At 38.9% G+C, this 144,179-nt stretch overlaps 2 protein-coding genes across 3 annotated transcripts; both read left to right on the top strand.

Annotated features, from left to right (window-relative positions):
* Positions 1 to 33,959: 33,959 nt before the first annotated feature.
* LOC139309496 (protein SSUH2 homolog) lies at positions 33,960 to 84,655 on the top strand. Of its 2 annotated transcripts, XM_070933582.1 has the most exons (13): positions 33,960 to 34,065; positions 35,738 to 35,799; positions 55,193 to 55,291; positions 56,752 to 56,830; positions 57,882 to 58,011; positions 62,535 to 62,595; positions 64,718 to 64,842; positions 66,097 to 66,159; positions 68,689 to 68,771; positions 76,410 to 76,502; positions 78,225 to 78,330; positions 80,870 to 80,977; positions 83,748 to 84,655. In XM_070933582.1, the coding sequence occupies exons 1-13, from the start codon at positions 34,040 to 34,042 to the stop codon at positions 83,886 to 83,888; spliced, it is 1,176 nt and encodes a 391-aa protein (XP_070789683.1). In that variant the 5' UTR covers positions 33,960 to 34,039; the 3' UTR covers positions 83,889 to 84,655. The 2 variants fall into 2 exon arrangements, with proteins under 2 accessions (XP_070789683.1, XP_070789684.1); XM_070933583.1 differs by lacking the exons at positions 33,960 to 34,065; positions 35,738 to 35,799 and adding an exon at positions 46,596 to 46,701.
* A 19,065-nt stretch (positions 84,656 to 103,720) lies between these two features.
* LOC139309495 (protein SSUH2 homolog) lies at positions 103,721 to 136,609 on the top strand. The gene is made up of 14 exons (XM_070933581.1): positions 103,721 to 103,743; positions 104,347 to 104,405; positions 106,448 to 106,453; positions 111,368 to 111,469; positions 113,423 to 113,483; positions 116,360 to 116,489; positions 118,287 to 118,347; positions 121,351 to 121,475; positions 123,762 to 123,824; positions 125,750 to 125,835; positions 128,315 to 128,407; positions 130,133 to 130,238; positions 131,459 to 131,569; positions 136,469 to 136,609. Exons 1-14 carry the CDS (start codon positions 103,721 to 103,723, stop codon positions 136,607 to 136,609), a joined length of 1,167 nt encoding a protein of 388 aa, XP_070789682.1.
* The last annotated feature ends 7,570 nt before the right edge of the window (positions 136,610 to 144,179 follow it).

Below are 144,179 nucleotides of genomic sequence, written 5' to 3'. Positions count from 1 at the left end.
TTCGAACTGATGGTACAAGCAGTCAGTTACATTTGTCAGTCCACAAATTTCCCATGACGCTGAAAATTCGTTCAACGTTTGCATTTGATACCGGAATTGATGCACAATACTGGAACAGTTTCAGTAAACTTGGAGCTGGCTCTTTCATTCTAACTTATGAAAAAAAAGACAAAACGCGATTCTCCTATCCTTATTCTCTTAGACTGTACAGCTTTAGATTACGTACTATTTCATCATAAAGCTTTTGAATAAAAAAAATGTCCACTATTTTGTGAAAAAAAATAGTGAACATAATGTGAAAAAAAGCGGACTGTCCGCTCAAATAGTGGACACCTGGCAACTCTAGTCCCGAAGTGGTGCAAACTGGCTGAATCCCACCACTGGGTACCTGATACTCGGGGATTCCCCCTCCCCCCTTCATATGCAATCCAGACCTCCAAAACAATCTCGGCAATCTCTTCTGCTTGGTATAATTAACATTCCCGATAATTGCTTTATAGATTCTGTTATTTTTCTTCTTCTTTTCTTATGGATCTTGAAGCACAAACTGGTTATGTGTGATGCTCCGTCGTTTGGCTTAATCATTGTACGTGAATACTGAAATGCGGGGACCACAAAGTAAAGAAAGAGGAGAAATCTAACAGCACCACACTCCAATATGTGATGAAGAATTAGAGAAATGAATTTACGAATTTGGTAGAAGGTTTATTAAAAATGAGGAAATGGATGGATCTACAGTATTGTAAAATATTGCCAGACTTCCATGAAAAGAATATAACCACAGTTATTTCATTTCAATATTACCTTTTCTTTATGTAACTTTACAAGAAAATAATGTCATTTTTAAATCTATCGCAATTAAACCACAAATTTTGAATGTACCAATACATACACCCTTTTTCTTTCTTTTCAAGAAAATCAATATCACAGATTGGTGCGGTTGCTGCTGTACAAATTCCTAGGGAATTAAAATTGAGAAAAGATTTTCAAGTATTCTGGATAAATAAATGGCGGGGCTCAAAGAAGCATTGATGAAGCTGCTATTTACAAGATATTAAGATATTTAAAAATATTAATGATTTGCCTGAAATCCACTACTATTGCATTTTAAGCATGACACTTTTTATATAATTGTTATTAAAGATTTTTTAAAAGAAAGATAAAAACTAATACAAATTAATATAAATTAAGAAAAAGAAAAGAAAAATAAAAAAGTAAAAAAATGAAAAATAAAAATAAAAAATAAAGAATAAAGATTCAAAGAAGTAGCTTCTTGTCTTCTTTAAAGCAGGTATAAGTACAATTATATGTTTATCACTTACTCTATGGTTACAGCATAATTCTTTCTATAATCTATCCTGTCTAATTATCAAAACCATGAACCATATGATCATTTTTTTCTGTTTTACATAAAAATTCTTTAAGGGATTTCCAGTCAGCAGTAAATGTAGATATTGTAGGAGATGACGAAGCTGAGTCCAAGGGAGAGGTCAAACACAAGTCCCTGAGCACCCGCAAGACATCTCAGTCCAGCCCACTTTGAATTCCTTCTTATCTCCCACTCATTTCCCTTGACTATTAGTAGGTCAAATTTTTGTACAGAGATTAAGCTTGCAATAAATCATTATATTTATTTGAACTGCCTGGATCTGCTGATTTCCCCAGTGCTCGTCAGATATTGTCTTTTCTCTGATTAAACAGGTCAATTTGGCCATTTTAGCAAGTGCCATCATCTTATCATTCCTCCATTGTGGGCATTGTTGAATCTTTCAATTTTTGTGCATACAATAATCTTATTGCAGTTATCATATAGAAAAAGTAAAGTTTGTCTATCAAATGTCAGGGTTCCAAGTAACACCCCCAAACCAATGAAGACTCCAAGGCCAGCAGTTCCTCAAAGTTCCATTTTATTAGAGATGTTATATTGGCACATCTGGGAAAACCCGAATCTGAAAGCCACCGGGTTTTCCCCACCTAAAGGAAAGTCCAAGTCCCTTCCCCTGCACCCACATTCCATCACATGGTCCAATCAATCCACCGTCCCAACTGGAGATGATCCCCCAGTCACACCTCTCCAGGTGCAGGCTGAATGTCCTTGACTCCCAGAGAAAAGAATGTTGTTATGGCTATATATCTCCACCAACTCCATGTAAACCCCCTCCCATTTTCCCACAGCCCTAAAAAAAATGGTCTCCAGGGCTGATGTCAATCCCAAAAGAAAAACTTTTGGTTTCAGTTGTATATTAATCTTTAAAATCCTCCAAAGATCTATATGTATTTGAATCTGGATTTTCTAGCTTTTTTACCTCGCTTATGATAAAAGATCTGTTCTTGTTGTTCACATTTCCAACACAGAAGGAGGAAAGAGTATTATGTATTTTAGTTGCCTTGAATTATTTATAAAAATAATAAAAGCAGGATAAAAAACCCTAAAAAGGTGCCTTTCTACATTGTAGGCAATTTCTCTTGTGCCATATATCAATGGTGCATCATTTTATAAAATATCTCTAAGATTATAGCATAATCTAAAGTCCCTTCACTCACATATTTCCCCATTGTTCCATCTGTAGATTATCAGCACATAATTTATTGCGCATTTCTTTCACGTATGTTTCAAATTTCAATAAAAGTTTATACATTTTAGCAATTACGGTACATGTCCATCACTTGTTGAAACAATTCTGTTTAGTTTTAAGACATTCAAAACCATACATTATGTTGCAATATTTTCAGGATCAGACTCAATAATGATAATAAGAGTTAGAGGTTTAAATATATTTCTCTTTAATTATAACAGGCATTCTATATTCACTGAATATTCACAGATAGAAGCAAGGAAAATGGTGAAGGTGGCTCCTTATATATACAAGGGGTGGAGCCAAGAATGGGAGTGGTGAATTATGAATACATTAGGAACCAAAGAATAAGTTAACCCCCGATGTCCCATATATACATTATTTACACATTAGGGAATAAGGCATTTACATCTCACAAATCCCCCTCTAAATGCCGGTTCGCTATACAACACCAATTACATTCAGATTCAGGACAATATAAGACATATAATTTTGATGTTAAATATTTGTGCTGTTTAGAAGGTAAAGGCTTCGTCAATATGTCAGCTAATTGTTCAGAGGTATCACAATGCACTGCTTTGATAAATCCATCTTGAGACAATTGTCTCACATGTTTAAATTTTATATCTATATGCCTGGACCTTTGTCCAATGGCATCGGATCTGGATATTTCAATGGCTGCTTTATTATCTTCATGCATAACAAAAGGCAAAGCAGGTTTTTTCCAAACATCTGAAATCAAATCATTAAACCATACAAGATTATTTGCAGCTTTGGACAAACAAACATATTCCGCTTCTGTGGTCGAAGTGGCTACCAGTTCTTGTTTACCAGTGTACCAGTAAACTGGACAGTCATTTAATAGAAAAATATAACCAGAAGTGCTCTTTCTGCATGATATATCTCCAGCCCAATCCGCATCTGCGTAACATGTAAGTTTTGGTTCTTTACCATTACTAGGTTCTAATACTAAGCAAAAGTCTAATGTACTTTTCAGATATCTTAGAATTCTTTTGACTGCTTCCCAATGATACATTGTTGGTTTGCTAACATATCTTGACAATAAGTTGAGTGGTAATGCAATATCTGGCCTGGTCCAATTAGATATATAAAGAAGTGAACCTATGACTGATCTATAAAATGTATTATCCTTGAATTCAGGGGAAGATTCATCAGTGTTTCTAAGGAAATCAGTTTGCATAGGAGTGTCACAGGGTTTGGCATTGTTTAAATTGCATTTGTTCAGAAGTTCAATGATTTTATCTTTCTGAGTAAGTTTGAATCCCCTTCTAGTTTTGTTAATTTGTACGCCAAGGTATTTGTTTACCTTACCTAGAGATTTCAACGAGAAATGTTCGTTTAGCTTATTTACAAAGGTTTCTCTTCTCTCCTTGTGTTTTCCTATATATAAAATATCATCTACATAAATTAATACAAATTCAATATGATCATCACTCTTTTTTACAAAGAAACAGTTATCAGCAGTGGTAGCGTTGAAATCCATGGTCTTAAGTACTTTTACCAAGCAATCGTACCATCTTTTGCCAGATTGCTTTAATCCGTATAGACTCTTGTTCAATAGCCAAATTTCATTCTTATTAGTGTATTGACTGTGTGGTGCTCTTACATATATTTCCTTATCTAGTTTTGCGTGTAAATACGCAGTCTGTATGTCATATTGAAATACATCAAGATTGAGTGCAGATGCCACTACTAGAGCTGTTTTAACACTCTCTGTTCTCACTGTGGGGGAGTATGTGTCAGTGTAGTCCTCCGGATATTTTTGTGCATAACCTTGTGCAACCAATCTAGCTTTGTATAGAGTATTGCCTCCTTCTAGATTCTTAATTTTATAAATCCACCTGGTACCTATAATCGTTTTATCTTTAGGTGCAATCGCAGGTGTAAACACATTTAATCCTTGCAAACTTTCCATCTCTTTTTTCATAGCTAGTTCCCATTTTTCCTTTTCTTCACGAGGGAGTTTTAATACTTCCTCATATGTATTAGGTGTCATTTGTTCACCATCCATATGCATTATGTAATCTCTGTATTTATTTGGTACTTGATTTCTATTGTTTCTAATAGCTCTTTCGGGTTTGCTATGGTTATCATGCAAATATCTTGCTTCCTTTTTTGTTAATGTGTCTGTCTTTATTTTGTGCTGACTATTTGTCCAAGTTTTGGTTTTGTTTTTATTTTTGTTGATATTTTGATTTTCTATTGTCCCTTCCTCACAAGATTTTGTATCTTTGCATTTATTTGGAAATATTTCATTAAGATGTAATTTAGACCAATTGGCCTGTTCATGGAACACAGCTGTTCTGGAGACTATAAATTTGTTATTATTATCAATGAATCTGTACCCTTTGGTGCCAGTTTCATATCCCATAAATCTTAATCTTCTGGATACGTTTTCTCCCTTTCTTCTCAACTGCTTAGGTATGTGTACGTCTGCAGTGACTCCAAATATGTGCATGTGTGCTAATTTGGGTTTCCTATTATACATCACCTCATATGGTGTTTTATTCACAATACTGGACCAGGTTCTATTTTGAGTGTAATTTGAATAATGTAAGGCCTCTGACCAAAATTGTTTGCCTAAACCAGCATCCTCTAATGTGCACCTAATCATGGTTTGTAGTGTGGAATTCTTTCTCTCTGCAATCCCGTTTTGGAACGCAGAAAATGGACTAGACGTGAAATGTAGCATTCCTCTATCCTTTAACCATTGGGAGAATTCTTTAGACATGAATTCACATCCCCTATCAGTCATAATTTGTTTTATTCTGATATTATGTTGTGTTTCTATGCGTTTGTAGAATTCCTTGAATTTCTGAAAGGTTTCATCCTTGTGTTTTAATGTGTAAACAAAACCATAGCGACTGTAATCGTCTACTATTGTTAGGAAGTAACATTTTCTATAAGTGATTGATGGAGTTAATGGACCAACTAGGTCCATATGTACTAAGTCAAAAATTTTGTTAGTTGATCTGTTGGATTTTTTTGGTCTGGGACTAGTTTTTAGTTTAGTGGATTTACATACTGAGCATTCCAAATAATTTTCACAATTTTTTATTTTGACACCTTCTGCGTGTTCAGTCATTTTTTGTACTACAGGAAAACTTGCATGTCCTAACTTCCTATGCAAGATGTGAGCACACTCATCATGAATTGGTTTACCTATTCTTGGTTTCTTCTCATTGTGTGTATTTGCGTGATCATGAGATATTTTACATTCATCATTGTCACTGTTACTAACATTTTCATCATCTGCCTCAATACAATCTTCCATATTTGAATCAATGTTATGTAACCATCTTTCTTTTGTTATTAGATAGGGTAGGCCTCCTTTAATCATCACAGTGCCTACATTTGTTTTGTCCTTCTCTAAAGTTGCTTTCCCCTTTGAGAAAACTATATTGATGTCAGAATCTCTGCTTAGTTTTATGGCACTTAGTATGTTATGAGGTATTTCTGGAATTAACAATACCCCCTCTATTTTTCCTAGGCCAGGCAAGGTCACATTTCCTCTGCCTAATACTTGAACCTTTTCTTGATTAGCTACCTTTATTACAAATTTATCTTCTGTAAATGAAGACAATATATTTTTGTTATTAGTGGTGTGGTTGGTTGCCCCAGAATCAATAAGCCAATTATTGTTCTCATTTTGTTGTGTTTTAGTGCTGTCTTGTTTATTTAGTCCATTCAGTGAACCAGATTTTCTCTCTTTTGAATTTTCTCTACCCCCTCTACTATCTCTGTAATTTGGTGGGCTTCTATATTTATGTCTATCTGTGGAAGACTGTCTATAATTGTATTTGCTCCTATACTCTGACCTATGTCTCTCCTTTGAGATTTTGGGACAGTCTCTTCTATTGTGTTCCCTGGACCCACAATTATGGCATTTAAAAGCTTCATTGTATTTTTCCTGGAAAGCTACCTTCCTAAAAGATTTGTGTTCTGTGTGATTGCTGGAACGATTTTTTCTTGAATTGTCTTCTGCTATCAATTTGTTAGATAGACTTTCTATGGATAAATATCCTAGATTGATGGTGTCTAAGTGTGACATAAAACTATCCCATGATGAATCAAGTGAATTGATAATAACACTTTTCATTGTTTGATCTGAAATCACTTCCCCCCTCAAATGCAGCTCAGCTCTTATTTTGTTTAGAGATATCAAATGCTCACTTATGGAAACCCCTGGTTTTACTCTGGAAGAAAAGAAATCCTTAGACATTCTTGTAGTGGTAGCTACACTATCGCTGTGAAACAGATTAAACATGCATTGAATTATTTCTGAAACAGTTAGGTTTGGTTTGATGCTATGATACATTGCAGGAGACACGCTAGATATTATTAAGAAAAATGCTCTATGATGTAAACAATCTATTTTTAAAGTCCAAGGTCTTCTTGGAGGACTAGTGATAAAGAATAGTAAATTTTCTTTCATAAAGACAACCTGAAGCTGTTGATACCATTCTTGCAAATTAATGCCATCAACTCTAAGTTTTGGGAAGTCACTGGGTAAGTTTCCCACATTATTTTGTCCATTACTTACAACCTGAGGTAGTCCGTGGTCTCGCAAGTGCAGGAAATTGCAAAACGGCATGGGGATGCTCGCAACGAGTCTGCGCGGTTCTCTGGCCAGTTCAAGTCTTTCCGGACCGTCTACGTAGTTTCGCACATGCGCGTTGCTCATTTCTTCTTTGGCGTCGTCGTGGAAGGTTCTCTCTATTGCAGCTCGCTCGCTCCGCTCCTCTTCAGACGAGTCGGTTTCTGGCTCGGTTTTAGGAGTTTTGATGGCGGCGACTGCTCTTTTCTTTCTTTTGTGTGCGTTGGTACTTGATCCGGTCTGCGGTGTAGGGCGGAATCGACATGGCTCTCTGGGCTCGGGCGTCGTCGCTCTCGAAGTCAGGATGGGAGCGTGCAGGTCTTGAGGTATCGGCTTGTTCTCTAGCTTCTTCGTTGTCGCTTTGGAAATTTTTAATTTTGGCCCAAATGCAGCAAAAAGCGTCTTCATTGCTGACTTTACTTGGGATTTCGTTAAGTCGTCTTCGCTTTCTGATTCTGGTTCTTCTGAAGAGTTTGAATCTTCCTTTTCGCTTTCGTTGTCTGATAACGTTTTTCGCGCCAGAAATTTTGAACTGAGCATTTTGATTGGCTCTGCTTCGCTCACTTTGGAGGCTTGTTGGAACCAAGATGGCTGCCATTCAAAATTTCGCGCGGGATCACATCTTTTCTTTTTCATAACGACTTTCTCTGTAGTCATATCACTCACAGTTTTTTGGTCTTTGGGTTTCTCTTTAGCAATGTTTTTCTCTCTCGCTGCTCCGCTGTTTTTCAGTATTTCTTGGAGATTCGCGATGAGGCTTTCATCATTCTTCTGGCTTTTTAATAGTTTTAATATCTCTGACCTGAGTTCGTTATTTTCTATTTCGATTTCCTCCTGGTCATTATTTTCATTTATTAGTTCTTCTTCTTCAGTGGTGTATTCTTCGGATTCTCTCGAAATCGCGTTTGTGGATTCGTTGATTATTTCTTGTTCAGTTTCTATTTCTTTGCTGTAGGCCCTGGTGTTGGGCCTATCTTTCTTAGACATCTTTAAGTATTTATTGAGTCAATTAACCATCCTCTGCTACCAGCTTGTTGCAATATTTTCAGGATCAGACTCAATAATGATAATAAGAGTTAGAGGTTTAAATATATTTCTCTTTAATTATAACAGGCATTCTATATTCACTGAATATTCACAGATAGAAGCAAGGAAAATGGTGAAGGTGGCTCCTTATATATACAAGGGGTGGAGCCAAGAATGGGAGTGGTGAATTATGAATACATTAGGAACCAAAGAATAAGTTAACCCCCGATGTCCCATATATACATTATTTACACATTAGGGAATAAGGCATTTACATCTCACACATTATTTTTACTTTAAAATCTAATAAATTTTAAGCATGAAATTTGTCACATGCTAAACATTTAAGTTTCTCAAGAAGTCCCACCTTAACTGATCCTTGGAGATGATATGTACCCGATTAAACTCCTGTGTGAAATTTTGTTGACAGTAATAAATTATTTAAATGGCTTTGCCCAAGTCAAAAAAGGAGACAATTTGAGGTCATTTAATTTAATCGTCTCTTGCATGTTTTAGTTCCAATCTATGGGTTGAGTATGGGTTGATCGAAAGGTCAGTAGTTCAGCGGTTCGAATCCCTAGTGCCACATAATGGGATGAGCTCCTGATACTTGTCCCAGCTTCTGCCAACCTAGCAGTTCAAAAGTACATAAAAAATGCAAGTAGAAAAATAGGGACCACCTTTGGTGGGAAGGTAACAGCATTCCATGCATCTTTGGCGTTAAGTCATGCCGGCCACATGACCATGGAGACGTCTTTGGACAGCACTGGCTCTTCAGATTTGAAACGGAGATGAGCACTGCCCCCTAGAATCAGGGATGACTAGCACATATGTGCAAGGGGAACCTTTACCTTTTACTTATGGGTTGAGTGATTCTGATGCGTAGCTTTAATGACTTGCTTTCCCAGAAGGAGGTTTAGCTATTTCTGAGAACTTGCTTTTAATCCCCTCACCCCCACTGGTTCCTTCACGAATACCCAAGGTGCTAAACACAAACTGACCTTTGTTTTGTTTCTTGTAATTCTGTTTCTCTTGGCCCTATTTCAATGGCATTGAGACTCCAACTGGCCAAACCAGCAGGGATATTTTTAAGGTAACCAAGGATGTGGCCAATCAGAGAGAAGGCTTTGTGAGATAAGTAATTTGTCTGTTGCTGGAGCTCATTCATATGTTATGATTTTCTGGGACTGTGTTTTGCTTTTATTTCAGGAAACCATCCAATAAGGTGTTATTGAATGTGGAAGAGTAGAAGAACCAGGCCTGCGACACTTTTTCCCTGCTGAAATCTTATTCTTGATCAGGTTCCTTGCGCCTGCAATTTAAATGAGCAAATATTATATTTGCATTTCAATTAATCTTCTCTTTTCTCGGCAATGCAAATGTCATAAGAAACCTAATCCATATTAACTGCAATTCAGAAATGGTGTCACTATTCTCTCCTGCGAATCACCAGTGGGGCAAACCTCTGCCAATCGTAGCATTGCTACAAAAATAAAGTGGGCCTGGCTGTAGGAAACTGACACTTCTAAGTTCATTTCTATGACATTACTATACTAATGACTATTACTATAGCAATTACTATATTCTATTATTATTAAAATATTTCCTTTGTACTGCAGCACATTGTATAATATATATTGTTCAAGACAAGGTTAAAATACTGGTACAAAACTCAAAAAAAAAAAAAATCCCAAAAACAAACAAAAATAAAAAATCACAAAACAATCAGAACATTAAAAGGGTACATCAAAAACAACAACACATATATGCATATTATCCCCTCCAGTTGGATACTGATTAACATATTACATAAGTTACCACCCCTTGCGAAACAGGCCCTCCCAAAAATTTTAAACTATTAAACGTATTTGCAGAGACCAGGGGTGAAATGCTCCCGGTTGGGACCGGATCACCCGATCCGGTTGCGATGGTGGTGGGTGGTTCGGAGAACTGGCAGCAGAAATCCCTGCCCCCCCCATGCCCAGCTGAGCCGCACGATCATCAGAGGCTTTTTTTTAACTTTTAAAAGCATTTTTTCTACAAATGCTTTTAAAAGTAAAAAAAAAAAGCCTCTGATGATCGCGCGGCTCAGCTGAGATCCTCAGAGCCTTTTAAAAGCATTTTGTCTACAACCTCTTCGGCCGAAGAGGTTGTAGAAAAAATGCTTCTAAAAGTTAAAAAAAAAAAAGTTGGCCACGCCCACCCATTCACATTACCCCCCAACAAGCCATGCCCACAGAACTGGTAGTAATAAATTTTACATTTCACCACTGGCAGAGACATATAATTAAATAAATTAAATAAATTAAATAAATTAAATAAATTAAATAAATTAAATAAATTAAATAAATTAAATAAATTAAATAAATTAAATAAATTAAATAGAAGCAGAGACATCACCCTGCCAACAAAAGTGTGTATAGTCAAGACTATGGTTTTCCCATTTGCAATGTATGGCTGTGAAAGTTGGACCAGAAGAAAGGCTGAACGCCAAAGAATTGAGGCCTTTGAACTATGATGCTGGAAAAGGCTCCTGCGAGTCCCTTGGACTGCAAGATGATCAAACTGAGCAGTCCTAGAGGAGATCAACCCTGCTCTAGAAGGCCAGATCCTGAAGAGGAAACTCAAATACTTTGGCCACCCAATGAGAAGGAAGGATTCACTGGAGAAGAGCCTAATGCTGGGAAAGACTGAGGGCAAAAGAAGAAGAGGATGGCAGAGAATGAGGTGGCTGGATGGAATCACTGAAAGTAGTAGGTGTGATCTTAAATGGACTCCAGGAGATGGTAGAGGACAGGAAGGCCTGGAGGAATGTTGTCTATGGGGTTGGGATGGGTCGGACAGGACTTCGCAACTAACAAGCAAACAAAAAAAAATATATTTGCAAATTGTTGACCTGTCTTCTATATGTTACATTATTGACAAAATAGTTAAGAGATGGTATTAAGAAACAAACATGAATATTTGACACAGGACAAACTATAACTTTTGGGATGACTTGGAATAGATAAGATACCATGGTAAACTCTCTATGAGTGGATTACAATAATAAGAGTTTTGTAACTTTAATTTTATTTTGTGTTACTTTCTACTGTACTACAACTATATAGCAGTGGTTCCTTCTTACAAATCCTTCTGCCTTCATTACAAATTCTTCACCTTTTTGTTTTGCTTTATTGTGCGTCTATACTTCTTTCTTTTCTGGACCATTCACTTCTTTTGAAGAAGCACCTTTCATTTGGCTGGTTTACTCTGCTGGTGGCTGCACAGTGGCTTCCAAAACATACTTCACCTTCATGTTCCTCTTGTCTCCTCCCATTTTTTTTTCAAGGTTGCAGCTTTATTGGCAACTCTGCTGTGTTGATGATGGGGAAATGGGAGGAGAGGAAGGCAGCACAGGTGCCTGCAATTTTTCTAAACAAAAATTCCTACATATCCTCCAAACCAATCTTAGGAGCATTCCAGATGATCCAGAAAGCCCTGCTGGTAAATGGAGAGACCACAAACTGGAATTAGCTTTAGAGTTATAGATCTCTTGCAAAATGCTCAGTTCCTTTCTCAAAAGTCCTGTCTTCTTCCACTGCTTGGGTTTCCAAAAAGTAGGCAGAGAACCTGTCAGAATGGTGACCATCAGCCCAAAGCTACCTGAAACATTGGTGCTTGGGATCAAATCAGAGGTGGTATTCAGCCGGTTCATACTGGTTTGGGCGAACCAGTAGTGGAAATCACAGGTGGGCCTGCCCACCCGCCCCGGCTCTAGGCCATCCTATTTAGGCATGTTTTTGAGGCCGGGCACATGCGTGACAGGTGCGTGAGTGAGCAAAGTGCATGGATGGAAGGCCGGGCGCATGCGTGGAAGGTGCATGCATGCACAAAGCAAGTGTGTGCGTGTGTGGCAAACCAGTGGTAAGAATATTGGAAACCCACTGCTGGATCAAATGGTGCTTCAGTTCTCCAGACAAGATTTGTAGGTACCTGTAGGACTCATGACTCAGTCTGAAACTTTTAAAAATTAAAAATTAAAATCGATGGCCCTACTGTACCATCTTCTAAGGAGACAAGAGATAAGGTAGATGGATGGTATCAGAGAAATTGCTGAAACGTTCTGGGACAAGATAAGAATTTGCTGGGAACAGGTTAAGATGGTACGCATTGATCCATACAGTCACCAAGGGCCAGATCTTACTCAGTGGTGCCTAACTAATAAGACTGTGTGATGAAGCACGCAAGAGTGTGAATGTCCCATTTGTTTATGAATCTTGTATTTTTCCCCCCAGGAAATTATAGAAGCTGTTTTAAACAGTTGCAGGCAGGTGTTATATTCATTCACTCAATCCAGAGCATCTTTTGGAATCAAATAAGAAACATGACCCAGACCTATTACAAGTAAGGAGAAATTTTCTGACAGTGAGGACAATCAGTGTAACGCCTTATGGGTGCTCCGTCACTGGAGGTTTTCAAAAGTAGATTGGACAACCATTTGACTAGGTTGGTATAATGTCTCCTACCTTGAGCAGGGGGTTGGACTGGAACAGGAGCATCAAACTGGCAGCCCATGGGCCGGATGCGTCACATGCAGGCCACAACCACCCCAGCTCCATGGATGGGAAAAACATTGTGAACCGTGATGGCAACGTGACGTGGCGAGTTTGACTAGAAGATCTTTAAAGCCTCTTCCAGCTCTATGATTCTATGTTCTATTAATCAACAAATCTTTCTCTGTGGGTAAAAGTGTTCACATTTACTTGAGTTTAAATTATTTTTTTTAAAACAAATTTATATTTTTGACAGGAGACAAATTGTTCTATATCATCCTGTGAAAGCAGTAACTGGGCAGAAAAAGCAATCAAATCAACAAAAACTTAAGAACGTGAGCTGCAAAAGTAGCCAGCTAACAAAGTAAAAGAGCTATAGAGGAGAGAGGAGCTTCTGATCATCCAATCAGCAGCTTTAAAAGTATTTGTAATAGGTAGTTTGGATTTCAAAGACTCTGAATATCTCAACAAAGGTTCTACTGGGGTTCTACTTACCTTTACTACCGGTTTGCAACGGGATCACACACACGTGCTTGCTTCGCTCGTGCACACGCCTTGCTTCTGCACATGTACAGAACTTCTGTGTATGCACAGATTGCCGATGACAACATTCGGGGCAGTGGGCGGGGCCTCCCGCTGGTTTTACTACCGGATCAGGCGAACTGGTCTGATCCGGGGGCAACCCATCACTGCAACAAGGCCTTTAATGGAACCTTAATAAGAATGATGACTCCATCCCAAATTCCAGGCAGCCCCATAGTCTGATTCCTACAAAATCTACTGCTAATGTTATTTCAACAATTATTCCATAGTGATAATTAAAGATGTAAAAAAAATAAAGTTTGTGATTTACTTTCTTTAAATGTATAATACAATGGAAACAAAAGGAATATAGACTACTGGATATTATCATTACTGAGCCCAGCATGTGTTTTGTTCAAGCACCTGAGGCTAATGACATGCAAATGGGAGATTTGATTGCCGCTTTGAAGCTGCTAATGATTCCTCCTTTGATGTTTTAACCGAAACTTAGGAGACTGATAGCCTGTGACTGGGAGAGGGAGGAGAGGGAGGGAAATATGGATTAGCTTCACAAGAGCCCAGAAGGATGGCAAGTATAAAATATACAAAAGTATGAAGGCTATTGCTTAACGCATTGTAAGCCGCCCTGAGTCTCCGGAGAAGGGCGGCATATAAATCTAATTAAAAAAAAAAGTAGAATGAGATCCAGGATTACAGAGACCTGAAAGGTTTTTTCAACATCATTGCATGTTAAATGCCTGCTATTTCATTGACTGCCAGAACGCATCACATGACCAGTTTTGTCCTCATTGGGACTCCTCAGATGAGAGTAACCAGACATGCTGTGAAGTTCAAATTCTTTACCAGGAAATGAATTCATGGTCATTCACACTTAGATGACTCTATGCAGTACATTAGCTTTAGGAGCAATTGAAGTCCTTGCACTCAGTGGTTATAGAATATCTAGAAAAGCTCTCAGAATACAGACCACTGGAGATACAGATGTTGTATTATGTCATATGGCATAGTATTATGTTATAGTATGGCATTATGGCATATGGCATAGCTATGACATGTGTTCCCTGGCGGTCAGTGCAACTAAAAATATCAACAGGATATACAGTATATGTAAATATAATGCGCACACACACACCCATACACAGACATCACAAAAGAGGAGTGTGCAGAAGTCATGTAAAAACCCATACATGAAGCATGGCATAATGTAACATCTGTATCTCTCTGCTCACAGAAAGTAGGGGAAGATGGACTGTATAGAGCATTCTAATAGATTAATTGTCTGCAATTAATTTTTCAGAGTAGAAAAATGGTTGCAGCCCACCAATTCTTGTTTCCACAATAACTATGAAGCTGAAATGAACAATATGCTCATGGCTAATTATGTTATTTCTTAGGTATCATCTCTTATCTTCAAGAACATTATAATATTCAAGAATATTATTTGGTAGCAATACATGCTCCAAAATTGGAGACATTCAGTTGATACAGAATATTTTCAGAGTTTTAGCAGATATGTTTGTCTGTCTGTTTGCCTGCCTGCCTGCCTGCCTGCCTATCTATAACCCTAAACTGGTAGCTTCCCAGGGTCAATTAAAGACGGTTTTCCACTAGTCTCCAGACTTGAGCCTTACACTATAATACACCTCCCAGAGGTCTAGCTTGGCCAGCATGTCCTTCATCAACAGGAGGGGGGTACAGGTTTTCTACGCACACAGCATTGATCCCCGAAAGTCAACACACAAGTGTAAGCTATCTATCCGTCTGTCCGTCTGTCCGTCTGTCCGTCTGTCCGTCTGTCCGTCTGTCCATCTGTCCGTCTGACCGTCTGACCATCTGACCGTCTGTCCATCCCACCGTCCATCCGTCCATCCATCCATCCATCCATCCATCCATCCATCCATCCATGTACATACAATCTAATCAGTAGTGGGTTTCAATTTAGTTTGCTACTGAGAGAGGAGAGAGAGAGAGAGAGAGAGAGAGAGAGAGAGAGAGAGAGAGAGAGAGAGAGAGAGAGAGAGAGAGAGAGAGAGAGAGAGAGAGAGAGAGAGAGAGAGAGAGATCAGTCATATAATTTTATTTACCATTTTAGGGAATTATAGCATTTAAAGTTTGAAAATCCCGCAGGGAGGTGAAAATTAAGTGGCTATTAAAATTGGTGTTCCTTCAAATCTGATTTTTTCCTATTATGCATTGGTATTGTCTAAGTACAAGCAAGTAAGAAAATAATATCTACTACTAGTAGTATATATGAGGATCGTAAGTAGATATATAATTACTATTAGTAAATGGAATTAATATAGTAATTACATTAAATTCTTCATAGCCAAAATTAATACATGCACATGTGCTCATTATGACATTATAGTTACATTCAAACCATTTTATGCTAATTATTTCAATGTCTTCAATGCCAAAGGGTGTAACTTCATTAAAATGTAGTAGAAAACTATGTTCTGAATTATGGGATAAAGAGATTTGAGTCTTAAACTCACATGTATTCCCTTCCCTTCCCTTCCCTTCCCTTCCCTTCCCTTCCCTTCCCTTCCCTTCCCTCCCCTCCCCTCCCCTCCCCTCCCCTCCCCTCCCCTCCCCTCCCCTCCCCTCCCCTCCCCTCCCCTCCTTCCTTCCTTCCTTCCTTCCTTCCTTCCTTCCTTCCTTCTTTCTTTCTTTCTTTCTTTCTTTCTTTCTTTCTTTCTTTCTTTCTTTCTTTCTTTCTTTCCAAGAATCAAACAAAGGAGATCCGAAAGCTTATTACTAGTCAGCAACAAACCACATTTGTTATTGTGTCTGCATTTAACAAGTTATCCATTATTCAACTAACATTGCTTACAGTTTGGTTCATTCATAAAAGAGTAACAAATGGAATCAAAGTTGGCATTTGAAAGGTTGTATAATTTACCCTTCATCAGTCTCTACTACTTGCTGAAACTAGATTCAAAGAAGATGAGCATAGTTTTAAATTTTAAGAAAAACATCCATAAGTTGGACTATGCTGATGACACTCTTATTAGGCAAAGGAACTGCAAGCTCTAGTAATAAAAAAATCAAAGAGCACAGTGAAAAAAGTAGGACTAAAGTTAAATATAAAGAAGTTCAGACTAAAGACAACCCTTCAAAGATCAGAATCATGTAAGCCATGGTATTCCCTGTGATGCTGTATGAAAGTGAAAGTTGGACTTTGAAGAAACAAGATAAGACGAATGCTGATGCTTTTGAACTTAGGTGGTGGAGAGTATTCTTTTTTTCAAGTTTTTAAAAAATTTATATTATTTAAACATATCAATGTGTGAATAATGTGATACCTGGGTATCATACATTTTGATACAAATAGACATAATATTATTATCATAGTTATTATATTTCATTTTCATTGCTTCATATTGTTTAAACATACCTAATACTACTTCCCTTCAATATCTAAACCTCCCTCTTATTATTACATACAGTGTTTCCCCGAAAATAAGACCCTGTCTTATATTTTTTTTGAACCCTGAAATAAGCGCTTAGCCTTATTGCCATGTGCTCAAAAGACCGATTGGACTTATTATCAGGGGATGTCTTATTTTGGGGGAAACTGGATATTTCTTGTTATATTAATTTACACACACACACACACACACACACACACACACACACACACACACACACTATTATTCCCCTCTTATTTCTATCTCTATTTTAACTTTTTTCCCATATCACTGTAATATTCAAAGACATTTCTTTTCTATCTTCCATCTTTCACCTGCTTTATGATTCATATTTCCATTATTTAGCTCTTTACATCTATTTATATTAAAGCTACTGTAATGCTCTCTACATGGGGCTCCCCTTGAAGAGCACTTGAGGCTCCAACTGGTCCAGAATGCAGCCGCGCGGGTGATTATGGGGGCGACACGGCGCACCCATGTAACACCTCTCCTGCGTGAACTGCACTGGCTCCCGGTGGTCTTCCGGGTGCGATTCAAGGTGTTGGTTACCACCTTTAACGCGCTCCATGGCTTAGGACCGGGGTATATACGAGATCGCCTTCTGCCACCAATAGCCTCCCACCAGTCAATACGCTCCCACAGAGAGGGGCTCCTCAGGGTGCCGTCGGCCAAACAATGTCGACTGGTGACACCCAGGGGGAGAGCCTTCTCTGTGGGGGCACCAGCCCTCTGGAATGAGCTGCCCCTAGAGGTTCATATGATCCCCGACCTGCGTACCTTTCGCTGTGCCCTGAAGACTCTTTTATTCCAACAAGCTGGGCTGGCCTAATAAGAATTTTAAATTGGGTGTCTGTTAGCTTTTAATTTTGTGGGCCAAATTTTCATATATTTGTTTTTAAATTGTTTTAAATTTTGTAAGTGTATATGTGTTTTAAGATGGCTGTACACCGCCCTGAGTCCTTTGGGAGAAGGGTGGTATTGAAGTGTAATAAAATCTAAATCTAAATCTAAGTTTCATCCTTCATTCTTTCATTGTTCAGTGTTTCAATGTACACTTCTAGTACCAATCACAATCATGGAAACATATAGAGTAAATCTATTCATCTTCTTTCCAATCATCCAATCCATGTGATTCTACTATTAATACACATTCAAGTGTTGGAGAGTATTCTTGAGAATACCATGGAATCAACCAAATGAATCAATGAACAAATAATTTCAGAGTTCTCACTCAAGACCAGGGCTCCAATCAGTGGTGAAATCTAATTTTTGGGGGGCGGTTCTGTGGGCATGGCTTGGTGGGCATGGCAGGGGAGGGATACTGCAAAATCTCCATTCCCAACCCACTCTGGGGCCAGCCAGAGGTGGTATTTACCAGGTCTCCGAACTGGTCAAAATTTCCACTACCAATTCTCCAGAACCTGCTGGATTTCACCCCTGGCTCCAATTATCCTACTTTGGACATATTAAGTGAAGACCTAGGTTTCTAGAAAAGGCCCTAATGCTAGGAAACAGGGAAAGAAAGAAAACAACGGGCAGCAAGAAGGATGGACTCTGTAACACTGGCAAAGATGGTGTACCCTGGAAAAAAATTATCTATGTGATCACTAAGAATCAACAACAACTTGATGGCACATATTAATCTATCAACATCCATGTGACATAACTAGACATATCAGCTAAGAAGTTTTAGACTGCTTTCATACCATCCACTCTGCATACTATTTTCTGTGGTTGAGAATAATCTTTATTCAGCTTAGCATACCATATTTTTTGGAGTATATAAGACAGTCCAGAGTATAAGACGCACATTAGTTTTTGGGGAGGAAAACAAGAAAAAAAAATTCTGCCTCTGCCTACCAGCATCCATTGGTATTCATTTGGCTAGCGACCTTGCAGCAAACAGCCTGGACAGTTTCAGGATGTTATAGCAGCCTGATTCAGCACGAGCAGCTGATTGGCGGTTGGATCGGCGTCCCAGAATACCTCCAATCAATTGTTCCAGGCTGCGGGGATCGCCAGAGTCCATTGCCACCTCTGCACGTCACATTTTCGGCCTCTGCGCATTGCATTTTCAGCCTCTGCATGCTGTTTTAGACACGTTCCAGGCTGCTGGGATCACCACAGCACATCACCGCTTTTGGCCTTCACGCATCACATTTTTGGCCGGTTCCAGGCTGCAGGGATTACCGCCAATGCCGATCCCCGCCGCCTGGAACTGGCCAAAAATGCAAGTGTGGAAGCCAAAAACAGAGTGTGTGGAGGCCGAAAACATGACACGCAGAGGCTAAAAATGAGACGGCAGAGGTGGTAATCAGCAGCAATCCCTGCAGCCTGGAACAGGTCTAAAATGGAGTGTACAGAGGCTGAAAACATGATGTGCAGAGGCCAAAAACGGCCAAAGGGTGGGGGCCAGTGGGTGGTCAGGGCACTTCAGCAACATTCGGTATATAAGACGCACCACAATTTTCAACCACTTTTTTTGGGGGGGGAGTGCATCTTATACTCCAAAAAGTACAGTACAGTTACTTCTACTTGATCTGCAATTTCCTTTCCTAAATGTCTGCCTGCTCTCATTGTATTTTGTCCTCTCTCATGTTGCTTTGTTGATGGTTAATGGGAATTTGGAAGGAAAATAACAAGCAATAAATGCTAGCAAATCAGGATTCAGCTGTTCTTGAACTATACAGATTGTTTGAATAGAATCCAATCTTTCTAGACTCTGGCAGTGATAAAGGGTGCTATTAAAGTAAATGTATCAATTAAAGAGCTGTAGAGAGCACTGATGATGTTACTTAGTTGGGTGATAAAACATCTGCAAGAAAATAACCAAACTGAGAGAGCAGCAAGGACCTTACACTAAATATATCTAGATAGCAATGTAAGGTAGCATTTCACTAAGTGTTGGAAGAAACTCTAGTTGTTGAAACGGAATGAAATGGATGTTCTTGCCCATAGGACTCTTCTCCTTCTGAACAGCCATTTTAAAGAAAGGAATATGACTTTAATGACATGAAGAATCCAGCAATCTGTAAGGGTGAGGAGCAAAGTCTGAAAGTTGAGGAGCAGAACTAAGTGAATTTGAAAACGGGATTCATAAAATGGGTAAAAAAGATCTAGCGAAAGACCTGCTCCATTATGTATCTGCCCATTGTCTAAAGAAGTAGGGAAAACCTCTGGAGAACATTCCATCTGCTAAGGATTTGCTATGCAATGATCTGAAAGAGGCCATTTTGATATTTCCTCCCTCTGGAAATGTTATGTATTGATACATTTCAGCGGGAGTTTCAAACCTGCCTTAGTTGCTGATTGGCTGACAGCCTCTCCAGGATTGTACATAAGGAGGGCTGCAGCCTCAGAGTTTTTGCTGAAGTCTCACTGTATATTAAAGAGCTGTTGTCACTTGCTTGCTTGTGCCTCTCGTTATTCCCGAACCACTTCAGGAAATGCAGGGGGTGGGGGGGAAACCCCAGCTCTTTGATAAAATGGTGTGCTTTTGTGTTTCTGTCTAGACAGTTATTGTTGTTCTGCCTTCGCAGGCTTTTAGAATAATAACATTTTTATTGTTTTAGCTCAGTGAAATCAGTAATTTAACTAAATTGTACTTTTAGGTTGAGATTCATTCTCTAAATGAAATTGTGGAATATGAATAGTATAAATTACAGACTGAAGCAATGCTTCAGATTTAAAGATAAAAAAAGAAATGTTTGCACCTTTCTTGACAAACATTGCACCTGTCTGCAATCCTGTCTCTTCCCCAAACTATTCTGCAGTCTGAATAATAAACAAACAGCATTTATTTTATTGATAGCTATTAAACCATGGCAAAACCAGAAAATGTGCTGAAAATGGCAACTCATGGTATTTAGCTATTATTGCATATCAGATGGTTATTTTTTTAAAAAATATACATGATGTAGCGAATGGTTTACAAGAGAACCCAAAGTTAATTTATCTTTTTTCATTCCTTCACCTTTCATCCATTATGCTATATCCTGATTTTGAAGATTCAATACTGCTCTTGGTAGCTGCTGTTTCTCTCCATATAAAATTGTCTTGTGTTTTATTCCAATGTCTAGTTATTTGTCTATGTAAATGACAAAATGTTGCCATTATCTTCTGTCAGCTGACTCCTGGTGACTCCAATGATAAAAGCTGTTTAAGTTGTCCTTTGCTGATATACAAAAATTTTGATGCATTCCTGTGGCTTTGTTCCCTCCATTTCATGCACTGTCTGCCTCTTTTCCTGGTGACTCCAATGATAAAAGCTGTTTAAGTTGTCCTTTGCTGATGTACAAAAGTTTTGGTGCATTCCTGTGGCTTCGTTCCTTCCATTTCATGCACCGTCTGCCTCTGTTCCTTCCAGCCAACGTGCCCATCATAATCATCTTTTCCTAATAGGTTCATTAGCTTTCAGGGTGTGTCTAAAATACAGTAGTTTTGGTTTTTCAACAATCCTTGTTCTCAATGAGTCACCTGGCTTGATTGTTCTAGAATTGAGTATTTGGGGCCTCTTGGCTAATTTAAGAACTACAAAGCCACTTTCTCCATAGTTCAAAAAAGGCCAAGATATTTTTATTTTGATATTGCAATGTATCCCTCTATCCACCTATCACAACAGGGAAGTTAATTAAATTGGCTATGCTAACTTTTATGATAACTGAAATATTATGGTCTTTCTAACCATCTGATATTAGCTACATGGACCGTATGCCAGGACTGACTGCATTCTGTCTGAAAACAGGAAGAAAGAGTTGGACTTTAAAAGTGGTCCATACTTGCCTTATCACAACATCATCTGTGGCATTTTATAGAACTATGTTCTGCCTCATCGATAACCACACCCTGTTGTCATTACCTTTCATGGCTTGTGACTGCTAATTCATCAGAATCTATCTTGCTTGTATAATATCTAACATCCTTATCTGCAGCCTGTCTCAACATTCATCATCTGTAAATGTACCTTGTTTCCTTGAGCTAAGGCATGAGGAAATGTCATTTACAGATACGCACTTTGCATGAATTAGACTTATCTTCCTTTTTTTTTTTTTTTTTTTGAAGTAGCCAGTTTAGCACAGAGGCTAAGGCATCAGGCTAGAAATCTGGGAACCATGAGTTCTAGTCCTGTTTTAGGAACAAAGCCAGATGGACCTTGGATCTCTCTCAGCCCTGGGAAGAAGGCCGTAAGGGCAAATGACTTCCAAAATCTTGCCAAGAAAGAAACCTGTCTGAAACCTGTCCAGCCAATCATCAGGAGCAGTGGTGGAATTCAAATTCAAATCCCGGTTCTGTGGGCATGGCTTGGTGGGTGTGGAATGGCTTGGTGGGCATGGCTTGGTGGGCATGGCAGGGGAAGGATACTGTAAATTCTCCATTCCCACCCAACTCCAGGGGAAGATTACTGCAAAATCCCCATTTCCTCCCGATCATCTGGGACTTGGGAGGCAGAGAATAGATGGGGGTGGGGCCAATCAGAGGTGGTATTTACTGGTTCTCCAAACTACTCAAAATTTCCACTACTGGTTCTCCAGAACTGGTCAGAACCTGCTGAATACCACCTCTGATCAGGAGTCAAGACATAATAGTAGAATGGAATGGAATGGAATGGAAGCTGGAAGGGATCTTGGAGGTCTTCTAGTCCAGCTCCCTGCTCAAGCAGGAGACCTTATACCATTTCAAACAAGTGGCTGTCTTTAAAATCTCTTCTTTAAAACCTCCAGTGATGAAGGTCCCACAACCTCTGACAGCAAACTGTTCCACTGTTTAATTGTCCTTACTGTTAGGAAGCTTCTCCTTAATTCCAGGTTGTTTCTCTCCTTGATTAGTTTCCATCCATCATTTCTTGTCCTGTCCTCTGGTGCTTTGGAAAATAAGTTGACCCCTTTATCTTTGTGGCAGCCCCCCAAATACTGGAATACTGCTACCATGCCCATCCTAGTTCTTCTTTTCCTCTAGACTATATTTATATTTGTATATATTGTAACATGTTAGGGCACAGAGTATCTTACCAAAGCAAGGATCATAATTAACCAAACATTCTAGAAGTGTATTGGTAATTTTTTTGTTTTTACAAAATTTTCAAAATAAATAGTAAATTTATGTAAATGTAAAAAGCATAAACATTAACACTAATCAAAAGAAGAGAAAACAAGGAAAAAGAAGAGAAATGCAGAGAGAGAGAGAACAAAAAGAAATAAAAGCTTCTGATTTCTTCTGCAGCATACTGCATAATTACAAAATTAACTCTTACTTTATAATTACAATGAAAAGAAAAATCTCACTTTTTTTCAAACCCACCAATCATACATTCATTCTTTCCATTTCATACAAAAAGTCTATAAGGGATTTCCAGTATCTATAGATGTATTGGTTTTCTCCCCCAATCAAAGAAGTTATTTTATCCAGTTTTGCAAGTTCCATCACCTTCACAATCCAATTCCTCCATTGTGGATAGTGTCAAACCTTTCCATATTCAAAGTATATAATAGTCTTGCTATAGTTGTAAAAAAAAATAATTCCCATGACTTTTTTTCTAATTTCTCTTCCAAATGAAAAACCTCTAATTTCAGATCTATTTTAAACTTTAGAATCTTCTGAATTAGTGTATATATTTGTATCCACCATTTTTGCCTTAAATGTATATGCCTACCTTATGTTCAGCTAATGGATGGGAAGAATTATGAATTGGAGAAGGCAATGATGCTAGGAATGGTTAGTGGAGAAAGAAAAAGGGGCAAACAAAGAACACGCTGGCTTGATGACATCAAATCTTATGCAAAGTTGAACATACAACTGAAAGAAGCTGTGATTGACAGGGTAGCATGGAGAGCACTTGCCTATAAAGTCATCAAGAGTCGGACACGACCAAATGATTGAAAACAAACAAAACAAGATTGAATTTCAAGTGGAATTGTGTACAAATGACAACCATAGTATTGCTATCATGTACGAACTTCTCTTGAAAATGGAAACAGAGAATTAACAACCTAAAGACTATATAATAAAAGAGGAAAACAATTTTGGATTATGTAGTATTGTTATTTTTATTATATTTTTATGCTGTCCATCTGGATCAGTTGGAGAATATGTGGAACAAGAGATTGAAATATACACTTAATTACAGCCTTAAAGAGAATTTTTGTTACAATGATATATCATTGGTACATGACCCCATACAAATTGTCAAAAATGTATAAGGGAATTTCAAATATTTGTTGGAAATGTAATCGCTAATGTGCATTTGAAGTAAGACTTGCTTTGGGAAGAAAGAGTGTTAATAATGTCTTTGGCTTCTGTTGCAAAAATTGTATTTTAAACCTAATTTACCAGTTTAGACTCTTTCTTTTATGACTATATAAATCAATGAGGTTATTTCTCTAGGAGTTCTTATGAGAGATAATTTTGGAAATGACATGGTATTCTTATTAGGTGGTCAACATGGTGAGCATTGCCCTCTTATAAAATGGCTTCTCTAATGGCCTGACAGTCACAAAGTACCAATTTACCAAAAAGTGAACTGCTGAGATTACTTCTTGCCATCTTTATTTATTTCTTTGGAAAATTTATATTGCTACCTTACTCACTCATGGTGACTCAAGGCAGCTTACAAGAAATAAAAACACAATATAAAAGAAATAAAATAATAAAAATAATAACACCCACCCTGGAAACACCACACACTCATACCAGCCATTTAATGGGCTCCTTCCAGCTCTGGGTTCTCCAGGCCCGCTAGCAGAACCACATCTTCGGGGCCTTCCAAAAGAGTGTTGGAGTGGGAGTCAGTCAACTTCTGGAGAGATGATATTCCAGAGCCACCACAGACAAGGCCTTTCTTCTTTGTCCTGACATATGTATCTACTTAGAGGATAGGATCCACAATATTCCTTGTCTTCCCGCTCTACTAGGCCAGGTGGATGTGACCATCAAGAGACGGTCCCTCAGATAACCTGGTCCCAAGCTATGAAGGCTTTAAAGCTGAAAAACAGCACCTTGAATTGCATCCGGAAGCAAATCAGCAACCAATGCAACTCCCGCAGGAGAGATGACACATGTGCACACAGAGGTCTGCACAAAACTATGTGGGTCCCTGTATTTTGCACCAACTGGAGCTTCCAGATGCTTTTCAAGGGCAGCCCCATGTAGATCGTGTTGCAATAACCAATACAGGAGGTGACTAGGGCATGAGTGACTGTGAGTAGAGATTGTTAGTCCAGGAAAGGGCGTAATTGCTGCACAACCCACAATTGCGCAAAGACTCTTTGTGCAAGAGTCATGAGTCCAGGAGAACCCCCAGATTATACACTGGGTCTGTTTGGGGCAGTGACACACCTTCCAAGATCAAAGGTGGCAATTCTCCATGGACCAAAGAACCCCAAACACAGAGCCATTTGGTCTTGCCAGGGTTCAATTTCAACCTATTGCTCCCCATCCAGCCCCTAACAGCTTCCAGGCACTGCGGCAGGAAGATCACAGTATCACTTAACTCACCACAACTGAGTATCAGCAGCAGATTGATGATATCTCAGTCCATGGTGTTGGATGATGTCACCCAAAGGCTTCATGTAAATGTTAAATAGGAATGAGAGAGTACTGAGCCCTGCAAGGCCTGGATCTCTCTCCATCTATTAACACCAACTGAGAGCGGCCACAGAAGAAGGAAGTAAAGCAGGATAGCACAACCCCCTCCCCACTCCAACCCTTCTCTGTCTCTCTCCACCCCAAGATGGAGTAGATGGGTACAACAGGCTAAGCACGGGACTGCAGCAATTCATCCTTTTATTGAATGGACAGAGAGTCTGGCTGGCACCAAGTAAGGTCTTTGTGGCCATTGGAAGGCTATAGCCTAATGTTTGAAGTCCCCATATCTGTCTGCCTGGGAAATTGTCTGCCTGGGAATAATTGTCATTGGATTCAATGTTATTATTTTCTGGTGGGTTTACAATGTTAGACTACATTTAGAGAAAATATGCCCAACTTTTGCTTTTACATAGAATCACAGATCTTTCTGAACTAAAGTTTTACCTCAGAATATAATCAATATATGCTTACAGAAACTCTTTTATGAAATTTCCATTAAACCAGCAATACATTTTAAAGGGTATAATTAGCCGCAGGCAGCATATTGATTTACAAAGGTGGCAGTTGATTAGTTGGTTATTTATTCTATAAAGGCAAATAATGGCAGAATATATTTAGCAACTCAAAATGAAAATAATAATGAAGTTCAAATATCTAGTTATGAAGTGATTTTCTAATTTATGCTGGGATGACAGCTAGTGAGTATTTATTTTAAACCATAATAATTAATGAAGAAGACAACGATGCTTCCAGAGGTTAACAATTCACAGTTCTAACCACATGGTGGTGCCTTGATCATAATAAACATAGTAAAACATGTTCACCAGCTTTTAAAGGAGTTATGACATTTTAATTACATTTCACCAATATATTGTTTGCTTTCTCTTGTATTCCAGTAGGCAGCATGGAAAAATCTGTCTAGCTGCAAGAAATTTAAGGTAGATCTCCTGACATTTAAACATTTCTCATGAACACTCTGGGACAGGATCTCCAGTATTTTGTTTTAGTATGAAGAAGATACATTTGAAGCAGTTTTATACTATCATGGAAAATTTAGAGCACATGTAAGACAGATAGAGCTAGTCCTTTGTTGTTGTTAGTTGCGAAGTCGTGTCCGACCCATTCGCGACCCCATAGACAACATTCCTCCAGGCCTTCCTGTCCTCTACCATCCTCTGGAGTCCATTTAAGCTCATGCCTACTGCTTCAGTGACTCCATCCAGCCACCTCGTTTTCTGCCGTCCCCTTCTTCTTTTGCCCTCAATCTTTCCCAGCATTAGGCATTTCTCCAGTGAGTCCTTCCTTTTTATTAGGTGCCAAAGTATTTGAGTTTCATCTTCAGGATGAGTCCTACTATTAGACAATAGGAGGAAACTGTCCCAGATGGCAGATGCTGGTGAGGGCAGCTTTGCCTACTGGTTCTTCTTTCTAAACCCTTCATTGAGCAGTGAATGCCATAATACTCGTTCCAAGCCCCTGAATTTGCTTGCAGCCTTAAGTACAGTTAATGACACCATCAAGTGAACAGGGTTGAAGATTCAACCGCTGGCACATTCAATGGCTACATGCAGAAGGGGAATAGGGAGCCATCTTATGCTGAGGCTCCTGTAACAAAATATTTCATGGCAATCTTGACTTAACCCAAGAACCCATATCCAGACACTGTTCTGATCATTGCCACTGGATGACTGAACTCCACGATAAAACTATCTGCAAATATATATTTCAGATCACAGAGTCCTAAGCTCTCTTTCTTTCAATTCTACTCCAATAGGCTTGGAGGAAGAATCAGAGATTTCCCATGGAGTTCCATGCACTGTAGAAGTTAATAATTTTATTTGCTACTTTATTTGATTTAGATAGCTACCCCTCTCACATAAGTGACTTTTACAATAAAACGGATAAAACCAATAACATTTATAACATAAAATGAAAAACATAGTAGCCCAGCTCCATAAATAAATGTAATTTATTAAATAAAGGGGAGTGAGGAAAAACAACACAAGCTTGTTCATTCAATTTGGATTCCGCTACAATTCAGAAACTCTTGGTAGCTTGATGATGATCGTGTGCCATCAATCCACTGTCCACTCTTAGAAATCACATAGATTATATCTATGATGATCTGTGCCTAACCTGGTTCTACAGCAATTCCAATAATGCAATCACATCACTTCTGTAACTGAGTGTATCTGCCTTGCTCCAATTAAAGCATCCACAATAAGATTTAAAAGCCATTTAAAATGAAGAATTACAAAAACCAAATAAATTATGTAAAACGAAAGAAAAAGATGGCCAAAATTAACATTAGCTAGAATGCTTTGTGGGAACAGCTGGCTTTTTCAGCGTCTTCCTGAATGCCATCATGGAGAGGGTTGGCCTGATCTTCCCTGGGGCTGATGGTGCTGTTGAAAAGCATCAGCAGTTCCTGGCTTCAGCTTCCTTCACTTCCCAGAACCAAAAGCAGTTTTTTTACCAAACTGACCTCTTCAGGGCGAAAACTGTACAAAAATCAATGTGTAAATTTTATACTCTATACTTATGCTCCTCAATTAACAAAGCAGACTTGGAGAGGGGGGAGCCAGATTTAAATCTCCATCACCTACACACTTCACGAGATGATTTCAGTCAGTCACTTTCTTTCAATCCATCCTTTCTTTCAACCCTTTCAATCTCATAGGATTGTTGTTGGAGAATGAAAGGATAGTCCCATTCATGATAGCTTAGACTCCAAAAGGATTGAGAGATATTAACATGGGATATATAAGAGGCACTATATTTGTGAAGGTCACAAGCAGAGGTAGGTTCTGACCAGTTCTGGAGAAATGGTAGCGGAAATTTTGAGTAGTTTGGAGAACTGGTAAAATACCACCTCTGACTGGCCCCGCCCCCATCTGATCAGGAGGAAATGGGGATTTTGCAGTAACCTTCCACTGGAGTGGGATGGGAATGGAGATTTTACAGTATCCTTCCCCTGTCACGCCCACCAAGCCATGCCCACCGAGCCATGCCCACAGAACTGGTAGTAAAAAATAATTGAATCCCACCACTGGTCACAAGACTATGTTTGATTTACTTTGGCCATTTACTTTGGCATGCAAATTCATTCAGAAGTCAATGATGCTAGGAATGGAAGAAGAAGAAAAGACAAGCAAGGAACAAGCTGCTGGATAACATCAAAACTGATACAAAGATGAACATCCAACAACTGAAGGAAGATGTGCTTGATGGGTAACATGCCCATAAAGTTGCCAAAAGTTGAACATGACTGAATGGTTAAAACAGCAACAACTTGTGAAGGTACAGTGATATTTGTTCCTCTGTCTCTTTCTGCAGAAATTGCTTGGGAGGCCTTATTGGGTGCTGCTCATCTTGAAGAACTGAATCGGATAGGTCCAGGTTTCTTCTGAAGTGTTGAAGTAAGAAACATTTACATGATCGCTCTCAAGAAACTAAGCAGAATCAAACTTATAAAATTATTTGGGAGACACCAGAACTGCCAGCTAATGTGTAAATAAAATAGAAGTATACCAGAGGAAAGTAGTGGCAAACCATTTCCAAGATATTGGCAAGAAGACTCCTTGGACATGTCCATGAAGCCATCAAGAGTTGGACTTGTTGAAGAAACGTTATGGTAGAGAAAGCAGAACATCAGCAGAGGTTGCTAAAAGGTGCCAGTCAGTTCAACAGTTTTCTGGTAACTTTTGGTCATCTGATAAAAAGGCAAACAGCTGAAGCTCCAATGATAGTTTATCACTTTTTAATTTTGCTGTAATATTACAGTTTTCATAAGTGCCCTTGAAAGCAAAAATACAAACTTAATACCTGTTAATCCATGGGAAAATTTTAGAAGTTCACTGGCCTTATTTCGCTTGCCATGCAGAAAAAGGACTTTATTCATGGCAGCTTTTCATTTTATTTTGTATCTGAATCAGATTTTTAATTTTTAATTATCTCACCCTTCTTTCACTTTCTTTTATTTAACTCGGCACACATTTAAGCATGTTTTATATATAGTCTAGTCAATCAAACAAACAGAAGGTTGCTTTGTTTTTGCTTTTTTCCTTATAGGTTTATTCATTTCCCCTCCCTGAAACATCTTATACAAGTTACTTTTTTAGACCTGGTATCCATATTTAGCCCAAATATATCTTTTGTTTATTAGGATTCTAGCAGTGCTACTGGATGTTGTTGCCATATTGGTTTAGATTGTGATCCATAATGGAGACTGGTTCACCAGCTAAGATTAATGGTTTAGATCAAGTATTCTTTATCTTTTGGGCCACTCACTGCTTTGAGAATCTGGTGAAACCCTCAGACCCACTTCTCAGTTAATGTATTCATGCGTATAAAATACAGAGCTAGAACTGTATTGCAAAGGAATACAGAGCCTCAAATACAGTTATCAAAATATGAACTAATAGAACCCTAACCCTGTTTTAGGCATTGCTTATCAATCTGGCTTCATCCATGTCCAGGATTTCCATATCCGTTGGGATCTTGGGAATTTCTATCTGGAAAATATCAGGTTGGGGAACATTGGTCTGCAGAATATGAGATGTTTGCCTATCAGTTTAACATAAGAAAGTGTTTTAGGAAAAGAGGAAAAGAAAAAAGAATCCTTTGTGTATGCAATCAAATTGTTGAATGCTTTGATGTTCTCTGAGCTTGGTTGTTTGCCTACATTTTATTACCCACCTAGGCAACAATATCAGTGCTACTGAGAGTGAGGTTTGCTCTCTGTTTATATACAATAGCTTGCCCTGTGAGTGCTGGTGGAGATGTTTTTCTCATTGATAATTCCTTGATTAGGGTATTGTTTCTGTTTGATAGTTTGTTTGGTGTTAATCCCTGCTTATCTGGCTGTTGGAAAGGATGTGTTCTGATCTTTTGGGGGGTTTTTTTGTAGCTTTTTATTGTTTCTTTTGTATGGCTGATTCATCTGACTTCAAACTTACAGTAATTCTTTAGCATTTCTGGAATTAGCTTAGTCTAGGAAAGGGGTGTCAAACTCGTGGCCCGCAGGCTGGATGTGTCCTGCGCTGGCCACGCCCATACCTGGTTTAGCAAAGTGGGGGGGAGTCACAATATGTCACATGATGCCATGATGATGCATTTGACACCCCTGGTCTAGGATATTCAGAGTTCCCAACTGAAACTATATTTGAGTCCGTCCATGTGTTGTACAATTAAATGGTTTCCATTGTCTTCTAACTGCTAGTTAGTGTTTATGGATATACTCTGCAAGTCTTCAATTTGTCTGTCCTAGGTAGTGGCTGTCAGTCTTTATGCTGTATTGTTGCAGATGAGTCCTATTTTTTTCTTGGAATTCTGAGTCTTTTGGTTTACTTAAAATGTTTCAGAAGGCTTTAGTTGGTTTGTGTGCTGCGTGGCTGTAAGAGTTTGATGGTTGTTTCTGAGATGTTTTTAATGTATGGCAATGCTATCTTTTTAATCTTCTTGTGAGGTGGGAAGTTATATAAGTTTAATTAATACATAAAATAAATAGGTCGGTTATTCTGTAGAGGGTTGAGTGGTCAGTCACATATGATAATTCTTTTTAAGCTTGGGTATTTTTCTGGAGTAATTTGTACTCAGACTATCAACTTTGCTTGGTAGAAGAGTTTATTTGTTCAAATGACTAACGGGAATTCTGCTAAATGAAGTCAAAGGTCTAGCCATACAGCAAAGTATAAACTTTGAGAAGATCACAAGTAGGGCATAAGGTCAACAATGAACACTATCCATCCTCTCACTGCAGCCACTTTGGGAATGACTCACATACTCGCTCGCTTTCTCACATATTCATTCTCTTTCTCCTTAAGCGGAAAGGTCCCATAAATTTAGCATGCCTGTGTGCTGTTCACCAGTTCATGGAAAATTACATGCTTCAATTTACCTTTCTCCACATTTATTGAACAAATCTTCAGGAGTCTGGTATAATGTCTATGGTTTCCTCTTTCACTACTGATTCTTACAACAAAACAGTGAGATAGTTTAGGCAGAGAGGTAGTAATTTGTCCAGAGTTGACTGACTAGTTTCAGGGACTGACCCAAAGATGCTTTTTTCAAGAGGTTTTTCTGAACTTTCTGGTTTTTCTTTGAAGACATTTCGCTTCTCATCCAAGAAGCTGCTTCAGCTCTGACTGGATGATGGGGAATGGAAGGATTTATACTCCTTGCAGACAGATGGTCACTTGTATTCTTTTAGCGGGTCGTTAAAGTCACCTGGAGGTTTATTTGTGTCATCAGGGTCATCTTAGTGGTGCAAATTGGTGTGGAGCCTTCTTGGAACTGTTGAAAGGACTGTGTTGTAGATAGATGATGTCGTATGCCTCCCCCTCTGTTCGATTTTGACATAAATGGCCTCTTTAACCCCTCTTTCAAACCAGCAATCCTCTCTGTCCAAAATATGGGCTCTGTTGTCTTCAAAGGAATGGCCTGTGTCTTTTAAATGCAGCTGGACTGCTGAATCTAATCCTGATGTGTCAGTGGTGAGATCCAAATTTTTTTACTACAGGTTCTGTGGGGTATGGCTTGGTGGGCATGGCAGGGGAAGGATACTGCAAAATCCCCATTCTATCCCCACTCCTAGGGACAGCCAGAGGTGTTATTTGCCGGCTCTCTGAACTACTCAAAATTTCCGCTACCGGTTCTCCAGAACCTGTCAGAACCTGCTGGATTTTCACCCCTGTGATGTGTTTGTTCTATGTTGTGCCATTCATTTATGAAGTGGTTGTTTTGTTTCCCCAATGTACAGATATGCACATGGCTCACTGCACTGTACTGCATATACCACTATCATATATCTCCAATCTACAACACAGTCCTTTCAATAATTCCAAGAAGGCTCCACACCCATTTGCACCAGATGACTCTGATGATACAGATAAACCTCCAGGTGATCTTAAGGACCTGCTAGAAGAATGCAAATGGCCAGCTGTCTGCAAGGAGTATAAATCCTTCCATTCCCCCACCATCCAGTCAGAGCTGAAGAAGCTTCTTGGATGAGAAGCGAAACGTCTTCAAAGGAAAAACAAAGGGAGTCCAGTTGCCTCTTGAAAAAAAGCATCTTTGAAACAACCATGACCTGGATGACTGAGAATCTCCATAGACTTTCAGGGACTGAGGTTTTTGAACCTGGGTCATCACCATAGTAGCCATTTTTATAATACAGATGTTTTGGAAATCTGGAAAACACTCTGCTGTATGGTAATATAAAATAAATCCATTTATCACTGCCATCATTGCAGACAGGAGTTGCCATGTTTGAACTTTACCTGGGCAAATATCTAAGAATTTGAATTCAATTCTTAGTAAACAGATCTATAGCACTGATTAACTTAGGGGATCCCAAAGCCAGTTAGGCAGGGAAAGATGTTGTTAATACTTGGACTGGAGCCCATCAAAAAATCCCAGAGTTAGAAAAAGTCCTCCACTTGGCAAATGTGCGTGGCTGATTTGCTCCAGAATCTTTGAGGGTTCTCCCCCAAACCGATTACAGCACCCCCCCCCAAATGTATGTACGTGTGTGTATATATATCAGTGGTAGGTTTCAAAATTTTTTACTACCGATTCTGTGGGTGTGGCTTGGTGGGCATGGCAGGGGAAGGATACTGTAAAATCTCCATCCCCTGTTTACTGCAAAATCCCCATTTCCTCCTGATCAGCAGGCCCTTGGGGGGCCAGTCAGAATTTTTACTACCAGTTCTCCGAACTACTCAAAATTTCCACTATCAGTTCTCCAGAACTGGTCAGAACCTGCTGAAACCCACCTCTGGTATATATGTATATATATATATACACTGCTCAAAAAAATAAAGGGAACACAAGCAGAAGACATCCGAGATCTGAATGAATGAAATAGCCTTATTACATACTTTGTTCGTTACATACAGTACTTTATACACTGCTCAAACAACTAAAGGGAACACAAAACTACTGTATGTAAGGAACAAAATATGTAATAAGGCTATTTCATTCATTCAGATCTCGGGTCTTTTCTGTTTGTGTTCCCTTTATTTTTTTGAGCAGTGTATATATATCTGCCTGCCTGCCTGCCTGCCTGCCTGCCTGCCTGCCTATCTATCTATCTATCTATCTATCTATCTATCTATCTATCTATCTATCTATCTATCATCTATCTATCTATCTATCTATCTATCTATCTATCTATCTATCTATCTATCTATCTATCTATCTATCTATCTATCTATCTATCTATCTATCTATTAGGGCTCGCGCTCTGCAGGATGAGCGGTCAAAATGGGGGTGGAGAGGGCGAGGTTCTCGCGCATGAATGATTTGGGATCGAGGCTGGAGGTGATTTTGTGCCTCCTGCAGTTTGCCAAGGCGTTGTGTAACAGATCCACTTACCCGAGCGGGCGCGACATACCTTGGCAAACTCCCAAGAGGCACAAAAGCATCTCCAACCTCGATCCCAAAACATTCATGAGCGAGAACCCCGCCCTCTCTCCCCCTCCCATTTTGGCCGCTCGTCTTGAAGGGCGCAAGCCCGAAAAAAAGCACCCCAAAACCTTCCCTCTTTCGCGTTTTCCTTCCAGAATCCAATCCGGAGATTTTTTTTTTTTTCCACAAACCGGAAAGTTCGTTCCTCGGGCGGAAAGGCTGGGCCCGAGTTATTGGTTTAAAGAGAAATGAAAGTGAAAGTAAGGGGAAAGTCGGGAGCTTGTGGTTCGCTTCTAGCTTCCAGAGCAGTTCTTCGCAGCCATGGCCCAAGGAAGCCAAGCGATCCGGTGAGAGCCTTTTTACCCCCCCCGCTTCCCCGGCAGGACCCCCCAAAACCCTCTTAAATGATTTCAATAACTCTCTGCAACTAGGGGAAAAAGGGGAAGTCGAGCGGAGCTCAGATGACTGCAGAATGTCAACCACGCGCCGTCGCTTGTCTCTTTCTGGAGACCGAGAGAGCGATCTAACGAAGCCAGTCACACCGAATCCCCGGCTTAAAGATCGGGACTTTGCTCTCACAAACCACGGTTTACGGATCGAATCTGATTGTCTAGGTTCTCACGGCACGTGAAGATCACAAGAGACCCCGGTTCGCCCAATCGGGTCGGTTGTTTTATGGGTTGGTTCAAAACTGAAGTGCCGTTTTCTTCTGAAAAGTAGTTGAACTAGTAAACGCATATTTGCAGCAGCTCTGGAAAACATAGAACAAAACCTGTTGAGGCACTCCGGATTCTTAATTAAAAACATAGGGCTTGATTCACACTGAATCACGAGGCTGCTCATTTAACCTCCCACGCATAGTGGCCTCAGGCTTTGCTCACAGTTGGCTTAATCATGGATCACTGAATAAACTACCATTATCTGAATTCACACAACATGCTAGTAACCTCTGGTTTACAAACTGCATCAGTATGCAGTAACAAGCCACATTATGACTGCATTCTTACAATCCACTAGTTATATAAATTATTGTATAAGATGTTGTGTACTCATTGTGATTTATAAGCAATCTTTATGGAGTTGTGATGGTCAGCTTGTGGCTTCAGAGTTGCAAGAGGTCTTGGATCCCTTTTTGTGACTCTTGGAGATTTCTCTGACCATGAATGCTGAAAATCATAGCATATTCTTTTACAGATTTGAGTTGGGGTATGCATAAAATCTGTAATTTATTGAAACCAAGTTCTAATCTAGACCAAACCGGTTTGTGGGCCCTCAGCCTTCAAAAAACGTCAGTGTGCTCTGTGGCCATCAAAAGATTGTCCACCCCTGCAATAAACTATAGTTAGGCCATGTTGATTTAGGATTGTGTGTGCATACAGTTATAACTCCTGAGTGAAGTTGGCTTTCCTATTAGCACAATTTATTTACTTTTTGTCTGTGTCCCCCTTCATTTCAAATTAACCACACATTTTGGAAAAATTAGAAGATTGCTCATTGCCTTGGGACAAGAAAAACAAATGGTCACAGGAATTTAACCTTATTTAGTGCAAATCATATCTGGACAACAAAAATACAGACAAGTATTAGATAACCACAAAGAGTTTTCAGAATCTCTCTTCTGTCATATGGTTCCTGATTTATTAGGCCTAGCCTGGTTATATTTGAATTATTAATGGGCCATGTTTTCCTCAGTGTTAAATATTGGATACATGAAAACTTATTGAGACATTGGAAAAGGGCAGAAGCTTATCCTCGATTTTTATCTATGAAAGTTCATCTTTGTAGTAACTACAATGGTAAAGAAATTAGATTTGGATCACGGAAACCTGGCTTGATGTCCCCACTTGAACCTGGAGTTGGCTGAGAGGTTTTGGACAAGTTGTTTTTTTTCAGTCTGGCCTCCTGATGAGATTGTTGTGAGGTTCAAGTGAAAGGAATTTTCAAGAGGGGAAAAAAAGGGGGAATAATCAACTAAAGCTGTGTGGTGTTTTACATCATCTTCTCTTTTTCTCCCCATAGCAACGCATCAAATCATAAATATTATGGAACTATTGATCAGATGCCTGCTCCGGAGACTTTTGGTATGAGAATTAAGCCATCACTAACAGCAAGTATTCTAAAGATTGCAAGTGAACCCTGCAACATAATAAATGTAGATGTTATTGTCATAAACCCTGCTTAAGATACAGTAGTGGCCAAAATTGTGGGAACCTTTTGGGAAAAGTGTATTTTTGAGGTTTGATGGCTAATAACACCACTCTTTTTTTGGAGTTTCAAGATAATCATATTCCACTGCTGGAATGGCCTGGGAATAGCACAGACCGTAACCCAATTGAAAATTTATGGAACCGACTAAAGAAACTTGTTAGTCAGAAGCGACCCAGCAATAAAACCCAGTTAATAGAAGCAACCATTCAATCTTGGTTTCACATTATAACAGCTGCAGAACTAAAAGACTTGGTCCCACTCCATGGGAAGACGTTGTAAGGCCGTAATTCATGCTAAAGGTTACCCAGCTAAGTATTAACTGAGATAATTTTTGTACATCTCATTTTTTCTACGTGTTTCACTTTTCTTCTTTATACTGTAACTGCTGTTCTAATAGCAAGTTATTGCATTACATTCTTGATTAAATTATCTTTCCATTGATATATAATTTTATGGTACTACTCCAAAAAAAAAAAAAAACAAGTGATGTTATTAGCTAGTTTTAGAAAATACACTTTTCCCAAAAGGTTTCCACAATTTTGGCCACTACTGTAGGTTGAGTGCAATCAGATAAAAAATGACTGCATCAGTTGATCTTCTGAAACTTACTCCTTTAACATACAACCCCAGTGTGTTTGGCGGGATTTCCTGTATGCTATCCAGAGCCCATGAGAATTCCAGATCAGATTGGCTGAGCTAACTGCACCTGCCTCACTTCTAGAGATGTGCTAGGAGCACTTTGGATCTGAAGCCAAAAAGCAACTTCAGGATATGCTGAACTGGTCAACAACTTAAAGAAGCTGGATCTTTTTCTAGCCTTGGGTGGTAGCTGCACAATCCTCAGGCAAACATGTATCTTTAACTGTCTTTATTTTATTTTATTTATTTATTTGTCAAGTATGTATTAGATAATATATATATAAGTATAAGCATGAATTGAATACATAAAATTAATAGAAATAAAGGGAATATTAGGACAGGGACAGTAGGCATACTGGTGCTCTTCTGCACACCCCTTACAGACCTCTTAGGAATGGAGTGAGATCAACAGTAGACAGTCTTAGGTTGAAATTTGAGGGGTTTGGGGATGAAACCACAGAGTCAGGTAGTGCATTCCAGGCATTGACCACTCTTGCTGAAGTCATATTTTCTGCAATTGAGTTTGGAGCGGTTCACTTTAAGTTTGTATCTACTGTGTGCTAGTGTATTGTTGTGGTTGAAGCTGAAGTAGGACATTGTAGCAGATAATTTTATGAGCTATGCTTAGGTCATACCAAAGGCGGCATAGTTCTAAGTTTTCTAAGCCCAGAATTTCAAGTCTGGTGGCATAAAGTATTTTGTTGCGAGCAAAGGACAGGAGGACTCTTCTTGTGAAATTTAATTCAAACACTTCTTCTTTCTGAGAGCTTCTACATGGCTTCTATAGGGAGATGCTCACAGCTATGACACCCCACTTCTCAGATTCAGATTCAAAGCCCTGCAAATCTCTGCTTGTCAATTATTAGCAACAGGAAGCTTTAATACCTTCCAGGAAACAGCTGGAGTTGGCAAGCTGCGGTTCTCACCATAGCCAATAACTTTAACACCATAGAGACTGAAACAAATCCTAGCCTTTCCCCCCCTTAAGGACCAATAACCTTTCTTTCACTGCAGTAGAATACTCCAATTTAGGCACTGCGGGAGTTTTTTTTTTCTTCTCCAAATTATTTGGGACACAGACACTTCTATTACCCCTAAATAGGAAAATTATGTCTTATAAAATACATGCATTATCTCTAGAATTATTTTTTACATTCCAGGACTTACCTCCACTCCCACTCTTCCAATTTCTGACCGGATTTATCATTTCACTGCAAAATATAAATTGCGACATCCTGTGGAGTGTTTTTTTTTTTTTTTTTTTTGCTGAAAGAGATTTCAAAGCTTATTTAAACAGTTTCCCACCCTTAAAACTGAAGAACTGCAGGCATACAATTTTTGCTCATTCTCCTTCAAGTCTACTTCTTAACGTTACCCTGTAAATCTTAAATTGGCATATTCTGTCCACAAGTAGCAGTGTGTTCTTTGGCACCAGCAGAGTTGTTTTTCCTTCAGCAGTTGCCTCCCCAATCTCCTTGATCCTTCTCCATCCAAGCAGACATGGACAAAGCTGAGGGAATAGAAGGAGAACTCACCAAATTTGCAGATGATATTAAACTGGCAGGAATAACTTATAACTTAACCCTAGAAGATAGGCTCAAGATCCAGATGGAACTTGACAGACGTTAACACTGGGCCCTGTCTAACAAAATGAAATTTAATGTAGAGAAAAGTAAAGTCCTACACTTAGGTAAGAAAAATCAAAAGCACACATATAAACTGGGGGAAACCAGGCTTAATAGCAATGACTGTGAGAGGGATCTTGGAGTCTTAGTGGACAACCAGCTAAATATGAACCAGCAGTGTGCAGCGGCAGCCAAAAAAGCCAATGCAATCCTAAATTGCATTAACAGGGATACAATCAAGATCAAGTGAAGTACTAATACCACTCTATAAAGCCCTAGTAAGACCACACCAAGAGTACTGCATCCGGTTTTGGTCATCACACTATAAAAAAAGATGTTGAGACTCTAGAAAAAGTGCAGAGGAGAGCAACCAGGATGATTAGGGGACTAGAGACTAAAACATGAAGAATGGTTGCAGAAACTGGGCATGGCTAGTCTAGTGAAGGGAAGGACCAGGGGAGACATGATAGCAGTATTCCAATATTTGAGGGGCTGTCACAGAGAGGAGGGGGTCAAGCTATTTTCCAAAGCACCTGAAGGCCAGATAAGGAATAATGGATGGAAACTGACCAAGGAGAGATTCAACCTAGAAATGAGGAGGAACTTTCTGACAATGAGAACAATCAACCAATTTACAATACATAGAGATTTAGAAGTACTATTATTAGAATATCATATTACTATTAATTAATTAATTATTATATATTAACCAGTAGATATTATTAGAATATTTTCTGTTTGTGGATTTTATTGAATAATTAATTATTAGATATTAAGATACTAAGAATTGATCAATTGTATAGTTTTTAACTAGATAAGATATTTATTTATATATATATTTATATTTGTAGCTATATTTATATTCATATTTATATTTAGATTTAGATTTATATTCTCATCACATTCTCAATTGATTTATATATAATTTCATATAGAGAGAATTAATTATTTAAAAGACTTTATTCATTTAAAGAAGGGTTAGTGGATTGATCTTTTACAAGGAGGGGGGAAAAAGAGAAAAGAAAAGAAAAGAATTATAGAAATTATAGAATTTGGATGGTGATTTGGGAGAAAGTTGATAAAATACTGGGAGAACAATACAAGATTTTGAAAGAAATGACTAGCACCACCACAACCACGTTGAAAACAGCTAAGAAGCCAACACCATTTTTAACAGGAACAGGGGCCTCCCCAGTGACACAGAAAACCTTGGAGGGAATGTTTGCATCAGACAAGCAACCCAGTACACCTAATATGCCAACAATGCAGGCCACGCTTATAACAATTCAGGAAACTATGGTCAAAATGCAAGAGTGTATGACAAGAAACCATGAACAATCTAGAAAAGACATGGACGAGGTAAAGAGAGAAGTTAAGAATGACATTCAAAAGATTGATGGAAAAATGGACTTAATACAAGAAATCATCCAAAAAAATGACCAAAGGATAAAAGAAATAGAACAAAAAACTGAATTGACGGAAGAAAAATTAGAAGCATTAGATACAAAAATGACAGGATTAAATAAGGAACTTGAGAACACTGTGGCCCAATTAGAAATGGAGAAGGCAGCATTCTATTTGCGTTTCCAGAACGTAGCGGAAGACCGGGAGGAAGATTTGACGATGGTAATGGCTGAGATGATAGCAGAGGCACTCCAGAGAGAAAAAGACGAGATAATTAATGAACTAGATGAAGTCTACCGAGTCCACACTAACTACGCCCGACAAAACAAACTCCCGCGGGAGGTACACATAAGATTTGTAAGAAGGAAGGTGAGGGATATTGTATATAAGATAACAAAGGACGAACCGATGTATTATAGAAATAAAGAAATAATCACCCTAAAGCAAGTACCTAAAAGAATACGAGATTTGCGAAGAGATTATTGGTTCCTGGCCACGTTACTAAACAGAAGATATATACCATTCAAATGGATAACCCCGGAAGGAATGTTAGTATCGTGGCAGGGAAAGAAAATCAAGGTGGATTCGCACAGCAAAGCAAAAGAATTATATGACCAAATGATGGGGGCTGAAGTAACAAATGGTAATAAAGAAGAGGAAGGACGATATATCAAAGGAAAACAGAAGAGAGATCGGGAAAGAACACCACAACAAGGAGGGAAAGCAGATGAAGGAGAGACCCAGGAAGAGGAAGGAGTACAGACAAGAGGCAAAAAAAAGGAACAGGAAGAAATAAAGAAGAAACAACAGGAAAGTTAATAAAAAAAAAAAAATGGAACGGACTTTAAAAATACTATCTGTAAATGTTAATGGACTCAATTCACCATCCAAACGACACCAAATTTACAAAAAAATTTTGAAACAAAAATCAGACATTGTGTGCCTCCAGGAGGTACATATAAGAAAACAGGATATCAAATATATACAATATAAAAAATTAGGTAAAGAATACGTTTCATTGGCAGAAGAAAAAAAAAGAGGAGTGGTGGTATATATCAAAGAAGGAATAGACAGTAATATGAGGTATGTAGATACAGAAGGTAGGATAGTCATGGTAGAACTAAATCTTGAGCTCAAAAAGATATTATTGGTAGTAATATACGCCCCAAATAGTCAACAATTAGAATTCTACAAAAAAGTGCATGAGAAAATTATAGAACAAAAAATGGAGAATGTCTGTCTGATTGGGGATTTTAATGCTATATTAGATGTAAGAAAAGATTATGAATGTGGTCAACAAAACAAAAATAAAAAAAATGTATTACCTAAAACCTTTATGGATATGGTGGAAGAGTTAGATATGGTAGATAGCTGGAGATATCTTAATCCCGAAGCAAGAAATTATACATATTATTCGAATCCGCATAAATCATGGTCAAGGTTGGATATGATTTGGGTAACTAAGATGTTAATAATGGAGATAGAAGAAGTAGAGATTTTACCAAATAATTGGGCTGACCACAACCCGATAATGATGAAGTGGAGAGGTCAGCAGAGAAAGAAGAATAGATGGACTATGAACACACAGGTTCTGCAAGAAAAAGAATATAAGAATTATATAGAAAAGGAGTTAGAATGGTTTTATAAGGATAACACAAAGCAACACACTTCCCTACAAAACCTATGGGATACAACCAAAGCATATATAAGAGGCCTCACGATATCATATAATGTAAAACGGAGAAAAGAGAGAGAGAAAGAATATAACAAATTATTAGAAGAAATTCAAAATTGGGAATGTAAATTGCAAAGAAACCCAGGGGATGAAAAAATAAGGTTAAATTGGTTAACAGCAAAACATAATCTAAACATATTAGAGCAGGGGAAATATGTAACAGCATTGAAATATACAAGACAAAATTACTTTGAAAACGCAAACAAACCAGGGAGATGGCTGGCGTATAGGCTGAGGAAGGAAAGAGAAAAAAGAACAATTCAGAAATTACGAGATGATGAGGGAAGGATTCAATGGGCTCTAGAGGAAAAAAAGGACATAATAGTCCAATATTATCAAAAACTGTATGAAAAGGATATAGTAACAGAGGAGGAAATTGAATACTATTTAAAAGGGGAGGGATTGCAAATACTAACAGAGGAAGAAAGAGAATTATTAGATAAGGAGATTACGATGGGGGAGCTAAAAGAGGCACTGAAGAGGCAAAAAAATAATAAAACCCCGGGGACAGACGGTTTACCAATAGAATTCTATAAGACATTTGGAGACTCATTAAATGGAATACTGTTAGAAATATACAATGAGGCCCTAATGGAGGCAAAGCTACCCAACACATGGAAAGAAGCATACATTTCCTTAATATCTAAAGAGGGGACAGATACCACACTAATAAAAAATTATAGGCCGATTTCTTTGTTGAACACTGATTATAAAGCTTTCATGAGTATAATTGCCAATAGGATGAAAATAATATTACAAAATAAAATACACCAGGATCAAAATGGTTTTCTGCCTACAAGGCAGATAAAAAACAATTTAAGAATAGTATTGGATGTTCTAGAATATTATGAGGTGCATCCAGAGAGACAGGTAGCACTGATCTTTCTGGATGCACAAAAAGCCTTTGACCAAGTTAACTGGCAATTTATGAAGCAACAAATTAAAAGTATGAATTTTGGAGAAAAATTTACTAAAATGATAACATCGATATATCAGAATCAGAAAGCATGTGTTTTGGTGAATGGTGACCCAACAAAATTCTTTGGAATAGATAAAGGAGTAAGGCAGGGATGTCCACTTTCCCCTTTACTATTCATTTTAACATTGGAAAATTTATTAATCAGAATTAGAGCAAATAAAGAAATTCAAGGATTAAAGATCAAGAGAGAGGATTATAAGGTCCAAGCATTTGCAGACGACCTTGTTTTTTTCGTAGAAAACCCATTAGAAACAACCCCAAAATTAATAAAAGAGATTGAAAAATTTGGAAAGGTAGCAGGTTTAAAAATTAATAAAGAAAAGACAAAAATGATAACAAAAAACATGACAATAAAACAAGTAGAGAAATTAGTAAAAGAATCCGGTCTGCAGACAGTAAAAAAAATTAAATACTTAGGGATAAATTTGACGGCCAAAACGACAACAATAAAAGAAGACAATTATGATACTTTAGTCCAGAAAATAAAGGAAGATTTAGAAAAATGGGGGAAACTAAAACTGTCTTTATTGGGGAAAATAGCAGCAATAAAATCAAACATACTGCCAAGACTCCTTTATCTATTCCAAACAATTCCAATAAAATTAGATAAGAAATTCTTTGATAATTTGGATAAAATAACTAAAAAATTTGTGTGGGAAGGGAAGAAATCAAGAATAAAATTGAATATACTACAAGATGATAAAAGTAGAGGTGGATTTGGACTCCCGGCATGGGATAAATATTACAAGGCTGCCAGTTTATTATGGATTAAAGATTGGATAACCTTAGATAATCAAAGATTGCTAAATTTAGAAGGGCATGATTTAATGAAAGGATGGCACGCCTTTATATGGAGTTCAGGAAATAAAATATATAAACATTTTAACAACCATACAATCAGGAGATCCTTAATTAACACATGGCTACAAATTAAACAAAAACACTACATGAAAATTCCTGGCTGGCTATCGTCTATAGAAGCAATAACTCACCCCAACATATTATCAAAACAAAAGATTCTAAAATATAGGGAAATAGTAGATGTTCAGGGGAATTTGAAAACTAGGGAAGAGCTTAAAGAACAAGGAATGGAAATAGACTGGTGGCCCTACTCGCAAATAAAAGTAAGATACAGAAAAGACCAAGAGAAAGAAGGAATAGATTTAAAACAAAATCAATTAGACAAACTATTAGAATCAAAAGAAGGGAAGCTAATCTCAAAAATTTACAAATATTTACTCGAATTCGATCTGGCAGAAGAGTTGGTCAAAGGGCAGATGGTAGCCTGGGCGAGGAACATAGGGCATAATATACAATTAGAAGATTGGGAAAGAGCTTGGGAAGATAATTATAGAATGACAAAATCGGTACCATACAAAGAAAATCATTATAAAATGTGGTACCGATGGTATCTGCCACCCGCAAGGTTAGCAAAAATGTATCCAAATGTGAACCCGGTTTGCTGGAAATGTAAAAAAGCACAGGGAACTTTTTACCATGCTTGGTGGCTTTGCCCAAAAATCAAAAAATATTGGAACAAAATAAAAACATGGATAATAGAAATAACAAATCACGAAATTGAATTAACACCTGAAGTCTTTTTACTCGGCATGATCAATAAAAATATTAGGAAGGACATAAAATACCTAATACTCCATATTATAACAGCGGCAAGATTAGCATTGGCACAACTCTGGAAAATTGACCGTTTGCCAACTGATCAGGAAGTAATACAGAAAATCTATGTATGCGCAGAGATGGATAAATTAACCCTAAAATTACAGGATAAGGAAGATTCAAATTATTTTAAAATATGGAATAGCTGGTACCAGTGGATAAGTCAGAGAGAGGGAATGCTTAGAGATGAAAGTTAGGAGAAATCAATGTAAATAAACAACTGCACTGTCAGAGAGATATAGAAGGAAATATAGTCACTGTGTGTATATATATATATGTATATATAACATTAGAAAGTAGTTGATAGAGGAAATTGAGCACTATATATGTATAGTATATGTACTTGTAATTTGTGTGTTTGATTAAGAAAAACTTGTTCAGTTTTTCTTATAATTGTTTTAAATGTCTTTTTTTTAAATATGAATAAAGTTTGTTTAAAATTTAAAAAAAAAAAAAAAAAAAAAGAGAACAATCAACCAATGGAACAGAAGTTGCCTTCAGAGGTTGTGGGAGCTTCATCACTTGAGACTTTCAAGAAAAGATTGGACTGCCATTTGTCAAAAATGGTGTAGGGTCCTCTGCTTGAATGGATGGGGGGTTGGACTAGATAACCTACAGTCAGATCCAGAAATATTGGGACATCGACACAATTCTAACATCTTTGGCGCTATACACCACCACAATGGAGTTAGAATGAAACAAACACAATGTGCTTTAACTGCAGACTGTCAGCTTTAATTTGAGGGTATGTACATCCAACTCAGGTGAACGGTGTAGGACTTACAGCAGTTTGCATATGTGCCTCCCACTTGTTAAGGGACCAAAGGTAATGGGACAATTGGCTTCTTAGCTGTTCCATGGCCAGGTGTGTGATATTCCCTCATTACCCCAATTACAATGTGCAGATAAAAGGCCCAGAGTTCATTTCAAGTGTGCTATTTGCATTTGGAATCTGTTGCTGTCAACTCTCAAGATGAGATCCAAAGAGCTGTCACTATCAGTGAAGCAAGCCATCATTAGGCTGAAGAAACAAAACAAACCCATCAGAGAGATAGCAAGAACATTAGGCATGACCAAAACAACTGTTTTGAACATTCTCAAAAAGAAGGAACGCCCCGGTGAGCTCAGCAACACCAAAAGACCCGGGAGACCACAGAAAACAACTGTGGTGGATGACCGAAGAATTCTTTCCCTGGTGAAGAAAACACCCTTCACAACAGTTGGCCAGATCAAGAACACTCTCCAGGAGGTAGATATATGTGTGTCAAAGTCAACAATCAAGAGAATACGTCACCAGAGTGAATACAGAGGGTTCACCACAAGATGTAAATCATTGGTGAGCCTCAAAAACAGGAAGGCCAGATTAGAGTTTGCCAAAAAACATCTAACAAAGCCTTCACAGTTCTGGAACAAGATCCTATGGACAGATGAGACCAAGATCAACTTGTACCAGAGTGATGGGAAGAGAAGAGTATGGAGTAGGAAAGGAACTGCTCATGATCCTAAGCATACCACCTCATCAGTGAAGCATGGTGGCGGTAGTGTCATGGCGTGGGCATTTATGGCTGCCAATGGAACTGGTTCTCTTGTATTTATTGATGATGTGACTGCTGACAAAAGCAGCAGGATGAATTCTGAAGTGTTTCGGGCAATATTATTTGCTCACATTCAGCCAAATGCTGCAGAACTCATTGGACAGTGCTTCACAGTGCAGATGGACAATGACCCAAAGCATACTGCAAAAGCAACCAAAGAGTTTTTGAAGGGACAGAAGTGGAATGTTATGCAATGGCCAAGTCTATCACCTGACCTGAATCCCATTGAGCATGCATTTCACTTGCTGAAGACGAAACTGAAGGGAAAATGTCCCAAGAACAAGCAGGAACTGAAGACTGTTGCAGTAGAGGCCTGGCAGAGCATCATCAGGGATGAAACCCAGCGTCTGGTGATGTCTATGCGTTCCAGACTTCAGGCTGTGATTGACTGCAAAGGATTTGCAACCAAGTATTAAGAAGGGAAAGTTTGATTTATGATTATTATTCTGTCCCATTACCTTTGGTCCCTTAACAAGTGGGAGGCACATATGCAAACTGTTGTAAGTCCTACACCTTTCACCTGAGTTGGATGTACATACCCTCAAATTAAAGCTGACAGTCTGCAGTTAAAGCACATTTGTTTCAGTCCAACTCCATTGTGGTGGTGTATAGAGCCAAAGATGTTAGAATTGTGTCGATGTCCCAATATTTCTGGACCTGACTGTATAAAGTCCTTTCCAACTCTGTTAATCTGTTAAAAAATCTTTAGCAGGTAGCCAATTTTACCTGTCCCAAATGCAGACTTTAAGGATAGAAAGACGGCAGTTATCTGCTATAGGGCTACCTAATCTGGACTGAAAAGATCTAGGAGATGGCAGGAAAAGAGATACAGAAAACGATAACTCTTTTGTGCTTTGTGGTTGTTATGAGTTTTGCAGCTGGTAGCCTGCTGCTGCAGATAAGAGCTAGAGAATTTTGATTCAAAAGTGAAATCTTCTTGGGGGAAGTAACAACAGATGGCTTCTGCTCCACCCCTAGCTCGGCCCCCCTATTGGTAAACTCATTGGGAGGGGGAAGAAACTTAACAGGATGTAAACTCATCGGCATGCAACAAAGCATTTGGCGGGGGGAGAAGGAATAGCTTTGAAAAGCCTGGAGGAATTCAGATAACTGACAGAAAGGTAAGCTGAATTTAAGGGAGAGAAAGTCTACAAAAAGACCCCAAAGCATGGTCTTTTAGTGGAGAGGAAGCCTGTGGGAGAGGCCCTTGTACTGTGAGGAGGGACTTCCAATTTTTAGAATTCTCCAGCCAGCAATCCTGGCTGAGAAATTCTGGGAGTGGAAGTCCACCCAGCTTAAAGTTGCTAAGGTTGGGAAACACTGCTTTACACTGATTGTCTGCTTAGAGGATGTTGAGCTGTAACATAACAGTGTTTTTAGATGAATCCATCCTTGGCTGTGTGGTTGGTGTTGCGCCATTCTCCAGACAATGCTTGCAAGATTCTCCCACACCCAGCCATGTTTCCCCAATAGAGCACAAGCTGGATTCTTGTCCGTTGCTTGGCAAGAAGCAGAACTGGGCTTCTTCCCTCTTTCACAGCAGCAGATAAAAGGACACGCTTCCACGGCATTCAGTAGGTGTGAGAAAGTGGCAGCCTTGTCCAAATTCATCCCTGGAGGGGAAAAAAATGACTTGTTGCAATGCATTTTTCCTCCATGTATGACTGCCGTCTAATATACTGCAAACTGAAAACTAGAGTGATTGGGAACAGTGGGGATTTGCGAAGCGGGTGTGGTCTGAATCTGCAGGAAGAAGGAGGGAAGGGTTTTGCTCTGGGTGAGAGACAAAGAGCCAAGACGGAGACCTACAAGCAGCTACAAGAAACGGCTACAAGCAGCTACAAGAAACATAGTTTTCTATTTCCTCCACTTTCTCTGTTACTAGTCACATCTCTTCTACAGCTTGCCTTGATGACTCCTCCTACTCTTCGACCATATCTGGGACTCAGTAAGAGGAAAGGGGCTGGGCTGTTCCCTAGGCCCTTGCATTTGGTGTTATTTCCTGGGTTGAAAAAGGAAATGAGATTTAGAGAATTGAGAAACATTTCTTTCTTAGTTGCTCCTTTATGGTGATGAGATCAGCAGGAAGGAAGATCATCCTGGTGTTCCACAAATCACAGAGCCTTGGTGGATCTATTGCTTGCAGTTACAGGCTGGTACCTGTTTGTTTGCTTCCCCTGTCATGCTTTTCTTTCCCGTTCTTTCCTTTCCCCCCTCTTGCTACTGCTCCTCCTTTTTTCTTTCTCTCTCTCTTCGCTTTTTTTCTTTGCAAACTCAGCTTTTGGTTTTCTTGTCTATGGAGAGTCTCAGTCATCCAGGTCATGGTTGTCCCAAAGGTACTTTTTATCGAGGCAACTGGACTTTCTGGTTTTTCTTTGAAGACATTTCACTTCTCATCCAAGGATGAGCACCTTTGGGTCTTGGTTTTCTGGTTTGCTTTTTTTTAAAAAAAAAAAAAGACATTGGCACAGGAATATAAAAATCAGGTGGCTGCCTTCTGACTAAAGCATTTTCAGAAAAGCTTTTGGGAGCTGCATAGATCTCATGAAAGTAGCTGCAGCTCATGAAAGTTTATGCCTTTTGATGAAATTGTTAGTTGGAAAAGTTACTATCAGACTCCTGATTTGGGATTACAATAGACTGATGGGTCTCCCTTCCGACAGTGGTTGCATGAATAGAAGGAAATTCCTTCATCTTTGTCTCATGCTATAAAAATGACATGGCTTTTTTTTTTAAATAAAGATTTTTAATTGGCCTTTAGTTTCTCACCTAATGACTTTTTGGCTTGAAATAATGAGGAACTGGTATTTAGGGGAATATTCATTTTATAACAGAGTGGCGCAGTGGTCTTGAGGTGAAGAAGCTCACACTTGAAAGGTTGAGAGTTCATTCCTAGGCAGCTGTTTCTCTATCAGGGTGCAAAGAGAAAGTATCTGCTGTGAACCCTGCATAGGCATCAGGAAGGGCATCCGACCGATAAACGCTGAGCTCCATTCAGTCGCCCCAAATGAATGGATTAAAAGGTCATTAAAAAAAATCAATTTTATGAACAGCCCCCCATGGCTGCTATTTCTTTGTTTGTCTGAATTCAAAACATGCTCACCAGTCAAAAAGATTTCCAGTACCTATCAGACAGGCTAGCTCGGAAGTAAATCCCACTAAATTAAGTGAGCTTTTCCCCTGAACAAATATGGAAACCAGCTCTGCAAGAGTAGCTCAGCAAAAAGCTTTCTTAAAAGGAGGAAATTTTCTTCATACAGGCATGCATACTCACTCATGAAAAGTTCTGGCTATATAAAAAATAGTAGTAAATGTATCAGAATAATGAACCATATTATTTCAAAGGTTTGGCTAAATTCTTCTTTTCAGAATGCAGTTCTACGCAAAAATAATAATAATAATAATAAAATAGCCTCCCTATTAATAATAAAACCACTTTCGGGTTGTTTTTTTTTTTTTAAAAAGTAGATTACTGCATGACTTGCAAAACCAAAAGAAGTATAAAGTGACTGGTTTTCATAACCTTCCTTTTTTTGGCTTTTAATCACAGATGACTTTCATTTTTGGCTTCTCTTTGGATTTCCTAAGCTGGAGCCCAGCAATAGTCTTGGGTTGTACAACAAAGGACTTGACTTGCACAATATCTTGGAAGTTTAGAACATAAAAAGTCAAACAGGATATTCTTCAGAAGTGGATTACAATTAGAGCTCTGTAAAAAAAATAAAAAATCAGCATTTTGCCATTTTGACTCTCCCTTTCTGGGAAGTGCCTATTCTGAGTAACATGCAGTAACATGCACACTGCATTTTGTGCAGAGAAACAGGTTTCCTTGTCATTGAGATTAGAACTGTTCGTCTTTCATATGCCTGCCTTAGCTTGGATGCGGCTCCAGAGCTGCATGTGGCTCTTTGGGCCCTCTGCTGTGGCTCCCTGTCAGGAGATCCGACCACTGGCTGGCCCTCCCCTCCCAGTCACTTTTCGCTTGGCCTGAGAAGATAAGGGTGATGGCGGGGGAAGGAGAAGTGGCCAGGGCAGAGACAGAGAGATACAGAGAGAGGGGGAGAGAGAGAGAGACATAGAGAGATACAGAGAGAGAGGGGGACAGAGGTGGGGAGGGTGGGAGGGAGAGAGAGAGTTGTCAAAAGGGTTTTGTGATTCCCGGTGTTTTTTAACAACCGGTTCTCTGTCCTAATGACCAGCTAGGTAGGTGTGGCTAGGGTGGTCATGTGACTGGTGGAAGTGAGTGACATCGAGTTGGCCATGCCCATCCAGGTTTTGTGGCTCCCGGTCTTTTCTGTGGGAAACGGGTCCAAATGGCTCTTTGAGTATTTAAGGTGGCAGACCCCTGCCCTACCCAAAGCAGATCCCAACAGACATACTAAAATGCAAAGGAATCACAAAACGCTGTGAGCATCGAGGCATTTTACCCCCATTACAGATAGTCCTCAATTTATAACAGTTCATTGAGTGATGGTTCAAAGTTACAACGGCACTGAAAAAAAGTGACTGGTTCATGTTTATGACAGTTGCAGTGTCCCAGAGTCATGTGCTCCCCTTTTGCAACCTTCTGACAGTGGGAAAATCAGATTCACTTTAACAACCATGTTACTAACATAACAACTACAGGCGGTAAAATGGGACAAAATTCACTTAAATGTTTCGCTTAGCAACAGAAATTTGAGGCTCAATTGTGGTTGTAAATCGAGAACTACCTGTACTCAACGGTGTTCACTTTGACCCTTGGTGGACACTGATTAACTATAAATGTTACTTCGATTACACTGAGGTTTTTAAAAAAATTATTATACAGGCAGTCCTCCACGTAGGGCCATAATTGATCCCAAAATGTATGCTGCTAAGTGAGAAATTTGTTAAGTGAGTTTTGCCCCATTTTACGACTTTTCTTGCCACAGTTCTTAAGTGAATCACTGTAGTTGTTAAATTAGTAACATGGTTGTTAAGTGAATCTGGCTTCCCCATGGACTTTGCTTGTCAGAAGGTCCCAAAAGAGGATCACATGACCCTGGGACACTGCAACCATCGTATCTATGAACCAGTTACCAAGCATCTGAATGTAAATCGCGTGACCATTTGGGGATGCGGCAATCTCATAAATGTGAAAAATGGTCATAAGTCACTTTTTTCAGTGCCATTGTAACTTCGGTCACTAAGCGAACTGATGTAAGTTGAGGAGTACCTATATTTATTGAGGATTTTACATAGGGTATAAGGCAGGGGTGAAATGTAAAATTCGTTACTACCTGTTCTGTGGGCGTGGCTTGGTGGGGGGGTAATGTGACTGGGTGGGCGTGGCCAACTTTTTTTTTTTTTTAACTTTTCAAAGCATTTTTTCTAATGCTTTGAAAAGCCTCTCTGCCGATCAGGCAACTCAGCTGGGATCGTCAGAGAGGCTTTTTTAAAAATGCTTTGAAAAGCCTCTCTGAGGATCAGGCAACTCAGCTGAGATCGTCAGAGACTTTTCAAAGCGTTTTTTTTACCACCTCTTTGGCCAAGAGGTTGCAGAAAAAAATGCTTTGAAAAGCCTCTGACGATCCCAGCTGAGCCACGCGATCATCAGAGGCTTTTTTTTTACTTTTAAAAGCATTTTTTCGTCGGAAGAGGTTGTAGAAAAAATGCTTTTAAAAGTAAAAAAAAAAAAAAAAGGCCTCTGATGATCGTGTGGCTCAGCTGGGCATGGTGGGGGGGGGGGGGGCACAGGGATTTTTGCTACCGGTTCTCCATCGCTACCGGATCGGGCGATCCGGTCCAAACCGGGAGCATTTCACCCCTGGTATAAGGCAAATCTAAAGAAGAAGATAAAAGATAAAAAAGAAGAAAGAAGAGCAAGGCAAGAAAAGAAAACTAAAATTATGAAATATGACTTCCAATGTTCTCTTTGACAGATATTAACAAACCTACTGTCTATCCTCCCTCTTAACTCTTCCAGAAATCCCTTCAACCCCTTATTCAATTCTCATCTGTTTCAATAATTACATTCATAAATAATCATCTCACTTTCTTCTTCTTTTAGTGAGAAGTCTATAAAAGGTTTCCAGACTTTTAAAAAAAACAATAACACTTGTTTTCTGCCTGACCAGAGAGGTCAGTTTTGCCATTTCCACTAGTTCTGACATGTTTATGATCCATTCCTCCACTGTAAGAATTTCAGTACTCTTCCATCTCTCAGCCTTTATAAACTTGCTTTGGTTACATATACAAGCTACTTTTAATCACGTTGAAATCATTTGCGGAATGCTTTAAAGTAGCTAAAGTTGGTGTAACAGAGTCACTTTGACGTAGTGGTTTAAGGAACCAAGCTAAAAACCAGGAGACCGTTAAATTCTATTCCTTCCTTAGATATGGAAGGCAGCTGGATGACTTTGGCCCATCACAATCTCTCAGCCCCAGGAAGAAGCAAGCAATGGCAAATCACTTCCAAAAATGTTGTCAAGAAAACAGCAGGGACTAGTTTAGGCAGTCCTCAGGAGTCAAGAGTGACTTGAAAGCACCAAAAATTAAAAGAAAAAAACCAACTCCCCCTCCCTAAATTAAATATAGAAAGCCACGCCTGTGTTACTGGCAACAGAGCAATGGTTACCCTTTCCTTTCTAATCAGCATCAGTGAAAATGTCTTGATTATTCCTCGGTCTGTTTCAGGCCACAGAACCTGCTTTATTTTATTTTTTTAAATCCCAGAACTCAATCCACAAAATGGCAACTGTGGTACATTTTTTTTTACAGTAGGAACCCTTCTCCCCCCCCCACACTCCTTCCAGATGCTTCTGGCTTGGTCAAATGAACTTCTTTGGGGGGTTTTTTGCCTTTTGTCATAGAACCCCATCAAGTTCTTGGGGAACCCTAAGGTTCCATGGAGCACATCTTAGAAAACCCTTCGCTAGAGAGAAAAGGAATACGGAGTGCAAAAAATGAAAATGGAGAATCGGGGAAAGAGCTATGGTGGCACAGTGGATAAAATGAAGTATTGCAGGCTAATTCTGCACAGGTTCGATTTTCACCAGCACAAAGTTGATTCAGCCTTTCATCCTTCTGAGGTTGATTAAAATGAAGACCAATGAGATTGTTGGGGGCAATATGCTGACTCTGTAAACCGCTTAGAGAGAGTTGTAAAGCATTGCAAAGTGGTATATAAGTCTAAGTGCTATTGTTATTGCTACTGTTTGCCAGCTGGGGAAGATCCTGTTGCTATCTGAGGAGACTTAAGCTAATGGATAGGCAAAGGCTGGTGTACTCTGTAGCTTGGCTGTATCTGGTTGACGTCCAGGAAAAGGATGATGAGGGATGGTGTGTGGAAAGTCATCTGCATCCCCTGATCCGAATCTATAATTTTTTTAAAGCAGGAGTTATGTTTGTCTATATAAACAATGTAAACATTGATGATTTATTCATTTATGCATGCAAACATTCCTTGAACTCAGTGTTGATTCCTGACAACTGCCTAAATAAGTTCCTGCTGTTTTCTTGGCAAGGATTTTCAGAAGTGTTTGCCATTGCCTTCTTCCTAGGGCTGAGAGAGAATGAGTGGAATTTAAGAGGTGGAACACTAAGGTGGAACTAGAATTCATGGTGATGCCTTCACCACTACACCTAATTGGCTTACAAAATTTACATGAAATTGTAAGAAATGTTGGCTGATTAATACTTTGTAGTCATCCAGATAAGGATGTAGAGTATGTTATCTTTGAAAGAGGGGGCATCTGCTTGTTTGGGGAAGAGGGGTCACTTCACATAGGCATTAACTTACCAGAGGCATACCCTGCGAATAGCCTCTTCTGATTGTTGTATGTTGGACTCTTCTGGTGTTCTAAATGCAGGAAAGGCTGCATGGATTTATTGTCTTTATCTTTATCCTTGAGTAAATCAGCATCACCAGAGGACATCTGACGTGCATTTAGACTATATAGTAAGGAATGTGGGTCTTGCTGATGTCATGATGATTTCCTACTTGCATGGCAGTTTGATGTTGTTTATGTATGAGGTGAGAAGAATTGCAGAGACTGCAATTCCATACAAGGTTGCCAGTTATCATAACCTTCCAGGTTCTATGCTATTCAGAAAGCTTGTAGCTTCTCATTACTAGAGTAAGTAGCCCTGGTCCCACAGTTAGGTCATTAAAATGACTTAAGAGAAACATTTTATTTTAATGTTAAGGTTCTGGAGTTAAGTTGCCCTCTTGCCATGCTTCTGGTCTTAGATAATAAATTGTATTACTATATAAAATCCTACTGTTGACTTCTAGGGTAAATAGATTCCTTATCATCTCCTATTCTTTTACACTCCCAGTATACACTGACAATCTATCTTTATTATCCTATAAAGAATGGGAGAAAATAGACTTAACATTCTAGCTGTAAGCAGGGTGACCTGCTAAAATATCCATATCAGTTTGTTTATATTTTATTCACTTTTTCCTTTAAAAAGCTCTTTGTATCATTCACTTCCCATTGAATTCTGACATTATCCCTTGGTAAGTTAGATTGAAAGATGATTATCAGTCAAAGTTCATCCCATTGGATTTTGCAGCACAGAGAAACATGAAGTTGTATTTCTCTGTCTTATTACATTTCATTGACAGATGATATAAATTGAGTAATAATATAACCTTTTAGTATTATATGAATAGTTATCAAGAAGATTCTTTGAGCTGAATCACGGGATGAGCGTGCTATATTTTTAATAAGAAAAACTGGCTTTTTGTGCAGTTAGCTTGTACATGGTTATGAAATATAAATATCATTTAGAACACAGGCTGTGTTCTGGTTAAGCACTGTAAATTTAGAATAGAATTAGAATTAGAATTAGAATTAGAATTAGAATTAGAATTAGAATTAGAATTAGAATAGAATAGAATAGAATAGAATAGAATAGAATAGAATAGAATAGAAATATAGAATAGAAATATAGAATAGAATCAGAATCAGAATCAGAATCTTGATTGTCACTTTAAATCAGGGGTGAAATGCTCCCGGTTCGGACCGCCTCGGGCGAGTAGGTAGCGATGATGGCCAGTGGTTCGGAGAACCGGTAGCAATGGCAGCTGGAGGCTCCGCCCACCCGCCCCATTCCCTTGAGTTGAGGAATGCACCATTCCCCAACTCCTGCCTTGCTGCGGAGCTGCTGCCTGCTCGCCCTTCACCATGCGGAATATCCTACTGTTCAGTTCTTCTTCAGTTTTCCTCTTAAAAGTCCCGAGGGGGCGGGGGGGGAAGTAATTCAGTGTTCTGGGGTTCTCAGGATTGGTGAGAGGTGCCTTAAGCCTCCATAAAAATATTGTTCCAATTGAAATGATAGATCTGAAATGTTGGGCTGTGGGAACTTGAGAGCTGCAAGCAGGGTGCTGGGGGGAACTACCTGTGACCCATTAGTCATAGATTGTCCACCTCTGTCTTAAAGTTTTCTGAAGACAAGGTGCATAAATTAATGGTTGTATCAAATGACCATCATTTTGGGGAGAAATGCACTTTAGACTTTTCTTCCAATGTATATATCATGTGACTTTTGAAACAAAGAGAATATATTAGATGCTGTGTTTCATATGGCTTGTTAAATGCGTGTATGCTGGTAGTATTAATGTTTCTCCGTTGTATGTTGTAGGGATCACATCTCCTGTTATGACAGCTGAAGTACCTTCTGCTCCGTCTGCCTTTGATGTAAACAACGTGTCTGGCTACGAAGGCACTACAGTTGGAGATGGTAAGTTTGGTGTAGAACTGATGAAAACGATGACATCCACGTGATAATATATTGAATACTAAAGCATCACAAGGCTCTTGTGTTGATTTTGTGGCAATTAAATTTGCTGCTTTGGGGGAATTTTTTTTTTTTTTTTAATTTGATTTATATGCCGCCCTTCTCCGGAGACTCAGGGCGGCTTACAATGCGTTAAGCAATAGCCTTCATACTTTTGTATATTTATACAAAGTCAGCTTATTGCCCCCACAAACTGGGTCCTCATTTAACCTACCTTAGAAAGGATGGAAGGCTGAGTCAACCTTGAGCCTTGGAGAGATTCGAACCAGCAGTAAATTGCAGGCAGCTGAATTAACCATATTTATCTGAAAGGAAGATTCCCTGCCCTCCAATAATTACATTGCAATGGCAATAGCACTTAGACGTGTACACCGTTTCACTGTGCTTAGCAGCCCACTCTAAGCGGTTTACAGAGCCATCCTATTGCCCTCAACAATCTGGCTTCTCATTTTACCAATTTCAGAAGGATGGAAGGCTAAGTCAACCTTGAGCCGGTGAGGGTCGAACTGCTGGCAGTCGGCAGAGTTAGTCAGCAATACTGCATTCTAACTACTGTGCCACCATGGCTCTTGTTGTTTGATCTGCAAACAACAGATCAACTTATATTTGTGGAGTGTGGCAATAGCAGCAGATGGAGGTATAGAAAAAGAGTGAATGAGGAGGGTGTGGAAACAAATAATGACAGTAACTGACTGGAGCAGAGAGAGGACAGCTTGATCCCATTGCTTTGAGGGAAACACGGACAAATTTGCTCATCCTGTCCTGATCTTACCACCTGCAGTCGCTCTGAGTTGCAAGATTGGTGGTGCCAATACCTTTTTAAATAATATAAACATGCAAGTGGAGAGAGTGAAAGTCCACCATATAAAGCTCCCAGTTTATGAACATACTCCAGAGAGCGAGCACCGTCAAATCAATCATACACAGCACTTCCATGGACTTAGAGGCAGATTTTGCAGATTTTCCTCCCCAACATGGAGGACATTGAGAGATTGGTTCTGTTTGTACAGGATTTAAAATCTTAAGTATACTGACCTACGTAGTGGGGCGAGCCACTGAACACAGTGGGACTTGACAACAGAGGAGAAATGCATAGGTTTCCTCTTAAACATAAAGGACAAAAAATAGAGATCTGTTTTCTCTACCCAAGTGATCCATTGGCCACCTGCTCGACCATCACCTGTTGCTTGTATTTGGTAACACTCTATAAGGAAACAGATTACAGATTACACTGTAAACAGATGCAACCTGAGCATAGCAGGATACTTACTGGATAATAAGAACCTTGAATTTAGGATGACTTTTAATAGGATAAGCCACTCTCACTGCTCTTTCCACCACAGACCACTGGCCACTGTTTAACCTGCAACCTCTTTTCTCACGTTTACTCCCTTGTTTTGCAGCAGGGAAGTATTTCCCTCCTCCACCTGATTCGCTTCCTTATCGGGAAAGTGAGCCAATGCCAGCTCAGACAAACTGGAAGTAAGATGGATACTGTTCTTTTGATTCTAAGAATCTATTTTTACTTTGTTTTATTTTATTTTATTTTGTTTTATTTATATTTTATTTTGCCTTAAACTAAATGGTTATCCGCTGATTATCTGGAGGGAGAGAAACATGAAAGTGCAATAGATACCCAGGTAGTCCTTGCCTTACAACCACAATGGAGCCCAATATTTCTGTTACTAAATGAGATGGTTGTTCAGTGAGTTTGGCTCCATTTTATGACCTTTCTTGCCACCGTTATTAAGTGAATCACTCCAGTTTTTAACCAAGTACCATGGTTGTTAAGTGAATCTGGCTTCCACATTCACTTTGCTTGTCAGAAGCTCACAGAAGTTGATCACATGATCTCAGGATGCTGCAACTATCATAAATATGAGCCAGTTACCAAACGGCCACATTTTGATCATGTGACCATGGCGATGCCCCAATGGCCATAAGTGTTAAAAACGGTCATAAATAACTTTTTTTTACAGTGCTGTTGTAACTTCGAACAGTCACTAAACGAAAGGTTGTAAATCAAGGACTACCTGTAAAGTGAAGTAGCTCAAGCAGGAGATAAGAGCTGCTTCTATTCAGGGAAGGTTATGTTCCTTATAAAGCATGGTTTCCTCAGCATCCAGTAGGCCTATAGTTCACGTGGCTTTTATTTACTTGTTTCCAGCATCACTGTTTTTTCCCCCCAAAGGTTTCTTTGAATGTAAAATGATGGGTAGCTACAATCGGTTGCTTTTGGGGGGGAAACACAGAAGAAGGGGGGAAAAATACTAAAACCCAAAGTCATTGAGAGAGGCGATGAGAATCCTAAATCAATAGCAGCCTCTCCATTTTGTCACCTGATAAATGACGGTCGGCTACCGAGTGTGCCCACCGGGGTTTTTCATTTTGTGGGAGAAACCAGAGAGGCTCTAAAAATTCTGACCGTGCCCAGCAACTCAAAAGGTAGCATGTCCCCCTGTCCTGGAGGAGTATTTGAAGCTAGCCCTGTGATTTATGCTCACTGTCTCCGTTGCTTTTGCTTGTGCCACAGTATTCCTGCTATTTCGGAAGATGAAGCCAAAGAAGCTTTTATCGAGTACGCTGCAAGCAAGTGTTGCTACAGCAAAGCTCCAGCCAGAGATTTGATGTTTCAGGATCTCCTAGCACTGAATACCTACAGAGTAAGCAGAATATACATTAGCATGTGTATGCGTGCATGCAACAAACTGTATATAAAGTCATTCACAGGTAGTCCTTGACTTACCACCATTTGTTCAGTGACTGTTTAAAGTTACATCAGCACTGAAAATTGTGACATATGGCCATTTTTCTCATTTACAACCGTTGCAGCCTTTGTTGTTGTTAGTTGCAAAGTTGTGTCCAACCCATCACGACCCCATAGACAATGCTCCTCCAGGCCTTCCTGTCCTGTACCATCCTCTGGAGTCCATTTAAGCTCACGCCTATTGCTTCAGTGACTCCATCCAGCCACCTCATTCTCTGTCATCCCATTCTTCTTTTGCCCTCAATCTTTCCCAGCATTAAGCTTTTCTCCAGTGAGTCCTTCCTTCTCATTAGGTGGTCAAAGCATTTGAGTTTCATCTTCAGGATCTGGCCTTCTAAAGAGCAATCAGGGTTGATCTCCTCTAGGACTGACCGGTTCGTTCGCCTTGCAGTCTAAGGGGGCATTGCAGCATTATGTGATCAGAATTTGGCAACTGGCATGCGTTCATGGCGGTTACAGTGTCCCGGGGTTATATGATCCCCTTTTGCGACCTTCTGATAAGTAAAGTCAATGGCGAAGCCAGATTCACTTAACAACTGTGTTTATTAACGTAACAACTGCAGTGATTCACTTAACACCTTGTGGCAAGAAAGACTGTAAAATGGGGCAAAGCTCACTTAAGAACAAGAAACTCACTTGCTTAGCAACAGAAATTTGAAAATCACATATGTTAAATTTGGACCATATGCTGCGTAAAGACCTTGGTTAAAAATGTAGGTCACAAAATTAATTAACAAACAATTAGTACAAGAAGAGTGCTTTACATCTGTAGGTAAACTCATGACTTCAGCCCCAACTTTTTCCAATAAGATTGGGATATTTCTTAATATATGCAGGGAAAGCTTTGAAGAACCATTGCCCGTCGCTTGTTCCACAATAAGGCAAATTGATCTGTTTATGAAACTGTGAACCAAGACGCCTCCCCACCCCCGATGTTCTTGATTTTATTACACACAGTTTTCTCACCAATATTTATATTGTGTCTATTGATCTGAATATGCTCAGAAAGATTTGCAGTTTTTTGGCTTTTATAAAGAGTGTAAGGCAATTCACATTGAATATTTAAAAGTACAATAACAGCAGTTCGTACAAAACAATATACAATTTCAGGATAAAATGGCTTAAGAAAGGACATGTAGAAAATATGGAACCAGGGGTGAAATGCTCCCGGTTCGGACCGGATCGTCCGATCTGGTAGCGATGGCGGTGGGTGGTTCGGAGAACTGGTAGCAAAAATCCCTGCATCCCGCCCCCATGCCCAGCTGAGCCGCGCGATCATCAGAGGCTGTTTTTTTAACTTTTAAAACCATTTTTTCTACAACCTCTTCAGCTGAAAAAATGCTTTTAAAAGTAAAAAAAAAAGCCTGATGATAGCGCGGCTCAGGTGGGATCATCAGAGACTTTTAAAAGCATTTTATTCTGCAACCTCTTCAGCCGAAGAGGTTGTAGAAAAAAAAATGCCTTTAAAAGCCTCTGGCGATCCCAGCTGAGTTGCCTGATCGTCAGAGGCTCCTAAAAGCATTTTTTTCTGCAACCTCTTCGGCCAAAGAGGCTGTAGAAAAAATGCTTTTAAAAGTAAAAAAAAAAAAAGTTGGCCACGCCCACCCAGTCACATTATCCTCCTCCCACCAAGCCACACCCACAGAACCGGTAATAACACATTTTAGATTTCACCCCTGTATGGAACGTATAGAAGTTTCTCTATTTCAAGGTGCCAGGGGTTTTCAATAGTGTACCTGAAGTGAATCCAACAGGAGAATAATTAAATCAGGAGCTATAATGGAATAGATTCTTTCTCCAGTTACTATTCACCTTATTGAGAACAGCATGGCAGATTGATATCCAGGAAGGAGTACAATATTTACAATATACAACTTGTGTATATTCAACTGAGGGGTAATAATTGATGAGAAGTTTCATTTTCCACATTTTTTTTTTTTTAATTTGATTTATATGCCGCCCTTCTCCGGAGCCTCAGGGCGGCTTACAATGTGCTAAGCAATAGCCTTCATCCTTTTGTATATTTATACAAAGTCAGCTTATTGCCCCCACAACTGGGTCCTCAATTTACCTACCTTAGAAAGGATGGAAGGCTGAGTCAACCTTGAGCCTGGCGAGATTCGAACCTGCAGTAATTGCAGGCAGTTGGTCTTAATAACAGGGTGTTTAGACCACTGTACTACCAAGGTTCCTGAAATTTATTCAGTGGTCTTAGACGAGACCATTATTAAACTTCCATCTTCTGATCTGAATCCAAGGTGTGACAAAACATAGGCAAGTGACAAAACATAGTGCAAACACTGTGTCACATTGCACATTTTTGTCATTTTGGCATCATGGAGAGAAATGGACACCTATCTGTAATCCTGGGAGAATAATATTTAGTGTAGTGATGACTGTAAAAAAACAATTGGAGGAATGGGGAGAATGTTAAGTAGACTGCACTTCTGTTGAGATATGGTTTGTGTTTCTTCTGTCGCCTGCTGCTTTTTCCCTTTTTTCCTTCTTGCTCCTTTCCTTACTCATTTACTTTTTTTCAATAAAATATCAGTGGTGAAGATAGAATCTTCCAACCAGGAAATAAGTGATTGGAAAGAGAATAGAAACTGGCAGCTTGATAATTCAACGTGGGAACACAAGCACATAACATGTGATGCCCAGTTGGACTGAGAAAGTCATCTGTTGCTCAATGTCTTATGTACAGAGTTGTATATGTTTAAGAGACAGGAAGGGAAGAGGAACAAAAACTTCATAAAATCAGTTGACTTGCTGACACTTTGTAACTTTAGCTCAGTTTTGGATAAATTATACTTAAGACTTTATACTATAGCTGGGGTCAGCAACCTTAAACACTCAAAGAGCCACAAAGGTCCTAACTGGAAGCCCCCTGTTCAATTCTGGAGCCAACCGGAAGTCCATTTTCTCTGCCATAGAGTCTCCTCCTAGTGTGGCATCATTTTTCCTCTACCTGTCCTAACCGAAAGCCCTATCAATTGTAGAGCCGACGGGGAGCCGCAGCAGGGGATGAAAGAGCCACATGTGGCTGCAGAGCCGCAGGTTGCTGACCCCTGTACTATAGAATATAACTTTCATTTTGTGGATTCTGATTAGTGGGTTGAATCAGTGGCTGTGGGCCACATTCACCCTAAATCATAACAGTACAACAATAACAATAACAAGCCATCATTCTAGACAATCTTGGTTATCAGCAGCTGTGGGGCCATAATTAATAGTCTCTTGTGCTAAAATGCTTGGAAATTCCTGGAAATTTGGCATCTACACAAATCAACCACCAATAGACACACCGAGATACATTCCCTTTACATACTGTGTTAAAGATACAATCAAAAGTCAGGGAAGGAAACAAACAATCTAGAATAGCTCACCAGCAGCCAAGTACAGATAAAGAGGAAACTGCACTAGGAAAACACAGAAGAAACAATATTTAGCTCTCAGGGCAAGCTCCTACCCGTGTTTCCCAAAAATAAGACCGGGTCTTTTGGGCCCCAAAATAAGCACTAGGGCTTATTTTTGGGGTGGGTGGGTCTCTTATTGTTTTTCCATGTACAGGAGGCCCACTTCTTCTGGCTTGTGGAGTTGGGGGCAGGAGGCCATGTGGTGTGAGAATGCTGCTGCCGCGAAGCAGGGGAGAGTGGAGCTGCCCACATGCCCTGCACTGATTTACCTCAGGTCCCCTGCAGGCAGGCCACCCACGCCCCGACCCCTGCCTTACCGTGCCACTCAGCCTTCTGCTCCATTGCAGCTGCGAGCAAGCAGAAGTGAGCCGGTGGCCACATGGGCTCCTGCTGCACATGGCTACTGGTGCTGCCGCTGGGAGGCAGGTTGGGGCGTGGGTGGCCTGGCTGCGGAGGCCTGAGGGAAGTTGCTGCAGGGTGCATGGAGTAGCTACACCTCCCCTTATCTCAGCTCATGGCCGCAGCATCGCGAGCAACCAGATGGAATGGCTGGCCAGCTGTGCAGCCTCTTAGGGTTTAGGTGTAGGGCTTATTTGGGGTGTGTGTGTAGGGCTTAGATGCATGCATAAAACATGCCAGTGCTAATTTTCAGGGAAACGGTTATATATATAAAAAACGGCAAAACCTGCCCTCCCTTACACTGATGATATTACCTAGCCTTGTAATGAAACATCTGCGAGCTAACAAGGCCCAAGAAACCAGCATCAGTAGCTTCCAATATCCTAGTTATGTGGACTAAGCAGAATAAAACTTTAGTTAAAGCAATCTTAACTCAGAATTTTAAACTAGCAGTTTTGATCATTGTGATAAGTTGTTTCTTTATTATATGTAAAGATATTGGTCTTCTCTGCAATCCATGGCTGTCTTTGATAATATTTCTTAGAGATTTCTGTTAATCTGAGACTAAGCTATAGTTTTTTTTATTGATTGATTTTTTTTTTAGTATTACTTGGAGACTTTCACTGAATCAAGGTCTTCATTATGGAAAACCATACCATATAGAGGTAAGTGTTGCTATGCTATAGTAGAACTTTGATTTTGCTGCTCCAATATATTGTAGATTTGTCTTCAAATGTATTCCTCCTGGTAGTTATTGGGGAAGTCATAGGGATGGCACTGGATTGTATTCAGTTCGCTCCCACAGAATTGGCCTCTTCAGGGTACCTTCGGCTAGACAATGTCGACTGGTGACCCCTAGGGGGAGAGCCTTCTCTGTGGGAGCCCCTACCCTCTGGAATACGTTACCCCTGGAGCTCCAGATAATTCCTGACCTCCGAACCTTCCGCTGGGCCTTGAAGACCTGTCTCTTCTAATGGGCGGGCCTGGGTTGATTACTGATTTTGTAGCTTTTTATATTCCTAAATCTTAAATTTGAATTGATATTCCCACGTTTAACTTTATTTATTGGATACTCTGTTTTAATTTGTCTTTTAACTTTTGTATTTTCTGTTTCTTATTGTTGTGAGCCGCCCTGAACCCTTCAGGAGAAGGGCGGCATATAAATTCAATAAATAAAAAATAATAAAAATAAATAAAATATTAAGCTTCATATGGGATTCAGATTCCATACTGGAGACATCTTGCTTCGCCCATCATCAATTTTCATTGTGTCATGTCGCATTCAATTTTGTTCTAATTTGCCAGACCCATTTATACATTCTTTTGTTTTAGTAGCAGCAATGTGGGGAGTAGAGACATGCTTCATCCTATAAGTTATGTGTGTGAGGATAGTTTCTGTATCCATGGAGTGTTCTGTATTCCAGGGCCTTATGCTTCATTCAGTACACTGGGAAACCATGGCTATAAGAGTCCCTTACCTCAGTTTGAGGAGGATATGAGGATAACAGAACCATAGGATGAAGCTAATATACTTGTCCTCACTTTCAAACTTTAGTTGTTAACTTCTGCCAAGAGAAAGGATGATGGATATGGCTTTACAGCACCAGTTCAAGATTAATGTGAGTTTAGGAAATTAATGAACTATTTACACCACTACAAGAATTTATTAATTTGGACACGGTAATGCATTTTGTGATTTATACAGCAAAAGTGCTGCTTAAGAATTCCACTAGTATAATGAACTGTATAATTTGTTGAGTTCCTTGGAAGGGAGATTTTTTTTTTTAATACTTAAATATTAATCCACTTATATAGGTAGGATGAAATATAAGAACTGCATGACATTCAGGCTTTATCTGCTTTCTGAGAAAAATGGACTTCTTTTTGCTATTATTACTTATTATTTCCTGCTTTTCAAAATAGGGAACTATTTTGCGAAAATAAACACAGTCAAAAAGGTGAGAATTTCAACTCTCAGAATTCTCTAACCAACATGATAAGTTTGGGAGTCGAAGTCCACAAATGGAGACCGTCCAGGTTAAAGATGCAGTTATCTGGTTACCTAGTTGGGTAATGAAATGTTTGAAAGCGGACAACCAAGCCCAGGAAACACTAAGGTTTCTGCAGTTCATCCCTGAGTTACATATATTCCCTTCTATTGAAATGAAATACTGTTGTGGCCCGTCAGCGGCCTGCGCGGATCATGGCTGATCCCGACGAGGAGGCTGGTGTGGTGTTGCGCCAGCAGCCTGCGCAGCCGACGCTCGCGTCGGACAGCGAGGAGGCTGAAGAGGATGTGGTGCCAGAGGCAGAGACTCAGCCAGGGCCTTCAGAACCTCCAGAGGCTCCTTCAAGTGGAGAGAGCGAAGTGGAGGAGCCTCTTCTCAATGCTCGAGCACGCAGGGCTGCCAAAGGCAGGAGTGGCTACTCAGGAGGAGGAGGTCTCCTCGAGAGTAAGGCTTGAGGATAATTGGCCACTCCCTTAGCCTATTTAAGTCACACACAGTTAGTAAGTTTCTTGCTGGAAACAACTTGTAATTATCATCAGAGCATTTTTGGAAAAGTCTTATCGTATTTTGTTTTCTGGGCTAGTTGCCAACCTTTGCTAGACTTTGGTTTATTCTTGCTACTTAATAAATTTGATAAGGATCGTTGGTGTGTGTCAATATCCTCGGAAATCCGGAGCTGGAGCAGAACAAATACGTATGTCCCAAGCTATGCTGCTGAGATGTTTGTGCGCAAGATAGAATATTATGACCATGTCCAATCATCCTTGCTTTTGATCAGGAGAACCTGTTGATTCTGCTATGTATGGCGCAGCTCCTTCTCCCTGGGACATGAGAATAGAAGTTCCTGAAATATTCAAAGACAACATCATAAGAATTAAAGTGCCTCATACTTCAACAGTAAAGGTACAGAAAGCAAAAATAGGATAAAGTTCTAGTTGTCAGGACTTCCCTCCCTCCCTTCCCTCCCTCTTTCTCTCTGTCTCTTCAGTAAAATTCTGTTCTTTGCTTTACATTATTTATTCATTGGGACAATATAAACTGCATCACATTATGTAGAGCTTGGTTTGGGAGGTGTTTAAGTGCACAGAATTGCAGCCTTAATTCTCAAGCTCCTGCTGCTTCTGTGGGAGAAGGTCAATAGTGATCACCGACTTTGCACTCTAGTTCACACTAGATTAAAATGGAACATTAATGGAGATTTCTTTGGGGTTGACTGAAGAAAGTAACTGGAGCATCTCTAAGCAAGTCTGTCCACCTTTCCTTTCAGGAGCTGGGGATTTGTTTTGGGAGTGCTGAGGGTGCTTTAATAGCCATTTAATAGCTAAATGGCCAGCCCATTTTCTTTCTATCTTAGAAAAGATGCAGGTGGTTAAAGTTCTGCATTCAGACATGCTTCATATTAAACAAACCCCGAGGGGAGAAATGTAGTAAACAGAGGTGGACGTGTTTGAGGCTTAAACACAAGCTTAGGTAACCACAACATTCAAACTGCCTTGTTTTCTCCTCACTGTTAGATTGTGATAAATAGTTAGATTGTTAGATTGATCCTCATCCGGATAGGATATGTGGCAGAAAGATGGACCACTGGTGACTTAAGCAATTAAACCAACTGGGATTGGTTTTTGAAGAAAATATTTTCTGGGAAAGCAAGCCTATTTTCTTGCATATATAACCGGGTAATATTTTATTTATAGAATTCTTAATATTTGGATTTTTTTGCTATTCGAAGAAAAACAAAAGGCACAGTAGAAAAATCCTAAAAAAAACCTTTGGAAACTGAGGATGATAGTTATGAGATCCATTCAAGTAAACGATCGTGTATACATTTAGAACATGAAAAACTAAATTTAGTACAACATTTATTTTATTTGCTGGTGCAGACCTTTGCCCCAAAATAGGGGACTATTGCTGTAGAATAATAAGAATCATAATTTCAGGGTGCTTTCTTTAATTATAAAGCAATTATTACCAGCTCTGATTTTTATTTTTATTTTATTTTGTTGTGGAAAGGATTTTCAAGAGGAAACTATGGAGCATGGACAGAGCATTGAAAAAGAAAATAACTTTCTGGCGCTGATTAATAATTTTACATTTCTTGTCAAAGCTGAGCCAGTCATAGTTAAAGACTGCCTTTAACACTTTTTTTTTTATTTGAAGGGATGTCCGATATGTGGCTGTTCCGGCAGGCGACCCTGCACCCAGTGCCATTGCCTCACAAGGGTATGTACTTCTAAGTCAGAGACATGTCTTGCTTTCTGTGGAAGAGTTTGTCCCCTGAGGAAAAGTTTTTTTTTTTTTAAAGATTAAAAAGTTGACATCCTCGCATCAGTTTGCAAATAGGGTTGATATTCATATTGATACAAATTAAGAGCTGAGGTAGCATAGTGGTTAGAGTGCAATACTGTAGGCTTCTTCAGCTGACTGCTAGCTGCAGTTCAGCAGTTCAAATCTCACCGGTTCAAGGTTGACTGAGCCTTCCATCCTTCCAAGGTTGATAAAATGAGGACCCAGATTGTTGGGGGCAATATGCTGAGTCTGTAAACCACTTAGAGAGGGCTGTAAAAAGCACTATGAAGTGGTATATAAATCTAAGTTCTATTGCTAGTGGTATTGCTATATAAATGTTAAAAAGCTAGCAGTAGTGCTATTGAAAATATGATGGTTGAACTTTCTTTCTGCTAGCAGGTTGAAAAGCCTGCTAGCAGAAAAAAGTCTTATTGGGTCTCTGATGGGACATTCATCCAGCCCTACCTACCATTATTTGAAGATATGTCCTCCCTACAAAGCCTCCATCTCACTGATAATCTCCTGGGGAAGCAGACTGAAGCCTGTTCAAGGCATTCCAGTATAGAGAGAGGAGTGTTTTTTCACAGGAAATGGAAAAAGCTCTCCCATTGGGGGAGTCCATGGTGCGTGGAGGAAGTTCAAGGTGAGCTGGTTAGAGTACACCTCTGCTTTATTACAACTGGCCCAGGAATTCTATCCCCTTGATACAGTGCTGTTTTGATTGTGAGGGAGATCGCAAACCCAGCTTCCATAGCCACCACGTTATGGAAGCGTGTGACCTGGAGAGTGTGAGCCTCTGAAATTGACTGAAATTGTAATTGAAAAGCCGGGGGGGGGTCTTATATTTCTATAGCACATAGGGCTGGGAATTCCAAGTGACCTCTCATGCCCCTCTTTTTAGAAAAAAACATTCTACCATAGAGTAAAACCTGGCACAGAAATGGTTTCAATGTGGAACCACATTTTGCCTCCCCTTCCCTTTGAGATGATGGGAACTAATGATTTGCTGTAATTTGACACACGGATCAGGAAAGTGTTTCTCAGACTCCTCTGTTGACTATTTGGTGCTCAGTAATAGGTTAATTGGTCAGCCAGCCATTTTGAGAAACGAGGTGAATAAAAGAAAATAAAAGAAAAACACGTCCACAGTTGGATGTGTTTCTCACACACTCACCAAACCCCTTTCTTGAACTCCATCTGCAAGAAGACTTAGCAGTTTTATCTCAGCTGCACAAATCCAGATGACCATTCTTTTGCAGTTAAGACTCTTAACTTTTTGCCATCTAGTGGTAATTATGTTAATAGATTCTTTTGGGAAAATCCCAAAAGTGCTCTTTCAAGAGGCAACTGTACTTTCTGGTTTTTCTTTGAAGACTTTCACTTCTCATCCAAGAAGCTTCTTCAGCTCTGACTGGATGGTGTGGAATGGAAGGATTTATACTCCTTGCAGACAGCTGGTCATTTGCATTCTTTTAGTGAGCTGTTAAGGCCACCTGGATGTTTATCTGTGTCATCAGGGTCACCTGAGTGGTGCAAACGGATATGGAGCTGCCTTGGAACTGTTGAAAGGACTATGTTGTAGACTAGAGAAAGATGATGTTGTATCCCTCCCCTTCAGTTGAGAGAGGACTGTTCAATTTTGACATAGATGGCCTCTTTGACACTTCTTTTTATAAGAATGCAAATGACCAGCTGTCTGGAAGGAGTATAAATCCTTCCATTTCCCACCATCCACTCAGAGCTGAAGAAGTTTCTTGGACGAGAAGCGAAACATCTTGAAAGAAAAACCAGAAAGTCCAGTTGCCTCTTGAAAAAGCACATTTGGGACAACCGTGAAATTAAAAGCTACCCTAGGAATTGATAGCTTTTCCTGTAGTTGGCGATAGTCATATTTTTGTTAGAAGAAATGACCAATCACTGGTTTTTTAATGTCATGCCAAGGAGCTGCCATGCAATCTTACGCAGCGGCGCTTCTGGTTCCATTGTAAGCCATGATGATGCATGTTGTGTGCCTCCTGAAGACACAATATTGTTATTAAACAGTGGTTGCCACTGTTGTCAATAGCCACGTGGCTGCACACTATGCTCACACACAGCTTTCAGTGTGAATTTATTTACAGAAAGAATGATGACTATGATGGTTGGGCATCTCTCTCCTCATTACCGGCAGCTCAGGCTATCTTATTTATTATTCTATCAACCATTGAGAGTGGAACTTTAAAAAGTGATGACAGTTTCCATGGAAACAAGGATTTTTAAAGGAAAGGAATTTCATAATGAGGCATCTTTCTAGTCACTTTCACAATCCTACCCAATCTTAAAGCCACGCGATATAGAGTGCAATGTTGTTGTTGTTGTTTTTTTAAAGAGGAACGTAGAGGTCAGCTTTTGACTAATGAAAAATTTTGTTGGTGGAAATCCTGTTAATTTGATGCTCTTCTATTTGATGTTATATGTCAACAGAAGCAATGTTGGGTCTGTAATGGAACAGGATCCCAGTTCACTAATCAGAGGTGTTCTTCTTGTTCTGGATCAGGTACAACCATGTACGTGAGTTACTGTACTTCTTTTTCATTTGCACTCTGGGCTTGAATGTGAGAAAATGATTGTTGCTCACTTCTGTTCTGTAAATCGCAACTGGGTGATATACTATCAATAATATGATAATGGATTGTCCTACGTGATGCCAAACCTTTAAGCTAGACTGAGACTAGGAAACCAGGGTTATGATGCTAATTTTACTTTTATTATAAGGTTACAGCAACAAAATCATCTAAGTCTGAATATACCTCCCCCTTCCCGACCTTAATTTCTGTGAGAACTGCAAGGGTCCTGTCTAAGAGGCTTCCTTGAGTGATGTTTCTGCCCTAGACTCAGATTTCTTTTATCTGATCTTGGTTGTGGCTTTTCCTTGTCTTCCTCAAGTTACTTCTTCAGCCCATTACATATATAAAGGTAAAGGTTCCCCTTGCACATATGTGCTAGTCATTCCCGACTCTAGGGGCGGTGCTCATCTCCGTTTCAAAGCCCTTGGTGCTCATCTCCGTTTCAAAGCCCTCATCCCCGTTTCAGAGCCAGCGCTGTCTGAAGACGTCTCCGTGGTCATGTGGCTGGCATGACTAAACGCCAAAGGCGCACGGAACACTGTTACCTTCCCACCAAAGGTGGTCCCTATTTTTCTACTTTCATTTTTTACATGTTTTCAAACTGCTAGGTTGGCAGAAGCTGGACCAAGTAACGAGAGCTCACCCTGTTACGCGGCACTAGGGATTCGAACCGCTGAACTGCCAACCTTTCAATCGACAAGCTCAGCGTCTTAGCCACTGAGCCACCGCATCCCTTGATCATTACATTACATATTACATATGTATGTGTTCAAATATTGGAATAACATTTACATGGAGCTGTGGTGGTGCAGTGGTTAGAATGCAATATTGCAGGCTGACTCTGCCCACAGCTAGGAGTTCGATCCTGACTGGCTCAAGATTGACTCATCCTTTCATCCTTTGAGGTCCATAAAATGAGGATCCAGATTGTTGGGGACAATGTGCTGAATTCTAGTCATTGTTTATCCAATTCTGGATGAAGGCCACTTCCACATTTCCAACCAATACAGTCTTGCGCTTTCTTTTGCGAACTGGACCCACAATACTTGGTGGTTTTGATCCATCTTGTTTTAGGTCTCTTTTGTGAATGTAAATCAAGGTGGATTTCCTACTGCAACATACTGACTACTTTTGCTATCTGAGGCAACATACCACTTCATTTCAGCTGCCTCATCCCCGATCATTGAAGCAGTCTGCTTTGGAGTGATGCCTCATTGAAAAATAAGACACTTGATCTTGGTGGCTCCAGTTGAAAGCCTAGAAATGGGCCACTTCACCTGGTTGCTTTGCTTCAGCAAAGCACTTGGGAATATATTATCTAGAACGGGTATCAAACTCAAGGCCTGGGGACTGGATCTGGCCCCCGGGGCCGCCCTGGAAACAGAAAAGGACCAGCCCACAGTGCCTCTCCCAGTGAAAACAGCTTGGGAGGGCTGCGTGCGGCCTCCCCCAAGCTCTGTTTTCACTGGCAGAGAGTTGCAGGAGGCCGTCACAGCCAAAAACAGAGCTCAGGAGCCTGTTTTCACTGGCAGAGTGCTCAAGCCACCACAGGTGCCCCCAACATGAGTGACGTCGAGCTGGCCAGGCCCACCCTGACCCCCCAAAATCAAACACAACCCTGATGTGACCCTCAATGAAATTGAGTTTGACACCCCTGATCTAGAAGGCGGTTGCTCTATGCAACTGTAATGGAGAGGTCTCATCCAAAACAATAAGTCCCTATGAGTCTTTGCATGGACTCCTGAGTAAGTATGCATGCAAAACAAGTTATTTGTCACATCATTATGTGGACTTGAAGCAATAGACAAGGAGCTTCCTGGTGTCAGATCTCACTCTTAATTTTAACTTACTAAGACTGCCTAATAGACTTTAGGTGCGAAATGAGAGGAAGCATAATTTTGAATGTCCTTAGAGAAATGAGAACATGCTTTAAGGAAACAGCATATGAAGGTGCAATAGAAATGCTAATGTTACTTTTGTTGAAAGAGCCAGAATCCTGAGTTAATTGAAATGTAGCTTGAAAAGCAGCCCTCATTTGGACATGCAGCTGTCTGAGAAACCAGAAAGAGAAAAATAAGTCTGTTTTGTTCTGCTCTGCATTTCAAAGAAATATTTAGTGACTTTCAGAAGCTACATTGGCATGGAAATTGAATACATCTCAGGTGAATCAAGAAGAGATCCTTGCTTGGATTGTGCGTCTTTTCTAGTTCTGTTTGGGCTTTATAAACAAGTATGGAAGTCACCTTGTGAGCTGTGATGAGCAGCCCCACTTGTTCTTTAAGATTGCACTGGAGTTGTCAATGTAGACTGGTCTTCATGAATATAATGCAGTTTTCTACAGCCAGGAGTCCTTGTGCGTACTGTAGATTTGCCCAGTATGAAGGCTTATGGGTTTGTTGGGAATCCTTAAAGTGTTTTTGATCTCTCCTCCCTCTCGATGGCTTAGGGAGAGAGAAGTACAGCATCTGGACCAGAATATATAAAGACAACAAATAAATGACATTATGGAATCTTATGTCCTCAGCATACTTATAGTATTTGCTATATACCATTCTGATGCGGAACACAACTGGTGGAAAATATATTTGTGCAACATACAGGGAGATTTATTTGTTAAAATTTATATGACACCCATCTTGTTAGCCATAATGACTCTGGGAAGCTTACAATGCAATAAAAATAGAAATATAAAAAAAATTATAAATATAGGTAAAGGTAAAGGTTCCCCTTGCACATATGTGCTAGTTGTTCCTGACTTTAGGGGGCGGTGCTCATCTCCGTTTCAAAGCCAAAGAGCCAGTGCTGTCCGAAGACGTCTCCGCTGGCATGACTAAATGCCAAAGGCGCACGGAACGCTGTTACCTTCCCACCAAAGGTGGTCCCTATTTTTCTACTTGCATTTTTTATGTGCTTTCGAACTGCTAGGCTGGCAGAAGCTGGGACAAGTAACGGGAGCTCACCCCATTACGCGGCACTAGGGATTTGAACCGCTGAACTGCTGACCTTTCGATCAACAAGCTCAGCATCTTAGACACTGAGCCACCACATCCTATAAATATAGGAACAATTAAAATTACAAGAACTTGCCTGGAGCGGGGATGGTGCTTTCTCTGTCACTTCCAGCCTAAAACTTCCCAAATGGGTCCCCATGCCAACTGGCAGAGCCAAGTCTTAAGGCCCCTTTGGAAACCAAATGCATGGGATTGGCCTACACCTCCAATAGCTAGATGTTCCAAAGGGCAGGGACCATGGCAGAACAGACTCTTCCTCTAGATCCCCCAACTGAAATTCCTTGGCTGACAGGGTTCACAGTAGGCCTCTTCAGTTGGAATATGTTGGGTGGGCCAGTCCCAGTGTGCAAGATAACCTGGCCCCATCCCATAACGGGCTTTAAAGGAGATAACCAACATTTTGAATGGGATCTAGAAGCAGATCTGCAAGCAGCACAGCTTGAGTAAGAATGGTATTACATGTGCACCTCCAGAACTGTCTGCACCACGGTATGCTGAACCAATTGTAGCTTCTGAATACTCTTGAAGGGTTGCCCCATATCTAGAGCACATTGTAGTAGTCCAGATAAGAGATGATCAGGGTTTGAGTGTCTAAGTCCAGGGCTTCACGATCCAGGAAATGGTGCAACTAGCGCACAACATGAAGTTGCACAAAGGTTCTCCTAGCCATGACTGCCACCTGCACTTCGAACAGGAGTCGTTGAGTCTAGAAGAAAACCCAGATTGTGCAACCGATCTGTCTGGGGTAACGCAGCCTCATCCAGAACTAAAGATGGTAAACCTCTGAATCCCAATACATAAAAGAAAGCTAGCTAAAAGAAATATATGAAACACCAGCCTTTAATTCAGAGACCTCTTAAATTTTGGTGGTATGCCACAATGTGTGTGAGAAGAAAAAGGCTTTTTATGTAGCGCATTGGATTATTAACACAAACCAATGTGTGTTGTAGTGTTTGTGGTGCTCTTAGTGTCCACTGACCTCCAGTTTTTTTTTTTAAATTAGTAAAATTACATGAAATAATTTCTTAGTTCTCTTATGAAACTCATGAGATATCGGCCAAAGTTAAATTGTTTTCAATTTGATTTAATTTTTCCCGTTATTATTGTTTGATACCTGTGATGGTATACAGTATCACCCGCCCCCAAAATCTGCTAATTCCTGAGCTTCCCAGTTGGTAACAGTGATGGCAGTCAGAAATACCTGTCTGGAATAGAGTCAATATTTAGTTGCTTAACTAAAACTTTTATTCTAACATCTACCAGATCCAGCAGATGGCGCCATTACCCAGCAGAAAAGCTGAACAAAAAGGGAGCTGTATTTATTTAGTTATTCTTGAACTTCTATGGAATGGAATGGAATGGAATGGAATGGAATGGAATAGAATAGAATAGAATAGAATAGAATAGAATAGAATAGAATAGAATAGAATAGAATAGAATAGAATAGAATAGAATAGAATAGAATAGAATAGAATAACAGAGTTGGAAGGGACCTTGGAGGTCTTCTAGTCCAACCCCCTGCCTAGGCAGGAAACCCTACACCACTTCTGATAATTTCTTCCCATAAAGGAAGAAATTGCTATTATTTCTAATATCTAAGCCATTGGAAAAAAGAAGTAAGAAGGAACTTAGATACTTGTGAAATTATACCTTACACGTTTAAAAATCTTTTGCAAATTTATTTTTTTTTGCAAAATTTTATTTTGCAAAATTATTTTTCCTATATTTTGGAGACAGTCCATAGACTGTCTTACTTTTGTCTTATCTTATTACAGGTAACTTTTTCATTTGTTTATCATTCATTTGGGAAACCCAAAGAACTTCTAGGCTTCTTGATCCATAAATAAAATTTCATATCAACCCATTTTATTCCATGTAGCTGCTGGAATTCATTGTAATAAGTTTGTTGCTAGAGTAGATGAAGAAATATATTACTTTTATTATTATTATTGCACTTTTGATCCACCCAGATTACCAGAGTTCTCAGGATACATTACAAAGTTATATGAAATATTAAATACAATAAATAATATGAAACACTAAATAGTACAGGAAATGTATAATACAAATCACCATCCCATATTAATGTTGGTAGGTGCTTAACATCGCAAACTCAGAAAAAGTATTTCGAAGAGAAGAAAATAATCAGGAAACTTCAAGTTCAAAGACTGGAAGGTTTCTCTTCCAAGGGTTCAGGGTATTGACCAGGAAATAGATGTAAAGTCAGTAATGTGGTATAACTTTGGACTACAGGTAATCCTTGACTTACAACAGTTCATTTAGTGACTGTTCTAAGTTACAACGGCATTGAAAAAAATGACTTACGACCATTTTTCACACTTACCACCATAGCAGCACCTCCAGGGTCACATAATCAAAATTCAGATGCTTGGCAACTGACTTATATTTATGACGTTGCAATGTTCCGGGTTCATGCGATCACCTTTTGAGACCTTCTGACAAGCAAACTCAATAGGGAAGCCCAATTCCCATAACAACCATCTTACTAATTTAGCAACTGCAGTGGTTCACTTAAAAACTGTGGCAAGAAAAGTCATAAAATGGGGCAAAATCAACAACCGTCTTGCTTAATAACAGAAATTTTGGGCTCAATTGTTGTAAGTTGAGGACCACCTGTACTCTCTCGGCTTGTTGTGAGGGTAAAATGAGGTGATACATATGTGAACGACCCTTGAATTCCCAGAGGAAAGTACATAAAAAGAAACAGCCTTTTAGCAAAATTGACTCTGGTTGTCTTTCTTAGCAAGACTACCGAAGGCCCCAGAGGAAAGGTAAGAAATAAATGCATTGATTGATGCAATCAATAATGTCCTTTTGTCCCATCCACCCATGCCTGCACATTCCACATGTACATCTCAGCAACCCAGTCTGTCCAGGGATCATCTTCCTTATTAGGAAAATGACATCAGAAATTTCGGTGAAAGTCTTGAGACAGAAAAGATTCACCAGCCATCTTACACCATTAGGCTTTTCGCAGGTTGAACAGCCCAAGCTCAAAGCATCCTGGCTTTTGACAAAGCTGCTAAGAAAATTTATTCAGCTTTTGGGATGGCGTCGTTTATTGACTCGTTTTGACCTAGTTCCATGTAGAATATTGTAGGGCCCGTGATGGCGAACCTATGGCATGCGTGCCACAGGTGGCACACGTAGCCATATCAGTGGGCATGCCAGCTCAGCTCTGGCGTGCATGCACGCGCCAGCCAGCTGATTTTCGGGCCTTCTGGGCCCACCAGAAGTAGAAAAACAGGCTGTTTCCTACCTCCGGAGGGCCTGGGGGGGTGGGTGGGGAAGGCCCGTTTTTCTTTCTTACCTGGCTGCAGATCCTCTCTCTGCATCTGTGGAGGGCAAAAACAGCCTTTCCCACTCCCTCAGAGGCCCTCCGGAGGCATGAGAGGGCCCATTTCCCAATTCGTGGTGGGACAGGAAGTGACTTTTTTAATGTCCCCAGCCTCCAGAGACTCCTAGAGGGACTCTGGAGGCTGGGAACAGCAAAAACCGTCACTTCCTGTCCCATCAGGAGTTGGGAAATGGGCCGTTTAAGGCCTCTGGAGGGCCTCCGAGGGAGTGGGAAAGGCTGTTTTCGCCCTTCCCAGATGCATAGAGAGGATCTGGAGCCAAGTAAGGAAGAAAAAGGGGCCTACCCGGGCCATCGCATGCCAGAAGCGGGGGGGGGAGGGGTTGCATGTGCATGCGCAGGACAAGGTGCATAGAATTATGGGTGTGGGCAAACCTCCCCCCCTCTCCTGGCATGCAATGGCAAAAAGGTTAGCCATCACTGTTGTAGGCCATCTGAGAGAAGAATATCCTGAGGAAAACATCCTGAAATTGAACAGGTGTATCCTTTTCCTACTATTTGTGGTGCTTTTTTTTTAAAAAAAAAATTTAAATGCAAAACAATTTGTGTTCCTCACAAGAATTCTGTACAGGGTTCTTTCTGCCTCTTTTTGGTTCAGTGGGATGAACCAAAATGGTTCACTTGCTTTATCATGGTGGTCAGTACGTGCCAGTTCGGATAAACAGGTTTCAAATCAGTGGTGAAATCAAATTTTCTTTTACTACCGGTTCTGTGGGCGTGTCTTGGTCGGCGTGGTGTGTCTTGGTGGGCGTGGCTTGGTGGGCATGGCAGGGGAAGGATACTGCAAAATCTCCATTCCCATCCCACTCCAGGGGAAGGATACTGCAAAATCCACATTCCCTCCCCACTCCTGAGAGAAGGATATTGCAAAATTTCCATTCCCACACCACTCGGGCCAGCCAGAGGTGGTATTTGCCGGTTCTCCGAACTACTCAAAATTTCCGCTACCGGTTCTTCAGAACCTGCTGGATTTCACCCCTGTTTCAAATCATCATTTGTGCTTGGCATCCTTACACTCTGTCAGGAACCTGACACTGAAGTTTCTTTAAGAAAGTGCTAGTGGGTTTTAAGCCAAGCTGTTAAGAACTTCAAGGGTTCATTCTTGTTATATTTCTCCATCCTAACTGCTGCATGGATCATGCTGTTATTTCCACTCTCTGAAAATGTCTTCTTGTCTCATTTTCTTTACAGGTGCAATGTCTGTTCTGGCCTGGGGACAACTGCTTGTACAGACTGTGGAGGAACAGGAAAGTTGCTGATGTACATTGAGCTGCAAGTTGAATGGCAAGTTCTGCCAGCCTATAGATTGAAGAACAGCCTTTCTCATTCCAGCCTTTATTTCTCAACAGATTTCTCTGGGTGTTTCCAAGTAGGAAACACCCAGGAGACAGAGATGTAACAGTCTCCTGCTGTTCTCCCTGTCCCTTTTCCTCATGTAACGGGTGTTTGGATCCACACTGTTCCCAGCTCTGAAGTAACATGGAGGCATCAAGTCTGGTAGTCTTTGATAGACCTGTCCTGAAAGAATTAATTAATTAATTAAAATATACATCCATATTGTATGTGGACAGTGTTGATTCTGGGCATTGTTCATATTAATCCAAATTACAATAACAATATTAGTCATTTTTATCACATTTATCAAACTTAGGTGATCCTCATAATATTATTTAAACAGCAGGAAAAAAAATGCCTAACATCTATAAACCTCTAATCTTACTATTATTTTTGTTTATTCTATTAAAATATACGTTCAAATATTTCCCCTATCTAATTTTATTTCTGCCTCTATCAATTTACAACAAGCTCCCTTAATGTTTAAAAGGCAATTTTTTAATCCACTTTCAGAGACATCCACTTTCAGAGACAGTTTACAATCCATATTTATGCAGTGGGTTCGTTGCTGGGTTATTTATTGTGTTGGTTTCTGGGTTATTTATTTATATTTTATGAAGAGAAGGAAAAAGAGAAATACATAGGAATTCCAAATTATAGGCACAATTTAGAAAAGTTTCTGTAGCAAAATGAAGTAAAATTAAAATAAATGAAAAAACCATTCCATTGGAAGAAACATCTCACTTTTATTCTTATATGACAACTAGGATTAAAAAAATAGATTGTTTCATAACAGTTGTAGGTTTTACCACTTTCAAAACTGTTATATTACATTGAACAGTTACTAAAATCAAACAATAGGTTAATTAATTAATTAATTTATTTATTATTTAAATTTGTATACCGCCCTTCTCCCGAAGGACTCAGGGCGGTGCACAGCCAAGATTAAAATACATACAATACAAAATTTAAAATAATTTAAAAGCAGAATTAAAATCGAATTGGCTTCCCAAAACATTAAAACCCATTGCCCTTAAAAAAACCCATTAAAATTTTAAGCCAGCCAATTGTGAGATTAACCTTAGATTTCAAAGTAATCATAGTTAGAGGGTTACTTTACTCTAAGAGGCCCCAAGTCTTGAATGTGACAGCAAGCTGTAAAATTGTATTCCATGAACAATACTTAGGTTAAACATCAGGCTTTTTTTTCATGTATGAAATTATTTCGGTTGTTGTTGAATACTCCCATAATTTAAGATGTCATTCCTCTAAGGAAGAATTTCAGTGTGGACATTTGGAATTCTCTGGAACTTGTACAAATGGAATACCTCCAGTTCATGTCAAAAATAGTTATAATGGCTAAATCTTGAAAATTGGGCTACAATCTTTTGTCACTTAACTTTGGCAGTACTAGATTTACGGCGCTGGCCTGTATTTCAGAGCCACCATTAGCCATTTTAGAAGCAATGCTGAGGTTTCACTTCATTTTATCTCTTTTTGACATAATCCAACATAATCATGTGTCTGCCTCATTGTTGATCTATATTAGAGGCTTTTATAAGCAATTGACCTTATTCTTCCCGACACAGAGTTTTTCTGAATCTGATTTGCTGTGAAAATAGGGCATGCACCAGAGGTTCTCTTTGTAAATGGTGTTGTTTGCCTTCACAGGAAAAATAACATTTTTGAATACGTGGTGGATGAAAGAACTGGGTTTCCTACTGAACTCTTCAAAGCAGTTAAAGGGAAGAAGCTGTTTGTGGATGAGCAATACTTGGTAATGAAATATGTATGGTAGAAGAACAGGGCTTACCCCATGGCAGGATTGAAAAAAGCAATTTGAATGCATGTATTTATGTACTTATGCATGCCTGAATGTATATAGGTGCATGTTACACAAACACTCAGGGCAAATTATAACAATTAAAAATAGCACAATATAAATATAACCAGTCCTCAATTACGAATGGTTGCTTAGAAACTGTTCAACGTTATAACGGATCCCTCCCAAAAGGTACTTATGACCCAGTTCCAAAATTCTGAAGGCCCATGCCCCCACCAATCACGTGACTGCATTTCAGGCAATCAGTAATTGGCTCACATTTATGACTTGTTTGCAGTGTCCAGCAACCATAATTTACAAAAAAAAAAATTGCTGAAAATTGGATTTACTTCAGTTGACTGTCATGACTTACAACAATAACAAGCAAAATGTTAGGAAATGGTTATTGCCTAATTGGTTGGTCAGGAAATATATAAGCCAACATTGTATGTTTGTATTATGTGGATGTATTATGTAGCTTTAGGAATTGTGCTGAGTCATTCTGCATCCTGATTGGCTGAGCTCCGTAGCCAATGTATTTAAGGAGAGCTAAATTATGGTTAGTGTGGACTACTACACCATTTTACCTGCTGCTATGCTGTAACTCTTTTTGATCTCTCTATGGTCAACTGTTTGATCATGATTATTTATTTACTGCTTTCTGATATTTATTGAACTGTTTTTATATTGTTCCTGATTGTTCCTTGCATTTTTCTACAAACTGGTAAGAAGATTTTATATCCCTGGATTGATCTTATATTGCACTTTATATGGCTAAGACTTGGATTGTTAAAGGACTATGAATTTGTTTTTCCCTAAAAGTAAAATACTATAAACCCAGTTTGTCTGTTATTCACAATTACTCTAAAAGTGTTTCCGTGGGTAAAACTCTTAACGGTACTCTGCTTTATAAGACACAACTTCAGGTGCAACTCAATAATATCCTTAACATTGGTTATGGGCCCAGAGCCAACCAGAGTTACCCAGAATTACCTAGAAATATCTAGAGCACTGAGAGTTGATGTGAATGATACAATAATTTATTCAGACAGCTGTGTTTGTTATTAAATATCCAAGTGAAGATGGCACAAGATCAGTCATCCAGTATATCCATGATAACCCGGTTGGACGGAACAAACTATGTTTCCTGGTCCATGAAATGCAACCTGCTTTTGCGTAGGGAAGGACTATGAGATGTAGTTAATAATCCACCGGATGTAAAACTCTAACGGTACTCTGCTTTATAAGCCACAACTTCGGGTGCAACTCAATAATATCCTTAACACAAGATCTGTTAAGGTCGTAAGTCAAGAACTTCCTGAATTGTGCGCTTTCTGCTATAATGCCCACCTTATGAAACATCCTTTCCCTGGAGATCAGGAAGGCTTTGACCCTACTGGACTTTTGTAACGTCTTAAGACTTGATTCTGTGCCCAAGCCTGAGTCCCTGAGTATGTGCAAGGGCCGGTTTCTTGATTATATTAGTAGTTTGGACTATGATGTTTCTTGGCTGCTGTGCATTTTAATTTTTATAATGTTTGTTTGTTTATTTATTTATTTAATTTTGTTCACTTCCCAGAACCACTTGTTGAGATGGGCAGTCATATAAATCCAATGAATGAATGAATGAATGAATGAATGAATGAATGAATGAATGATAGATAGATAGATAGATAGATAGATAGATAGATAGATAGATAGCAATATATCTTCTTCCATTTATCCGTGAACCTATCCAGTAATTGCTCTATCCAGCACTGGATGGAAACTTATCAAAGAGAGAACCAACTTAGAAAATAAGGAGAAATTTCCTGACACTGAGAACAATCAATCAGTGGTATGGTTTGCCTTCAGAAGTTGTGAGCGCTCCAACTCCATTGGACCACTGCAGTAGTCTAAAGTTTTGGAATAAAATATTGTGGACTGTAAATGTCTGTTGTACTTGCCTGAGTCTAGTCCCATGATGGCGAACCTATGGCACGCATGCCAGAGGTGGCACACAGAGCCCTCTCTGTGGGCACATGCGTCATTGCCAACTACTCTTCTGGTTTCCTGGTCTTTGTGGGCGCCGGAGTGCCAGAAAATGCCCTGAAAAACGGCCAAAAACCAGGCTGTTTTTCAGGCTCTTTTCCAAGCTGTTTTGGGGCCATTTTTGGGCCGTTTTTTGCCTGAAAACAGCCAAAAAACGGCCTGAAAAACAGCCTGAAAAATGGCCAGAAACGGCTAAAAAGCAGGCATGCATGCTCCGGCCAGCTGGTCTTCAGGTTTCTGGTGCTCCAGTGCGCATGCAAGGATGCGTATTCCGGTTTGGGCACTTGGTGCCGAAAAGTTTCGCCATCACTGGTCTAGTCCATACAGAAACTGTTTCAGGGCTGTATCTAGCTCTATTTTCTGCATTCAGTTACGCTTCTGTTAGTGTAGGGCAATAACTTTACCCATCCCTTCTTTTTATTGTTCTAGAGTTTTGTATCTCCTAAAAATGTTATTTTCCTAGGTTTATCCAGTAGTAAGCTTCCCTATCAGTGCTATTAATCAAGCTTCCCGAAATGCCATTGAACAACATCAAGCCAAATTTGGAGCTACTGCACGGATATTGAGACAGGTGAGAACAACTGCGATCGGAAAAACGTTTTGTAATGGTGATGATCCACCACAGTTACTATGGATTAACTGATTTATACACCCTTCTGATAGGGAGTATAAAGGAAAGGGAAATACTTGATAGTGGCAAATATCTGTAGCTCAGCTGTAGGATGAGGGTGGAGGTTTGTTTTCTGAGCTTGTGGAGGAAACCATGTTTGGAAAACAACCCGCAAGGTCAGAGAATGAATTTCCATCCTCAAAGGGAAATATCTCTGGGCATGGAGCTATTCCTTCTCCCAGGAGGCCATAATAAAATTATTCCATGTGCGTTATTAATTTGTTCCTCTTGTATCTCTGAGCAAATTGTGCATGATGTAAGGGTATACCTATACCCCAAATATGTGGTTCTCAGGGCTCCTGTAAAAGCTGCATGCAAATTAAGATTTAAGGAAATAGAATTAAAAATGTATTAACTGTATTGAATTAATGTATTTAATTTTTATAATTTAAATGTAGCTGGCTGCCTTTTAAAATGCAGCTTCTGGCCTAATATCCAATGAGCTGATATAGTCTCAACTCTCCAAAACTTAAGACCAGGGGTGGGCCTCAAAAATTTTAGCAAGGGGTTCTCTGCCTGGTTGCTGGGTGGGCATGACTATGGTGGGCGTGGCCTAGTTGGCCTCCTGCACCATGGTGGGGGTGGGGGTTTTGTTTTTGCCCTCCCCGGGCTCCAGAGACTTTCCTCGAGCCTCTGGGAGGGCGAAAATGGCCTCCCCAGGCTCTGGAGACTCTACAGAGGCCGGAAACGGGCCCGAACTTCCTGAAGGTAGGCCCGTTTTTCACCCTTCCCGAGCCTCCGCGCATGCCCTGCATTTACCTGCATCCAAAACAGGCTACATGGAGACCCCTGGGAGGGGCGAGGTTGGTAGGTGGGGCCAGCCAGGAGTGGGATTTGGGTGTTCTCCAAATGGCACAGAATCTTAGCTAGAGGTTCTCCCAAACTCCTGCAAAGCCCCAGCAGCCCACCCCTATTAGGGACTCTTCTGGTTCCTACAACCTATTCTTGTTTTCCAATTTCTTTTTGTGTTTCATGTCAAATTCATATCAATTAGAGATGGATAAAACATCTATGATTGTGGACGGAGGAGCTGGATTGGGTGAGGGGCTTAAGTGTTTGTCACCTTGTCATTTCTACCATTTCAAAACAGAGTTGAAATGTAGAGTCAAGGGGTACCAGAGGTAGAGAGGTTTTGACCCACATTGCAATCTTAATATATTGTCCAACATGCTTATTTACTGGAATTATAAATCTAGGATCACTATTTCTACTGCAAGTGAAAATTGCACAATTGCACAAATTGCAATGTTATTCTCCCTGTGAAGGCAAAAGACCTAGATTACGATGAACACCTCTAGCAATTTCTTGTTCTTTGCTTTTATTAATGTCTCTGTCAAAAGGAAGATTCAGTGCCTTTTTAATATACCTTGGTACTGTTTCCCATGTAGTCACATCTCAAAACAATTTACACTTTAATAACATGATTAAAAACTAATCCATATATCTTAAAAATATACAACGTGTTCATTATGTTTGAGTGGGAAAGAAAGCAAAACCAAACACACAGAAAAGGCAAGAAATTGGCCTTATAGACACCCTAATGGATATACTAGGAAGTACAGAGAGTCCAGAGAACTAGTCTTCTACATAAAATAAATGTTTAAATTTAATTAATTAATAGGATAAATGAATGAGATATTTTAAAAGAATATTGCAGAATTATTTCCAGTAGCGGCAACTTCCTGAGTGATAGACAGGATAAATATTGGTTGGGGGGGGGGGACAACATATATACTGCCTTAATAGGAATAGCACTTAGACTTATATACTGCTTCACAGTGCTTTACAGCCCTCTCTATGCAGTTTACAGAATCAGCCCCCAACAATCTGGGTCCTCATTTTACCGACCTCGGAGGAATGAAAGGCTGAGTCAGTCTTGAGCCAGTGAGAATCAAACTACTGAACTGCGGGCACCTAGCAGTCAGCAGAAGTAGCCTGCAGTACTGCATTCTAACCATTGCATCACCATGGCTCTTAAGGTCTCACACACACACACACACACACACACACACACACACACACACGTCAAATAAATCAGTGGATGGATGGATGGATGGATGGATGGATGGATGGATGGATGGAGGGGAATATGTATTCCAGCCAGGGGACCAGATGCATCACACTCTGGCCACGCCCACACCCAATTTAGCGAAGGAGGAAAAAGTTGCAATATGTCATGTGATGACCCCGTGATGACACGAGTTTAACACCCCTGGTCTAATACATTGAAATTATAAACAAGTGTTCAAAAGAAGCCAGAAAGATTAAGAAAACAAGTACATTATAGCAGCAAGGTGTTGTTGGTTTGATTGCTTTATACCCGGGTGTCATTATCTATGCATGCATTTTTATTCTACCTCTTCTCTAAAGTGGCAGGCTCATGGTAGTGGTGGGGAATCTTCTCTCAGTTTGTGCCCACAACTGCCTTAGAGCACAGGATGAATGACTTTCCCAAGTTAAGGCAGGACACTCAACAATTATAAGGGAATTTGAGCCTCTCTTAAGCCTCTCTTACCTATGGACCCCCTTCAGCTTGCTTTCAAAAATTATCTGAGCCGCTGAGGATCAATGTAGTGTAAGTTTGTGGAAATTGATTGTCCCTAAATAATAGTGATAGCAAAACTATACCAATCTGTTTCTCAAAGAGTTGGCTGTTTTTGTCTTTTTGCAGAGACAAACCATTGAGCTGGTATTTCTTACCAAAGTGGAATATGAATGGCACAGGAAATCCTATTCCTATTATGTCTATGGGAATGAGCACAAGGTGTACGTGGAGAATTATCCTAAAAAGTGTGGCTGTACTATTATATGATACATGACCTTCCAACCACTGACAGAGAAATCCTGATCATTCCTGCATTACGTCTGCTCATCTGCTCCCCCCCCCAGTTCTTTCTTGTTTCAATTCCTATATCTCAGATGAATTATAAACAATTGTGTTAGCCTTTAAAAGAAGACCTGGGGGATTATCTCTACAGCTGAAACACTTTGCATATTTTTTGTACAATTGAATGTTCATTGTTCTTGATTGTTAAAAATACTTGTGTTGGTATATTAGTTATAACAAACATTAAAACACGCCAAACACGCCAGAGATTCCATTCCTTTCCTATCTCTGGTTTTCCTTAGTTTCTTCTCTCATCCTGAATTAATTCATTGTTCTGAGCCTTTAATGGAATATTTTGTTTCATTGGCTTGGTGCACAAGGTACGCACTGTTGCCCAATTCCAGATATAATTTTGGATTTTTTTAAATCAATAATTTTTTTTTAAACATACTATTTCAATATAAATCAGGAAATGGATTATCCAAAGAGGCAGAAACTAAGACTTTGTAGAGGCTAAAACTTTTACATTCTTTTGTTCATAGTTAATTCTTCAGTTGATTACTATTATAACATGTAATTGATAGGACTGTTTATAAGTAATACTAATTCACTTTACTCACATTTGAATGATTACAAACTGAAAAGATCATATCCTAATAACTATGTATTATAATCTTTTTAGCCTGAAATTGGAACTAATAAAGTGCAGTGATTCTAAACATATTGCAATAAAAAAAAATTGAACACTCTGATATGCTGTTATGAGGTTTTAAATTTTCTTGCATAATATCATAAAGATTTTATAAATCTATATCCTTTTTTCAAGTGCTGGATGGAATGGCTCAATCCTAAAAAGCATTGTAACACAATAGATTATAGAAAAGAACAAAAAAAATGGTTTCAGTGGAATAAAATAGAAACTGATAGTGACAGAAATGTCATCTAATATGCTTTTAAATTGTCAGTGCCCCTGGCTCCTTCCTATATTGTGAAGATTCCTTTGGAGGAAGCTAATTGGGGTTCACTCCAGTCCCAATGAACTTTCTGTTATTTAAAGCACAAGAAGGGAAGATCTTACTGTGAGAAGAAAGCAGATTGGGTCAGTAATGAGGAATCTTGTCCCATGCTTCTGTTGGAAGAAAAGTCCATCTGGTTCAAGCCAGGAGAAAGGCACTGGAGTTAAAATGGAGGCTGATTGGAAAGAAAGGTTCTCTTTATTGATGAAGCAGAACCACGTGTGATTCTGGGCAGCTGACAAAATGGAGTTGAGAGTGGGTGGGTTTTTATGCCTTCTTTGGGCTTTGTATTTGAGCTTCCTGTTCCTGTGCAAGAACATGTCCTTTAATATTCTAATGGCTGTTGTCAGATTCCTATGGGGTCATGTAGGGGTTATGTAGGGGTCATAGCTGGCTCTATAGGCAAAAGGAGAAAGGCAAATCCTAGGTATTTGTCTGAGCCAATCTATAGTTTCTGTCTGGCTCAGTCTTTCTGAATGGATTACCAAATCTGCATTTCTATAAACTGGCCTCAGTTTCTGCTTGGGGCAGGGAAACGGGCTGGTTTCTGCCTCCCTTAAGGTTTTTTTCTCTTTCTCCTTTAGGGGAAATATTCTATCCTACCTTTTTGATATTCTCCAAAATATTACATTATTTGGGGGGCGGGGGGGCGGGATGACTCCCCACACCTCCAAGCTGCATTTTAGGGGATGAATTCTAGTGGTGAATGAATCTGAATCTAGCATGCATCTGCTCACCTGCAGGTTTGCTTCCAGTGCATCTATTAGATTTAAGCACTGCTTCTGTTTTGAAGTTGATTTAGATGCTGTGGTTAGGCTTAAAAAAAAAAAATTTCACACCAGTTGAGCTCTTTTGAGAGCATTTCTTGGGGGTCCCCTGAAAAGCCTAAAATATGCTACTCTTTCAGTTCTCCCAGTGGAGTTTTCCATTGTGGATCCTTGGTGATCTCTGAGCTTGATTGTTTTCTTGCAGATGTTTCATTATCCAACTAGATAATACTAGCACCAATGAGCTCAGAGAGCACCAAAGATCCCACAATTCAACTCTGAGCTACATACAGTACATTCAGAACGTATTCAGACCCCCCCCTTCACCTTTGTCAATTTTGTTATGCTGCAGCCTGATTCTATGGTTATTGAAATTCATTTTTTTCTCATTAATCTAAGTACCCTCTAATGACAAGGTGAAAACAGAATGGTAGAAATTTCTGTAAATTTATTAAAAAGAAAAAAAAACCTGAAATATCACATTGGCATAAGTATTCAGATCTTTCATTCAGTACTTTGTTAAAGCACCTTTGGCAGCAATTACAGCTTTGAGTCTTTGGGTATGAAACAACAAGCTTTGGACATCTTGATTGGGGGATTTTCTGCCATTCTTCCTTGCAAATCCTCTCAAGGATTTGCAGGTTGGATGGCAACTGTCGATGGACAGCCATTTTCAGATCCCTCCAGAGATGTTCAATAGGCTTCAAGGAGGCTCTCACTGGGCCAAACTAGGACATCCACAGAGTTATCCCTAAATCACTCCTGTGTTGTCTTGGTTGTGTGCTTAGTATGTTGGAAAGTAAACTTTCGGCCCAGTCGGAGGTCCTGAGCACTGTGGAGCAGGTTTTCATTGAGGATATCCCTGTACTTTGCTCCATTCAGCTTTCCCTCAACCGTGACCAGTCTCCCAGTCTCTGCTGCTGAAAAATGTCTCTATAGCATGAGGCTGCCACCATGCTTCACTGTTGGGATGATATTGAGCAGGTGATGAATAGTGCTTGGTTTTCTCCAGACATAATATTTAGAATCGAGGCCAAACAGTTCAATCTTGGTTTCATCAGACCAGAGAACCTTGTTTCTTACAGTCTGAGAGTCCTTCAGGTGGTTTTTTTGCAAATTCTAAGCGGGCTTTCTGTGTTTTCCACTGAGGAGAGGCTTCGGTCTAACCACTCTGATCACTGGAGGACTGCAGTGATGGTTGTCCTTCTAGAACTCTGTCTCATCTCCACATGGGATCTTTAGAGTTCAGTCAGAGTAACCATTGGGTTCTGGTCATCTTTCTTACTAAGGCCTTTCTCCCTTGATTGCTCAGTTTGACCAGGTGACCAGCTCTTGGAAGAGTTCTGTTTGTGCCAATCTTCTTCCATTTGAGAATTATGGAGGCCACTGTGCTCTTAGGAACCTTCAGTGCAGCAGAAATTTTATTGTAGCCAAAACTACCTTGCAATAATCCTGTCTCTGAGCTCTGCATTTACCACAGGTTGACTCCAATCAAAGTCATGTCAGCAATAATGAAGAGAAATGGGAGGCACCAGAACTAAAATTCAAGTGTGGTTGCAAAGAGTCTGAATACTTATGCCAATGTGATATTTCAGTTTCTTCTTTTTAATAAATTTATAGATATTTCTAAAATTCTGCTTTCACTTTGTCATGGAATATTGAGTGTAGATTAATGAGAAAAAAAATGAATTCCAATAACTGTAGAATCAGGCTGCAGCATAACAAAATTGACAAAAGTGAAGGGGGTCTCAATGCTTTCTGAGTGCACTATATATTCTCTTCTATTAATTGATTATACTTGGAGAGTGTGTATGGAGATTCTCAGTCACCCAGGTTGTGGTTGTCCCAAAGGTGGTTTTTCAAGAGGAATTGGGCTTTCTGGTTTTTCTTTGACGACGTTTCGCTTCTCATCCAAGAAGCTTCTTCAGCTCTGAAGACAAGTCGGAGCAGTGCTTTCTGCAGAATATTTTGTGCCCTGTGTCCCTTCACTGTTGAGCACAGGTGCAAGCTGTTGGGGATGGGTCTGTGCTATCTGCATTTCGTCGGGCCCTAAAAACTCATCTCTTTCAGTTAGCCGGTCTCTCTTGATTTTATGATTTTATGGTTGGTTTTAAATTTTGATGTGGATTTTAAATCGATAAATTTTAAACTATGGGCCAAATTTAATTATTTTAAATCTATTTTTAATCGTACTTTATGTATAAATGTTTTATTTTGGCTGTTCACCGCCTTGAGTCCGAAAGGAGAAGGGCGGTATAGAAATTCGAATAATAAATAAATAAATAAATAAATCTCAAACTGAAGCATAAATGGTTCCTGTAGTCTGTAATTTTTCTGGAAATTCGTTCATACTCCCTCACCATTTGAAGGGTATGTCAGGGTTCCAAGTAACCCTCCCAGTTTCCCACAGCACTAAATGTGACAGGCCTGAAGATCCAATACAAAGATGGCTTCAGGCCTGACAAGGTATTCATCCCAACGTGCATAGCTAAATGTCTATGGAGATTCTCAGTCATCCAGGTCATGGTTCTCCCAAAGGTGCTTTTTCAAGAGGCAAGTGGACTTTCTGGCTTTTCTTTGAAGATGTTTCACTTCTCATCCAAGAATCTTCCTCAGCTAAAGAAGCTTCTTGGATGAGAAGTGAAACGTCTTCAAAGAAAAGCCAGAAAGCCCACTTTCTTCTTGAAAAAGCACCTTTGGGATATACTTGGAGAGAAACGTCTTTGAAAAGACTAATACAGTTAGGATGAAATGGCAAGAGACACTTTAGCTATTTGTTGGTGGAGAGCGATCATGATTTTTCTTGAAGCAGAAAGTTAAAAATTAGTAGAGTCAAAGATATCTGGCTTAAAATGGCAATAGACATGCCCAAAGCTTCCTAAATTATTTCTCAAAAGCTAGAGTTATTGCATCAAAACCAGCATTTGTCATTTCCCTTCATAGAAGCTCCTGCATTAATAAAACTTCAACAGCCAGTTGTCTTTCCATGACCTTGCTTTATTATTGTTGGTGGCATTGCAAACTTTGTGTCCTATTTTATAAATAGGCATTTTTTAATTTATTTTAAGATTACTTACTTTAATTGTGTTGCCACCAGAGCTTTATTCTCACTCTGAAATCCTATAGGACCACACAGTTTCTTCCAGAATCAAGGAAACAATCTGTTCTTGGCAAAAAAAAAAAAAAAAAAAAATTGTCAAGGTGCCGTATCTTTAATGTAACAGTTGGATAAGGCCATTCTTACAAGATTATTTAGAGGAGATCAGGTCCTTCAATTTTGTCTACTTTAGAGGTTAATTATTAGGCTTTTTAAGTGTGCTAGTTATAAATAGATCAGATCTTTCAGATGGTTTCTTTTTGATATATTTGCCTTGGTTCTGACTTGGTCACTTTGATTTTTTGGGGGGGATGTGACATTCAAACATATTATTCCAGCAGTTTTCTCACAACTAATACCAGTGCTTAAATTCTAACTAAAGGCAGTTTAATCACTTGATCCTGTTCAGATACTTTGAAAGACACATTATGGTGTGAAGTTAACAACCCAGTTGTTACGTGGTCGACCTTCAAAGGATGTCTCACCATATTTCAAGTAATGGTGTACATACTATGGTTCAACTTGATCTGTGGTCATTTTAGAGACACCAATAATTAAAAGTCAACAAAGGCAAATTAGCACATATGTATTAAAAATGTTTAGGTCCAGGTAGACTAGATTGAGCCATAGCAGAGCACTTCAGGAATATGTTGACTTCAATATTTTCAAAAGTTAGGTGACAGTTTCCTAACCATGCCATCTGCCATAACATAAATAGTTATTCTAAGTTCCATGTGTAAATGCAGCCCATTAGAAAAGGCTGCAGAGGTTTCTTCAACATGGGAAAAACCTGTGGAATCCCTTTAGGATTTACAAAGAAAATTAATGGACAATCTCTTCTTCCATATCTATGCTTTAAAATTAGGCTAATGAAATGGTACCCATGTCTTCCTTTTTCTTCTGTTCAACCTTGTCCAATCCTCAGAGACCAGACAAGTCCCTGAAATTTTCTGTTCATCAATAAATGGACTCTCTTTCCAAGCAGCCCCCAGCCTCCATTTTGTCTCCAGTGCCTTTCTCCCAGTTTGGAACCGAACCAGATGGATATTTCTTCCCACATGATAAAACAATTTGCATTAGACAGTTTTAAACACAAATTGCTATGAACATGTGCAATCCTGTGTCTTTGGGCTAATTATGTAGCTGAAATGAGGAATTCCCTGATCTGTGATCTCAGTCAGATTATGTTCAGCATATCCCTGCTGGGGCCGAAGGAGCAATTTTTGAGTAAACGTGTTTGGACGGGGCTGCAGGCCCAAATTTCAACCTACAATTTGGGAAAACAGTAATGAGTTCAGTTCAGTTCAGTTTCTTATTAGAGTCACTGATCAGCAGGACAATTACTGTACAATATAACAAATAACAAACAGAACACTTCACACAACTAGAGAGAGAACAACAATGCTAAAAATAGATACCAAGTCAATGGACATTCATAATGTATGATGCCGTGCCATAATTCAATATTAAGGCTGCCAGCTAGATAATCAAAAAGATTGTCAAATGCAAGCAAATTCTACAAGTCAGAAAAAAACCATAATGGATAACGAATTCATCTGATCATGCAAGAAAAGATTTAATAAGGGGTCTTGTCCCTAGAAAGAGGTTGTCAGTCACAATGGGTGATTTTGATAAGTTTGCTGTGTAAATAAAAATATAAATTCCTACATAAGTGGATGACAGGACCAGTCACTCACTTTCATTCCAACCTACCACACAGGGGTTTTGTTGTGGGGAAAATAGTGTTGCCTTGAAATTCAGGTACCCCAAGTTTGGTATGGAGCTGAGTAGGACCTCTAATGTGTCTTCTTAGGAACATACATAACTGCCTATGCCAGCGCATTTTATACAGCTTAAGCCTCTGGATTCTTAGCATTCTATAAACCCACAGTTAGTTTATAGTTCAGTGTGTTGTGCAAATCCTCGATTTGTTTACAGTAATTCAGTAAATCATGGGTTAGCATGCAGTAAAATTATAGCCTTGCTCCTGCTAAGTAATTTTGCTGGTAGAAAATGTTTCCTGTGTGCAGTTATCTGAGTAATTGTTTGCTAACCCACCATTCAACATGCAAACAATCAATTGTATAATATACTAAGCAAGGGCCTGTGAAAAATGTTACAAGTTTAGGTCATAGATAATATTGGAAGGGAACAAGGACAGTTAATTTGCAATTAAACCAGAATGCTTATTGATCTTTTTAAGCTATAGTATAAGCCTCTAAGACATACATAATGTAATATAGCTGCTTTGCTTAAAGGTGTCAAATGTACATAATCATCCTTTTGTAATTTCATTAAGAATGGCCAATTCAAAGCTACCATGAAGCGGGTTGAATTCAGGATGGCTTTTGTTCACAACCAGGAATTTAGCAAACTTTGAACAGCGGGGGAGGCAATTCAGTCTTTCATCTTTTTGGCATGGGAGTGGAGGGGGGGTGAGAAATGTCACAAGAAGCAATTTGGTGACATAGTTGTTAGATCGGGCGATGGAAGAGACAGGACTCAGTGCTAACAGTAACAACAGCTCTTTATTAGTAGATCAGTACAACCTAGCAGCTGGCTTGTCTGGGCATGCCCTTTTATAGGGAGCTGTCAGATGGGTTGGCCAATGAGGTTTGAATATTTTCACGCCAGATTGGCAGACCTGAGTGAAGCCTATGCTCACTCAATTTCAATATGTAACACCAGTGATAAAATCATAGTGATGTTTTCTGTTATGTATTGTATATAGTGTATAGTTGTCAGTTGAAGTTCTCATTCTGGTCCTCTGTTGGAGTGGGAAAATGCTCTCTCCTAATTGGTTGTTTGGCTGATCAATTACATATAAAAGGAGCTGTGTCAGCCAAGGAGACAGTTTTGCCTCACAGGCAGTATTGAATAAAGAACTGTTAGAAATCACTCCGGCCTCGCCTACATTCTTCGCCCAGAACTTAACATTTTCCATCCCATTCTTTATTTGGGAGTTTCCAGGTGTGAGTAGGAATCAAAATATTCTCATTTTATTATTATTCTTGTTAAAAATTTACATGAAATGCTAGATTGTGTTGCCAAATTTTAGGTTAAGGGGATTTTTAAGGGTAGACATGAGACTCTTGTGTTTCCTAGAGGACCAAATGTAAAACATCATAAACAGATTGGTTTTTGGCCTCTAGAAGAACAATAGTTCTAAGTTAGAAGTCAGACTAGGGAACTTTGGTGGTCTCTGAGCTTGGCTGCTTTCTTGCAGACATTTCATTTCCCAAACAAGGTAAGATCGTCAGCGCTAGTGCTGATGAAAACAATCAAGCTCGGAGAGCACCAAGGACCCCTCATGTCAACTCTGACGTACAAATATTCTCTCCTTTAGAAGTCAAATTCCAATTAAATATTAGGAAATCTGAACGTCGTCAAACAGCAGGTGTGACAATGAGCTATATCCTTCATTGAAAGTCTTCAAGCAAAATATGGGCAGCAAATGGTTTATTCTTAATCTTTGCACTAAAGAGGGGGTGAAACTTGATGCCTAAATAAACCATTTCACTTTTACAACTCTGGAATCCCGTGAAGTCTTAATAGGTAGACCTCGACTTACAATATTTCATTGAGTGACCTTTCAAAGTTAGAACATCACAGAAAAAAGTGACTTATGACCATTTTTCACACTTACAACCATCGCAGCATCCTCATGGTCATGGGGGTCAATATTCAGACTGTTGGCAACCAACTCATAGTTATGACAGTTGCAATGTCCCAGGATCATATGATCCCCTTCTGTGACCTTCTGACAAGCAAAGTCAATGCGGAAGCCAGACTCACTTAACAACCAAGTTACTAATTTAACAACTGCAGTTGATTCACTTTAACAGCTGTGGCAAGAAAGGTCGTAAAATGGGACAAAACTCACTTAACAAATATCTCATTTAGCAACATAAATTTTGGGCTCAATTGTGGTCATAAGTTGAGACTACCTCTATATGTTTTACAGTCCAGGTAAGCATCCTCCTTGTTGGTTGCTTAAGTGGTTTTGTTCTCCTATAGACATTTGTGAAATCAAACTAGTGTTTTCAGGGGATAAAAAACCCTTCACATACAGTTTGTGAATGAACAGGCACTGGATTCTCCCCAAACTTCAAAAGATTTATCTTCATTTGAAAGAAAACCTTGGTTTATTAGGAACAACAGAAAGCAGCACTATAAATAAATGACTGAAATTAGACTGGAATTGTTATAAACTGGAATTAATGCAGTATGAAATCACTTATTAATCTTTGATTTATCCAATATTCTTTAGATAATTAAAAGCCTGTTTAAGAATGCCTTAACTGCTAAAGTTCAGCATTATATAGAAATAAAGCAGAAAGCTTCTCTGGAATGCTGTGGCATTTGCTGTACCCAACTAAGTTTACTTGTGCCTATTTTTCTATTCTTTGCATATTTACTTAAACAAATCTCATAGGAAAAAGGCTGTTTCACTGTAAGCAAATAAACTGGCTGAGAATAATAAACCAGGAAACATATTATACTGCAAGGCTGAACACATCTATGGAGATCTGTGAGACTTTACTTAAGCACATAACTTTGCCATTGCTCAGGCCATCTAGGAATTTTAATGAATTGTAGAATCTAGGAAACATCAGATTGGAGAAGAATGGTGTTTCAGCAAATTCAACCCTAAGTATAAATACATTCCATTAAACACAAGGGTGACTGAATTCTGAATAGCTATGTTCAGTATCACACGATTGATATGTGAACCTCATCAAGTATGTCCTTCAGCAGTGAAATCCAGCTGGATCTATCCAGCTCGCATGATCCGGTAGGGCCAGCAGCGGGAGACTCCACCCATCCGCCTGGATGCCATCATGTTCCGTTTTTGACCATCTGCGCATGCGCAGAAGAGGCGCGCATGCTCTCACATTTCCGATCCGCTACCTCCGGTAGCGAAGGTAAATGCATTTTACCCCGATGTCCTTGCTTAGAAGCAGAGGTAAAATGCACTTACCTTTGCTACCTGATTGGAAATGTGAGTGCGTGCACTCGCTACGCTCGCGTGCACCTTTTCTGCGCATGCGCAGAGCCTTCTGTGCATGTGCAGAGGGTCAAAAACAGGATGTGATGACATCCAGGCAGATGGGTGGAGCCTCCTGCCGCCGGCCCTACTGGAGCGTGCAAGCTGGATAGATTTGGCTTAGAAGCACATCTAAGTTTGTGTTTTGGTTGTAGCTTGGCTCGACATACACTGAGGTGTTTTGATGACAAGAGCATAAGTAGTTATCACAACAAATCAGCATCTGGACAGGCAAACTAAATACATCTTTTTATCAATATCCAAACTTTACCATTCTGAAAGCTTTGGCTGCAAATTCTTTAGGATTCCATCAGCCCCAAATCACCCCAACGTTCCAGGTTTTAGAGACACTAGCCACATCTAGATGGTCACATCTAAATGCATGGGGTGAATCATGGATTTAACAACTATCTGCCCATAGGCTTCCTTTTTATCAGTCTCTTCATATTTATTTCTCTCTTACATAGCAACAAGAAGCAATCTTGATTCAATCTGAATGGTAAATTCCAAATTTGAAGAAAGTAATAGTAAGTTTACAGGATTGGATGGATATCTTTATTGTCTTCTTTTAAGGCAACACTAGCTGGGAGGAGAAAAAGACAGGACAAGTGTTTAAATTGTTCAATAAGGAGGCAGGTTGTGCTGAACCAATGTAGGAAGTATCCTATCTAAATGTTAAAATTAAAATTATCAAAAAAAGTTTAAGAAGAAAGATCTTGCTTTTCTGTTTGCCTTTCTGGGATGCCAGGCTTAACTTGTCACTGAATGTCAATGGACTGAAAAGTGTTCATTGAGTTATCCTTGTAGGCTAGCATGTTTTGCTGCCTCTCATCATTAGATTTTCTGGGATACCAAAAGCTTGGCATAGCTAGTTAGTAGATTGGGCCCTTCTTGAGAAGGATCTCCTCATTATTGGCTTGGGTGGATTGCCAAGCTGGACATGGAATATGGAAAATATGTCAACTCTTCTAGGCAGGAATTGGAAGGATGTTCCCTGATAGTCCTTATATCAAGCCTGAATTTGATTGGGATGTGAGATTTTTTGTATTCTTGTGTAGTCTGACATATTGGGGTGAAAAGCTCAGGAACTTCAGTGCTGGCTTTTCACCAGTTAGAGCCAAGATGGTGTATCTAAATAAATTTGTTCTTTGAGAAAACAGAATGCCTCAGAGTTCAATTTGTGATGGATGCATTACCTAGAATCTGACACCTTATGTCCAATGCATCTTTGGATTTTCTGAGGAATTAGCAGGTGATTGCAAACTTGGATTCTCCTGGAAATGATTTCTTTATCATCACTACCCGAATTGGATTTTTTTTAGCTTGCTGACAATATCTTATTATAGTTGCAGGACAGTTAGAAGCAGGGTGGGCCTGTGAGACACAATGGTAGAAAATTAGGCAACTCACAGAAAAAAAGGCTGTAACAGAGACAGAATAGCATTCACAATAGCATAACCTGAGAACCTCTCCAGTATTGATGCCTGTAGGTAATGGCCTGACAATCATTCATTCTTTGTTGAGATATGTCAACCTGCCACTCCAATCATTCAGAAAGTCAGAGTAAGGTTAACCCCAAAACTGAGATGAGTGCTGAGATGAGCTTCCAACTGGATTGGCAGGGCCAAGACAGAATATTTCCCAACTTGTAGCAAGTGGGAAAGCAGGAAAATCACATTTTTCATTGCTTCTTCTATTGATACTATAGATTTCTTTTGGGATAGAATTGTAATTTCTCATTATAACATGACTGACAACCTAAAACCTTCTGCTTTTCTCTTCCATGGTACAGAAAATGTCTCCAGAGATAAGTATAAAATATAATTACTGTTATTTTTGAGCCAAATCAATAAAATATGTGTTTAGGGCGGTATCACTGATAAAAATGAGTATCATTTTATGTTAAACACTATTTCTTATATATCAGTCTATTCTTTTATTTCTTTGGTATTATACTGCTTAACTGTCCAACAACCACAGTTAGTGTGAAAGTGTTAACAGCAATAAGGTAATAAAAAAAACAAGCAATAAGACTCTTGTCTGGAAAAAAAATGATTTATTATTATGCATCGGAAAGACCATAATTCAGGTTTCCAGGCCAGCCTCTTAGAGGAGAATATTTCTCAAATGTAGCAATTACATTGTGAAAAGGTTTGACTTGTTATTGCAAGTCATCTGATGCAGCATCTGGAAAAACAGACCTGCATGGAAACTTTAAAATCTGAGCAGGTAGATAAGAGAAAAAAAAATACAGTCCACCTTCCATTTGTTCTCAAAGCAGAGAAATACAAATGTTACATTATCTCATAAAACCACTAAGGAGCAAAAAAGAACAGGTTAATCAGCAGATGTGGGCACAAATACGAGCAACTGTAGTGACAATGTGGAAAACCATTTTGAGGAGTTTGGTGGCATATTTCTCTTTCATATTAAGAACTGTCTAAAATTTTTGAGTCCATTCTGAACTAACCTTCCCTTGTTTACTGAACATGCTTGAGCTTTAAATCCCTTTAATGCACTGCCATGTTCATTATCTCTGGATTCAAAAGAGCCAATTGCCTAGTACCTATTCCAAGCTCTGACACTCGGAAAAACAGCAACTAAGGCAAAGTGGGAGTACCTATCCTTGAAGGTCTTGAGCTATTTCTCTTTTGTTTGACTGGCATTTCTATTTGCAGGACACGTTTATGTTCTTGGGGTGACCTGCCTTCTTCCAGGGCTTCTTTTATGTTCCAAAAAAGAAAATGGTTTCACAGAATAAGTCATACTTTATTCTGATTAAATGCATTGAATCTAGCTTTTTGGCAGGACAAGAACTGGTTTCTATTGGAATCAAAGATAGGGAAGGGAAGCTTTGAAGAGAGCTGAGGACACTTAGCTTTAATGCTGTTAGTGATTCTGATATTTGTTTGATATTTACTTTGTTGGGTTAACAAAGTTGTTTTAATAGTGAAAATACTTAGTTTGCATTAGTGTTAGGTGCTATCATCAGTTGGAAGAATAAAGTAGATTAGACAATTGAATGTAAATACACTGTTCAACAGAATGGGGCTTCAAATAATTTACTTTTCTCTTGCCTCTCTTATTTGCTTAATGCCATTGCCATTTCAGTCAAATAAGCTTTTATTCAATAAGTGGCAAGCAACTGCTGGTATAGAGAGATATGATGATGATTTATGAACTAAATTCATCCAGGGCTTGTCAATAAATAGAAGAGTAAGTAGAATCATGACTGCAAATTAGATGACAAATCCATTTGTTCAATATTTCATTCAATTGTATGGAAAGCAGGCACTAGGTTTAGAAAAGACCTATCAGTAAATATTTGGGCTTTCCTGCAGATTTCTGTAAAAAGTTACTGAATATACTTTTCAAAGGCTTTCTAACTGATTGATTTGTGTGCCATTTTATGGCTCGATGAAAGTAGTGCTACTTTCTTATGAAACAGTGGGGCTGTGCAGCACTTTAGGTTTGATCTCCAAAAGATGATCCTGAGAATAAGCACAGCTCTTGCCAGAGATGTCTGCAGACTCTGACCTGTTCTTTTCCCCCGCATTAGCTTTTATTTTGAGGTCAACAGGATCTCCAAAACCAGCTTCAATGCCCATCTCTTAGATTTGCACAATAGTTTCTAGTCTATATCCTTATCAGTAAACCACAAAAAAAAAAAAAAACCCTACTTGATTAGAGTATTACATATTCTAGGGATCAGCTTTTATATTTGCGTATATATAATAGGAATGTTTATCTATTGTTTTTATTCTGTAGGAAATATATTTTTGGGTTTTTCTCCATTACAGTTCCATAGCTCTGCAATTCAAGCCACCTGGAATGCCTTTTGAAACAATCTGAAACTCAATTTCCATCTACATCACAAACTCTGAGGCAGGTGAATGCAGAGAAAAGTAGCAAAACAAAACACTCAAAATAAAATCAGTAATCTACAGTGCAACACGTTTTCAGGAATTTCTATTCCTTTCTATTTGAAAAGATTCTGCTTGAATGTGGCTATAGTGTTTTCCATTCTATGCATGCAGCTTTTCAGCAAATAGAGAATACATTTTCTGCATGTGTTCTTTTTAAATAAAAATCTTTAAATTATCTTTGCCTGAAAATTTCAGATGATAAGATGTTATACAATTAAGATTAGGTTTAAAATAAAATCTCTAGAGGACACAGGGATATATTGATCTAGTTGGGGTCATTTTGAAATTCCATTATTATAAAACAAATTTATAATACATATTCCCAGGTTAGCTACATCTTACTCTGAAGATTTCTTAGGGAGTGACCCCCAAATATGCATATTTAAGTTAAAGGTCCCATGCATAGCCCTACTGCATTGTTTTATCTATATCTCTTTTCTATTCAAACTTTGCATTCAAGGCAGCTTCCATTTTCAAGCAATTAAAAATACAAAAGATAAAGCAAACAAGTGCAAATAATACAATTTAACTCTGGAGTAAAAGAAAATTTTAATGACTTTTCTAATAGCAAAAAAGTGGTGACAAATTCCAAAGAGAAGCTGTGTGTGAGATAAAAAGCAATTTCAGAAAGATTTTCTCTCTTCAGATCTTTATGGCTAGACAGATTCATGATAGGGAAGATGCTAACAGGCTAGTTAGCTAAATGTTGCCCCTCTTTAATCTGTAAAACTTCTCAGTACAGAATTTCTGTTGCTAAGCAAGGTGGAAGCTGCACCTGATATTACAATCTTTTTTTTTGTCATGGTTGATAAGCAAATTGCTGCAGTTGTTAAGCGAATCATGAGATCGTTAAGAGAATCCAGCTTTTTCCATTGTCTGTTTGTTGCAAGCTGGCTGGAAAAGTTGCAAATGATGATCTGCTACAACTGTTATAAGGACTAGTTGTAAGTCATTTTCTTCAGTGTTGTTGTAACTTCAAATAATTGCTAAATGGATAGTTCTAAGCAAAGACTACCTGTACAGGTGGCCCTTGGGACTTACATCTCTTTATGCATAACTGTCTGTTATCCAGCTGGAAGCTAGGCAGGTGACTGGACACATGCCTGTTTCTTTGGAATACACTGTTCCTCCTCTGCGGATCAGGAGAGGACTGGAAATCACCCACATGTGTTCCAATGTGCTCAATGTGAGAAGATAGCAGGACAGCAGTTTTCTGTGGATTTGAGTGTTGGGATGTAAGAAGTTAGCACCCACCCCTCTCCTAGAAAATGAAATATTTTAGAAAATATTAAAAGGGCAGAATATTTCCCCCTAAAAGGGAGGCAGAAACTCATCCCCCCCACTTTTGTCAATGGGCCATTAAGGCCTGAGCCAGCTCATCTGCAACACAAAAGACATAATAGGACCCATCTAGCAACAGAAACTCACCACATGGCACCTGGGAAGATTATATCAGCCAGCAAGGCTCAAGTAAGCCTGGGAGACAAAGTTAGCTAAGACTCCCACTCCCTGGGAGTCTACCACCAATCAGAGTGCATTTCTTATACATGGGGAGGAACAGGCTCAGGCTCAACCCATCCAAGACTGAGTGGCTGTGGTTTCCGACGTCCCGATATAGTCAGCTGGTGCCATCGCTGACTATTGGGGGCGAATCATTGGCCCCCACGGAAAGGGCTCGCAACTTGGGCGCCCTCCTGGATTCATGGCTGTCTTTAGAAGAGCACTTGACGGCCGTGACCGGGAGGATTTTTCATCAGGTCAGCCTGATCCGCCAGTTGCGTCCTTTTCTAGATCGGAACTCCCTACACACAGTCACTCATGCCCTCGTCACCTCTCGTCTGGACTATTGTAATGCTCTATACATGGGGCTGCCCTTGAGGTGCACTTGGAGGCTCCAACTGGCGCAGAGTGCAGCCGCGTGGGTGTTTATGGGAGCAACGTGGAGCTCCCATGTAACACCTCTCCTGCGCGAGCTGCACTGGCTCCCGGTGGTCTTCCGAGTGCGCTTCAAGGTTCTGGTTATCACCTTTAAAGCGCTCCATGGCTTAGGACCTGGTTATTTACGGGACCGCCTGCTACCACCAATCGCCTCCCACCGGCCAGTACGCTCCCATAAAGAGGGGCTCCTCCAGGTGCCGTTGGCCAAACAATGTTGACTAGCGGCCCCTAGGGGGAGAGCCTTCTCTGTGGGGGCACCTACGATCTGGAACGAGCTCCCCCCGGAGATATGGAGGATCCCGGATCTGCGCACCTTCCGTTGCGCGCTTAAAACGTTTTTATTTCATCAAGCTGGCCTGGCTTAAATCTTCTCCCCTTTTAAATATAAATTTTAAATACAAATTTTAATCTGTTTAAATTATAGGGTATTTTAAATTCAGCCAAATTATTTAATTCGTTTTTAATCTATTTTAAATTTTTGTATCTCTGTGTTTTATCTTCTGGCTGTTCACCGCCCTGAGTCCTTCGGGAGAAGGGCGGTATAGAAATTTAATAAAATAAATAAAATAAATAAATACAGGAACAGGAAACTCTAAGGTGGGGCCCAACAGAGGGCATAAAACCAAGCACTCTCAGCATCTCAGCCCTTTTTTCTGCTCAGGAAGAGCTCAGGAAGCCATGTGATCCTGTTCATCACTAAACCTTTTTTCCAAGCAACTTCCATGAATCCAGTGTCTTTTTCCCCACTTGGAACTGAACCGAGAAGGATATTTCTTCCAACAGAGAAATGATGGGATTAGCCATCTTGTTCACCACCACAGCGCAGCCTTTTAAAGGACACTCCGTTTACTTTTTAATCACTTTCAGAAATTGCCCATTAATTGTTCTAAAGTTATTAGAGACCTTCAGGAGGATAGGTTTGAAAAGTCTTCCTCAGGTGAGTTTAACTTCAGCTCTGAACAAAAGAAAAATAATTAAAAACTTAAGAATTTAAAGAATTTGGAAAAAAAAGTAAATAAGATATTGATCTAAGAAAGTTATAAACAGATTAAGAGTCCAGATAAATTTGGAATAATGATTTTTTACTGTACGATTTTGGAGATAACATAAAAATGAACAACTTTTTATGGGAAACATGGTTATTTTGGTTATTCTGGAAACTGTAAGTTCATAACAAAAGATGCCAAAAGATGCATGCCAAAACAACTAGGCACAAAGATAGTTTCTTTCCCCATGCCATCACTCTGTTGAGCACCTAATTCCCACAGTACTGTCTTATGCCTAAAGACATTTACCCATGTAGTAGGGTTGTATTGTTATTATCTTTGTCGTCTTCTCATCTTTTTCACCTTCTCATCTTTCCTACTACCTTCTCCTATTGGTATCTTATGATTTATCGCTTGTTGTTTGTATCTTATGTCTATGATTGTATCTTATGATTTATGATCCATGACTTATCACTTTGTTATTTGTATGTACAGTGAGAGCTTCTGCACTGGAGACAAATTCCTTGTGCTTCCAATCACACTTGGCCAATAAGGAATTCTATTCTATTTTATTTGGAAACTGGCCATTAGAGAGGACTAAAGACTTTAAGCAGAAAAAAAAACCCAAATCTGATGTCAATTAATATTGTCATTAGTATCTGGTATCAACAGTCAGCTGGATAGATACTGTAAATTGGCACTGTTTTTGTTGTTGTTGTTGTTTTCTTATGTTTTTCTTATTACTATTAATCATTTGAAGTTGTGTTTCCCAAGATGGGTGGCGATATAATCCTTTTAAATAGAAAAATGAATAAATTCATGACTGATTATTTCTGCCTTCAGTCTGCCTAAAGGTTCCTGCCTGCCTGCCTGGCTCTGACTATCTGTGTATCTTCCCCCACCCCACCCCATACACACATACAGCTAGCAAAAATAAAGCTTGATGCTTATTTATTAAACATCAGCAAAGTACTTGAAACTTAATTGACAAAAACAGAGCAGAAGGCATGCAAAAGCCAGGAAAGACTAAGATAAAAACAACAGGCTAAAATGCATATGATCAATATCTGTGTCTCTCATCTCTCTCTTTCTCTCTCATCTCTCATCTGTCTATCTATCTATCTATCTATCTATCTATCTATCTATCTATCTATCTATCTATCATCTATCATGATCTGTCAAAAGTTCACAGAACTTTCCAGAGTCATTGGAAACAATCCTGTAAGTTATTACCAGTGGTGGGATTCAGCCAGTTCACACCACTTCGGGAGAACCGGTTGTTAACTGTCTGAGCAGTTTGGCAAACTGGTTATTGGAAGAAATCATTAGGGCAGAGAACCGGTTGTTAAATTACTTGAATCCCACCACTGGTTATTACCATAGACAATCCCACAGGAATGGACTATAGTTTTTTCAATTTCAACTCATTTACGTGCAACATTAACAAATTTGATGCAATTTGATGTAAATGTGCAATATATCTCCTGACGTCTGGATAATATCATCTTCAAATGGAAATATACATATATAAAATGATCGCTCGGTCTGAAAACATTTCTTGGGCTTCTGTGGTTTTTTCCCCCCTATTTTCTGGTTTCACATTGCCACCCAGTGGCCCAAATATAATGAGCAGAAGGTAATTTTAGTCATCCCTTCAGAAGACATTTTACCTTCCATAAGAAACCTGTTATAGAAGGTGGCACTCCTTCTGCCCCCTTCTTAACTCTGACCAGACTTCCTGAATTAATCTAGATTTTAGAAGGTCTGAAGGGCAACTGTTCATGTTTTTTTTTTTTGTAAAAACAAGCAAAGGCATATTGCAGAGGTCCCCAGTTTTTTTAAGTTGCAAATTTTGAGAGCATGTTAAGGGTATACTCTCAAAATGCTTGCCCCCGAACATGACATACATACATACATACATACATACATACATACATACATACATATTTCATTGGATCACATGCAGTATGAGAAAATTGAAAACACAAGGATTGGGTGACGTAAGAAAAATATTGCAAGATTTGAGCAGTTTAGACAAGAGCGAAAGGCTCTTCGGTAGAGCAAAATGTTCTTAATCCTTGGCAGTATTTTACAACTCTACAATGTTTCTGTTTTTGTTACTGTGAAGAACTTAATGTGAATGTGAGGTGAAGAAAAATGACTAGGAGTTCAGGATTTCTTGCAGATTGCTCCAGGCTTTCAGGAGTCATTAAGAGTCTATTAAGTTTAATAAATTATTACATTTTGCAAAGGGAGTTGATTTCATAAAAGTCTTTTGTCAGCCGAAAGAGGCCTACCTATTCTTCCAAATTTTCTCCTGCCTAATTCATCCCTGTTCTAATGATGTTGTCCCTGATCTCAAAAAATTAATCCAAGATATACCTATTTAATCTTTGGATGGAAGACCAGGAAATATTAAAACTGTATAAAGCAGGAAGTGGAAAAGACAAGCCATTCCAGAAAAAGGCAATGGCTAATCACTTCTGTATTGTTATGGAGAAGGCTACCAAAATGTGTTTGTGAAACAATGCTGTTTCAAAATTGTTGGGGGGAATGGATATCTGCATCTATTTAATAAAAAAGAGTGAGCAATGCAGCAATCACACCAACATTTCTTGAAATAATCTTCTTTACTTCCTGTCTTTTGTGATGTAAACTGTTTTGTGATGCAAACTGTTCTTTGTGTGTGTGTGAGAGAGAAAAAAATAATAGAAAACACCCCCAATTACAAACAGAAAATATATTCTTAAATGGAGGATGGGTGAACTTTGCTCCAGAATGTATAGAGTTCCTGTCACTTAAGAAAAACCTTTTGCAATACAGAATTACTGTTACACAATCATGACGTCCTGTTGAAAAATGACAGGAGGGAAGGCCATTTTCAACAGTATGTAGCAATAAAGTAGAAAGCTCTTGGATCTGGGTCCTTTTCTGTTTCCTTTGGATAAATCTACTTCCTTAGTCTTGGAGAGAGGCTTTTTAAAAGCAAGGATGTTTTTTTCTCTCTCTTCTTTGACCTAACCCACCCCAGCAAACAGCAATGGAGAAAGACCTGCTTATTGGGTAAGTTGTTTTTAAAGTAGTTTTGTTTGATTGAGTAACTCAGGTATATCAGCATGATTTCTATCAACCTCTGCCTCTATCTTTGTCTCTTAGTAAGTAGTAGCTTAAGTAAGTAGTAAGCAGTAGATATAGAATGAGATGAAACAGAGACTTGAAATAATATACATTAGGAATAATAGATTTGGAAAGTTTTAAGTGGAAACTACATAGTAAAATTTTATATTTTTTTCTCCTGATGTCAGGAATTAATGCTAGTTACCAGCTGGGTGTGCTTTTGTTCTTAATAGAACAATGCAGCTATGTTTACTGTTTCAATGTCATTTTTTCACCATATGAGCCTCAAAAGTATCTTCATGAAATAATTTTGTACTGTACATTAAACAATTGTTGGTTTCTTTTACTATGGAAAAACCCCATGTTTCCTTATTTGTGTACTTTAACCATTGTTAAAGTAAAGGGACCTCCCAAAGGCATAATCAGTCTAGTCATCTCTCAGCTTTAGAGAAGATCAAGTTGCTACTTTTGATCATGATTGTTTTTTAAAAAAACTTCTTGTTTTTCAAGAAAAATATTCCTTGGCATTTTTTCTTTTTCTTCTTCCAGAGACAAAAACTTTGTCAGCTATGGAAGTGACAGTCTCCTCTCCCCAAAATCTGCACAAGGTATGGAAACACAATAGCAGCTAGCTTCAAACCCGGGTGGGGGGGGGAGGGTTCACAATGGGATTAAAATATTAAACTCCTTGACTGTTTTCAAGTCAAGGAAGCTAGAGGGCCAGAATACTTAGATTGCTGGCTGCTTGATTGGTTCTATCCAGTTCAGGTAGAGGAGGAAGCAGGTAAGTGAGAAGACAGTGATGGTTAAGTATGAAGACAGTGATTTCAGTAAGAAAGATCCATTATTGCAGATACCTTGGAGATATGCCAAAGATGGTAAGAACATACAGGAAGAGAAATTCTTTTAGACACAATTTGGTCTCTAATTGTTAAGGGTTATATACCGTATTTTTTGGAATATAAGACGCACTCCCCACCCCAAAAGTGGGTGGAAATGTCTGTGCATCTTATACTCTGAATATTGTAGCGGGGGGAGTGGGGGGAAGGAAAGGGGTTGGTGCAGCACCGATCAGCTGTTCTAGAATGGGCGGCGGCTACAAACAGGTGGTGGCAGTGAATGGGCCGCAGTGGTGAATGGGCTGCGGTGAACAGGCCAGATGAATACTGGATGGATGCTGGGAGGCAGAGGCAGATTTTTTTCCCCTTGATTTCCTCCCCTAAAGCTAGGTGCATTTTATAATCCGAAAAATACGGTAGTTAAACTAGCATCCTGAACTGGATTCAGAATCAAAAAAGATAATAATAAGATAGTGTAATATAATATCACCCAGTTTCTGCCAGTCCTCTTGAAGTTTGTACTGATTGAAGATTCTTAATTATCTCCAAGGACAGCCCACATGTAATGTATTTCAATCCTTTATACAAGAAGTTACCAGGGCATGGATACTGCCAGGCCCTATCAATGTAGGGCTGTACCTGGTGTATCAAATTAAGCTAGTAAAAGGTACTTCATATAACAGGAGACTCTTGTGTCTCCAGTGTCAAAAATGGATCTAGAAACATCTTGATCTTATAGGGGACTACAATCCCATCCAGATCAGGTTAAACACTGCTTAGTTGACAGGTAAACTATTCATAACAACACTTCTGTATTGTCTGGACTGTCTCAGTCTTGCCTGGACTGAGCTTCAATTTGGCCCTCCACTTCCATAGCCAGATCCTGATTCAGCAATGTATTACCTGGGTATAATGAAAAGCAAATATAGTATTCCAGGGGTGTCAAACTCAAGGCCCGCGAGCCGGATCCAGCCCATGGGGTGCTTAGATCTGGCCCATGGAGCCAGCCTGGAAACAGCAAAGGACCAGCCCATGGTGCTTCTGCCAGCTTGGGAGGGCCCGAGCTCCATTTTCGCTGGCAAAAGGCTATCAAAACAAACTAAAAATAAAATAAAAGGAGAAATGTTTCCCCTTTTGCATTTGAGCATGCAAGAAGGGACAGGAAAGAGAAAGGGAAAGAGGAAAGAGGAAAGACAAAGAAAAAAAAAAGGAAAGATGGGAATAGAGCAAGGAAGGAAAAATAAGGAAATAGGGGAAGGAAGAAGAAAGGAGAATGAAGAGGGAAGAAAAAAGAAAACGAAGGAAGGAAGGAAGGAAGGAAGGAAGGAAGGAAGGAAGGAAGGAAGGAAGGAAGGAAGGAGATAATGAGAGTGAGGGAGGGTCTCAGGGAAGTCCTGCCTTAGCACCTGGCCAGCACAGGTGCGCCCAACATGAGTGACATCGTGAGGTGGGGTGGCCATGCCCACCATAGCCACACCCACCCCAATCAAGCCCACCCCCAGCTCTCCAAGGTCAAACACAACCCTGATGCGGCCCTCAATGAAATCAAGTTTGACACCCCTGTGCTAAGATTTTGTTCTAGCATTCTGAACTATCACACTCAGTAGTTTCAAGAAAACAAAGAACATAGAGTTGGAAGGGACCTTGGAGGTCTTCCAGTCCAACCTCCTGCTCGAGCAAGAGTCCTTATAGCATTTCAGACAAATGGCTGTGCAGTCTCTTTTTGAAAGCCTCCAGTGAGCACCCACAATTGTCAAAGGCAAGCTATTTTATTGGTCAATTGCTTTTACTATTAGGAAATTTCTTCTTAGTTCTAGGTTGTTTGTCTCCTTGATTAGTTTCCATCCATTGTTTCTTGCCCTACCCTCAGGTGCTTTGGAGAATAGTTTGATCCCCTCATCTTTGTAGGGGCTCCTCAAATATTGGAACACTGCTATCATGTCTCCTCTAGATCTTCTTTTCATTAGACTAGACATACCCAATTCCTGTAACCGTTCTTCTTATGTTTTAGCCTCCAGCTCCCTAATCATTCTTATTGCTCTTCTCTGCATTCTTTCCAGAGTCTCAGAGAAGCCTCTTCCCTGAGATTTTGAATAATGGTGATAATAAAAGGAAACTTTGCAAATCCATACAGAATAACATTCAAGTGAGAATATCCCAGCATCACGTTCTGAAGATGGCCACCTAGGTGTGAGAAGAATCACAAACTGGTTGTTTTGCTTGCACATAATTTGGATAACGTCTCCAGAAGATACTATTATTGATAATTTTGAAAACTGCTCAGAGATTCAGGAGAATCAATAAGTTTATAGTCCCCTACTTCTCTCCTGGCAACGTCATCCAACAGAGTGACCAAAACAATGTCAGTGCAAACACCAGTCCTAGAACCTAAATGAAATGCATGATTTTTTTTTTCTCAGAAAAGGACTCATTAGAGCACAGGTGTCACATTTGTAGCGTCATGTTGCCGTTACGTGATGTTTCATGATGTTTTCCCCCTTTGCAGAGCTGGGATGGGTGGCCTGTGCATGATGCATCCGGCCCATTGGTTGTCAGTTTGACACCCCTGTTAGAGCATCCTTTAATAAATATGGAATTATTCAGTGTGGGGCAAATATATAGTTTCCTGGATCCAACTGAACACCATTTTTGGCAATGGTGGAAATAACTGAACACCTTATTCAATGAACAGGCTTAAACCTAAGTATTAAGTTACCATCTTATTTGATATCTTTGTACCCAATCCAATACCCAATAGGCCCCATGTCACTGCAAAACTAGTCTCCAGAGCCTCCTGACCAGTGGTGGGATTCAGCCGGTTCAGGCCAGTTCGTGTGAACCAGTTGTTAAATTGCTGGCTGGCCCATCTCCTCCCTGCCCCCCTCTCCTCCCTGCCCCTTCCTGGAGTCCCCCTGCACCCAATTTTTGCTTCCAGGAGGCTGCAGGGAGGCCCTACTTGGCCCAAAACAGGGCACAGGGGAGCGGTGCCCCCCCCCCCACGGCCCATTTTGGTCCCAGGGGGGTGCAGGAAGCCAAATACTGCCTATCAAACCCTCTGGCCATGCCCACTGAGCGGTCATTAGGGCAGAGAACCGGTTGTTAAATTATTTGAATCCCACCACTGCTCCTGACATAATGCTATTTAATGTCAGTGGCCAAAAAAAGAAGCATTTTTCCCATTCCCTTTAGAAACAGAAATAAAAGAGGGAAAACTGTGAGGCTCTTTTTAAGATCAACAACCATAAAGAATAACAACAAGGAGTCATATCTTAACCCATGACTAGGGCCAGCACATACTTTCATGGCAGATTTATTGTGAGATTTATTAGCCAAAGTAATAACAAAGTCATCTTCCCTTGCACTCATTTTATAATTGTTCTCTATCCCGTACAGTGAAGGCTATGGTAAAATAATGAATGTGGGAAATAGAAGTCTTGATATTGTATTAAACAAATATGGAATAATCCAGTACAGAAATTAATGGCAAAGTTCCGTGTTCACCTGTAACTTTTAGAACTAATTACAGATATTCTTTGCAGCTCTCTAATATCTTATTAGTTTATATTTAAGTAAATATATACTAGCCTTTTTGAAAGTCAGATTAAATGTATTGCTATCAAATATGCTCTATGGTAGATTTATTTTTTTTTTAAAAAAAAATCCCATTTCTGAAAGATTTTGTCCCTGTAATGGTATTGATCTAGAAACAAGGGATCATATTTTATTGTATTGTGAATTTTATAAATCTTCGGCAGGATGTTATTGGGCCTACAGTATTTTAAAATTAAATCCAGAAGAGATGCAACAGCCAGATTTTTAACAATGGTTAGAAGAGCAAGGACTTTTGTAGCACATCAATAATTTGAGATTTTGAGTGCTTTATGTAACATTTTTTCAAATATATGATATAGAAATATGTTATTTCTAAACTGTTTTATTGAATGCTAAATTTTAGATTATATTTTTAGTTAGGTACTTGGGTCTTTTTTGATCATAAATAAATAATCTTTGAACCATACCATCTGAAGACGATACTTATATCAACAGATACATTGTGGTAACTGATTAGTTAAGTAGTCCTAAATCATAGGAATTGCATTTTGAGAAAATTGCTACTTAATTGATCCTTCCTTAATTGATTAAGGAAAAGTATCATTGGAACTAATGTGTGTGAATAATTTTGCTACTCATCTAGTCCTAATTGATAAGCCACCACAGTAATAATTTATTTCTAACTGTTTGCTCTAACCCTAAGGATAATATCATGACATTAATTTTATTGTCGGAGATCAATGGAGAGAGATATTTTATGTCCCTCTGTGTCTTTGATTTGTCTCCAAAGATGCTATTTGGGGAGATAATTTTCCACCCACAATTGTGAGTGCTTGAAATATGCTGCTATTATCCTAATATAGCAGGTCCTGCTACTATTATCCTAATATAGCAGGCTCCAGAATTCAGATTTATCTTCTTTTCAAGCAAGAGATAACCTTACTGTTTTATTTGGCTTGTTTGAAGTTGCTTAGACTTGTGTAGCAATTTAGAAGATTCCCTTTTTCCCCACCAACATGAATGATCAAACTAATTTAATTGCTAGGCATCTTTTTCTTTATATAACTATTAAAAAGTGAAATAAGCTGCAATTTCCTGAAGTGTTGATACACAACAGTTAGTTCAAAACTAAAAGTGAGAGATTTCAAACATCTCTCCTATTGTAAATTGAGTATAGTATATTCTTATAACAGAAAAAACTTGTAATATCTGTTGTCTGCTTCAACTGAACTAGATTAAATTGCATGTGTGAAACTCCCACAGAATCTAAAAACTGTCTATGGGGAAGCTGGAATATTTTTCTTACATTTTTACAATAAGAAAAGATTATAAAGAGAAGACAGTAATGCTGGTTCCTGCCAATATAAACAAATGAATATACCACATAGCAAAACACATATAAAGGAAGACTTATATCTTATGTATGGAAAAACATGTGTATAGGAAAGACAAAATGTCCATTGTTTTAGCTCTACATGAAGAGGCATCTGTTTCAGTATAAATAAGGAAGTTTCCTGTAACTCTAAGATAAGGAAACTTCTATTTTAGCAGACTATGAAAAGAAGGAAGGATTGCACAGGAGGAAGAATTTATGATGATAGAGCAGTTGCAACTTTTGATTGAATAAACATATTTCTTTGGACTCTCTGCTGATCGCATGGTGATTTTTATTAAATTCTCGGCTTGGAAATGAATAGAGAAAAAAGGTATGATCCTTCTGATAATATGATGAAATATTTTAAAGATATCTCTGTACAAGAGCCTCAGTATTATGTCAAGTCTCACAGAACAACATTCTTGCTTTGTTGCACAATACACTACAAACAGTTGCAGGTTTCTGCCTCTTGCTCAGACGTATCCTCTACTACAACTACAATGTGCAACTTCACATATATAATTGACTGCCCTTCAGAAAGTTTCTCCAATACAGTCCTCTTTTGCAAATGTTGCAACTTTCAATGTCGAGAAAAGGTGGTGGCGTTAGGTTTACATATTTGCTCTTCCCTTGGCCTTTCAAAACACTTTGATTGTAGCAACAGCAAATTTACTCATGTTATTTGAGAGTCCTTTACATGCAGAGTATATGTGGAATATTCCATAGACCATAGAGGGTGCTTAGAATACAGCAGGCATGCTAGGTATGTGAGAAGAGAGCTTAAATTCAAACTTCTTTTGCTTATGAATTGCTTAGAGCTAAATTCAGGAGTGGCTTTTAGTGGTCAGAATGTTGCTAGGTTGGTCATACGAAAAGCAAAGTCAGACAGCAGATAAAGATTGAAAGTTCCTCTGGGAATTAAAGTAAGAAAGTAGAAGAACTACTACTATTATTTACGTCATGATTCTACTTATAACAATGACCACCATAAAATCCAAAACAGGGTGTCGCGTATTTGATGTGATGGGATATCTCGTTCATGAGATGGCCTAAAATGAGGTGAAATGAAATGAGTTGTTTTCCATAGCTTAATTGGAAGATTAGTTACGTGAGTAGTATCATAGTTTACAGAATGGCATGGCTATTTTTCTTTTGCACTTCTGGAAGCTTGGAAAGATTTGTATGAAATAAGACATAGATGGTATATATCGACTTATTTTTTTCATCTGTTATTCAGAAATTTTTGATGTCTTGAATTGGTGCTGGAGCTGGTAAAACTCGGAATACTAGGTTATGCTTTAATTCAGTTAATATGGAGGAGATTCCTGTTGGAAAGAGAAAGGATTCTGAATTTGGGACTGAAGATGTTTTAGGTAAGGACCAGACTGCAGCCCTACATAGTCCAGGTTATATTGGTATATTTGCTGTGTCCATTCTTGAAAGAAATAGCCTTGACTATGGGCAACACAAAGAAATAGTTGACTATGGCAATACCTGTTATATATCTGCTGAATAATCACAATACTCTCTGTTTGGGGCTACCTTAAAAGTACTTTTGGAAATTTCAACCGTTCAGAATGTTGTAGCAGAATTTTAGTATATGCTTGGTTATGGGATCATAACCATCTGGCTGAAATATTTCACTGATTGTCACTTTATTTCCTAGAACATTCTATGTATCAGAGCTCTATATTGCTTGTGTCCAGTATATATAATTAGTTGTTTCATTCCATCCTTGCTCATCAAGAATAAGTGGGAAGGTTTTTATTTGTGTTTCTTTCTATAACAACTTTCTCTGTTGTAGAGACATCTAGTCATTCATCTCTTTTTGAAGGAGCTTCTGCACCTCCTTATGAACTGATGAACAATGGATCTATAGATAAAAAACAAGATTCAGGAAAAAATGGTAAGTAATTTTTTTAAAACGCACTTGACTCACCCGTTAAATCAACTCTACTACTGTATTATCTTTTCTTTTTATTCTTTTCTTCTTCCTTTTTCAACAACAACAACAATAATAATAATAATTGATGCATATGAAGACCAACACCAGCTAAAGAATTGGCAGTTGTGATTTCACATAATTGTGAACAAATAACAACAACAATATCTAGTATGGGAAGATGGCCCTCTTTTCCTCTTTTATGTTCAAACATTTGAGGAACATTTCTAGGACTTTGATTTAAATTAAAACCTGAAATATATAAAAGAATTGCATTTTTAGATATTTTGCTTTACAATTCTTAAACAATATTGACAATCAATATGTAATTTATTTATTTTTTATTTGATTTATATGCCGCCCTTCTCCGGAGACTCAGGGCGGCTTACAATGCGTTAAGCAATAGCCTTCATTCTTTTGTATATTTTATACAAAGTCAGCTTATTGCCCCCACAAACTGGGTCCTCATTTCACCTACCTTAGAAAGGATGGAAGGCTGAGTCAACCTTGAGCCTTGGAGAGATTCGAACCAGCAGAAATTGCAGGCAGCTGTGTTAATAACAGGGTGCACTAAACCCCTGTACTATCAAGGCTCTTTTTAATTTTCAGAATAATTTCTTTTTTTCAATGGAAAAGGTTTTTTTAAAGTTTTTGGAGTATGCAAATGTTCTTATTTAACAAAAACAGTTTCACAGTCTGTAGAAATTGTTTTTATATTTTAAAATTCTATACTAATTAGGTTCTTGTACATCCTACATGTCAAGATTTCCTTCAGTCATTGCCTTTTCATTGATCAGCTAGTCATTTTACCATAAAATAATAAGACTGGGCATATGTTACTAGAAGAATCACTAATTCCTATCATATATCTCCTAGTATGCTTGTCCTAATTCCATAATCATACCTGTTTGTAGTTCACATACATAAAATTTTTGTTGACATACTTTCCCCTGGCCCATTTGCCAGCTTTCCAAACAGATAACTGCAATCAGAACAACACACAATCTTAACATGGTTTTCAATACAGTAGATAAATCAATAGAGAAATGGATTTATGACTTCCTGTCATCCTCACTGGATAAACCAGACCAGGAAATCAACTGGAGGGAATCAAAGGAAATCAAAGAGGGCCTCCTCAGGGTGCCATCAGCCAAACAATGTAGGCTGGTGACCCCCAGGGGGAGAGCCTTCTCTGTGGGGGCACCTACCCTCTGGAATCAGCTGCCCCCAGAGATAAGGAGAATCCAAGACCTCAGTGCCTTCCCCTGTGCCCTTAAAACCCACTTTTTCCAGCAAGCCGGGCTGGCTTAGGAATAAATTTTTTTTAAATTTTTAAATGTTTAATTGGTTTGTGGTTTTTTAAATTTTGGGCCAAATTTATATAGATTTTAATTGTTTTTAATATTTGTATTTCATGTTTTTAATTCTGGCTGTGCACCGCCCTGAGTCCTCAGGGAGAAGGGCGGTATATAAATTGAAAAATAAAAATAAATAAATAAATAACTCCTAAAAGACTCATACAACTTTTATTGAAATTCTCTATAACAAAAGAACCTTGCAAATCCAATTGTACTTGTACCTTCCCCTACACATAGCTGTGAATTAGGGTGGCTTCTGCCTGAGCAACCAGTATCTTCTGGACTTAAAATATGTTTCAACCCTATTTTGTCTGATATGCAGAGATCTTCCATATCTGTCTCATGGTTAGCTTCCTGGCTGCCTACAATTCTAGAATTGTTAGTCATCATACTGCTCCAGTATATCTGGAGGACAAATACACATGAACTATATTTGCAAAATTCAATTCATGAACATTATGCAGTGCCTTAAACCACTTATATTATCTTGGAATGGATGTAAAAGAAAAGTAGAAAATTTCCTGTGTTGTTTATTATTATTTTACCTCTTGCATTGCAGGAAACAATTCTGTGTCTGATTTATTAGATCAACAGCCACCTCGACATCTAAGTGATTCAAAGTATGATATTATTTGACTACCATAACTTTATTCCGCCATTTTACTCAAATAGACAGGATGACTAACCTTAGTAGTATTGATAAAAACACTGGATAAAATCTTGCATGTATTCCTTACACATGTCTCCCCTTCACATGCATGGGCCCAAGAAACCTACTGTTCCGACAGGCGGGGCTGTCTAACTGAATGATTTTAAATTGGGTTTTAATTTTGGGTTTTAAAATTTGGCCAAAACTATTTAATGATTTTAATTAATTTTAACTATGATATTGTATATTTATATTTTAATTCTGGCTGTATACCGCCCCGAGTCCTTTGGGAGAAGGGCGGTATATAAACAAAATTATTATTATTATTTATTATTATTAAACAAGAAACAATGTTTATTCCAATTCCTCAGACCTCATTATTTCTAAGTGCATCGTATGCAATTTTTTTCCTTCATTGTTTTTTTCTTTCATTGTTTACCTGCAGTAAATTTGTAGGTATATATGTGTGTGTCTAGAACACCAAATAGTTCAATGACTCTTCAGCCTTGTTTAACTGTTATCTACCCTTGTTCGGTGATTACATACTTTTCTTTCAAGGCCTAAAATTAATTGAATCAATTATAACCCCATTTCCTTCATTTCTCTTAGTAGTGCTGGAGGAGATGCTTCATACAGAGTACCCAAACACTTCAACCCACCCCTCAGCCTATAAATAGTCTATACAGCTTGGTTTTCTACTCCATGCTGTCATGCCATCAGCATGGAGACAATGTCTTCACTTCAACTGTGCTATTAAGACTATGCACTGATTCTTTCATGATGAAATGAATAAGTGACAGAATCACCTGAACTGCCTTGAAAGAAAAATAATAATAATTAATAATAATAATTAATAATTAACCATTTTCAATATGGCCGGAAAAATTCCTCTTTGCATTTGGAGCCCAGTGTAGGTTGTCCAATGTGGGAAAGGTTTTCTGCACTGAATATAACATACGGTGCATATCAACCCTCCCATCTCCCACCTAGAAAGTCTTAGGTATGTGTCACTCTGTTCACAACATCAGAGATTCTCTTTTTTTGTAATTACTGTATATGTCAGAACAAATAAGTGCCTAGAATAGCTATAGATTTTCTATATTGATCCCTTTTCTTTATTTGCTACCTATTTGCTATGTCTAGTTTTGACACCAATTAAGCTAAAAACATAGAAACTTTATATTTGGTTTTCCCTAGCTAACAGAATCTTCATCTTAAATCCCTGTAGTTAATTCCAGTGCTCCTTTTAATTTTATTAAAAAGAACTTCAGGACTTGATTTTAATTCTCAAGTTAATATTATTAACTAGCTGGGGGTCTGTCCCGTACAATCCCTTTTTGTAAATCCCCTACAAATGAGGATACTTTTATACATATTAGGCAAAGCTTACATATAATGAATTATCCTTTGAGTAATAGAATACATGAAATCTGGACAAATGTGGTCCCAATTCTGGGCAATTCAGAAACATCTCAACATTGATCCCACCAAATATGATGCTGACATATATGGTGAAATTTAAAAAACTGAAAACCATTTTCTACAATATTTTATTAAACATCATCTACAATATTTTATTAAACATCCCTCTTTGAGGGAGATGGGCAGTTCAGAAATGTGAAATATGTGTGTGTGTGTGTGTGTGTATAACTGTGTACACACATACACATGTATACATACATACACACATACATACATACAGTATGTATATGTATATATGTATATATATTTCACATTTCTGAACTGTCCATCTCCCTCAAAGAGGGACCCTTGGATAGTATACAATAAAATATTATAAAATAAAATAAAATTGATGCATTTACCTAAGTTGGAAGTATGTCAGATATCCTAAGCATTTATGCAGGATGCATAGAGTATAAATGTTTATATTGCATTCCTTTAATTTCTGTTTTCATGAAAGCACCTGTAATTTTGTTGCTTTGAAAGAAAAGTAAGTACTGTAAGGAGAATTCAAGAGCCTCCATAATAACTGGGACACACATACCAAAGACTGGGTGAAAAGGATTTGTTAAGAGAAATATCATTCCCTTTATTATTCTGAAGAAACAATGGTATCCTTTCCTAAATAAGAGGGCAAACATCTTGTTTCTGAAACCAAGGCGTAAGAGTTAAAGAGTCTGGTCTCAATAAAGGAGAATATTTGTAGCTCAGATTGAAATGAAGAGTCCTTGCTGTTCTCTGAGTTTGGTTGTTTTCTTGCAGGTATTTCATTACCCAAATTAGGTAGCATCATCAGTGGTAGGCTGATAACATTACCTAGTTTGGGTAATGAAAACACCTGCAAGAAAGCAACCAAGTTTAGAGAGCACCAAGGACCCTTCACAATCTAATCCAGGGGTGTCCAACCTTGGCAACTTTAAGACTTGTGGACTTCAACTCCCAGAGCAAAGTTGGCTGAGGAACTCTGAAAGTTGAAGTCCACAAGTCTTAAAGTTGCCAAGATTGGAGACCCCTGATCTAATCTCTTCTGCTTAGTTTAGAAGATGGAAGCACTCTAAGCAGGCATCCTAAAATTATTTTAGTGAACAGTAGATTAGTGTGGATTACAGGAATTACTGCTTCAGATACTATGATCCCGGCTGCTGACTACACATATCACAGAGTAAACCCAACTGTTCTTTCAAAACAATTTTATCCAGTTCACAGACTGACCTATGATTCTCTAGGTGAAGGAAATACATTGAGGAAAATGGGAATGTTTGGAGAATAGAAGTTATGGCTTCATTACATACAATAATTTTGAGGGCTCAGAATATCAGATATAAAGTTTTCTAATAATTATTTCAAACCCAAGTGAAGTTGCATATTGTCTATTTTTTTTCCTAGCACCCTCCTCACCTCTGAACAAGAGATTAAAGATGCATTTCTCCAGTACACAGCAACAAAGTTTTGCTATAGGACTGCCCCTGCAAAGCATTTAAAAGTCCAGAAGCTAACTCCTCTCAACACATACAGAGTACGTACCATAGTTGTATCTAGGGAACCAGACATTTCTTGAGAACTGAACTATTGGGAAGTCTGACCTGAGCTTCAGCAAAGCAGCTCTTAGGCTGTCTCCAGTCAAGCTCTGGATAGGCTAAATATCTAGATTCCCTGACATCACTTCTTGCACTTTCAAGTTTGCCATTTAGCACTTATGAAATATTACTCAAAAATGTAAGTACACCTTCAGTTGAGAACCAACACTGAACTTTAGAGAGAAGGGTCAGCATGAAAAATCTATGTATCCTTTAGAATGTTTTCATCTTAGCAGTGAACATTTGGGGTAACTATGTGTAAGATTTCACCACATGTATGTAGACATGTTTGCCAGTGTTATTAATTTCCAATTAAGAAAATGTTTTAAGAAGGTTTATCAAAAAAGTATCACCAGGACTGAGAAGCCCAAACATCTATCCTGGAATTTCCCTATCTTAATAGTAAACACGATATAGATAATATAGGTGTAAATATAGATATTGCAATGATATACCAAAGAGAGAAAATGAAAGACATGTTCAAATACAAAACAATATATTCAAATAAAAAGGAAGAAACATAATGATAAAAAATAAAATATGATTTTATTTTTAGGCAGAGAATAGATAAAAATATGTCATCAATTTTGTTGTATTCCATGGTCAATAAATTTCAAGATTTCCATAAAACAATAAATTCCATGTTTTCAAAATTGTATTAACATCTTTAAATGCTATATAATGCCTCTTTATACTGACAACATTTTGAGGAAACTGTAGAACAGACCCAAATTATATGTCCTCATCTACTTGGAAGCATCTGGTCCAGGGGTGGGTTGTACTTACCTTTACTACCGGTTTGCAACGAGGCCGCACATTTGCACTCCCTGATGATGTCAGGGTCGGTGGGCGTAGCCTCCCGCCAGTTTTACTGCTGGTTCTTGCGAACCGGTCTGAACTGGGGGCAACCCACCACTGATCTGGTTGCATCCTGGCAGGACCAACTGAACTCAAATGCATATTTTCATGCAATTGTTTGGCTACAGTGCAATTGTTTGGCTACAGTTAAGCTTATTGCTTAACGCATTGTAAGCCGCCCTGAGTCTCCAGAGAAGGGTGGCATATAAATCAAATTTAAAAAAAAAAACAACCCAGAGAAAGATGCAGCTTCTTTAAGGGGGCTCTAAGAAGTGTGGTACCATTGGGCTTTGGATTCAATATGTACACATTCCTGTAATCAAGTCCATGAACTTGTCATGCTATCCTCTAGATTAGGGGTGTTCACTTTGGCAACTTTAAGATTTGTGGAGTTCAACTTCCAGAATTCCCCAGCCAGTCATTGAATTCTGGGAGTTGTAGTTCACAATCTTAAAAGTTGCCATGATTGAATATCCCTGCTTTACATTATTTATTTCTTGAAAGGTCTCATCCAAGGGCATCTACCAGTATTGGTATGTGTAGATGTGTGATTTAAGAATTCAAAATCAATATCTATAAATAAGTTTGAGTTCAAACTTCTAACAACTTAATTGTGTGGGAGCAGTTATTTCATGGTGAATGAAAGTAGTTTATACTTACTGGAATAATTAAAAACAAAGTAGTAATTGCTTCATTTCAAACCATTAGAGGTGAGTTTTAGAATTTCTCAAAACAAAGTCCAGAGCCAGATTCTGCTAATTGTTGGCTGAGATTTCCACATCAGAAACCAGTTTGCTTTCCAAGGATGGCCATTTCTCTTCAAAGAATTAAGACTTCAGTTTCAGGTTAATGGATTATTTGCTGTTTTCTGTTTTCAGTATCGGTTAGAGACTTTCACTGAAAGTAGAGACACACACTTGGCTAGTGAATGCTACTATGGTGAGTAACTGGGGAATGAGGGAAAATTTCCAGAATGATCCCTTTGTAAGAGATCACCACTTTGAACTTTTCAAGATACTAATCCAAGTAGTCATACTATTGGTTACACTCTAACATTAACATTTAATGGAATCAGAGCAAAGCACAGATAGTTCTCAACTTACAACCATTTGTTTACTGACCATTCAAAGTTACAATGGTATTGAAAAAAGTCACTTATGATTGTTTTTCACATAACCATTGCAGCATCTCTGTGGACACATGATCAAATTTTGGATGCTTGCCAACTGGCATGTATTTATGATGGTTGCAGTGTCCTGGGATCACTTTTTGAAAACTTCCGACAAGAAAAGTCAATGGGGAAGGCAGTATTACCAACTTAACAACAGCAGAGATTCATTTAACAACTGTGGCAAGAAAAGTTGTAAAATGGGGCAAAATTCACTTAACAATTGTCTCACTTAGCAACAGAAATTTTGGGCTCAGTTGTAGTTATAAGTCAAGGACTACCTGTAGTAGATGGGCCCAAAACATTCTCTCCCTCTCCCCCCCCTCTCCCTCCCTCCCTCCCTCCCTCCCCCCTCTCTGTGTATGTAAAAATTAGTAGACTTATTCATTGTGCATTAATATTTTCTCCCATCACACTAAAAAATAGAAAGGGCTTCTGACATCAAACCAAGCCTTTGAGACACTCCGTTTGGCACAGGCTGAGTTAAAGGGTTGGACTCGAATTAGAACAAGCCTGTTTCAGCTATCAAGGTCACTGGATGAGTTTCTTTTCATATCCAACTTAATTGAAGAATTGACTTACTTATCCTGAAAAGGTCTTGAGGGTGAAAAATTGAAAAACAAAAATGCGGTTTAGGAAAACTGTCACAATTTTGAGGCATTTTCCAATTGAGGAAGCAATATTTTACTTTCATTTCCATCAGCAGAGATGTTAATTTCTGTGTAATTAAGGTAAAGGTAAAGGTTCCCCTCGCACATATGTGCTAGTCGTTCCTTAGAGGATATTTAAAGCTAAGGATACTTTTGTCAAACCGTATCATTATTTTTAAAAAATGGTCAGAGCAATTTGAACTGGGAGGTGGAGAATGAAGTGCATCATCTTGCGATGAATAGCTTGTGCAAGCAGGTTGTGGGCAGGTTGTGCAAGCAGACTTATTTGACTTCCGGTCACTTGCTTTCCTCATCTCTTGCCCATATCTTGATTCCAGTTTGGGGAAGAAGGCCTGGGGGGGGGGACCACAAGGGGAAGGAATTCAAGACTTTATATTATCAGTTTCTGGCAAATTTTATTCATTTATTTCTTTGTAAAAGTTATACGCCAGCCATCTCACTGCCAGGTGCCTCTGGGCAGTTTACCACATCCTAAAAGCAAAAATACAAAACATTTAAACATTAAAAGAAATTAGATGAATTAAGAACCAGAATCCAACAGGGTTGAAGTGGGATCTTCTTCCTAGTCTACTACCATCTCCAGCATGGGATATCCCCACTGGAACTCCAAATAAGCTGAAAGTCACCAAAACTTGTGAAGCTCTTTGGCCTCATTTCTATTCTTAGTCATTGGTGAGGAAATCCTTTTGAACTTCTCAGTAAACATCTTTAGGATTACACTTTAAGGATCTAAATAATCTTTCTTTCTCTCCTTCCTTCCTTCCTTCCTTCCTTCCTTCCTTCCTTCCTTCCTTCCTTCCTTCCTTCCTTCCTTCCTTCCTCCCCCTCTGTCTCTTTTTCTTTCTTTCCTTATTTCTTTTTCTTTCTTTCTTTCCTTCTTTCTTTCTTTCTTTCTTTCTTTCTTTCTTTCTTTCTTTCTTTCTTTCTTTCTTTCTTTCTTCCTTCCTTCCTTCCTTCCTTCCCTCCCTCCCCCCCCTTTCTCATCTATCTATCTATCTATCTATCTATCTATCTATCTATCTATCTATCTATCTATCTACCTTTCCTTCCTTCCTTCCTTCCTTCCTTCCTTCCTTCCTTCCTTCCTTCCTTCCTTCCTTCCTTCCTTCCTTCCTTCCTTCCTTCCTTCCTTCCTTCCTTCCTTCCTTCCTGGCTGCTCATCTTGCCAAGGTAACCCTGACTAAGGGTTCTTGGTGCTCTCTGAGCTTGATTGTTTTCTTGCAGATGTTTCATTACAGATTGTTTTCTTGCAGATATTTCATTACCCAAAGCTCAGAGAGCACCAAGAACCCTCATTTCAATCCTGAAATACAAATATTCTTTATTGGTGACTCTGGGTGGCAAATAAGTTTAAACATAAAAATAAATATGTTAAAATCAAAATAACAAAATGAACATAATCAAAGAGGGAAAAAAAGAAAATAATAAAGGCCACCAGTGGTAATACCTTCAAAATAATGATAGTGGGTTCCATTAACTTCCTGGCTCCCATGCCTGGGTTAGGGTTAGGGTTAGGGTTAGGGTTAGGGTTAGGGTTAGGGTTAGGGTTAGGGTTAGGGTTAGGGTTAGGGTTAAGGTTAGGGTTAGGGACAGGGCTAATCTGGTTTCAGGTGGTTGGGTGTTCCACAGGGCAATTACCAAGACAGAAAAACTGTGCTTCCTGGATCCCATTAGAAAGCTTTCCTTAATTAACAGGAGCATGTTCTTGCTGTTGGATTTAATGGGGTGGGTAGAGAAAATTGGAAAGACATCAAACATCCTGAGGTTGTTGAAGGGATCCTGGGAAAATTTATTTTATTTATGTTTACATATCATATTTCGAGACTGCTCATCTCCCTCATACAATGACTCTGGGCAGTGTTTTTTTTAAATGTGTTTTTAAAAATTGCTACAATACTCACACATGGCATATTATTCAATATTTTTTTTAAAAAAAATCTGTACTGCCTAATGAAACACTATTAAAGCAGTATATCTCATCAGCTGAAGCTATGTGTTTGCCTACTTTGGGGCCAAAATACCTAAAGGAATGCAATTCACAATTGTGCTGTTTTGTTATTTAGTTTCTGATTGACTGAGGAGGGTTGTGTGTTTGTCTTCCAGGTGGATTTGTCGACTCAGCTGATGTTGTACCTCCGCCTACCCCCTGGGAAATCCCCGTGGATCCACCTCCCTTGTTTACAGACTGTGAAATGCATATCCCAGTGCCCCACTCATATTCCCTAGGGGTATAACAAATATTTCTTAGTCTTCTTAGAGTTTATGCTGCTTTTCTAAAGTGTGTTCAATAAGGCAACCAAGTCAGTTTTGTGAATACAGTGTTACAGCCAATTAATGGCTCTTGTTACAGGAAGTGACATCAAATTGTGTTTCCCTGATTCATCCTTATCCATTTGATTATTTGCTTTTTTGTTATGGTTACTTTTAAGTTCTGTGAAATGACTTACCATCTCTAATGTGAAATTTGCTTTTCCACTCTCTGATCATTGTAGCAAGAGTAGTTTTTACTGTTTGAAACTCTAAGTATTTTAGTAGATAAACTTTAAAGTTTATCTTTATTTATATTTGGCAAGGGAATCTTCTGGTTTACACATATTATATAATGATAATATATTTATTATTTATATTTTCAGAAGATCACCAGGGTCTTTCCACACCTATGATTCTATATAGTCTTTCTTATGCATTTTAGTTAGGGAAAGTGGGAAAATTGTCATAAGCAGGGATTTGATTACATATTGTAACAATATGCGGGAATGATCTCAGAAGAGAAGAAGAAAAGCCATAAACTAGGCAATAGCCAGATAAGAACCAGTTGAGCCCAGAGAAGGAATATGGGTGTCAATGTTCTGACTGACAAACCCAATCAAAACAAGCACAGCTGAGACGATCCAATCTCTTAATGCAAAATTTCATTGCGTACATCATTTCAGCAAAGATGAGGGCAAAACCAGATCTAACTATTTCCCGTGCAAACCCACATAGTTAAAGTTTAGGTTTCCTCTCCCCCTATTAGACCAGGTCACGTTGTCCAATGGAGTCTCCTGGTATTGTTGTGAGAGAGTCTTTTGGCTCTGGTAAACACCTGCCGAAATGTCCTTGGGTCTCACGCAGTGGTGGGATTCAAGTAATTTAACAACCGGTTCTCTGCCCTAATGATTTCTTCCAACAACCAGTTTGCCAAACTGCTCAGAAAGTTAACAACTGGTTCTCCCGAAGTGGTGCAAACTGGCTGAATCCCACAACTGGAACTGGCTGGAATCTTGATGTTTGGAAGTTATATTCTATATCTATTCTTTCCCTCTCCCCATAGTTCGTTGGCAAGCTGAGAAGCAATAATAGTTGCAACATTCTGCTTGACAGCGGGTGTGGCAAATGTCTCAGAAGGACTCCCTAGTTTCTTGGTCTGTACAGATGACAAGGAAAAATGTACTTTCAGACTTGCAAGATTCTATTAATGTCAGCTTACCATAAAGATAGAGCTAATATTCCTGGCTGTGTTTTTTGTCTGACTATCTCATGAGTCTGACACCCTCCTCCTCTCTCTCAAGGTCATTCCCACATACCACTACAAATAGAGAAAAAGTTTTTACATGGATGGGGAGCATGGTGGCTCATATGGTTAGAATGCTAGGTTGACAAGCAGCAAGCCTTTGTTTGGGACCTGAGTGCTGGTGTGGGATGGGTTGAACTCCTATCCTTCACTCCAGCTCCTGTAGGAGACATGAAAGGATCCCCACCTAGGTATCTTCCAGGTAACGGTGATGTCACCAGCTAATCTTTTCAACCCGGAAACACCTCAGAATTTCTGACATGAATGCAATGCGATATGCATGGATAATTTATTTGTGTGTGAGCTTTAAGCAAAAATAATAGAACTGATGTAAGATATTAATTTTAAAGATAAATTAAACTTTTTAAAGTTAAGTTGTTAAACATACTTTAATCTAACTAATAGTAAATCCAAATAAATTCCAAGTAAAGTAAACAGCTACAGGTTTCTAAATGTTGTCTTTTGAACTCTTGTACTAATTGTAAAATGAACCAATGACATTTCATTGCTATTAATAGCCTTGAGTGATTCAATTAGTATGTAATGTCTGGGATTTTAAGTAGAAATTAATATTTTTCTGTAGGAAAATTAATACTCAGTTCAAGGGACAATTACTTTCTGAAATCATTTTGGGAGCTTTTTCTCTTTTTATTACATTTGTAGAGATATTTAATTAATTCAATTTATATTATTTAGATATCCACAAGACTCCCATCGAACATTTGATATTTGTGTATTCATAGTTGGAAATATACAGTTTTGAGGAAGCCTAAGGCATATGGATGTCAAAGAAAAAAAATATGGGCAGGAATCTGTTGTCTTCTTGCTGAGGTCTACTGTTATTTTAAGAAAACTTAATAAAATTGATTTTTGGGCACACTAATTCTCAAGTGAAGTAGGATTATCCTGTCAACAGAGTCTTTCTAATGATTTGCTTATGTGTCTTTTGCTTTACTTTCAGAATTGTCAGAACTGCAAAGGGCGTGGTGCAATTACATGCCAATCATGTAAAGGAAAAGGCACAGTAAGTCAGCACAAGAAGCATTACAATATTCCTGTCAGGTATCAGTGCTTCCTTTTGTACAGAAATTGTGAGTAGAAGGAATACATGACCATCCCAAATCCAGGAAAATAGGTGATACAAATACAGGTGGTCCTCGACTTACGACCATAATTGTGCCCCAAATTTCCATTGTTAAGTTGTTAAGTGAGTTTTGCCCCATTTTACAACCTTTCTTGCCACAGTTTTTAAGTGAAGCACTGCAGTTGTTAAGCTAGTAACAGGATTGTTGAGTGAATCTGGCTTCCCCGTTGACTTTGCTTGCCTGAAGGTCGCAAATGTGATCACATGACTCCCCTGTGGGACACTGCAGCCATCAACAACACATGCCAGTTGCCAAGCATCCAAATTTTGTTCATGGGAATACTGCAGTGGTTGTAATTGTGAAAAATAGTTGTGTTACTTTTTTCAGTGCCGTTGTAACTTTGACTTGTCACCAAGCACATGGTTTGTAAGTCAATACCTGTAACTAGACAATTTGACTCAGTTTGGATCAGGCTTGGGTTCTACTTACCTTTACTGCCGGTTTGTAACAGGGTTGTGCACGTATGTGAGTGAAGCGAGTGTGTGCATGCGCTCTTCTGCACATGCGCAGAAGCGTTCTGATGACTTCAGGGTTGGTGGGCGGAGCCTTCTGCCGGTTTTACTACCGGTTCTATAGAACCGGTGCAAACCGGGGGCAACCCACCACTGGTTTGGGTGGTTGTATTTCAGTTTCAAAAGGCAGTTAAGAGACCTGGTCTTTCATTCATGAAGGGGAGGTGCAAACTGCAGTATGTGTTCTGTACCTGTAGGAAATAATTTTTTTTTTGCAAATTTGGCTGTTAGTTTTAGATCAAATGCAAATCATGAAGGATTTTAAAGGTGATAGCCAGCACCTTGTAATAAAACCAGAGCTACAGTGATCATACAGTATTTTCTTGAAAATAGAGGACAGCCTGAAATATGGGCAAATCTGAAATAGGTGGATAAATGATTAAAAAACTTAATTGTTTGTGGCTATAATATTGGTTTACAAGGGAAAATTTGAGAGCAAAATCAAGAAAATTTAGGAAAACACATATTCTAATTAATATATATATATATATATATATATATATATATATATATATATATATATATATATTAATTTGATTTATATGCCGCCCTTCTCCGGAGACTCAGGGCGGCTTACAATGCGTTAAGCAATAGCCTTCATTCTTTTGTATATTTTATACAAAGTCAGCTTATTGCCCCCACAAACTGGGTCCTCATTTCACCTACCTTAGAAAGGATGGAAGGCTGAGTCAACCTTGAGCCTTGGAGAGATTCAAACCAGCAGAAATTGCAGGCAGCTGTGTTAATAACAGGGTGCACTAAACCCCTGTACTATCAAGGCTTAAAATCAAAATGTACTTATTGTAAAAAGACAATGCAATTTTCATATTTTCCACATATATTTGAAAGACTATCCTAATGGCACTATTTATATGGTAAAAGTTAAGTAACCTGAAATAAAGGGCTAAAGAGAGTTTCTGAAAAATAAATCTAAAGGACAGCTTTCTGATTAAAAGACTGCCCTTTATAATAGAGGATGTACCGGTATGTTCACTGAATCGTAAGCCATCTGAAAAGAAGCTTATCTCTCAAAGCAGAGCATTGTTCCCTGTTGAACTGAGGGGTGGGCTTCTTGGCTACCTTTCTGAGAAGCCCTAAAATACTCATTTCAAAACAGCTTTTCTTTTTGGTATCTTTGATACTGGTTTGAATGTCACTGGTCTTATCTCTGGTTTGATGGTTTTTATTGTAGATCCACCAAAAATAATATGGAAATTTAGCTGCTTGTTGTTGATGACGTTATTGTTCTTAAATAAATAAATTTCAATTATACTGTGTTTTTTCAAATATAGAAAAAGTGTTCAGCTTGTAATGGTACTGGGTTCAATTCATCTGACAACAGTTCCTGCTCATGGTGTTCAGGCACAGGAAACAAGCGGTAAGCTTTGCTTCAATCCAAACTTCATTTCTATTCTTATAATAGTTTTTACTATAAGTTTTTATTGGGCTGTCATACCTCATCTAGGTCTTTCAGAAAAGATAAATGTGTGGGTGTATTGCAGTGATGAAATCCAAATTTTTTTACTACCGGTTCTGTGGGTGTGGCTTGGTGGGTGTGGTGTGGTGTGGCTTGGTGGGCATGGCAGGGGAAGAATACTGCAAAATCCCCATTCCCTCCCCACTCCTGGGGGAAGGATATTGCAAAATCTCCATTCTCACCCCACTCTGGGGCCAGCCAGAGGTGGTATTTGCCGGTTCGCTGAACTACTCACAATTTCCACTACAGGTTCTCCAAACTGCTCAAAATTTCCGCTACCAGTTCTCCAGAACCTGTCAGAACCTGCTGGATTTCACCCCTGGTATATTGATATAAATAAATATAGGGAGAAAGATATATATATAGAGAGAGGACAAATGAAAATATACAACCGTGATGGTGAACCTATGGCACGCGTGTCAGAGGTGGCACGCAGAGTCCTCTGTGGGCATACGCGCCATCACCAGCTGCTCTTCTGGTTTCTGGCGTGCACATGCGCGCTGGACACCTGGTCTTCATGTGTGCTGGAGCGCTGGAAACCTGAAGACCAGCTGGCCGTTGCGCATGCGAGCGCAGACCACTTGTCTTCGGGTTTCCAGCACTCTGGCACGCGCGAAGACCAACTGGCCAGCACGCATGCGTGCGCCGGAAACCCAAAGACCAGGGGGCCAGCGCCTGCATGCGTACCGGCCAGCTGGTCTTTGGGTTTTTGGCACTCCAAGCGCTTGCATTTGGGCACTTGGTGCCGAAAAGGTTCACCATCACTGGTATACAACATCATCAACAGTGTAAAAGAATTGAAAAGGAAATGGAAATAGGCTGGTCATATAGCAAGAACTGATGGCAGGTGGACCAAGGCAGTCATAGAATGGATCCCACTTGATAAAAAGCTTCCACAAAAGAGACCTAATAAAATAAGATGTGCTGATGACATCAGCAGCATTGCAGGCCCAATTGGCAAAAGAAAGCTCAGGATCGTATTGCTTGGAAATGTGTGGAAGAGGCCCTTATCCTGCAGTTGATAGACAATGACTAAAATGATGACAATGAGATATAGATACATAAATATATATGAGATCTACATGGTCTAACATTCAGGATTTCTCCTCATGCACTTTCTGCATATTACTTGCAGTAATATTCCTTCAGCAAAATGTGAATCTAATCAGTGGTTTTCAGCATGGTTTTTGAGAAGTGGCTTGCCATTGCCTCTTTCCTAGAAGAGGCCCTGATCTGTCACAAGCAGATGACCTATGGCAGGGGTGGGCAACAGTGGCCCTTTTACAACCTGTGGACTTCAACTCCCAGAAGTCCACACTTGGCTGTCTCAGGAATTCTGGGAGTTGAAGTCCACAGGTTGTAAAAGGGCCACACTTGCCCACCCCTGGCCTATGGCCTTTGCACCTTTGCTGCTATTGCAGATAAGGAAGGCTATCACTTTGGTTTGGGAAAATAGAATGATTGTATCATGTCCTAGTGAAAATGATTCACAGGAGGGCTAAATTTCACCCGGGAAATTTGTTGAACCAATATGGCGGCTGTGTGAGAAAGTAGACAGCAGCAATTGAAATCAAACCATCTGTAGGCCATTTTTTTTTTTAAAGAAAAGGCTCATGTAAAATCCACAGATGGAAAAAGCCTTAAATTTAGCAGGAAATGTTTCTTTCTGAGCCAGAAGTATAGATAACACAGAATTTTACAAACAGGATTGGCCATTGTATGAACCCAGCATGTGTGCCACATTTATCAAGTTCTTTGGCAGCTATCTAAAGTAGAAAGTGGTTCTTTCATAGCATAATTATTAAAGAATTCTTTTGGATAAGATAATTATCTTATTATTATCTTATCTTATTTAAAAGGAAGTGATAGGGTTACAAGAATTTAAATAACGGAATTAAATCTCATTTAGAACCCATAAATCCTGAGTAGAGATTTTGATTTTATTTCTAATAGAAAATAAGGTGAGTCTTTACATTGACAACAAAAAGATTATAATGTTTGTAGTTGTTTTAGTACTGCTCAGCTTTAGTTATTTCTTATATTTTTTGGTATTTTTAAGTTATCTTCTATATCTATCATATTTACCACACTTTATTTTTACGTTGTATCTTTTCTCTTATGTAGCCATATTATTTAATAATATTAGAAGTTTCTGATAATGATAGATAGACACCAATACCTTTAATTTTTGCACTTTTATATTCTAAACTGATGCAATTACTGATGGCAAATTTAATTTTGCATTATTCTAGACTACCTGTGAGTGAAATAAAATTATGGTGATGATGACGAAGTTGGTGATATTTATTTACTGTTTGCCAAGAGAGGAAAACTTATAATATCATAAGGTCTAATTCAAACATTGATCTCTCTTTTACAGTTGCTTCAGTTGCCGTGGCAATGGGCGGAATATGTGTTACCATTGTGACTGGAAAGGCATACTGCTATATCATACTGAACTTTCAATCACATGGTAAGATAGAAAGAATGTTGTAAGTCTCTTTGGTCATTTGGAGGAAAAAATACATGTAAGAAGGCCTTTAAGGGCCATATGTCTCTTTTTTTTGTCCCGGTAATATATTCCCCAATATGACCAACTCCATCATGGATAATTGGGTGCATAAGATTTTGGATTACACATATTTTGCCAGAGTGGAGAAGCAAAACCTAAGCATAGTACATAAAATTATCTGCCACAATGTCCTTCCTGTCAATGACTACTTCAGCTTCAACCACAACAATACACAAGCAAATAATAGATACAAACTCAAGATAAACTGCTCCAAACTCGATTGCAGAAAATATGACTTCAGTAACAGAGTGGTCAATGCCTGGAATACACTATCTGACTCTGTAGTTTCTTCCCCAAACCCCCAAAACTTTAACTTTAAACTGTCTACTGTTGACCTCATCCCATTCCTAAGAGGTCTGTAACAGGCGTGCATAAGTGCACCAGCATGCCTACCATCCCTGTCCTAATATTCCTTTTTACTTACTCTTTTCATGTATTCAAATTATGTTTATACTTTTACCTGTTATCTTATATATGCTTGACAAAATAAATAAATAAATAAATAAAATAAAATACTTTCTTCCTTCATCTAAGTTTTAGTTCTTTGAAAATTGTTAAGGGTAGGGTTAAGACCATAAGTCATAAAGCTTCTGATCTCTGGGCTACATGGGTGGGGGTCAGAGGTGGGTTTCAGCAGGTTCTGACCAGTTCTGGAGAACCGGTAGCAGAAATTTTGCGTAATTCGGAGAACCGGTAGTAAAATTTCTGACTGGCCCTGCCCCCATCTATTCTCTGCCTCCCGAGTCCCAGCTGATTGGGAAGAAATGTAGATTTTGCAATAACCTTCCCCTGGAGTGGGATGGGAATGGAGATTTTACAGTATCCTTCCCCTGCCATGCCCACCAAGCCACGCCCACCAAACCATGCCACGCACACCAAGCCACACCCACAGAACCAGTAGTAAAATTTTTTGAAACCCACCACTGTGGGGGGCATGATAAGTGTCTTCCAATAATTGAGGAGCTGTGACAGAGAAGAGGGGACTTACTTATTTTCCAAAGCAACTGAGGTCAGACAAGAAGTAATGGGTGAATGCTTGTTAAATGAGAGATCCAACCTAGAAGTAAGGAGATATTTTGTGAACAATTAATCAGAGGAATAGTTTGCCTCCAGGAATTGTGGGTGCTCCATCACTGGAAGTTTTCAAAAATAGATTGGACAACCATGTGACCAGGATGATATAAGGTCTCCTGCATTGGACTAGAAAACCTTTGAGGCCCCTTCCAGCCTATGATTCTATGTTCTAATAAACCATTTTATTATCCCAATTCATAGCATTCATTTATCTATGACTTCGAGTAAGGCCACTTTAAATCAGATCAAATTATAATGTTAGGATTTCTGTTTAGTGTTCTTTTTGTAAAAAATGGGGAACCTGTCCAATACTAAGTTAGACTTTGTGGCTTAGTTCTATATGCTCTGATATTTTAGCATCCCTCCTTGAATATGCCTCAACTGAATTTGGAATACCATTTTTTCTTTATTTATCTGACTTTTAATCATTGGAAGAAAAATATATTCATGCAGTTAACCAAATGCATTGTCAAACTTATTAACATGTACTCAGTCAATTTCAGCTTTAAATTGACATCATAACAAGCAAATATAACTTTCCCCCCCTCATAGGACGAATAATATTTTAGAATACACAGCAGACAACAAATCTGAATTTCCAGTTTACCATCTGCAGGAAGTAACTGGAAGAAAAATACATAGCGATGAGCATAACTTGGTAAGATATATACTGCCACAAATACGTATGCAAAGATTACTGGAAGAATAAATAGGTGGTCCTTATCCAGCAACCACAATTGAGACTGGCAAGTCGGTTGTTAAGGAAAGTGATTGTTATGTAAAACTGCAACAGTGCTTATGATCTTATTTCAGCTTTCTTTTGCCTTACAGACCTGCAAAGGTCATAAATGTGAGAATTGGTCATAAAATTATTTTTTTCATCACCATAATGTGAGGATTGGTTATAAAGTGATTTTGTTCATCATTGTCATAACTACAAAGAGTCACTCCAGGTGCTCACTAAACAGGGCAGTTGCTAAACGAGGACTACCTGTATTTATAAAAGAATATTGGAAGATAGAATGTAGACTGCTCTAAAATGCTAGAACAGAGTGCTAGAGTTTTCTTATTGGTCATTCAATCCCTTGTTCAACTCAAGAATCTATTAAAGCACTCCAAAAGGGATCTCTCTAGTCCATTATAGAGTTTTTCCACACATATGTATAATACCAAGAGTTTCACTTTATGAGCAAGAAGCTTTTTGTATTTTTGTACAGGTAATCCTTGATTTACAACAGTTCATTTAGTGACCATTCAAAGTTACAATGGCACTGAAAAACGTGACTTATGATTGATTTTCACACTTATGACCATTACAGCATCCCCATGGTCACGAGGGCCAGGCGAGGCTAAGCACTCCTTGACGTGAATGACATCAAGCTGGCCATGCCCACTCAGTCACATGACCACCCAGCCACTCCTACCCAGCTAGTCAGTAGGCCAGAGAACCGGTTGTTAAATTATTTAAAGCCTACCACTGATTGGAAGATACTGACGATTAAATCTGGAAGCTTTTGCATGCTTCTGGCCAACAGCATAGTTTAATTTTGCATGCAATAATTTACACCAGTGTTTCTCAACCTTGGCAGCTTTAAGATCTATGGACTTCAACTGCCAGAATTCCCCAGCCAACATATGTAAAGTTGCCAAGATTAACAAACACTGATTTAGACTACTCATGTCCTCTGTACAAAAAAATAAGACAGCTACATTTTCTTAAACTTTTAGTGATGGATGTATGCTTTTTGATATACAATTCCAACCATTTATTAAGAGAAAGTTGATGGTTCTATGCAGTCATGCTGTGCAGTAGTTCAGTCCAAAGTGCTAAATAATCTAATGCAAAAGTGTATTTTGTGGCCTTTATCTGCATACCAGGTACGTCCCATAATTGAGTTCCCAGAATCATCCATTAAAGATTATTCAAGGACAAGCATTGCTCAACACAAAATGATGTTTGCTTCAGGTGAGCATCGAATCTTGAAACAGGTGAGTGCCAAAGAGAACAATTGCATTTTAAAAATGAAACATTATTTTCATTTTTATTTATTATTTTCATGTTCACTTTATTTAAAAACCTTCTTGACTTACTAAGTAGCTCTTTTGGGTTTTTCCCCAATATGTTTTGAAAATGTTTGTATAAGGGGATATTTCAAGTTGATGAAGAATTTATCTTAGATTTATTTTAGCTTATTCTGTGTTAGATTATTCTTCCTTTTCCTTTTGCAGGATGTTTTGCAATCAGATTATTATTATTTTTTTGCATTTATGAAAGTTTTCTTATCCTTTTTTTGTTTTTAACTGCTGCAAATAATAATAAAGTAAAACCTTACTTTAAGGGACCATTAAGAAATAGGGAATTTTTAACCTCCAAATATCCATATAATCCAACTTTCTATTATCCGCATCAATTTATGTCAGTTTATGTCACTTGCATAATGTACTTACGTAATGACACACGTTACTACAAATTGCATAAACAGCAGCATTTGTTTACTTCATAATAAGACACATATAATGGAAAGTGATGGAAATAATGCAGGCTTAGTGAACTATTCAGATTACTTCATATATAATGAATTTAGTCTTTATTTCAGGGGATGTCTGGGTGCAAATTTTGTCCATTGCATCTAAAGCCTAGTAACTCTAACCGTAATCCTTTACAAAAAGGTTTCATTGTCCAGCAATATATAAATCAATAAAAAGAAAAATAAATAATGTATCACTACCAATATTTTATTATGATTTGTAACCTTTTGGTTACAAAAGGTTACAAAGGATCCACAAAACTGGTGGATCAGGCAAACCTTTTATCAGGTTCGCCTGATCCACCAATTGCGTCCCTTTCTGGTTCGGGATGCCTTACGCACGGTCACTCATGCCATCGTCATGTCCCGCTTGGACTACTATAATGCTCTCTACATGGGGCTCCCCTTGAGGAGCACCCGGAGGCTCCAACTGATCCAGAATGTGGCCGCACGGATGGTTATGGGGGCGACTCGGCACTCCCATGTAACACCTCTCCTACATGAGCTGTACTGGCTCCCAGTGGTCTTCCGGGTGCGCTTCAAGGTATTGGTTACCACCTTTAGAGTGCTCCATGGCTTAGGACCCGGGTATTTACGAGACCGCCTTCTGCCGCCGGTAGCCCCCCACTGACCAGTACGCTCCCACAGAGAGGGGCTCTTCAGGGTGCCATCAGCCAAACAATGCCAGCTGGCAGCTCCCAGGGGGAGAGCCTTCTCTGTGGGGGCACCTACCCTCTGCAACGAGCTGCCCCCGGAGATATGGTGGATCCCAGATCTGCGCACTTTCCGCCGTGCCCTAAAGACGTTTCTGTTTCATCAAGCCGGGCTGACCTGACCTAACTTTTTTAAATTGTTTTAATTTTAAACTGTTAAATTATGGGTTTTAATATAGGGGTTTTAACTGTGGGCCAAATTAATTTAATTGGATTTTAATATTGTTTTAAATTTTGTATTTTTTGTATTTTATCTGCTGGCTGTTCACCGCCCCGAGTCCTTTGGGAGAAGGGCGGTATACAAATATAATAATAATAATAATAATAATAATAATAATAATAATAATAACAACAACAACAACAACAACAACAACAACAACAACAACAACAACAACCCTGGGTTGTAGGTATTATTGAGGAAAAGGAAGGTATTCAGACAGAATGGTTTAGCTTTCCATGACAGCTATGACTCATTGATCTTCAGTGTATGTTCCCCCTTTTCTAGTCTAATGATTGGTATTTAGGGCAGCTTTTTGCAGGCAAAGAAGCTTTTTGTATTTTTGTACAGGTAATCCTTGACTTACAACAATTCATTTAGTGACCATTCAAAGTTACAATGGCACTGAAAAAATGACTTATGACTTTTTCACACTTACGACCGTTGCAGCATCCCCATGGTCATAAGAGGCCGAGTGAGGCTAAGCACCCCTCGATGTGAATAACATCAAGTTGGCCATGCCCACTCAGTCATATGACCACCCAGCCATGCCTACCCAGCCAGTCAGTAGGCCAGAGAACTGGTTGTTAAAGACAACATGATGCTCAAGAGCCAAACTAACTTTTGAGGCAAAAGGGTTCCTCTTAAAAAAAAACTAAAATGAAAAATTATTTCCATAAGACTTTGATGGGGAATTGGAATCCATATTTTTCTCATGGCACAGTCGGTCTTAGATAACACAGAAATAATGTTCAGCTATTATTTAAGCCCTTTTCTCTAAAATGCAAAGGACACACTTTTAATACTGCTAAACATCAAGAAATTATTTCTCCAATAAAGGAGAATATTTGTCGCTCAGAATTAATACGAGGGGTCCTTGGTGCTCTCTGAGCTTGGTTGATTTCTAGCAGATACTTGATTACCTAAACTAGATAACATCATTTAATGTATCATTGATTTTTATTTTAAAATGCACCTAAAAGTCACAATCCACAAATTGGCCTGAATTTTTGTGAAAGTTGTTCTCCTGAAAATATCCCAAAATGTAAATTTTCAAATGTTCTTTGAATTCTTCAGTTCACAAATTCTAGTAGTCTGATCTAAAGATCGTTAAAGGACTAAAACAGTGGCATGCTGTTCTTTTTTCTAAGTAATGTCACATTAATTTCTCAATTGTGTTTATATTATAGAGACATTTGATATAAACACATTCCCCCCCTCCAAAATAGGCACACTTGTTCCAATTGTTTTTGGCGGAGTTAAGTTACATGCTTGTGAATCATGTATGGAAACAGAAATTTGTTGTTCTTTCTTATTTTTGCCTTTATTAAACAACAAGCAGAAAGGAAAGGAGGGGACCAATGAGAATTAAAAAAACAAAAGAAATTAGAGTTTTCCACCAGCATGTTTTTCTGAGATAATATTTCAACTGATGTATGTTACAAAGATTACAAACTGACAATGATTCTAAATTTGTAATACTTGCATCCATGAATAGTGAAAGAGCTGCTTGGTCAGGGAACTGATTTCCATCACATGGAAGCAAAATTGGAGGTTGTAGAAATATTCATCAAGTTTCTCTGTCTAGGAATTAGGAATTATGTGTCTACCTCCCTTCTTTCCACAGGCTTACAAAACGCCCCCTTGTAATGTGGAAATTATTTCAGCCTATATTATTAATTGAAAACATTCATATAACTGCCCATCGTTTCAAACTCTAGGGTGGCTCCCAATCAACATTTAAAACAACATCTGTAATGAAACAAAATATGCATATATCTATTAAAAGATAGCAGTGTTCCAATATTTGAGGGGCTGCCACAGAGAGGAGAGGGTCAAGCTATTTTCCAAGGCACCCAAAGGCAGGCAAGGAATAATGAGTGGAAATTGATCAAGGAGAGATTCAACCTAGAAATAAGGAGAAATTTTCTGACAGTGAGAACAATCAACCAATGCAACAGCTTGCCTTCACAAGTTGTGGGAGGCTATCAAGAAGAGATTGGACTGCTATTTGTCAGAAATGGTGTAAGGTCTCCTGCTTGGGTGGGGGGTTGGACTAGATGACCTACAAGGTTCCTTCCAACTCTGTTAATCTGTTTAAAAAAATCTGTTAAAACCATAACAATTGAAAACTGGCACCAAGCTTCCAGATGTGAAGAATTGGAGGATCAAGATAGTAAGGGGCTTTGCTGAAATACTTTTTGAAGAACCCCTGAGGAGCATCTTGAGGCTTTTCCATTCTATTTTCCATCTTTAAAAAATAAAAATAAAAACTGGGCTACAAGTGACTTGTTTATGAGGATTGACCTCCTCTTTCCCTTCTGTCAGGTTCCCAAAACAAAGAAAGTCACATTGTGATTCTTCTAAACAGATTTATTTATTATTCCTCACCAATAAACAGATATCATCCCAAACTAAAGCAGACTACTTGTACCATAAAACATGTATCCTGGGAACTATTAGGCAGGAGCCATCCTCACCCTCTTTCTCTCACACAAACTATCTAAACTGTGTTGTCTTGTGCTCCTCTGGACTGCACTCCCTTCCTCTGGACAGCATTTCATCACACATTTCCATCCTCAATTTTGAATTAAATCTCAGTAGATCTCGGTCTTGGGATGAAGGGGTGGCATAAAAATGGTGCTGGGATTAACACAGAGCTTGCAAATCATTAATTCCCTTCCTCTTCTTCCTCCACTAGTTATAGGATGCTAAGGGAATGAAATGACCAATACCTCACCATGTACATCAGATTCCAATTGTTTTGTGTGTTTTTCCTAAGGAAAAGGAAATATGCAGAGCACAGCACTCATACACTGGGCTAATACTTTACTGCTTTTTTATTTCAATGTTTCTAAACAAGCAATGTCCTCTCAAGGTGATATTCCAAAGAAAGCAAGACGAGTTACAAACAAGTGTCATATCCGCATCAGAATAACATATTGATTGTTTTGACAAAAAATGGTCTGCAAACATAAACTCTTTTGATTTTCTGTTAAGAGGAACATTGAAGAGACTCACCTGAATGCCTGTACTGAATGGAAAAAGTATAAGCACTTGGAAAGGAATTTCATAACTTTTAGGCTCCTGTTGGGAAGGGCCTGCCTTTTGCATATCCACCTTAGACAGTCTGAATTGCCAGTCTTATGTCTAATACCTAAACTGTAGAGTTCACATTGGAAGAGGATCTAAATCAGGGGTCTGCAACCTTAAACATTCAAAGAGCCATTTGGACCTGTTTCCCACAGAAAAGAAATCACCAGGAGCCACAAAACCTGGGTGGGCGTGGTCAACTCGACGTCACTCATGGGAGGGACAGGGAGCCACAGCAGGGGGATGAAAGAGCCACATGCGACTCCAGAGCTGCAGGTTGCAGACACCCGATCTAAATGATCTCAGAAATATAACTCTTTTCTCTTTCCTTTTGCAGAGACAAACGGTTGAGCTGGTGCCACTCACAAAAGTTAAATATGAATGGAAAGGCAAACCTTACTTTTTCTATGTCTTTGGCAATGAGAATGAAGTCTATAGCAAAGACTACCCTGCAAAATGCTGCTGCTCAATCTTGTGAAAAACAACCAGTTTCGTGGCAGTCCTCTATCAAACTATAAGTTGTTCCCTGCTTTTAATCTCTACAGCATCTGTCCGGATTCTTTTTCTGCAGGGACTATACAAAAAAAAAGAATGTTACTATGTGCTCCCTCCAGAGGAATCTGTGCATTGTTTTCTCTGTCCAGAAGAATTTGTGGTTCATTCATTAATCTTATTTATGAGATGAAAACTGAAGGAAGTTACTCGTTCTAATGCACCTTGAAATAGCATATTTGTATATTTTGCAGTTTCAAATATTTAGATACTTTTCATGAGCCCCATTCAGACGTTTTTCTACTTAGAGCATTCACGGCAAGAACAGACTGGAGAAGCTGTGCGTTCCAATGATGCTACTCATCAGCATTGTGTGTAAATGCTGATTGTATAAATGTAAATTCCCATGAATTGCTGTAGAGGCAGGCTTCTACACCAGTCAGCATTGTGCAGTCTGCATCTCAGAAATCAATACACATACCATCATATGTACTGTATATCTTTTTTTAAAAAATAGGGCAATTGAATGTTATATTAGTCTTTCCTAATCCGGTGCCTCCAGATATAGAATAGAATAACAGAGTTGGAAGGGAGCTTGGAGGTCTTCTAGTCCAACCCCCTTCTTAGGCAGGAAACTCTACACTACTTCAGAAAAATGGTTATCCAACATCTTAAAAACTTCCAGTGTTGGAGCATTCGCAACTTCTGGAGGCAAGTTGTTCCACTGATTAATTGTTCTAACTGTCAGGAAATTTCTCCTTAGTTCTAAGCTGCTTCTCTTCTTGATTAGTTTCCACCCATTGCTTCTTGTCCTACCCTCAGGTGCTTTGGAGAATAGTTTGACTCCCTCTTCTTTGTGGCAACCCCTGAGATATTGGAACACTGCTATCATATCTTCCCTAGTCCTTCTCTTCGTTAAACTAGACAGATCCAGTTCCTGCAACCGTTCTTCATATGTTTTAGCCTCCAGTCCCCTAATCATTTTGTTGTTCTCTCTATATAGGATTGTACTTCTGTGCTCGCCAGGCTATATGGCCTTTCCTTTCTCCTCTTTCCAATTGTATTGTAAATTTAAAATCTGAAGTTGATAATCCGTGTATTTTATTAAATGTTCTTCTTTTCCAAGATCCCGATTTACCGTAAAAAGCTACATGCTTTGTAAGTCATGCTTATAGAATTATTTCCTTACAACTCTGTTTTCAGCGTGCAATCATGTCAAAAGATCTCTGTGAGTTTTCTCTGTTTAAGGCAAAATGGTATTTCAGTCGCAGTACTCTAAAACTAAACAAATTATAAATCACAACACCCTCTCTATGTCAACACCAGCTCAGTGAAGAGCTGTGATTTATATCAGAACATTTATTATAGTAAAGCAAACATTTGCCAGGGTTTATTTGTTAGCTCCCATTTATCCCATGAATAAAGATTTCAGCACTGTTTTGATAAAGTGTGGCATCTTGTTTCTTACTTTTTTAAAAAAAATATATATTTGTCTGGATATTTTTATTTATGCTTTATTATTTTACGGTGCAATAATAGTGTTTTTCCCCAAATGTTGCTCCTTTTCAAAAGTAGATAAATAAAAGACAATGTTATCAGAAACTAACAGGCTGTTTTGTTTTGTTCTATTTATATAGCACTGTTAGAACAAGTTTAAGGATGTGAGCATAATTGCCTAATCAGGCTTTCAAAGGAGAAAAAAAAAACACTAGGATGACGGGTATTAATGCCAGAAAAGCATTTGCAGATGGTACCAGTTGAAAAGTATTATGTGAATGAGATGGGTGGTTTCCAAATTTGATACAGAAATAATTCAATAAAATAAATATGTTCCTTAAATATCCAGCACATTGTAGTGTTTAAAGCATTCGGGGAGACCCTGGTTTAAGTCCTCACTCTACCATGAAGCTCATTAGATACATCTCTAGCTCAATGTTTAACCTGGTAAAGGAAGTTCCTCCCTGCTTGCTTCAGACAAGTAAAGTCAATGAGGGAAGCCAGATTTGCTTAACAACCATGGGATTGCTGTGATTCACTTAACAACAGTGGCAAAAAAAGCTTGTAAAATTGGATGCAACTCACTGAACATTTGTCTTGATTAGCAAAAGAAATTCTGGACCCAGTATTGGTCATAAATCAAAGACTACTTGCATTAGGCAACTATTGCTACTTCTGTTCATAGTAAGTAATATACAGTGAAATAATATTTCATGGCATCTATACTTTTTTATGGTATGTGACAGTCATGTATATTTGATATGGGAAATTCAAATGCATTATTTCTGTTAAAGCATTTATATTCCTCCTTTCATGTCAAGTTTTCAGAATTGCAATAATCTATTGCAATTTCTCATAAGTAACATGAAAGAACAATTTGTGGCACTTTTCTGACATTTGCAAGTAACGTTTTTAACAGCATTTGACACACAATAATAAAATGTGGATAATTTGACACAGAAGACATAAATAACTGGAGTGGAATTGGAGAAGTAGCCTTTTTTAGTCTTTGAAAGAGGCAAATTCACCATAGGAATTTTGTATTTTTTAAAAATACAATCATATGATAAATGGTATTACAGGTAGTCCTCAATTTACAACCACAATTGAGTCCAAAATTTATGTTGTTAAGTGAGAAAGTTGTTAAGTGAGTTTTGCCCCATTTTACGACATTTCTTGCCACATTTGGTAAGTAAATCACTGCAGTTGTTAAATTAGTAATGGTTGTTAAGTGAATCTGGTTTTCCCAATGACTTTGCTTGTCGGCAGGTTGCAAAAGGGGATCAGATGACTCTGGGACACCACAACTGTCATAAATGTGAGTCAGTTGTCAAGCATCTGAATGTAAATCATGTGACCATGGGGATACTACAACAGTCATAAGTGTGAAAAATGGTCATAAGTCACTTTTTTCAGTGCCATTATAACTTTGAATGGTCACTAAAGAAAATATTGTAATTTGAGGACTAGCTGTATTTGGAAGAGTGCAGAAATGCTGCTTGTTGTGGATTATTATTTTAATGGTTCATCCAATATATTATTTTGATGTTTCATCTAATAGATACTACTAAACTGTGTTTATAATTCTATGTACTTATTATGATGGTGCAAAGATTAAATTGGGAATTTTACTTGGAGATTCGATAAAATGTTATTCAAACGAATCTGAGAACTTCAGTATCATTTCAACAAATTACATTTGTTCATTTGAAAAACATCTCAATAAAAATGAATTGATGAATTGACTTATTTAGATGCTTGGAATAATTGATACAAATCAAACAATTTAAACATTTTCAGTTTCAGAATCAGAACATTGTTTCAGATCAGAATAATTTGATGTTGCAAATGTAATTTGATTGTGAGTGGTTAGGGTAGTGGTTAAAAGACCTGTAGCTCTTCCACAGTGTGAAATAGTTTTTTCCCCCCAAAAAAAGTGAGTTTGATAAATGTTTTAACAATGTCTAAAGGGGTGTTATAAGAATAGCACCAAATACAAATTCATTTGTAAATGTATAACTGCAAATGGGAACTGCAAAACAGTAGTAGGTATGCAGCAGCAGCAGGATTAACTTTCAAAAACCTGCATTTGCAAATAAAAAAGATAGATAATTTAAAGTACTAGGAAGATTAACAGGCCTTGCTATAAAAATTGCCTTACTTAACAGATGTCCCTTGTTCACTATCTTTTAAATTACTTCATTCCTTTCAGAAATCTTAGACAACTAAGATCATTTTCTAGACAACTGATGGCAACATGCATGTTCTTTGTGCTAGCATATTCTCAGTAAATGAGTTGTATAGTTACAGGTTATTTTTTTTAAGTAGTATTTAGTAGGAAAAAAAAATAGGTGTGCTTTTTCTTTAGTCATCTGAAACTTCTAGCTTCACATTTGGGAGATTCCCTTTTATTTTTGTTTTGGGGAAATTTTAAAACAGGAAATCGATAATTTAGCTGTCCAGAGGCTTAACACATTCCTTTGCATCTTTAAGGAAAAATGGAAAATTATGCTGTCAAAGACAGCAATTGGGATATGAAATATTAGAAGGGTTAGCAGAGCTTCATACTCTCCGTAGATGACTGACCTCTGGTAGTAGGTTCTCCAGGTGTTTTCCAATGACCAGTCTTTGCAGCTTTTTTGGTCTATTTCTAATTATGCTCAGTCATCACTGGTTTTATTCCTTCAGGGTATTTTGGAGGATAGATTTTTCACAGAAAAATTTTGTTCTGATTCAAATTGTTTAAAAAGTTTGATTTTTATCAATTATTCCAAGCAGCTAAATATTTAATTACTTTGTAATTAAATATTTAGTAAATTTATTTTATTTAAATTAAATAAATATAAATTACATTACATTTAATTACTACAAGTGGGACCAGCAACTTGGTCATTAAGCAAAGTGAAAAAGCAACTGGGCTAATAATCTTATTTCAGTTTTCTTTTGCATTACAGATCTGTTTTATAGACCTTTAAGTGTGAGAATTGGTCATTAAGTTATTTTTTTCATCACAGTTGTAACTGCAAACAGTTGCTAAACAAGGCAGTTGCCAGATAAGGGCTACCTGTATTGTCTAAGATTCTGGGATAGAAAATGACCATAAGCTCAAGTCTCCCCTTGGCCATAAAAGATGGCTGGGTGATATTGGGTCAGTCATTTTGTTCCCATCAACTTACAGGATTGTTGATGTGGGGAAAATAGGAAGCATGGGCATGAAGCATGTTCACAGCCTTGAGTTTGGCAAAAAGTAAAAGTGGGCTAAAAATTGGGTTGGAAGTTAGCAAGCCTGTTAGCAAGACTCGAGTGCTGCTGTATGGTGGGGTGAGCTCCCATCATTCGTTCCAGTTCCCTAATGGGGACATGAAAGGAGCTCCCATGGACATCCCCTGAGCAACGGTGATGTTACTGGCTAATCCTTTCAACCGGGAAGTGCCTTAAATCAGGGGTGTCAAATTTGTGGTATCACGTTGTCGTCACGTAACGTATCATGACTTTTTTCCTCTTCACTAAACCAGAGGTGGGTGTGGCCAGTGCGTGATGCATCCAGGCTGTGGGCCACAAGTTTTACACCCCTGCCTTAAATGGTGCCTCCAATATGAACGGGATGGGAGTCCATCCACTGGACAAGCTGAATCCATTAATTTAAGCCTGAATGACAGGGTTAGAAACATTACCTTGACTGAGATGAAATAAATCCATCAACCAATCAATGCAACTGTTCAATATTTGCTAAGGTTTATTCCATCTCCTTAGTGAGTGGACCTTTATAATGTTCCTTAGAAAAGTAGCACTTGAACTTACATTTGTGGTGATTTTCCATTGCCAAAGCATTAAAAAGGATTCAATGAATGATGTGCAAGTCATGTGAATGCATAATTCCAAAGTCTGCTAATTTTGCATAATGTTCCCCTCTCCTACAGATGCCAATCACAGACCTGGTGGCAGGGTACCTACAAAAAAGATAAACAATAAGATGAAATTGTCCCCCTAAGACTATGGTATAAGTCATACATATTAATGATGACAAATAATAAAGGGTGCATTAATGAAAGGATTACTGCTAGGAGGACCAGATGCTATTATTTACTGAAATGCTGTTGGGATGTGGGAAGCCATTATGATTATTCAGATGCAATTTTAACATGAGAAACTACAGCAAACCTGGCAATGAAATTACAGCTATTGACAAAGTTAAGATTATAATTTCCCTTCATTTTGCACATTTTGGCAGTAAGGTTTGAAAAATTTACTGATTCTTATAATAATAATAATAATAAATTTATTTCTTAAGTTTTACCAGATGAATCTGGTCTTCCAAAAGACCAAAAAATTTTTTCCAATCCATAATTAGATTTACTTAGATTTCCTTTTGTTTTCTCTCCTCTCCTCTCTCTGTAATTAATTGCTGTTTTCTCCTATATCTAACTGTTTTTCCTGTGCCTTGCATAAAATTGATTATCCCGACACAGGAGAGTATGACCGAATGGCTGTGGGTATTGACTCTTAAAGACTATGTTGACTGTCCATCCTTGGTTCTGGCGGGGGGAGAAATTGTCCCCCTCAGAACGGGCTCGCAATTTGGGTGTCCTCCTAAACTCACAGCTAAGATTAGAGCAACATCTGACAGTTGTGGCTAGGGGGAACCTTTGCACAGGTTCGCCTGGTGCACCAATTGCAACCCTATTTGGATCGGGAGGCTCTCCTCATGGTCACTCATGCCCTTATCACCTCACGGTTAGATTATTGCAACGCGCTCTACATGGGGCTATCCTTGAAAAGTGTTTGGAGACTACAGTTGGTCCAGAACGCAGCCGCGCGAGCTGTCATGGGTGCACTTAGGTACACCCACATTACACCAATTCTCCGTGAGCTGCACTGGCTCCCTATTGGTCTCTGGTCACAATTCAAGGTGGTGGTTATTACCTTTAAAGCCCTACATGGCTCAGGGCCAGGTTATCTTCGAGACCGCCTTCTTCCGTATAGCTCTCAGTGACCGGTAAGATCCCACAGAGTTGGTCTTCTCCAGGTCCCGTCAGCTAAACAATGCTGGTTGGCAGGCCTGCGGGGGAGGGTCTTCTCTGTGGCTGCCCTAGCTCTCTGGAACCAGTTACCTCCTGAGGTCTGGACCATCCCTACCCTATTGGCCTTCCAAAAAGTGGTGAAGACCTGGCTTTTCCGGCAGGCCTGGGGTCGTTGATCTCGCTCTTGCAATCTGGCAAGATCCGGCCATGAATGGTATGAATGAGTTTTAATGTTTTAATGTTTTTAATTTTTAAATGTTTTTTATTAGGATTTTAAGAGTATTGTGAGCCTCCCTGAGTCTTCAGAGAGGGGCGGCATATAAATTGAATTAAATTGAAATTGAAATTGAAATTGATGGGGTATGCATTGATGCATAATGCAATCACTGATAGCAGCAATAGCAGCCACAAAATTCTAAGCTAGGATTAAAAACAGCAGGAAATTCAGGTGTACAAACTGAATGATGGACATATAGCAATAGCAACAGCACTTAGACTTATGTACCACTTTACAGTGGTTTATAGCCCTCTTTAAGCGGTTTACAGTCAGCATATTGCCCCCAACAATCTGGGTCCTCATATATTTCCCTCATCTTAACTTTGCAATGGCAAGCATAGTAAAACTGTGATGCAACCAGTGATGTTCATACAGCAGACACTACTCATATCACTCAGAAGGGATTTTTACAATAGAAGCTTCACTTTTTACAGCTGCCCCAAATGAATAGTTATCTGCTTTTAGATCTGCATCAGGAAAGATTCTCCTATACTTTTGAAATAAGTCAGTGAAGTAGATTGCAATGAGATTCAGTGTAGTATTTTTGTCTTATAAAATTGGTAGAATAGTAGGGTGAAAGTGTTAGTGGCTTAAAAAAGAATCAACTACTTAATGGAAAATGAGACTTTCCATGAGTAGTTCTGAGGTGCTACCCCCATTTTCAGAATCTGTATATCCTAAATACCAGTAGTTAGGGATTACAAACAGGAGAAAGTGTTTAGTCATTACTTTTAGCTGAATCGGGTAGGCATTAAAAAGCA

Source organism: Pituophis catenifer, unplaced genomic scaffold (genome assembly GCF_029215685.1).
Source record: "Pituophis catenifer annectens isolate HBS135680 unplaced genomic scaffold, rPitCat1.0.hap2 SCAF_2, whole genome shotgun sequence".
Classification (NCBI taxonomy): domain Eukaryota; kingdom Metazoa; phylum Chordata; class Lepidosauria; order Squamata; family Colubridae; genus Pituophis; species Pituophis catenifer.
Note: the sequence above shows the minus strand (reverse complement) of the source record. Positions and strands in the feature narration are given on the sequence as shown.

Excerpts from the sequence above, each read along its gene's own strand:
- LOC139309496 (XM_070933582.1), top strand. The coding sequence starts at position 34,040 with ATGGCCCAAGGAAGCCAAGCGATCCG. Across the intron at positions 56,831-57,881 it reads CCAGCTCAGACAAACTGGAA|TATTCCTGCTATTTCGGAAG; the intron begins GTAAGATGGATA and ends CTTGTGCCACAG. Across the intron at positions 68,772-76,409 it reads TCTGGATCAGGTACAACCAT|GTGCAATGTCTGTTCTGGCC; the intron begins GTACGTGAGTTA and ends TTTTCTTTACAG.
- LOC139309495 (XM_070933581.1), top strand. The coding sequence starts at position 103,721 with ATGGAGAAAGACCTGCTTATTGG. Across the intron at positions 130,239-131,458 it reads ATAGCGATGAGCATAACTTG|GTACGTCCCATAATTGAGTT; the intron begins GTAAGATATATA and ends TCTGCATACCAG. Across the intron at positions 131,570-136,468 it reads AGCATCGAATCTTGAAACAG|AGACAAACGGTTGAGCTGGT; the intron begins GTGAGTGCCAAA and ends TTCCTTTTGCAG.